The 144,179-nt window shown below is 44.5% G+C and overlaps 4 protein-coding genes across 4 annotated transcripts; all 4 read right to left on the reverse strand.

Moving 5' to 3' along the window:
• Positions 1–22,760: 22,760 nt before the first annotated feature.
• LOC146862235 (zinc finger MYM-type protein 1-like) lies at positions 22,761–24,318 on the reverse strand. Its single transcript, XM_085643242.1, has 2 exons — positions 24,206–24,318; positions 22,761–23,803 (listed from the first exon to the last, which is right to left on the reverse strand). Exon 2 carries the CDS (start codon positions 23,762–23,764, stop codon positions 22,826–22,828), a length of 939 nt encoding a protein of 312 aa, XP_085499368.1. The 5' UTR covers positions 23,765–23,803; positions 24,206–24,318; the 3' UTR covers positions 22,761–22,825.
• An 11,948-nt stretch (positions 24,319–36,266) lies between these two features.
• On the reverse strand, positions 36,267–51,948 carry LOC146862236 (cis-aconitate decarboxylase-like). Its single transcript, XM_085643065.1, has 4 exons — positions 51,628–51,948; positions 38,081–38,173; positions 37,599–37,788; positions 36,267–36,619 (listed from the first exon to the last, which is right to left on the reverse strand). Exons 1-4 carry the CDS (start codon positions 51,946–51,948, stop codon positions 36,267–36,269), a joined length of 957 nt encoding a protein of 318 aa, XP_085499191.1.
• Positions 51,949–57,382: 5,434 nt separating this feature from the next.
• On the reverse strand, positions 57,383–63,733 carry LOC146862237 (cis-aconitate decarboxylase-like). Its single transcript, XM_085643243.1, has 6 exons — positions 63,494–63,733; positions 61,749–61,803; positions 61,087–61,274; positions 59,928–60,020; positions 59,426–59,631; positions 57,383–58,933 (listed from the first exon to the last, which is right to left on the reverse strand). Exons 1-6 carry the CDS (start codon positions 63,512–63,514, stop codon positions 58,012–58,014), a joined length of 1,485 nt encoding a protein of 494 aa, XP_085499369.1. The 5' UTR covers positions 63,515–63,733; the 3' UTR covers positions 57,383–58,011.
• Positions 63,734–80,924: 17,191 nt separating this feature from the next.
• LOC146862238 (cis-aconitate decarboxylase-like) lies at positions 80,925–87,247 on the reverse strand. The gene is made up of 6 exons (XM_085643244.1): positions 87,031–87,247; positions 85,283–85,337; positions 84,621–84,808; positions 83,470–83,562; positions 82,968–83,173; positions 80,925–82,475 (listed from the first exon to the last, which is right to left on the reverse strand). Exons 1-6 carry the CDS (start codon positions 87,049–87,051, stop codon positions 81,554–81,556), a joined length of 1,485 nt encoding a protein of 494 aa, XP_085499370.1. The 5' UTR covers positions 87,052–87,247; the 3' UTR covers positions 80,925–81,553.
• Between the last annotated feature and the right edge of the window lie 56,932 nt (positions 87,248–144,179).

Consider the following 144,179-nt stretch of genomic DNA (forward strand, 5'->3'; position numbering starts at 1 on the left):
GTTGGGTTTTAAAGCTGCTGGTGGTGTACAGACAACCACATCAAGAGAAACCTGGTTGAACACAGAAGGAATGATCTTAAAATATATGCTATGTTCCAAGTAATAGTTTTTGCTGTTCTGTGTGGCTGGCATGGCTGGTCAGGTTTTTGGTTGATGGCTTTTGTCCAATGACGACACGTTGCATCTAGGGTATACAGAGTTTAATTTTGTATGTAGATATTCTGTTCATTATATTGCTCAAATTGCTGTACAAAGAAAGCATTTGATTAAGAAACCAAGTTAGTGTTCTAGTTATTATGTTTGTATTGAATTACATATTGTTGTTCTGTGTGGAAGACATATTTCATCATACCCTTATTTGTTTTCTTTTTGCCATTTCCCTTTCTCTATTTCTGCAGTGCCGTGTATGTTTGGTCTTTAATGGTATGTACCAGGCTGTGTGAGTAGAGAGTGAGAGAGAACATGTGTGTGTGCGTTTGTATGTGTGTGTGTGTAACCCGCAAATTGTGAGTACCCGACCAGTCCTCACAGTGTTAGTAATGTGAGTACAGGTGCATATTTTCTTTCTCTGGTGTTGGGTGTAAGAACTGGAACTGAAGTCTGCTTGCAATGTGAGTTGCAATGGGATCCTAATCTATGGAGATTTGACAGTAAACGTGTTGAAGCTGACCTGCTCCTTTCGTCATTTCAATGAATATATACTGCCCACAATAAATGAAAACACCTAGAGACCAGGTGAAAAGCAGCTGCGTCCTTCACTAACGCAAGAGACCTTTAAGCGTAGCTGACAATTTATGGAAACCCAAAAGTCCCAAGCCACCGTACATTAAAATGTAGGGTTTCCGCTTATTGGATTAGGATTTCTCAACATTATTCACAATCCAGGAAAGGAGCACAGCCCCTCCGATTACATCAACAGAAGCCTCTGCCTCGAACTGTCACAAGTCTTTCAGTTGAAGAACAATATGCCAACTTCATAGTGCAACAACAGACTAAGACAGCATTAGAGCAAATTGCAGACAAGATGCCAAGGGACTCTGCTTTGCAACAAGTATACAAGTGACGCCACACAATGAAGAATACTTCTTAATGATGCCAGGAAGGTGTTCAAACAAGTTAATGAAAAGCTCTTAGTGACAAGTGATGTAGTATTTGTACGTGGGATCCACATATTATGTGTTGATGTTGAAATACTAACAACCCTATACCAGCAAATTATTGATTACTACAAACAAATCAGATTTGGATGGAGTTCATGGAGTTTTACTTCATGCAACTCTGTGAAGTGCCCAAAAACCTCAGCTGCACTCTGCAGAGTCTGTTAAGCCACGCTGCTCACAGTGATTTTTAGTGCCCCGAGTTTGTCCCGCGCTTCAAAATCAGCATGAAAAGCACTACACGTTACGCCACAGGGCGTTTCTGCTTCCTGTTGCTCGAATCGACATTCTACATGAGCCGCAGCTTCCTCAACGCGAGCGGCAGATTTCTCAACGCAAGCGGTTGCGACCAGGCGAGACCACCCAAATCTCTTAGGGAGGAGGTCTAGCACACATCACTAGCACGCGCCAACTATACATTGGCGAACTGATAGAGAGAAAAAACTGTGCTCTGCATCACTTCGCAGAGCATGGAGTGGAAAAAACTCTCCAAACTCCTCCGGCAGATCCGAATTCCTTGCTCACCCCTGCAAAAAATCACTCTAAAAAATGCGTGGTTCCCCCTATTAGATGCCATGGTTGAAAACACGATGAAGACATGCCACAATGGAGGAAGGTACAACTGAAAACATTTGAAGCACACTGGCTGCATTAACGTCCTTAGCAGCAGATCTCTATGAGCTTCCTAATTTTAGGCAATATCTCTATGAGCTTTGAAGCTGGATCCTCAGACAGAGGCCATAAACACACTTACCCCAAAGGGAATCTATACAGCCAACCCTCGTTCACCACCATTAAAACAGATTGTAAATCAATTAACAAATGAATGAATGAATGAATCTTGCATTTGTAAAGCGCAACTGTCGCTCCAAATTGAGCATCCTGGTGCTGAGCGGAGAAGAACAGAGTTCAATGCGGCAAGATTGAGCATGGGCGAGGATCCCTATATAAGAGAGTGGCATAAGGAATCTGAGGCTGTGAAGGTCCAAGTTTTCAAATGTTTCTTAAAAACAATTCTGAGTCAATATATCTCAGATGTCTCTGGAGTTGATTCCAGGCCCTGGTCCCAATGACAACAAGAGATTTGCCACCTTTTGTCTTACAACTAAAGGTTGGCGGTTTGAGAAGGTTAGCAGATGAAGATCTCAGAGTCCAGGTGGTGGTGTAATGAATAAATCTGGAGCAGTAGAGGCCCATGCCCTGCCAAAGTGGCAGTGCGAGCCGGACGAGGGAGCTGGGGAGGAGGGGGGCTCGGGGGACAAAATAATAATAATAAATAAACCGTACCTGAACATCGCCGCTGCAGCCCGCTGCATTGCAGCCCTCCAGGTTTCTTCTGAACACAGGCGCCCAGAATGCAATGCGGCCAATCCTGATGCTGCATGAAAGCAGTGTCAGGATTGGCCTGAGTGCTGGGATTGTGCGCTCCCAAGCAGACTGGGAGTCTGTGCCTGCTCTCTCCAGCCCCAGCAACGTATCTGGGGCTGGAGAGAGCTTCACTGCACATGACGGTTTCCAAATCATCATGTGCAGTGAGGGGAGTGCACTACTACTACCCCACTACAGTGTCATCCCCCTGGACCCGTGCCCAAGACTCGTCAGAGTCCTGGGGGCGGGTCCAGGGGGATTCAAATAAAAAGATTATAAAAACAGGTTTAAAGCATGTTTTATTTGAGGGTGGTGGAGGCGCTCCTCCTCTCTAATGGAGGAGCCGCTGCTGATCTGGAGATTAGATATTTTGGTCCTAATGCTCTATAGGCTCTGAAAGTGAGCAACAGGATTTTGAACAAAATCCTTTAATGTATTGGAAACCAATGAAGGTCTTTAAGAGCCACTGAGGCCAAGGAATGGCGTGGCACTTTCAATATAAGCCGAGAGGCTGCATGTTGCACCATCTGCAGCTTCTGTAATACATTTGGTGGCGCCTGCAGATAAACTGTTACAATAGTCAGGTCTCGATGTAATTAATGCAAAGGCAATTGGCTTTCTTGCTGATCAGGGAAGATTGTCAAAACATTTTTTCAATGATTTTATTAACATGAAACACATTCCTGCCACTGCTAGTGTTTGTGGACGAAAGGAAAGAGAGATGTCAAATTTCACACCAAGCTTTTTTACTACCTCAATTATGTTAGGCGGGAGTAAAGGGTGAGATTGGAACCAAAAATAGGCCCGGGCACCCCAAAAAAAGTGCCCCACATTTCCGAACTGCAACCTTTTGTGAAGCATCAATTATTTTAGTATGAGGGAGATAATTTTAGGAGAACATTATAGTAAAGAAAGTCTTGTATTGCATTATTCCACTGAAACTCCACTCACTCTTCTGACACTCAACTTGAAGTTTGTTATAACCCTATTGGATTCAATGGGTTGACCAAATACTTGTTAGTAAGCTGTAAGCTTTATTGTAGGTTCAACGAGCCACCGCTCCTCACTTCCAGTGCATCAGAGGTCCCAAATGTCACAGAGTAGAATTCATTGACATCAGATTCTCATGACAACCACAGAGAATATTCAGCTCACCTAAACAAGCATTGCTAGGCATAACATAATATCTCTTTTTGAAATAAACAAGAAACAATACATAGTTACCTAAGCATAATAATAAAACACGAACAAAACAAAAACAAAGTAACACTAAAAAAAATAAGAAACAAACATTATGAAAGTTCAAGAGACTATAGCAAACCTGTACAGAAAAAAATAGTTAACAATTGCAAATCATATTGCTCCCATCACCGCAGTTTCCACGGCAGTTGTTTAACTCGTGTGGACTTTCTTGACCCAAAACAAGACACATTGCTTTCACAACGATCACTCCGTGGCACCGTAGATTAACCAGCAGAATCAGCATCCTCTGACTTTCTAGAACTAACGTTCGCAGAAAGAGATGTATCGCATGAGGATTGAACCTTGACAATCTTGTTCAAGTTCCACCAGTGACCACCTTTGACAATAACTGCCCCTCCACACACTTTTTCCACACAAACAGGTTCACCAAAGTTCTTACCGCCTTTACTGACATACCGTGTATTTTTAATGCGAACCAGATCCCCAGGACTAAGCCCAACAAATTTGACAGATTGTTTTACATTATATCTGTCAGCCATCTTCTTCTGAGCATCCTTCACTCGTAACTCCAAAGCATCATTATCAATGTTACACGAAACCTTGTTAGCCACAGTCCTCAACAACCAAGCAGGATACAACACAGAGGTAGGAATTCTCCCTTTTAAAGATACAAATGGTGCAATTTTTGTAAGAGAGTGAGGTGTCGTGCGATAGAACCACAACATAGATCTAACCGCACCTTCAATATCAAGACAATTTTGTTTTGCCCATTTGATACAATCCACCACAACCCTGTTCATTCTTTCCACCAACCCATTGGTTTGGAGATGTCCGACTGAACTCTTCAAATGTTTCACACCCGACTCCTTCAAAAAATCTTCCATGTCCTGACTTACAAATTGCACGCCATTGTCAGACACAATGGCTTCCGGAAAACCTTCCCTCATGAATATTTCTTTGAGGAACAAGATAGCATTGTTAGACGTGGGTGAAGCACAAAACTTTACCTCCAGCCATTTACTATGGAAATCCATTAAAACAAAAGCAAAACGAAGATTATAAGGAAGAAAATTGAAGGGACCAACAAGATCAATTCCCACTTTCAACCACGGTTTCATGGGATAAGCAATAGGTTGAAGTGGAGGAGTAACAACCCTCAGCTTCTTCTCCGCACCACTACACACACCACACAGCTTAACACTTTCTTCAATGTCCTTATCCATAGAAGGCCACTAATAATGTAACCTAAGGCGCCTTTTCGTCATGGTTGCCCCCAGATGGCCGTCATGCGCACAATCAATAAGCTTGGAACGAATGCCAGAAGGAGGTACACACCTACCATCCTTCATAATCCCACCATCTTCAATAGACAGCTCCTCAGAGATTTTCCAAAAGGGTTGAATTTCCTGGCTCACACATTTTTCTCGTGGCCATCCCTTTACAATGAACTCTTTCACCATGTCCAGACACCGATCATCTTTCACCGCCACACTCCATTCCATCTCACTGCAAGCCTTGTTATCCACTGCATCAACCACCGCAATAAAACAATCCTCTTTGTCCTCATCCAAATCTAAAGGGTCATCATCACCCAATGGTAGTCTAGACAGCATGTCGGCCCTGACATTTTGTTTTCCAGGTATATGTTTTGTGACAAAGTTATACTGTAACAACTTTGTGGTGAGCCGCGCAATCCTAGGAGTAGCATATTCTACCTGCTCACCCCCTAAAATATAGACCAACGGTTTATGGTCAGTGGGAATCTGGAATTTCCTGCCCCATATATACGTCCTAAACTTCTCACATGCCCAAAAGCATGCTAACAATTCCTTCTCTATCACGGAATAATTGACCTCAGCATCCCTTAGTAGACTGGAAGCATAACTGATAGTGACCTCATCTTTACCCACAACTTGCGTAAGAACCGCCCCCAAACCATAGTTGCTGGCATCCACAGTAATGATACAAGGTACCATTGGATCATATGCCCTCAAAGACTTCGCATTCGTCATTTCAGCCTTGACTAACTCAAAAGTTTCTTGACATAGATCATCCCACACAAACGTGACATTCGATCTCAACATATGGGATAATGCTTTCATTTTACTAGCATACCCCGGAATAAAGCGTGAATAAAATTCACATAATCCTAAGAACGAGCGCAACTCATCCTTGTTCTTGGGACAAGGACACTCCACAACTGCTTTAACCAACCCAGGCCTCGGCCTCACGCCCACACCAGAGACCAAGTGTCCTAAAAACTCTATCTCCTTCTTCCAGAATTCACATTTGCTCTTTTTAACAACAATCCCTTTTTCTTCAAAAATGCTTAGGAGAGATCTAAGGACCTTGTCGTGTTCATCCAAATGCTTGCTAAATATCAGCACATCATCTTGAAAAATTACCACTCCTTTCACATCCTGCAACACAGACTGCATAACCCTTTGGAAAACAGACGCTGCAGAAGCTAGCCCAAAAGGCATTCTACAAAATTGAAATGACCCAAAGGGTGAATTAAACGCCGTGTAATGCCGAGAGTCCACATCCAACAACACCTGATGGTATGCCGACGCTAGGTCAATTTTCGAGAACCCTTCAGCCCCTCTCAGTTCCTCTAATAAATCTCCAATTTTAGGTAGGGGATGTACATCCACCCAAATTTCCTTGTTGAGACTCCTCAAATCTACACATAAACGAATCTCACCGTTGCGTTTACGTGCGACCACCAACGGAAAAAGCCATAAGCTAGTTTCTACTGGCTCTATAATACCAGATTTTTCCAATCTGTCCAACTCTGCCTTAAGATCAGCTCTAAGACTGAATGGTACTGACCTCACCTTGTGCTTGACTGGAATAGCATAATTCTTAATCTTAATTTTATGTTTGAAGCCTTTAATTATTCCAAGAGAATCAGAGAATACACCCGGAAATTCACATTCCAAACCGTCAGATCCCACAAAATCCTGCACAACCAACACCTGTTCACTCGTTCCTGGTTTCAAAACCATCCCAAACAGGCCTTGGTGAAACCACCCAAGGATGTTTGAACCACGCACAGCCACATAGATTTTACGCTGGATTCTACGACCCTTAAACTCCAGCACATCCTCAATGAATCCCTACAAATCTATCTTGCGTCCTTCATAGGATACAGGTGCTCTATCTGGTGGAAACAGCGGTCTCTCACCCCAAGATTTTCTAAACAGATCATAGGTAATCATAGTGATACGTGCCCCTGAATCCACCAATAACTTCAAAGTCACTTCACCAACTTTTATGTCCTCATATGGATCAACACAATCTTCCGGATCCCCAGAAACAATACTCTCACCAGTAACCGTCACAATCATATCTTGAAACTCTTGCACTATATCATTCTCACTCAGACACTCATCTTTGACTACACTATTCACTTTCTCATTTTTTAGAAAATTTGACTGACACACCTTAGCCAAGAGCCCCATTCTGCCACACTTATGACACTTTGCATTTCTCCCAGGACAAAATCTGTTGTCCTTGCCATGCGGAGAATACCCACATCGGTAACACATATTTGTTTTCTTGAAAAATCCCTTCTCTTGATTTTTAACTTTTCTAACCGAATTTCCCACAGCACTCGTAGAGGCTACAACATTTACAGAATCTTTTGGACCAGAAACAATATTTAACTCCTTGATAGAATTCTGTGCCAACTCCACACTCTTCGCCACTTTTATTATTTCCTCCAGACTAGGGTTCCCCATAGTGAGTAATTTTTGTTGTATTTGTCCATCTACACAATGTGCAATAAATTGATCTCTAACCAACTGGTCTCTGTATTCACCAAAATCACACTCCGCACACAATTTTCTTAATGCACTCAGATACGTGTCAACATTTTCTCCTTGCAACTGTGCTCTTTTGAAGAATTTGTGTCTTAACACAAGCAAATTGGGCTGAACATCAAACTTAATAACTAATTTCTTCACTGCTTCTTGATATTCATCAATAACCTCGCCCTCAGCTAACACTAACACAGGAAGATGTTGGTAAACTTCTCTTCCCTCAAAACCTAGTGAATTTAAGAGCAGAAACTTCTTCCTTTCCGCTCTATAACGCGAAGCTCCAATTGCCCCAATATATGTCTCAAAAGCATCAAACCATTGCCTCCACTGTATTGGTGGTGTGCCAGGGCTTTCTAGGAATGGAGGAGGCGGATTTACAGCTTGCATAATGAGGTCCACAAATTTTCCTTGCTACCCAATGCTATTTATGACCAGATAGATGAACCACCAACACCACCCCCACACAATTCCCTGTAAATATAGTGACCAACACTAACAAAATATTAAACATAACATGTCACTTCACCATTCAAAACCCCCCCCAAAAAATAAATATGACGGCATCATCACAACCAATTTTCCAGATTGAATGTCGCAAAGTCACTATGGCCACAAAAGAGGCAAAGACCCCTCGTACAGGTCAAATGTTAAGCCACCACCGGAGTCTTATCGATGGATCAACTCGCTGTAAAAATTAGAGTTCCCTCGATGGATCAACAGGCTGTAAAAGTTAGAGTACTCTCGAACAGGAAGACAATAAAAATGAAAAGAACAAAAATACCAGAGTCTTTGCTAGTAGACAGCTCGACACGCACCACATTTGACAGGATCCACAACCGTGATCTGTTCGTGACGGCGTTGTAAAGGAATTCTCTTCTGGGATTGAAGCCACACAGAATATTTCACTTCCTCACTCGGAAGCCGACGTGCTGACGCCACTAATAGCCACGTTGCTGCGGAGACGTCTGCAGACGTGATAGGCTGCTGCCCCACCAAGCTTCCACCAATACGGTACGCACTGTTCTAATGCGTCAACATTCCACCACTGCGCTCGCCGGAGAAACAACTCCTGATGCTGTAACACCACCTTGACTGCCCGATCGGCGCCAACTCTTCGTGAGCAGGTACTCCTTACTCCTTCTTAGCTTTCATCAGCACAAACTCTTTTGCCGCATGGACATCCCGCTGAGCGTGAAATCTCTTTCCAAACCCTCAGGACAGGGGTGGTAGTTTCTTCGATTTTGCGACCCAGCCAAAACGTCTTTTCACATCATCCTTCGGCAGCACATTAAGGTTGATTTCCCATTTCAAAGTGTGACACAGCAACACTGCAGCAAGTCGTCTTTTCTTTCTCAATACGCTCTTTTTCGCGTGACACTGCACCGATTCCGTGACGCACTTCGCCTTTGCTTCACCGTTGCGATGGCTCGCCCACTCGTCGCCAAAAATTATGTTATAACCCTATTGGATTCAATGGGTTGACCAAATACTTGTTAGTAAGCTGTAAGCTTTATTGTAGGTTCAACGAGCCACCGCTCCTCACTTCCAGTGCATCAGAGGTCCCAACTGTCACAGAGTAGAATTCATTGACATCAGATTCTCATGACAACCACAGAGAATATTCAGCTCACCTAAACAAGCATTGCTAGGCATAACAAAGTTCATAAATTTACATTATCCTATGCTCCCCTTCATATCTCTGAGTCTCCTCCTGTCTATTGGGCCACAATCCATATATATCCTGATGAAGGCAACAAATGATGAGACAAAATATTCTATACAAAGCTGATAATTGTTGAAAAAGTGTCTAGAAAGGAGAGGGAACTACTGGATAAAATTCATTCTGCTTGGTGTTTTTGTCTCCCTTTTCCAGGACTTATTCAGTAGATATGTGTGAATGAGAAGAGGTGCCTGGAATAGTATTTACTTTTTAAAAATATTTTCATAGATATGCCATGAATCAAATGGTATTTGATTGAAAACAATTATGAAAATGTGAATAGCTGGTAACTGTTTTAAATCTGTATAGATTACATTTGTGTATACAGCAATAAAGATGAGATGATACCAGTGATTCTCTTCCTTTTGATGATGGCTGATAGAAATATATGTAGTTGGAATTGTGAGGATGAAGTATCAGTTGAGAAGTAATGATGAGAGTGGTATCACTATTGAAACTAGATTTGACGAAGAGTGGTGAGATACTCTCTAGATGCAAATAGTACTGTAATAATCTAAAGGCACAGACTCTTACCATGGACAAAAAGATAGAAAAGGCAAACTCGGCTCAAGTCCTCTGGAATGCAAAAGAGAGACACTCATTGTCAATGCGCTGTGGAAGAGACAGATTCCCAACATGGATAAAAGGATGTAAGTAGGCCCTCACCAAGGGTTCTGCAGTGGAGGAGGCAAACCCCCAACACAAACAAACTGTGTTTATATATACACACCCACACGTTATATCTGTGTCAGGTTCAGATTTTCATTAAGGAACTCTTGATCTGAGTTGTTGAACACAGGGCTGCTCAGTACTGAGGCAAGCAACACTTAGTTTCACCTCATTCTGCTTTCTTCCACCATCCTACTCTTCCTTTTTCTTTATTTCACTCTTGCAAGTTCATTTTCCTCTCTTGTTTCTCCCTTTTGCAGTGCTTTCCTATGATTCTGTTCCCCTCGTTTTGTGCTTATCTCTCTCTTGCGCTGGTCAAAATTTCATGTTAAAAAGTAAACCCTGGTGTCCAAAAGTGAGTGCTTGTGCCAACCACCACCAACGATCTGCACAAATTAAGCACTGTGTTGATGTTGTGATAAAAGGAAGGTGATGTGTTCAATGAGGTCAAAATAAAGTGAGCTACAGACATTGGTGAAACAGAATCAAAAAGCAGAGCGTTGCTGAAAGAGGCAGAAAAAGAAAGGAAAGGTGCTGACACTTTGAGTTGTTACATAGTGCATTCCACTGAATTTTCCGCCAGTCCGTAGAACTGTACCTAACATGTGTTTTTAATACAATGATACATTTTTCTCAGAAAGAGGAATAACTTGGTTTGTACTGTGTAGAATGAAGCCTTTGAGTTACATCCATGGCCATGGGAATTATGCGATTCTGCAGCTATGCCTTTTTTTGCATATAGATTTGGCGCATTTTCCATCAACTCTTGTATAATCCATAGATTTTAACAAAAAAAAGTTGTTTCTAGCTCAAAGGGTTCAAAGGTAACCTAAAACGCAGCGACATGTTTCCGTGGAGTAGAAGGCCCTTTGCAATGCTTGACTGCTCACCTTTCTGTTGCTTATTTCTTTTTTTGAGTGTCAAACTGGCAATAATGAGGTGCAGCCAATACACTGACACATTAAAAAGTGTACAAATGTCAAAATAATAGAATTAATATTATTATAAAATTTGCTGCATTTTGCCTCATCATTTTCTTTTTCTTACCCTATAATTTATTTAGCCATGCTGCATAATATGGCCCTCCTCTGCCACATAATTCCAGTGGCCCTGGTTATATCAGTACACCCCAGCAGACATTATGTTAAAGACTGTCAAATCTTAACGATTAAGCTACAGGCGTAAACACTTTCAGTTTCACTGGTTTTGTTTGAAAGAGCTTAATTTTGTTTTCTCCAAGGAAGGGGTACAAGATCAAACATCTGATCTCTGTGTCAAAAATAGTAACACTTTCTGTGGGGATGTCCTTTGACTAAGGGAATTGATAAACTGCAATGCAGTGGCACTAAGGTTCTGCAAACTCACTGCCAAGGGAATCTCCTGACAAAGCCTCTCAATTATGTGCCAAATCTGCAAGAGACAGGTAAGGAAGGGGGTACTTTTCAGGTTAAACTCTGGCTTTGTGATGGGAGGTTAGTAGACCCTTGCTTGATAACCATGAATGGGAGTGTAGCCATCCACTGCGGGGACTAAAGCAGAACCTCATTTATTGCCCCATCACTTCCCCTTCCAAAAGGAGTGAAAACTCTGCTGCTCAGAAGCATCATCTCCCGTGGCGAGGCCTCACCATCATACCCCAAGGCCGGGGCGCGAGCCCACACCACATGCTGTGTTTGCTCGGGTTGGCCCGTTGTCTTTCCAAATATGACAATGGTCTGCGATAAACTGTGTGGGTTGGGAAGGGGCTCTCGTGTTCAAAGCAGCAGAGCAGGACTGAACTTTGAGGAGGTAAAAACTGGCCAACATCACGCCTCAGGGATTGGGCCACGGGCACCGGCCGAATGCCCGTCTTTCCAATCCAGCCCTGTGTGTCGGGCAGAATCTGACCACCATACCACTGAGGTGAAGGGGTTGGTCTTCCCTAAAAACATAATCTCTGTTTTATCTGTATTGCATTTAAGGTGGTTGGATTGCATCCAGTGAATAACTTCCGTTAGGCCAAGCTTGAAATTGAGCTCTGAGTCAGTTGATTCTTTGTCCAAAACCAGAATCTGCTGCATATCGTGAGCATATGAGGTTATTTCGATACCAAAAGAGGAGATCAGCATGATGAGTGGGGCCATGTATATAAATAACAATGCAGGGCTAGGAGATGAGCCCTGCAGTACACCCGAAGTGATGGTCTTTTCAGGTGATATATATGGTCCTAGTACTACTGTTTGCCTGCGATCTGACAGGAAGGATTTCAAACATGCCAGGGCAAGATGGCAAATGCCACTATTTTTAATACACTGTAACAAGATGTCATGAGAGATGGTATCAAATGCAGCTGATGAATCTAATAAAATCAGCAATGCATTCTTTCCAGCCTCTAGAGTTAGCTTTAGGGTATCTGTAACTTCCAGCTGTGCTGACTCAGTAGAGTGTTTGGGACTGTAGCCAGATTACCGGAGGTTGAGAATATAGGTATCTTCCCAAAAATTAGTCAGTTGGCTATTTACCAATTTTTTGATGATTTTCCCAAGAGCAGGGAGTAGTGAGATAGTACGGAGGTTAGGGAGGGTAGGGGGATCACCTACATGTTTCTTTGATAGTGGTTTAACAGCAGCAAGTTTCCAATCAGTTGGCACTTCTCCAGTGGCTAGTGAGGAGTTTATGATCTTATTGAACACAGGATTCACAGTGTCCACAATGGTATGAAGAATGGAAGGAGGGAAGGGGTCAAAAGGGGAGTCTGATTTACAAGATAGAATTGCTTGTCGAGACTGAGCTAAGCTAATTCTATGTAAATCTTGGAGAGAGGGTCCTAAGTGAGGTAAGTCCACCTCTGAATCATATGTGGACAAAGGAATAGTACTGAACTCGCATGGGCTGTTCTGAATTTTCTTAAAATAAGAATATCCAGAAGAGAAAAAGAATGCAGCCGCTTCCACCAAAACAAAATAAGCTCTGGTGAAGGCACCACACTTGACACAAATATGTGAGTTGCTCAGTTCAATGGGACTGTTACATCAGATCAATATTTTTCCCAACTGGAAGGTGTCTCACTTATAGAAGTATCATCAATCCAGCGTTAAGCCTCAGGTGGGAGCAGTGTATCATCATAGAGGCACATATATTGAAAGCAAAGTTAAGAATAAAGAGCCTTGTACTTTTCGAATTGAACAGGGCAGCTGTTGTAAGTCACCAAGAACCATACGATGACTCCTAAGGATTCAAAGAAACATATGTGATCTTCTTTTCATTGGGAAAGAGAGATGTCACTTCATGAGCTGTAGAGCTGCGGCACAGCAGAAACCATGTAACTCAGCCCGGGGTTTCAACCTCAAACAATTAGCAATGAAAAGGTTTCTTCTGCCTGTTTTTGACCACCCGACTTGCTCTGCTGATCATGTCCTCACACTTTGCAGCTCTTGCCAGACTCTTCTGCTCACCCTGCTGTATTTTCCCACTCTTGCTGAGCCCACCCACCACCCTCATGCATCTACCACTCTCTAAAGCCCTATTTAATGGAGGCCTCACAGAGGCCACACCGAAGGCATGCCAAAGGCAAGCACATTTGGGCAAGTCCACACCTGGGCTTTGTCCAGTGCCAGGAACCCTGGTCTAAAAACCTCCTGCATCTACACCGCTGATGAACTCCACCTGCTCAATACTGGATGCCGCCATTAATGCTGCTGCTGAGCCGCACTTCAATTTCAGTGGGCCCCTTTGCCTTCTCGCTTTGACCCTACACCTGCTTCCACACACCAGCCCCCACCACTCACACAGACACCGCACCCCTCACCAAGTCAGAACTCAAGACCCGCACTCACACAGTCCCACACACCCATCCCGCACAACAACACTTACTTGTATGCATGTTCCTAAACACACTGTCACTTCGTAAACACTCCACAGAGATTTGGGAGATGATCGACTCCAATGTGCCGGTCCTCTTCTTCCTCACTGAAACCTGGCTCAACACTACATGAGCAATGGACATCGCTGCAGCTATTCCTATTGGATACAAAATCCTGCACCAGGACCGGCCCATAAACCAGGAGAAGGACTCACCATCATCCACAGAGGCACCATCAAGTGTACCTCTTACATTGACCCAGTAGCCACTTTTATAGAGCACATGCACGTCAAGCTTCAGACGGACAGTAAAACCACTATCAAAGGCACCCCCAGGTCCTCACAACTACCTCAGCAACCTCCTCACTGACCTCACCGCACCCCTCGCCATCGGCACTAAAGACTTCATATTCCTAGGCGATCTCAACTTTCATCTCAACAACCCCACAGACTCCAACTCCACAGATTTGCTCGAAAGCCTACAGAACATCGGCCTTACCCAGCTCATCCCAAGCCCTATCAACATTGCTGAACATACCCTGGGCTCCATTTACTCCTCCAGAGACAAGGTTAAAGTCAGCCACATCCTTCCATTCACATTGACTGACCACTCCATAGCACACTTCCACATAACAGGGCAACCAAGCACCCCTGCGAAACCTAGGAACACACTAAGCCACCACTGGAAGAAAGTTACAGAAAAGGAATGCCCAACGTCCTCCAACTAAACTACCCAGACCACCATATGACCTCATCAATGACAAAAAAAACCTCAACAACTAGATTATCACCTGCACAAATAACATGGTGCCCCTGAAAAACACCAGAACAAAAAGATCCAACAAACAAGCTAGCTGGCACAACGCTGCAATTCTCAGAGAATCATAGAGAGTTTACAAACAACTCGAAAGGAAAAGGAGAAGCATCTGAGGAACCACACTAAAAAAAACCTTAGACACAATCACCATCAAGTAAAAGAGATGAAGAAAAAGGCTTGAACCCTGAGCATCAAATCTAGCTCTAACGACTGCAAGGAACTTTTCACCATTGTCAAGGAATTCACCAACCCAACAGTTGCAACCCAAACCATTACCACTGCAGAATAAATCTGTAAAAACGTCTCTAACTTCTTTCATGAAAAATTCACCAAGATCTACAGGAACTTTGAACCCCAGCCACCCCCCCCATCGACCTTCACAGCCTGCTAACCTCAACAGCCAAATATTACAACTGACAGCAAGGAACCCTCTATCCATCAGGGACATTGCAGTAATAATGAATAAAGTCAACTCAGGGGCTCCCACACACCCATGCCCCTCCATATCTGCAAACTAGGAAGACCCACGGTCAGTGCTGCACTCGTTTCCATCATCACCACCTCCCTCATAACAGCCACCTTCCCAGGTATCTGAAAACACGCCAAAATCTCAGCCCTCCTCAAAGTACCCTCAGCCAACCCCAAAGTGCTCAGCAATTACGACCAAACTATGATGACTCGCAATCAGGATTCTGATATAACCGCAGCACAGAAACAGCCCACATCACTGCCACAGATGACATATGCACCATCCTTGACCATGGACAGACCGCCACCCTCATCCTTCTAAAACTCTCTGCTGCTCTTGACACCGTCTCCCACTGTTGTGTGTCAATTTAGATACCGTATATAGGTTTCCCGACTTATGTCCTTATATATGCACAATTTGCATTGCCCATATTTAGGCATAGAAATCCTACCCTTATTTTGGCATTATACATGCTAACCAAATACAGGCATGGCCACCTACATTCGTTCATCTACGTCACAACGAGTTCTTGGAAAACCAGACTCTTAAGTCTTTAGGACTTCTCCTTGCTTGGATATTGATGTCTCCAAGAACTCATTTATTATGCATGAACATCTATTCCTTAGGGGTTCATACATGACGTACTTCTGCCCGACTTTTACGTCAATACTGGCATTCCTAAGCACCTTCAAGGTATAAATATACCTTCACTTACCATGGCAAACCATGGTTCGGCTGCCTACTTGCACGACGCGGCTCGCCACGGCAAGTTCGGAAGGAAGTCAAGTCCCCGCCTGACGCACTGACCAGATGCTGTCATCCTCCTCGCAGAGATTCCAGCTACAGTGTTTTTGACTCCCCTTGCAGGGTGTTAGAGTTCGAGACTCGGAAAGAGATTCCAACCTCACTCATTCTAAGGTATGGAGTGGACTAGAACCTAGAGGGACTTTTGGCAAATCTTGGCAACTATATCTAAACTAGACTATAGACAAACAGCACCTACTTCTCACCTCGTACTACACTTAGGTTAGGTACACTGGGGTAGAACTAGCTAGAAGCATCAGATGACATTTTAGCCCGTGTTATTTATGTATGTATTATTATGAATATCTGTCATAGCTATAAACCATGCTATTGCAGTATTATTTTACCTTACTGCTAACGCTGTACGTATTATACTTCGCATATCTCTTGAATGAGAAATAAGACTGTTCAATAAACCCTTTTTATTGAAACGCCTGTCTATCTATTTCTGTGTAACTCTGTAGAAACGAAGCATGCACGATTGACTGAGCGAAACTATTATCTATTGTTTCCACGATTCTGAGATTGTTCGGATTCTAAGGGAGACAAATTTGTCATGTTTATGCGGTTGTCAGAAACTAATTCCTTCTTGTTTATTCAAGAAGTTTCTAGTGACCTCTGAGTTAGCTGGTACACACAAGTAATTGAGTTTAATGTACTCGATAGAGACATACTGACCTCAGTCCTATGTCAAAACTATAGTGTATATTATTCCAATGCGCAGAGCCTATCAGGAATTTAGGAACTACACTACATGGCGCCCAACGTTTTGGTAAGGCCCTAATTTAACGCTAGATACTGAAGTAACTCAGTTGTGCTTTTCTCAGAGACCCCTACTCATAATACTCCATAAGACGTCTGGAGTGGGTAGGGATAATATCCGCCATAGCTAAGTAGGACAAAAATCCTATGTATTAGCTGTTTGGTTTGTTCAGCGTTGAAAGATACAGTGTTCCAAAATACTGTGCACCTTATGTTTGTTCCCTTGAAACTTGCTCTGCAATTTTCATTAAACAAATGTCCCAAAACAGGGATAACAACACCAGAACCGGTGGAGCTGTACCCGACGATATCGCAGCAGATTTTGAATTTACAGGTTTTAATGAAACCGATGAAAATGCGAAAATCATCGCTCCAAATTTAAGGAGAGCCATCACTCTAAAACGTATAAAACATGGCCTAACACCAAGAGGTGGTAGAGCAGTTTTTGTGATAGAGGCACATGGATCTCACCAGACAAAGGTATTCTATTCATGGATAGTATTCCCAGAATCAAATCCAGTAACTAAAACGTTTCACTTCTACAAAGAAGATGAACCACCTGAGGAATATATTCCTTTCGAGGATATTGAAATTCCACTTACATACCAGGAGCATGATCTCTGTTTTAAAGGCGCCCTAAAACATTACAATCACATTACCAGGCTCGGTCAACTAGGTAGACCAGGACCAACATGGCAGATTTTAGCCGGCTACACACCTCATCCTGACATTGAAGCAATGTCAGACGTAGAATTACTTAATCAGATACAAACTTTAATAGAATTACACAGTCAAACACCAACTGTCTGAAAGTCCTGATAAGTCCTTTACAAAAAACAATCCTACCTCTTCGAAAAAGAAGTGGGAAAATAGCAAACGACATTCAAAAGAGAAAGATTTCCAATCCCGAGGTAGGTCTCCTCAAAAGGAGCCCTCTGAAAGGAGGTATATCCTCAGGAATATGGATAATTTGAGAAAACCTGACAGGTATCAAGATACTGATACACGTTCCTCTTGTACCTTTCAGATATCGTCACAGACATCCGAAAGAAGAGGGCAGTCAGATCAAAAAGAAGGACGCGTGAAGTCCAAAGACGATCAACACGTTCAGAAAAACAAACCAAAACCTCAATTCTCCAAGAAGAAAGTAGCAGGTCTTAAGATCAGACATGCAGAGGATTCTGAGAACACAACTCAAGAATGGAGAATGGGCTCAGACAATGTTGGACAGTGCAGCAGAAGTAACAATAGCTCGCCAGAACCTGAAGGGACTTCTGGAGACAGTGGACATGAATGAAGACATTCAAGTTGAGACTGTAGACACCAGGGTTAGGTCTCCACATAGGCTATATGAAATAGCACTCCGGATAAAGGGAGACATACCAAGAAAAGTGAAAGCACTCTTTTGGGAGCATCTTTCAAGGGGTTATGATATACTTCTAGCAGAACGGGACTGGCCACCAGAATTTGTCAGAGAGTGCCCACATTGCGAAGACATCATTATGCCAGCCTTCTCTAACCATGTTCCAGTACATTTAAAATATACTTATGCCAGGAAATGGGCAGTGGCCCAAGCCCAGCATTATACAAAAATCATGTAGGATGGGATGAGGACTCACATCATCATAAGATCCAGTTAAAAAATCAACCAACTGCACAAAGGCAGTATCCAATTAAGCAAGAAGCTAAAAAACAGGCCAGGGAGATCTTAGTTCAACTTGAATACCAAGGGGTGATTGAAACATGCACCTCATCAATGAACAATCCTTTGTTTCCTGTTTCCAAACCAGACAATACATATTGTCTAGTTTTGGATTACAGACACTTAAACTCTTGTTGTAAAACATTTGCAGTGCAAAATGCACATAGTAGAGCATTAATGAATAACATTGTGTGTAAAAAATATAAAACAACATTAGATATTTCTAACGGTGTCTTTTGTCAAAACATAGCACCTGAAAGTAGGTATTTGAATGCTTTCTCAATAATGGGGACCCAGCGTCAATTCTGTCGTCTACCTCAGGGATTCAAGAATAGTCCAGGGTTATTCTCAGCAAGGGTAACAGAGTTACTACAAATTTATGATGACGAGGCATTGTCATTTGTCGAAGATATCTATCTGACAGACGATGACCTGAACAGGCACTTGAACAGGGTGAATACCATTATACTGGGCTTCACCTCTGAAGGTTATAAATTAAATTTTAAAAAATCAAGAATTGCCCATCTCAACGTCCTTTTCCTAGGATATGAACTATCAAATGAAGGGAAAAGCCTGGCAGCCAACTTTTTAGAAAAGTGTGCGCTGCACCAATCTCCAAAAACAATGAAAAACTTACAGTCGATTCTAGGTTTCCTAAATTTTGGAAGAACATACATTCTAAACTACGCAGAAAGGGTGAAACCTCTCTATGAATTAATCAAACCTGATTTTAAAATCACACATTGGACACAGTAACACACAGATATCCTGCGTTCACTTCAAGCTGACATGTTAGAAACAAAACACTTACAAACACGTGTAAACGTATGCAACTTAGTGATCCGAATCATTCCGGGTCAATGCGGCTTCACCTACTTAACTTTTAACGAAGGTGAAAAAGTACCAATTGCGTACAAATCACATTTGTATACGCAAGCAGAAATGAAATTTACATCAACAGAAAAAATTCTGACAGCAGTTCAAACCGTTGGAGCAAAAGAAAGAGCCCTAGCACAGGGGAAAAGCATTATGGTCGTAACCCCTGTACCAGCCTTAGAGGCAGTTACAAAAGCGAGTATTCTGAATGCAAAAGCTTTACATCCAAGATGGATACAATGGGTTAATTCGCTTGCTGCAACTGATGTTGAATATGTTTTTGACCCTTATTTAAAAACACAAGCATTCCTGCCATACGAACACGAATTATCTCTGCCTACTGAAATTCTCCCTCTTGACCAGTACGAATTTATAATTTATACTGACGGATCTGCACAAGCCGCTACGGTGGGGTAAGCAAGCTTATAGTGCAGCATGAGCAATCGTTAAAGGTCGTATGCTCGATGGCAAATTTAGACCAATGGTCACAAAAACGCAATCTCTAGGAGATTGTACAGCTCAGCGAGCTGAACTACAAGCATTTAGAATGGCTCTTGAAAATACGGATCGAGAATTCCCCACACTCATAGTGTGCGATTCTTTTTATTGTGTTCAATCATACAATGAATATTTACAGAATTGGCTTCAAAATGGTTTTAAAGATGCACAAGGTGGCACAAACAAGCATAAAATGCTTTGGGAACAAGTAGTTCAGTTGCGAAACGGACTACAAAATACTCATATGATACACACGCTGACTCATCAATGTGATGGCGTTAACGTTGAAGGGAATTAATTGGCTGATAAAGGGGCTCTGCAAACAGCTTCCGTAGCTGCAATCACTCGTTCAAAAACAAAAATTGACAGTGAAATAATACTGGCTGTCAATGCTTCAAGCAAAGGCAGCGGTGCAGCGTTACCTAAAAAGTTTCCACTCAAATACTCATATAGAATTGATGTGAACAATGTTACGTTTGCTCGAATCCCTTGAGTGGGGGATTGGGTAATACCAAACATGGAACATAGATTAGGACTAATCCTAGCAGCCCATGAAGGGATCGCCTCCACCCATGCAGGTGTTTCCGCCACAGTATCGTTATTAAAACAGAAATACTGGTGGCCAGGCATTAGGAAACAGACAAGGAATTGTGTTTTGGACTGCAAAATATGCCAGAAGATGAAAGTCTCTACTGTGAAACGTCCCGCACAGACGCCCCTGTTAATTTCAGATAAGCCATTAGCATGTGTTTACCTGGACCACTGCGGTCCTTTACAAAGGGATGGTAACCATAAATATATCATGGTTGCAGGGGATTGGTGTTCAAGGTTCCTTTGGATGTGGCCTCGGCGTTCAGCTGACGCACAAACTGTTATAAAAGATTTGCGAGTCTTTATCGGCACATATGCAATTGGCACACCACATTCTGACCAGGGTCCTGCGTTTAGCTCTTGAGTTTACAAAGAAGCCATGGCCAGTTTGGGCGATATTCTTCTCCATTCCATCCTGAGGGAAATTCTGTTGTGGAAAGAAAAAAACGGGACATAAAGCAGTCTATAACAGCTAGGGTATTAGGTTCGGGTGATAGGTGGGTCAAACATCTTTATGGGGTCCAACCCTCATTAAACAATTTGCAAAGAAGTTCTCTAGGGGGTGTCACTCCATATGAAGTCCTATTTGGAACTAGAATGTTGATTCCGGACCTTGACATCAAAGGCACAGTGATGGAAAATAAAAAGTTTGATATCAAATATCGTTTAGAGGACTTAAATGAACTAAGATCGAAACAAAGCAAAGTGTTCCTGAAGCCAACCACAACTGGGGAAAAACCAACTGTCCCAGCAAGGCCTGTCTGGATCTCAAAGCTTGGTGATCTAGTCAGAGAAAAGATTCCGGACAAGAAGGAATTTGGGCCTTCTTACAGACTACCAGTACCTGTTTTAGCAATCCACGGATTGAGAACAGTACTACTGCCGCCCCTTGCTGATAAAAAGGAGAAACGATTTGTGTCCATCGACCTGATAAAACCACACTATGTGGCCGATACTAACAGGGGCGGCTGGTGACATTTTAAAGTGGTGAGGCGTAAAATGATAGGTATACTTCACCGTTGCGAGCGAGCGTAGCGAGCGAGCCCGAACCCCTATAAGGAGGGTTCGGGGGGGTTGTCCCCCCGAGAAAATTTTGAAAAAAGAGAAGAGAAATGGTGCATTTTCAAGCAAATTTGAGAAAGCAGGAAGGTTAATAAAGCAATTGTGAAAGTGCAGTTATAACATTAATAAAGAGATGTCATATAACATAGGTAGCTGCTTATTCAGTGTATAACCACAGAGCTTCATAACAGACTTCGAGATACAATGCATTTCTGAGTACCTCACTCACAGATGTTTTTTATTTAACAAACTAAACTGGTTGCAAAGTAGCAGCATTCAACATTGTTTACTTTTTGTAAATGAAATCAGCACGTCTCTCTCTAAGAGCAGCAAACCTTTCAATAACTTTAGTGTTAAAGTCCGGGATTTTCTGAACTAGCTTGCTCTCTACAGAGAGCATTGCCAAAGCATTGAGTCTTTCCTCAAGCATGGTGTTTCTCAGGAATGTCGTAATCCTCTTTAAGGCTGAAAAACATCGTTCTGCCTCGACTGTTGTCATAGGAGTGGTTATGACAATTTTAAGTAAAGCCACTGTCTCTCCAAGTGACTTTTCCATATTAAGTTTATGTATTAAAGTCAGCAAAGACAAGGCACTTGTGGCCTTCCGGTACACAGGCATTCCGTACAGTACAGTCAACTCAGTTCTCAGCTCTTCTTTATTGAGCATAGGATAAGCTCCCACAGCCTCATTCAGAGCACGCTCCTGGAAGGATTCATCATATTTGGCAAACTGTTGACTTTGCAATAATGTGGCACTCACCAAATGTTTAGTGAAAGAAAAACGCTCTCGTGCCTGCACAATTACAATGTCACAGATCTCCTTTGCAATTCGGACCATAGTGGTGATGTTTTTCCTGCGGTTTGTGAAAAAAGATTTCTCTGGCAGTTTGCTGTCTAAATTGTCAACCCCATCTCTCACTTTGCTTATGCTTTGTACAAACATAGTAGTATATACTTGCACTTTGACAGTATCTATCTCTCGTGCTTGTAACTGATTGTATAACAGGTCGACAGCTACCATTATATCATGAAATAAATACAGTAAGAACTGAAACTCTCTGTCTTGTAGTGTTCTACCAAAGCCATGGGCTTCAATCTGACTTTTGTAATCAAACTCATCATTGGCTTCTATGGCTTCAAAACATTTCAGAAGGTCCTCTCTATGTTCATAGATTAGGTTGACTGTACGGATGTTAAAGTTCCAACGAGTTGAGGATCCCCTTGGAACGCTTTTGTCTACAATGTCATGAAGTGCTTCTGTTCTTTTGGGGGAACGCGAGAAGAATGCTGCCATGCCTCCTATATCCTGAAAGAAAATCCGTGTCTCGGTGATCTTTGATACTGCCTGTTGCATAATAAGATTAAGTTGGTGAGCGTAACAGTGCACATAATGAGCATTAGGGTACACATCTCGAATTCTCTTTTGAACTCCACTAAGGCTTCCACTCATTACGGACGCACCATCATAGCTTTGCGCAATAAGTTTTTTTTTTTTGAGGCAGCTCTGGAAAAATTAAGCTCAGTTGACGCAGTATAGCTGCAGTAATGGTTTCTGCACTAGAGTCTCTTAAATGTGTGAAACCATAGAACCTCTCCACAACTTGTCTGTCATTGTCAATGTATCGAAACACTAATACGGACTGTGTTTTAGTGGCCACATCAGTGGTGTCATCAGCCTGAATAGCCACAAAGTCTGTGTTTTGCAATTCTTGCACAATATGGCTTCTCATAATTTCGAGCATACACTCAAGAAGTTCATTTTGTATTGTTTTAGAGGTGCCCTTAAAGACTGTAGCACGTGCTAAATGTGCTTCCATATCCTTGTCTATGCTTGCTATTAAATCCACAAGGCCTTTGAATATTCCAGGATTTGGGGAACCTTCCGATTCATCATGGCCTCGCAATGCCAGTTCAAAAGCACCACAGAAACGAACGCAATCAATTATTTTGGATAGAATCTGTCTGTTCCTATCAACTGCTTCATTGTGTTTCTGTATTGCTTTGCGGTATGCATCACTTATCTGCTGCTCAATCGGAGCATCTTCCCCCAACATTCCCAGTCTAGTCAGGTTTTCCATATGCTTTCTTGTGCGTGAATGCTTCTTTATTTTTTCAGACAAATGCTTCAAGTCTGTTACTCCTTGATTTGTCCAAGAAAACTCACCACCAAACAGCAAGCAGGGGAAGCAGAACAGAGAATTTCTTAAAGGGCACCCTGTAAGCCAATCAGCTTTTGTGTACCAGGCGTTTGAGAATGTACGTGTGGACATTTTTCCTCTGTCCTGGGAAGTTTGCTGTAGTTTTAGGTCAGGCCGATGAGGTCCCAATTGCTTTAAATCTATTTTCTCTTGAAGTGGCCGTGCCTGGAATGACCTTGTAATCAGCTCTTGTACTGTATTCATGATGACGATGCTGGCCTTACCAATATATATTAAAGAAACCTGCCAATAATCAAAGTACAACATATAAGGTGCGGTGCAATAATATCAAATTTCTGTATAAATACATATATCTTGTGCAGTATCGCAATAAATCTCCAACAGCTCCCCTTTGCACAACATGACTGCTAAAAATACAGCCTTACTGCCTGCTGCCTCTGTGTGCCATAGTGGTTGCTGAAGGCACTGAAACAGAAACTGCTTGAGGGCCTTGAACAAGGCAAGGGATAGTTAGTGCTGTTAACAACCGTTATTGGCCAAATCACAGGGCTAAGGCTGTTAGTAAATTCCATCCACTGAGGGTACAATGTTCAGAATGTGTGCCTACCCCAACCACCATGTACAGTGACCACACACATAGCTCTAACTCCAATCTAAAAAAAAAAATAGCATCAGTTTCCATACCTTTAACTCTGGTGTTTGCTGGGTCGTAGCCGGGGTGAAAGAGCAGCAAAGGAGGTCTTGTTCTTCGCCGGAAATATGACCAAAAATTTGGTAAGGGTTGTCAAGCTTTAGAAGGTGCTGAAAATAAAAATAACGTGCTGTAACTAGACAAGCATTGCTTTTAAAATACAAGTAATCCCAATGAATTTTACCAGCGTCAGTTCTTCAAGTTAACATAAAATAACTACAGTGTTCTTAAAATATTTATTTTGTTTGATGTTCGGGGAAACCAGACTTTTTTTTAGTCTGCCACATTAAAATTATCCATTGGAACCTGCTTACATTTAAATGTAATAATGATATGATCTTTAGCTTTCAGTATCTTTATGGAATACAATAGATCACAATTTTAAATTCAAATTATCCTTTAATCAATACATTAAGAAGTGCAGCAGAGAACCATAACTTGTGAAATAGTGTAAATATGTGCAAGAACCTATTCAAAATTACATTTGCCAGCGTTGTCAGGCCGTTCTCTGCTCGCCTGCGTCTGCAGAAAGCCCTAGCTGGACCTAGGAATCTCATTAGCATAATCCTCCTGCCTGTTTATTGCCTTGTGAAATGCTTTAATGACTCCGCCGGCAGAGGCGGCGAGGCCCCCGGGAATGGCCAGAAACATGTATGGAGGCCCCCCCCCCCCTTCCGACCCTCAAAGCGGTTGCACCTTTTCACCTAGGGATCAACGCTTAAGCATTATGTGAGCACGGGGAATCGCGCCATAATTGTAAATCCTTCCCCGGGGCTATGGTCGTGACTGGCTCAAGCAGGATTTCCACAGTGTGTGACCTTGAACATATGCGTAATGTGATGGAACGGGCCTGCACTGGGATGTTCTTTTAGAAGTTGCGAGCTCACCTTCACCGCTCTGGGCCGGCAGCAAAGGTGGGACAGGATCCAGTCGGAAGGGGGATTAACGGAAAGAAAGAGACTTAAAATAAGCGATCGCTGGAAGATGAGGCATTACCCTGAGAGAGAGGAAGTTGAGAGAGAAAGAGAGCACGCAGTGAGAGTGAGAGAGAAGAGGAAAGGAAAGGAGAGCGATAAAAAAAGAAATAACTGCGCGCACTAGGGCCTCTAGAACATGGAATCTCTGACTCTGGGTGGATCTTGTGGGTGGAGCTGCTGGTGCATTAAGCCCTCTGTAAATATATCTAAAATATCCAGAGTTACAGACACTCTAGCCTTCTTTGTAATCTTAACTAAGTTCTTGGTAAGGCCCATAACTGGCAAACAAGACGTATGTGCTGCCCACTCTCCACATCAACGAGCTCACAATTTTTTTCTCCCCATCACATTTTTAACTTCTCCAAAAGAACCTGACTCTATAATAAATACATCATTTGCTTGCATGCGCTGTGGTCAGTGCCTTACCTGTGTCACCAGTTCTCATTTCTTGGCTCATAACAAATTTTCCATCCTCGGACTTTTAGCAAGAGACAGAAAGGCAGTAACGGGAGAAAGGAGGAGGAAGAGAAAGACAAGAAAACACGAACAAAGTGTGAAAGCTGGGATTAAAAACAGCATGCAAGACTGAGATAAAGAGACAGGAGGCGTAGGGTGGTGGAAGAAAGAAGCATCAGGAGGAATTGAGACTGGTCAGCGTTGGTATTTGGCCTGTGCCCACTCTTGAGGGCCTGTTGTATGCAGTGGTGCTGTGGACCCCCGCTTTAGCAGCTTCAGCTGGGGGGGGGGGGTTCTTTATGGGCCTCTTCTGTCTGCAACTCACCAGACAAAGCTGATGAAAACTGCTATAAAGAAATGCAAGTCAACAGAAGAGTAAGCAGGAGAAAAGAAGAGCGAAAGATGTGTAAATAGAAGAGGGAAAGATGGAGGAATAGTGAATGGAAGGAAGGGTGAAATGATGTATGGATGAGTGGGTGAATGAATACATGGGTAGATGGATGAGTGGGTGAATGGGTGAGTGAATAGCTAGGTTGATGGACAGGTGAAATGATAGGATAGTAAAGGGATGGCTGAGGGGTGGCTAAGTGAGTGGATGGACAAGTGAAAGGGTTGTGTAGTGAAGGGATGGAAGAACAGGTAAAAGGACGGCAGAGTAAAGGGATGATGAGTGGGTAAAAAGACCAGTGAACTGATGGCAGAGTGGATAGATAAATGGATGGGTAGATGGCAGAGTAGATGAAAGCATGATGGGTGGATTGGTAGATGGCAGAATGGATGGTTGGATGAACTGATGGCAGAATAGAAGGCATAGAGAATCGATGGATGGATTTTTTGATGGGGGTGGATACATGGAAGGATGGATGGCAGAGTGGTTAGATCAATGGATGGCTGGATGGATAGACAGATGGATGGCAGAGTGGATGAATAGATGGATAGAATAGAATAGGAAAAGATTGAATGATGGTTGAAAGATGTAAAGGTGAAATAGCGGGTATTAGAAGATGGATGTAAGGGCAAAAGGATGAATAGATGGACAAGGCGGCTCTTCTAGGGAGGGTTGGACTCACTTGCTTCGCATGATTGGTGCCACTAAAAGTTTTATTTCAAAGTGGGGTTATTTAAATTGTCTGGTTACTCCCTTTGTTGTAGAGGGTGGGAGAGGCGTGCATCGGTCCGGCCTCTCCCAGCACAACCCCCGCGCTCGCTCTTGTGAATTCTGCGGGTTTCAGTTTCGCAAAACTTGTCAGGCCAGTTACTTGAGATTGGAGTGATCCCAGCGGCCGGAGAGGGAACACTGCGACATTCTTCACAGCCCTGCCTCGGGGGAAAGAGGCAGAGCGACAATGAAGGTCGAGAAACAAACACCGCTCTGCCGAGGAAAGAAAGAGAGTCAGTCAGGCCTCGGCCACCACACTCTAAACTACAGAGCGACGACCAGGCCTCACAGTTCCCTCCAGGGCGAACGTGTCTGTGTATCATGGATATTTGGAGGGCGCGCAGCAGGTGTGGAGGGGGTGACTTGGCATGGTCCAATCACCCCTTCTCAAGTTCCCACCCGTTTGAATTCGCTGTGAAAACACTGGTAGTAGTCCAACGTGAAAAAATAGCGTGAAACTGCGTCTCGTGAATCTGCAAGGAGCTTGACCCACCCGGACAGAGCGTGCGAGTAGTTCAGTGTGCATGGGCATAGTGTGAAAAGCTTGGCGTGCATGGGCAGTGTGTGAGGTGTTTGACGCGCATGGCCGAGTGTGAGAAACTTAGCGCGGACTCTGAGGGGAGCTTGACGACGGTGTGAGAAGCTAGCCTAGCTCAGATGTAGACGACATGTTGTGTCGGGAGCTTTATACTTACGGACACTATGCGGTCTGCGGAGTATTCAGCACATAGCGCGTGTGGCTTGGGGCAGAGTGAGGAGCTAGGTTAAGGTTAGGCGTGGACTGGAGGAATGGCGTGAGGAGTTTGATGCACGTGAACAGCGCGGGGAGCTCGCAGACAGTGTAAGAGCTACAGCATGTCCACGACGCAGGTAACTTTGTACTCCGAAGAGTCCGAAAATCAGCTTACCCTTTGACAAGATGGCATTTTCATCTCCAAAAATATGTATTATTATTTAATTCTTTCAGCTGTATTTCTTTAGTACATATTTCTTATTGTTTTCTCATTATACTTACTTCAGGTACTTTTATGCAGTGATATCACGAGTTTTTCACGACGACACACGAGTCACTCAGTCACGACGGGTCCTGACTCTGAACGCACGGCCGCCACGAGGTTATGATGAGCAGACAGTGTCGCACCACCGCGTGCGTGATGACGCGACCGACTGCTGGAGTGCGCACCTCATGGCCAATCACTGTCACTGTGTTCAGACATAAGCCACAGTGATTGGCCATAGGTGCGCGGCACCCAATTAGCAGTTACTCGTTGGTCTGAGAGACTGTATGGCTCTCAGCCAATCCAGAGACGCTGCATTGTCAGCGCCTGCCCTGGATTGGCGAAAGAGCACGGATAGGGCTCGCCCGGATACCGAGAGGGGGGCTGCTGCAGAGGCAACCCTCGGCCTCTCGGCCCCCTCCTCTCAGTACAGTAGTCAGTGGCAGACAGTGCGGCGAATGCGCATGCTCGTGCTTGTCGTGAGACATACTCGAGCATGCGCAATAAAATTGCGAGCCGCTGCCTGTCTGTCAACTCTCAACTGTCAGTGCTCGCCCCCCGGCCCCACCCCCTTCATGTCCGACGCAATGCATCATTTGCATTGCCATTGCTGCCGGTCTGGGGATTGATTTGCGTGCATGTGTGGTAAGTGGGGCTCCGCCCCTGCGCCCCAATGGACGCACCGCCGCTGGATACTAAGCAGTAGGCCAAGTGGACTCCGCCAATGTAGCAGACGCACTCCGCTGGCTACAATCCAAGAGGTTCAAACTGAGAGACTCATCACCTTTGAAGATTCTACAGTGAGAAATTAAGGACTAAGCAACAAAGCTATGGAACTCGTCCCTCTTGAGACCCAAATAACAGTTTGTCCTGATACACCTGTCTACAACGAAGTGACAAGTGATCAACTGGTTCCAGTGATTTCAACAAATCTTGATGCAATTCAAACCATTGACAGAACTGCCTCTGGCTATTTCATTAACTTTGATAAGTTTTCTGAGGATCCCAGTGAACCTGAAATGACGCCAGCACAAAGAATTTTCAAAGAACAAGCAACAGACTTTTTTTCATCTTCTAAAAAAGACTTATCTGGTTTCACCATGGATTGAACTATGGATTGTTTTGGGAATATTCTTCTTTCTACTTTGGTTAGCTCTGGTAATAACTCTGGGTATGCTGATAAATGGAAGATATATTCAAATGGACACAGCAAGTAAAAGAGTGAACTTACTTCTGCAGCCACACAAATCATCCCATCGTGAAGCAAGAGACTTGTCAGCAGTGAACATCACAGCCGTTCCTATACCAGATGGTATAGTTTGGGACAGAACTGAATATGACATTTTTGGCCCATCGGAACATTTGAAGATTCCACACTTATTTCAAATTTCATTAAGTGACTTTATTGCCTCTAGTACCTTTTCTGATGATTGGGACTTCAAGACTGTTAATAACATGATGTCTGATCTAGAAATGTCTGCAGTATTCACAAATCATGAATATTTAGAGGGTTTGTCAGACTATGAACAAATGTATTGTTATAACCACTATGGTCATCATTTTTTGGATAACACTTCATCACCTAGAAATGTATTTATGTATAGCCAATGGGGACATTGTTCTACACCTCCGAAGGGTAGCTCAAAAACGTTTGCAATTAAATTTCCATACGAAACAGATTTATTCTGCAGCCTTTAATGCCCAACTGTCTATACAGGGTTTCGACTTTTGGAAAGACAACATTGAGACAAAATCTGTCTGGGGTACAAAAGATTGGCAAGTGCAGGGGGTACAAGCTTTGTTTAGAGCCTGTATCATCCCTGAGCAAATTATGATTTTGAATGACACTGTCCAACAAACGTCTTGCCTTGGGTTAGCCAAGATCAAATACATGAACACACCGACCATACCGATACCTGCAAGTAATAGCACTACACAGGGGGAGGTCGACGCACAAAATATTTTGCATCATGACAGATCATATCCAGAATGGAAAAAAGTTGTGACTCTAGCCCACAGACACAAACAACTGTCAAGATTGATTCCTGAACAAAACATAGGGTTTCACTATCAATAGGCCTGACCCACGCTATGTTCAAAGACAGCATCCAGAGGTAGTAACAACATGCAGTGTAGGGAAACTCTGCCATGATTGGCTACAGAAAGCTACACTGCAGGATGTAAAACAACACTTATCTTTACTTAAAGAAGGCGCAGACCTTAGCGAATTCTTGCTAGGACCAAGAAAACCGCGTCAAAAACGTTTCATATATGCCGGTAACTACGCTGCTTATAATGAAATATGGAAGATTACCCAAGCAGAGACTGCAGAACGAATACGAGAAATTGATCGTATTAATTTAGAGAAATCTCTCTCTGTAGTAGACAATGGGTTAACGACTCTGTCGTCCAGGATATATTCATTGGACAGTATTGTGTCTTCTGCCATAGACATCATGGAACAAGACTTGGTCATGCTGCAACATGGTCAGTCTCAATTACGTTCTATAATGCTATTAGGCTGGACGCTCCAAAACTTGCGTTCAGGCTATGTGACTTGGCGTTTAATCAATACTACGTCACTGTTTTCAGAATTCAATCTCACTGATCAAACTGGCACAAAGGGGAGCAGACTATACGGTGCTGAGCATTGAAAAACTTAAGAAATTACCATTCACAGTGGCAGAAAAAACAGCTACTGAGTGGATCATACATGGTAAAATTACTCTGCCTGTTACAACTTTCCATTTTCTGTATTGCCTGAAACATATAGCAGCAGGCAAATATGAAAGGTTGGGTAAAGAAAACATCAAGACATCTTGGGATTTACCTTACACACATACATTTTGGAGTGGGGGCCGTGAAGCGTTTCTTAGCGGTACAAACTTTGAAAACGCACTAAGCGTTTCTCTCCTTTCTCAGGGTATTAATTTACACGGGGCCTGCGATGGTTCCACTACAAACTTATCCTGTCACCTGCAAGGCTCACCAGCTGCAGTGATTAATCCAATTTTTGGACTACTTTCGAATGGAAGTTACCTCATGTTGAATGATCACAGCTGCTGCGGCATGTTGCCAGGTATCCCATATATAGTAACGGTTACATCCAGGGTCACTTGCTGTATGAAAGTCTTGTTTCCACAAATACAGACAATCAGGGAGTCACCTCTATGGCCTTCACTTAACATCTCTTCTATACGAATTGATACTCTAAGCAGAATGAAAGCCATTCTTTTACAACAAACTGTGCCACATACGGCCAAAGAAACCTATGATCAACAAGTCGCAAGGACTTCTGCCGAGATACATACCCTTTTGAATACAAACTGCCCTATACATTTCTCAGAAATGTTAGAGCGTATTTTAAACATGTCTGATACGAGCGGGATTGTACATGTATTTAAGACTGTGTGTTCAGGACTGTTAGCACCTTTTCAAGCAGTCCTCGGAATAATAACCAACTTCGTGCACTCAGTGTTTGGTGGACTGCCACTACTTTTTGGACTTGTTGCAGGGATCCTATTTTTGCTCATACTGCTCCAATATGGCAAGCCAAATCGCAGACGTCACTCCAAGCACTATAGAGAAAGCTCTATTGGAGATGAGGTGTCGTGAACGCATCGTCTAAATTTTAGGTTTACCTAGTCTATGAGAATTAAATACCACATGGTTTCTGTCATTCAGACCAATCTGGCAAGATTGCATCTTACCTGTTCTACGCTGCCTGCTTTGCGGTGAAGAATGCGTGCTAGACATATGTCTAACACTCCCATCAGTCATGCCTACGGATATCGATACTCTGCTGGAACCGGTAACGGCCCATGCTGTGTGTTGTCCCCAGCGGCTACCAATCCTTATGACGGCATTCATTGAGATCTCACAGACGCAAATTGCTACTGCTGAGGTACGAGAGGAAACAACAGGCACGCAGGTAACATCCGATGCGAACATTGCTGATACAACCAATGCTGACGGCGATGCTTCTCATATATGTGCGGTTAGTCTTCTAAACGAGGTAATCCAACTTTTACCTACAACGGTAGATGACTTTTTGTCTACAGGATTAGAAAATTTCATGTTTTCTCCATCCTCATACACTGACTTTTGATTCAGCACACAGTGTACCGGGAAGACTCTGAATTTGGCCTTCATTTTTCAAAACAAATACTAAACTTGGAACTTTTTCCTATGATAATTTATTTTTTCCAAATTTGTATTTTTCTTTTTATTGCACAGTAATCTGCTTTTAGTAGAACTACTCATAGAGAACAGAATTCTTTGATACACTTTCAAAGATAATATGTCACCTTGTCAATAACAATGTAACTTGACATGAAATGGTTTCGGCCTTTTTTCTTCTGTATTTACGAGCCATTTCATAATGTGTTTATATCTGCATGTTCATTCATTTAGCATTCGATGTAAATATATGCTTGGAATGAAAAATGTCTTTAATATGCACAGTACCAATGCATTTTTATGCATGGTGAAAGTTTTTATGCATTTTACAATGTATTTTTAGACATGTTCTTAGCCATCTATATGTAGTTATATTTTAGATATGTTTAGCATGTTTAGAATTTAGTAATGTCGTTCATACGAAAGTGGAGTGGGTGTTGTGTGTCGATTTAGATACCGTATATAGGTTTCCCGATTTATGTCCTTATATAGGCACAATTCGCATTGCCCATATTTAGGCATAGAAATCCTACCCTTATTTAGGCTTTATCTATGCTAACCAAATACAGGCATGGCCACCTACATCCGTTCATCTACGTCACAACGAGTTCCTGGAAAACCAGACTCTTAAGCCTTTAGGACTTCCCCATGCATGGATATTGATTTCTCCAAGAACTCATTTATTATGCATGAACATCTATTCCTTAGGGGTTCATTCATGATGTTCTTCTGCCCGACTTTTACGTAAATACTGGTATTCCTAAACACCTTCAAGGTATAAATATACCTTCACTTACCATGGCAAACCATGGTTCGGCTGCCTACTTGCACGACGCGGCTCGCCACGGCAAGTTCGGAAGGAAGTCAAGTCCCCACCTGATGCACTGACCAGACGCTGTCATTCTAATCCAGCTCCAGTGTTTCTGACTCCCCTTGCGGGGTGTTAGAGATGGAGACTCGGAAAGAGATTCCAACCTCACTCATTCTAAGGTATGGCGCGGACTAGAACCTAGAGGGACTTTTGGCAAATCTTGGCAACTATATCTAAACTAGACTATAGACAAACAACACCTACTTCTCACCTCGTACTACACTTAGGTTAGGTACACTGGGGTAGAACTACCTAGAAGCAGCAGATGAGTATAAAAACGTTAGCCTATGTTATTTATGTATGTATTTTTAAGAATATCTGTCATAGCTATAAACCATGCTATTTCAGTGTTATTTTATCTTACTGCTAACGCTGTATGTATTATTCTTCACATTCTGTCTTACGATTGTAGCAGTTCATATCTCTTGCACGAGAAATAAGACTGTTCAATAAACCCTTTTTATTGAAACGCCTGTCTATCTATTTCTATGTAACTCTGTAGAAACGAAGCATGCACGATTGACTGAGTGAAACTATTATCTATTGTTTCCATGATTCTGAGATTGTTCCGATTCTAAGGGAAACAAAGTTGTCATGCTTATGCGGTTGCCAGAAACGAATTCCTTCTTGTTTATTCAAGAAGTTTCTAGTGACCTCTGAGTTAGCTGGCACACACACGTAATTAAGTTTAATGTACTCGATAGAGACATACTGACCTCAGTCCTATATCAAAACTATTGTGTATATTATTCCAATGCGCAGAGCCTATCAGGAATATAGGAACTACACTTCATGGCGCCCAACCCCTTGCGGGGTGTTAGAGATCGAGACTCGGAAAAAGATTCCAACCTCACTCATTCTAAGGTATGGAGCGGAGCGGACTAGAACCTAGAGGGACTTTTGGCAAATCTTGGCAACTATATCTAAACTAGACTATAAACAAACAGCACCTACTTCTCACCTTGTACTACACTTAGGTTAGGTACACTGGGGTGGAACTAGCTAGTAGCATCAGATGAGTATTAATATATTAGCCTGTGTTATTTATGTATGTATTTTTATGAATATCTGTCATAGCTATAAACCATGCTATTGCAGTATTATTTTATCTTACTGCTAATGCTGTACGTATTATACTTCGCATTCTGTCTTACGATTGTAGCAGTTCATATCTCTTGCACGAGAAATAAGACTGTTCAATAAACTCTTTTTATTGAAACGCCTGCCTATCTATTTCTGTGTAACTCTGTAGAAACGAAGCATGCGCGATTGACTGCGAGAAACTATTATCTATTGTTTCCATGATTCTGAGATTGTTCCGATTCTAAGGGAAACAAAGTTGTCATGTTTATGCGGTTGTCAGAAACTAATTCCTTCTTGTTTATTCGAGAAGTTTCTAGTGACCTCTGAGTTAGCTGGCACACACAAGTAATTAAGTTTAATGTACTCAATAGAGACATACTGACCTCAGTCCTATGTCAAAACTATAGTGTATATTATTCCAGTGCACAGAGCCTATCAGGAATATAGGAACTACACTACACCACCAGACACTCATCACCAGACTACACACTTTATGGGAACACAAGGACCAACACTCAAATGAATATCTTCCTTCCTCTCCAGAAGAACACTACAAATCAGGTACTCATCTGCAGCGTCCCACAAGGATCATCACTGATCCCCGTACTTTTCAAGATATACATGACTCCTCTAGCAAACTTTATCATCAAACTTTATTTTATCGACGGGAGTGGTAAAAATAAATAAAGAAAACCACTTAACCTGCGCTATGCGACTCGGCCACATTGCCCAGTCTGCGATGCGGCAGGTGCAAGGTAAGTGTTTTTAATTTATTTTTTAAGATATTTTTACCTCTCCTGTCGACTCTCGACTTAAACCCACCCCGCCCCAACTCACTGCTCTTACCTGTGCTGGGCACCACTGCTCTTAAGCTAAAGTAGCATTAGAGATGCGCTTATACGAAATAAATTAAGAAATCATCTGCATAAAGGAAGACGTATTTTTGTCAGACTAGAATCACTTTCATTTAGTAGGCATATTTTGCCTATATTTTCTTGACAGAGCATAATAGAGACCAGAAATTACATACAGCACAAAGGGCAAAGCCTTCAGAAATGCATGTATGAGAGGATCCAAAAACTCCACCTCCAACCTCTTTTTTTATCATAAGTAAGTTTACTATATGGCGTTTCTAAATATTGGTCCGTATGTTTGACTGAGTGGAGTGGGTCACAGAATTGGTTGGCAAAAAGTATGATTTTCTGTGTATTTCCCACATATTTAATTATTAATATGCTCCACTTTCCAGCGCACATCGCACGAGTTTGTGAGCACTGGGGATTAAGAAATAACCACAGTGGTGCAAACTGGATTGCAACAGCTGAAACATTTGTGCCATGATCGGATCAATCTTTCGTTCTTGTTCAGATATGTATATTCCGGCTGTTATATAAGTAGTTGGGCATTTAAGGGCAGTTTCTAAAAACAGTGAAGATTGTGAAACTCTAGTAAGAGGGCCAGTATGTTAAGCAACAGCTGAAAAATAGAGTTTCATATGTAAGGTCTGTATGTGAGAGAATCCAGCCGCAATATCAACAAGCGCAGCCGCCCTGTGAGTTAGCATCTAAAATGTCAGCTGCTTTACACATCAAAAATTTAAATCACTGTACATTAAATTCAGAGACTTTATTCAAAATTAAATAAATAACCAGAGAAAGTACAAAATACATTTCACTGACAAAATATGAGAGATTTCAATCGAAAGTACTTGTAATGACCTATTTGTCCTGTGTTTCTAGAAAAGTACACATGAGAGAGCAGGGCACAAGGAGAATTCATTACTAGACTAAAATTGAATATCCAGCTCTTCCTATATTTTTCAACCAGGGGAGAATCACTTAGTGGAAGAAGACATGGTATTTCAGTGAGATGAGGTCACATTTTATTAAACAACAAATAAACAAATAATAAATAACAATAATAACAAAATGCATGTAACAGTCCTTACAAAGTACCGATGAGGTTCTATGAATCTTAATCCTATTGCTTCTGGCCAGCCGGATGCTTTTGTATTTGTATTGGGTTAAATGGGGACCTCGTTGTACTCTGAAACATGCAGTAGCTTTCATATTAGGAGAGGATATGATTGACATTTATTGTTTTATACAATCAATTGGTAATGTCCCTCTCCTTGAGTAGATTTTCAATCTTGTGTAAAACAAGTTATGCTAAAGATAATTGCACCTGGTAGTTCATTTAAAGTTTTACTCCAACTTTGTGAGAGGGATGAATTTTGGTTGAACATGGTTACTGCTGGGAGGATGTCATTTGAGAACAATCTGCAAGGCTCTCCATCTCCTCCACCACGTCAATAATTGCTTGTGCCTGGTCTTAGTGGAGCACACAGGTAGCATTGGAGAGGAACTTCTCATGGAGTGATTCTTGGCTGAGGGGCTTCCTCCAGTGTCCATATAAGGTGTCACGTCTGCCGGTCACGATCTCTCCACTCTCCAGGAGCAGCACTACTTCTCTGTACATCTTGTCAAAGTTAGCCACATTGTCTTCAGGGTGCTCTACATCTACACTCTTCAATAAGTTGATGAGGTCTGGTCTCCTAAGGTTGTCTTCACTGAAGGAAGAGATGCCCACCTCACCATCCAGAAGGGCTGTGCAGACATTCAACTGGAATGAGTGTCGCGCCTTGTGTTCAGACTCTGGGAAGGGCCTGTTGATATACTTGGAGACTGGGACCCTCAGAAGAATATCACGGATGGCAGCAGTGTTAAAGGAGCCTATTATATTTGTGACTCAGTTTCTGACTGAGATCGCAGCATGTGCCACCAGTGCATGCCCAAGTTAGCTGGGAACCCCTTGAAGGCGATTTCTTGCTTCTCCAAAAGAAAGCTGTAATCTTGATATGGCATTGCCAGGGCCGAGGGTTGGTAGTCACCATAGAAAGCGCTGAACCCCCAGCAGTCGGGCACATTGTCCAAGATAAGTGGGTTGGCTTCCATCCCACGGGCACCTAGAAGTGCTGCTTCCATCCCAAAGCGGGTCGCATTGCTAATATGGAGAGGTTTGGCAAGAGTTGCCGCATTGGCCATAAGTGCCCCCACCACAGAGGCAGCGATTCCCAAAGCATAGACACATTGTTCTGCACTCAATGAAAGGAGTTTTGCTGTAGCAGCAGCACTGCCCATAGTGCCAACAACTTAAGGAGGGTGGAACCTGCAGGAAATACAAAGAACTGGGTGAGACATGGAATAATGATAATACCAGAATAGGATTAGATGAGGGGCAATGCTAACAATAAGTGTGAACTACAGAAATATACTTAAAGCATGTTAGACATTAATGCTATCATGCAGTACGAGGAAACAGAAATATGCTAGGATCTAATCAGGCATTTGACACAAATCTAGTAACAGCGAACTGAAAAATAAACGCAATAATGTTTACATTGTATTGTGTGCTATCCATATATGATTTTGTTTACATTAAAGGTTGCTGTGGCGGAAATTCCTACCCTTTGTGCACATCAGGCACACGTTATAACATTCCCCCTCTCTATTGATCTCACACATAACTCATCTAATATTTCTTCCCTCTTTGAGCACCTTAGCCATGCCTGGAAGATACTGCAGCCCCCTATTGGAATCATGAATTTGTTATGGGATATTTCTGCCCCTTGTGGACATCATAGAAACCTTTCAGGGATATTACTGGTTTCACTGGAGAAACGCACAAGCCTTCCTTGCTCCTCGATGCCCACGTTGAATGCCAACAGGAAGTCTGAGCCACTGGGTCGGAAGCCCACGGGCCACAACTGAGATGCAGCCATTAGAGCCGGCAGCACAGCACCTAACGGGTGAGTGGCAGGGTGCCAAGTGTCATTGAAGTCCATAGAGTGCATCTGTTAGAAGAGGGGTAGAGGATTAGAAGGTCCTTAAAGAAGTGTGTGTCAGGAAGTGACGTTAAACACAGAGATTGTGTCATCGACCTATGGAAACAATTTACAGAAGTGTAGGATCCATATTCTAAGATTTGGTTGAGTGACTGTGCCATTGCTCAATGTAGACTCTTTACAAAAGTGGAAACAGACAAGATTGACCATTGGAGGAGACAGCATTTAGGTAAAATTCTCATAAACACATCGCACTTAGTGTATGATTAATGGATAAAGTTATAACTTTGAAAATCCTTACCGCTACTCCATTGACATAGGTAGCCAGCATAAGTGGGAGTCCCAATCCTTTCCTTACATACACAGAGCTGATGGCAAACAAGGAGTACTTGTCCTGTCAGAGACAGAATTAAGTTAGGAATAGAAAGTGCACCCAGACACCTGGTGGAGGAACAGCGGAGCTTGTGAGAATGTGTGCTTTTAACTTTAAACAGAGGATGATTCACTGCATATGTGGTGATGTCTATTAGAAGAAATGCAGGAGCAGGCAAGTGGTCTCTGCGAGTAGATGTAGTGTTTCTGAAGGACAGTTGTTTAGGGGATCCGAGGTTCCAATGCTTATTTTGGTACCCTAGTCCATGCTCCCAGTCCTGCCATTGTCTCAAGATATTAACTGCTTAACATCTGATGGCAGCTAGGGCTGTGATTAGTGGATGAATATTTCATGGTGGATATACTGAATTAGAAGAAAGTGATAAATATATAGTTCCCCCACCCAAGCAAAACTTTAGGCCCCAGAAAAATATCACACCATGTAACAACAGAGTTCAGAAAACAGTTTATAATATTTCCTTTAATCACTCGGACGATTTCAGTTGACCTCGAGGATGGTGCCGAAAGTTACTCTGTGGGTGTCTGCATCAGTATCATAGGCAGATCATGGACCAACAGTCCATACCTTTTACTCATGCCTTTTTAGGGGCAGAGCGTAACCAGACAAGCCCCCAGTTGCTCATGCTTACAACCCACCGAAGGACTAGCGGGGTGCCGTCACTTTCAACCGGGGCCCTGCCGTAAAGACTCCTGGGATTTTGGCATAATGCACCCTTATTGTGCCTTTGAAAGTGTACCTCATTAGCCAGCCCTCACGCCGGCACACAGGGTAAGCGGTTGGGAGGGTGACAGCATGTCCAGTGGAGGGACAAAGAGGGTGGCGCCTGGGTGGGAGCAGGTATAAATACCTGTCCCCCGCGCACCGTAAATGACACCGTGGAGGTGCCAGACCTGAGGGAGGACTCCCAGGTGAAGGAGTCCCAGTGAAAAAGGTGGGGAGGTGCCTGAAGAGGCACCATGGGGCCACCCTCTTAAGTGGCCCACTGCGTGCGCCGCGGGCAGCCTTATAGTGCTGATATCGGCAACACCCCGCTCAGCAGTAATTAGTCACACTGCGCAAAAATAAAAGATCAGACAAGATTTTGTTAGAGAAAGTTTGCTGCAGGTATATTAAATACAAGAAGTATGTCAACTTGGTGGGTTAACTTATGGGCGATCCAAGGGCAGGCAGCAGTGACTAACCTAAGCTGCCCTGCCCACTTGATGGGCCAAACTGCACCATGGCCAATCCATTCGGTTCTACCATTTATGTGGGGGTTATCCCTTTTACATATTGAATTGTATCGTTTTGTAATTGCATTTATATAGCGCTTACTACCCCTGACGAAGTGCCGAACCGCTTTTTTGGCAAGTAGCACGCTACTCCGGAACCCTTAAAGGATTAGTGTTGAATTAGTATAGTGAAATGTGAAAGTAATTTGAGTGGTGGATAGGATAGTCAGTTATTTGGATTCAGAAGGATATCGGAAGGATAGTAGATGGAAAAAAATGTTTGTATTTATATGGCGCTTGTTAACCCTGATGGGGTGTTGAAGCAATTTTTTTAGCGAGTAGCACGCTGCTCTGGAACCCATGAAGCATTATTGTTGAAAATTAGTATAGTGAAATATTAAATTAATTTGAATTGTGGATATGTTATTCAATTATTTGGATAGAGAAGGGTAGTGGCGGGATAGAAGAGGGAAATAAGGTTGCATTTATATAGTGCTTGCTACACCTGATGAGGTGTTGAAGCGCTTTTTTTGAGAGTATCACACTACCCTGGAACCCATAAAGGATTAGTGGTGAATTAGCATAGTGACATATGAAATTTGAGAAGAGGACATGTAGTCTGTTATTTTGATTGAAAAGGATAGTGGAGGGATTGAAGAGTGAAGGATTTAGACTTTCTTTTTGGGACGTCATAGCAGTGGAAGGTGACTTGGGATGAGTAAAAAGGGATGTGGAGGGGAAGGGCCAAAAGGAAGAGTTTAGAAAGGTTTGTTTTGGGTGGATTGGTATGGTATAGTAAAAGAGGTGTCAATTGATGCAAGGAGGAGTAGAGATGGGGAGAGTCTAGAAAGGGTTATTTTGGGAATAATAGTAGTGGTATGGGGTTTGGGATAAATGAGAGAGTGGATGTAGAGGATGTATTGATAGAGGTATAGGGTGAGAAATAGGGTAGTCCATTGGATATACTGAATTAGAATTAAGTGATGAGTATATAGTACTTCCACCCAGCAAATCTCTAGGCCCCAGAAAAATATTACACCATGTAACATCAGAGTTCAGAAAACAGTTTATAACATTTCCTTTCATCACTCGGACGATTTCAGCTGACCTCGAGGATGGTGCAGAAAGTTACTCTGTGGGTGTCTGCATCAGTGTCATAGGCAGATCATGGACCACCAGTTCATACCTTCTACTCACGTCTTTTTAGGGGCAGAGCATAACCAGACAAGCCCCCGGTTGCTCAGGCTTACAACCGCCTGAAGAACTAGCGGGCGCCGTCGCATTCAACAAGTGTCCTGCCGTAAAGACTTCTGAGATTTTGGCATCATGCACCTTTATTGTGCTCCTGAAAGGGTACGCCTCGTACCAATCAGCCTTCGGATCGCCCTGTACCTCCACCACAGCCCTGGATGTGCCCACCGCCATATCCAGGGCCCCCCATCATGGCAGGCTCCATAACCTCCTGCAACGTGTTGGTACCACTCCTTCTAGCTAGACAATTCCCATCTAAACCTGACAGGTTACCAGTCCTTCTAGCTGGACAATTCCTATCCATCTCTGACAAGTTAACAGTCTGCAGCAGTTGTTCCCCTTCCCTATCAGCTTATTTACCAAGCCCACTTATTTGCTTTTGAATAAAGTGGAATCAAGCCCTCCTGCTTGGTGGGTTTATGCATGGCTTATTTACCCCATAGTAGGCAAGTTTGATCGCCTCCACTAAAATGTGAACTACTGTTCTCTGATATAACCTCAGTTTTATTTTACCCATCCGTAGGCATGTTCGATGGCTCGCCCGGAATTGAAACAACTGCTCTCTACTTTACCCGCAGAACTGCTCTTCTACTTGACCCGCAGTTAAGGGTGAAATCCCTATGGTGCACTGTGCCAAGAAGGGCCTTCTTGTTATGTGTTGCCAGGTCGTGCATTACCCGTCACTGCCCAGTCCCTGATTTCAGAATAGGCTGGAAAACCTATTGGAGTTCGCCTCACAGGACAACAGTATAATAGTTAACAAGTTATTGTTTGTGGCCAATACCATACCCTTAACTCCGCCAACTGGCCTCCTCCTGTATAGGAGTACCACGTCGGTCATACTTCTTAACCAAGAAGGAAGGCAAAACTACTGTTTCTTAAAATCCTGGTTATGTCTGTTCTTAACCATTGCGCACTGCGTGCAATATGTGCCTTACATTAAGGGTTAACTAAGCCCATGTTTAACCCCGTTCCAGACTATTCCCCAGATTTGTCGGTTCAAGCTGATAACCGTGTACCGCCCCAAAAGTGGAAATTCACCTGCTCCTTCCAAGTAGGTATACACGCTGTTTTCTCGAACTGTCAGCATAAGTGCACCGAAACCTTCTATCTCCCCCTCATTGGAGTCGCAGCAGCACACCCTTAAATGGAATGGCAATCTTACGCAACCCCTTTCTAAAAACCCACTATTTACGAGGTTCCTGGCACTGTGCCCTTCTGCTCATGCAAGGCCAAAGTAACACCTGTAGCGTTGAGCCTGACCTCCCGTAAACCACTTTAATACTGGACCATATTGTCTGCCTCCTCCTCACCTACTGACTGCAATCTATAGAGCTGGTGTGTTGCCAAGACGATGGCAAGTTGTGCCTTCCAAACTTCTGCTACTGAGTACCATAGAGTAGACCAGAGGATGGGGACAGGAACAAAAAGTACAGGTACCTGCCTCTTCTTAATAATGGATATGCAAATGTTCTTAATACCTTTTAGCTTTGTGTCCCCAACTTTTGAAACAGAGGCATGCCTGTTAGATGTCAACTTCCGCAACCAGCCTACCTACTAAGGCTATCAGGGTGGGGAGGTTTATGCTTAACTGAAGCAACCTGCACCATGCCCTTGGATCCAGAGTTCACATACTTTGCTGAATTTGACCAGACATTCACACTGACCTTTCCGAGTGCTAACCCATGGCTAACACATTAATGATGTCAAATCTGGTTTGAGGGAATGTTTGTATTGTGCACGCTATTGCAGTCACCACACCCTTTTTGGAGTGACAACTCACGCAGCCCGCCAGGCTTGCTTAACTGCAGTCCGATTACAGATACACACTACCTGCTAAGCAGCTGTTGCCCATGGTATTTAAACCAGCAATGGACCTAGTTTGCTTAATTATCCCCGGAATAGATTACCCTCCACGGAATCAGAGCCGGGTTCGGCTCACCTTCAAGTCACCTAGTAGTACATGTTGGAAAATTTTCACCGCGCATAGCCAGATGGTCCTGCGTATTATTAATCCAATGCTAATATCGAAGGCCTGCCTTGTTTAGCTTGTTTACTGGTCTGCCGCCTAGAACCATTCTAATTGGTGATACGAACCAGTTTACTCAGTGCAAGCTAACAGTCTTGCGTTGCCATCGCCATCACCCATACTATGCCCTTTGTAATCACTTTCCATCGTCCTGTGCAGTGGTCTTTTGTCGTAAAGTCAGGGGGCCCCAGAAATGCTCTTTGACCCTCATGTCCTCTGCACTACTAGCAAGCACCACTCCTGTTTCCCACACAAGGGCTCCCGTTAGTAAAAGAGTGTGAAAATGTCTTGCTTGAGTGGACACAAAAGACTATTATACGTTGGTGGCAGTCCTCACCAGCTTCGCGAATGTGCAGTTTCTGGTGCTCAGAAACGGGTGGCCTTGAAAAAATTGAAGTCTTTGTAATTTCAATATGTCTGTTAAGTTGAATCCTGTGCTGTTCAGCTGCCCATCTTCAAAGGCTGTTTAACTGTTAACTATATGAGTGGTGCTGAGACATTATGTCGGAATCTAAGTGATGCAGTTTCATGTTTTGGTGCGGTCCCCACTTATTTGGATCCTATTGGAACCACTCTGCCTAATGTGCATGACCTAGGTACTTAGTCTAGCTCCCTTGACGCACTTGATGTGATTTAAGACAAACTAGCCACCAACTGAATGTGCTGCTGCTTAGGGGAGGTTTCGAGCTGATGCACCCGCCTCTGGAGAGGTATCTAACCACATATGGACGGCATGGAGCCTAATATAGACTTCCTGCAGTTATTTCCGGTATCTTAAGACCTTCCTGACAAAGCTGTCCCCGTATTCTTGGAGAAGTTGGTGGAGATGCGCCTGAAACAGCTTGAACTTAGACCCGTAACACAAGGCTTCGGGGGAAAACGCTGTACCAGCAGAAAGCAAATTTCCCACTTACACCAAATCTCGAGACAGCGCCCATGAAGTGACATTTTGCACAGTGCAGAGGGGCCCTTTAGTGCAGCGGATACCTGTGTTGCCTTCTGCAGGTCCGTGCTAGTTTCCCCTGCTCACTCAGTTAACATGCCAGTTGCACAGCGTCGCCCCTTGCTGCTGGGTCCTTCTCCCCTACTAAAGAACCCCTTTTGAGGCTTGGGAAATATCATCATGCTAAATCCATACCTAGAAGTTTGGCTGTGGCTCACATTGAAAAGTCCTATGGGGGGGTGCTTGAGAATTTTAACTTCTAAACTGCTGTACAAAGGATCACTCAGGCTAGTGCGGTCACCCACTAACCTATTCACCTTATATGCGTTTGCGAACTGCATGATATACGTTCTGCAGCCGGTTCATAATACTCCACAGCCCACCCTATTGTGGGTCTTCTTAGTATAAATTGGAGGACTGGTGAACTTTATGGCTGACTTGGCCGTGTGGGGGGCTATTTTATCCCTATTATTCATATTTCTGTTTCAGGAATCGGGCCAGTCAGACCCCATGTCACTTAGCATGACCACAATTAAAAGAGCAGTTGTGTTTGTATACCATAGGATGTGACAATAAAAGTGGTCCCACTGCATTTAAAAAAATTGCAAGATGCTATGGCAAGGGAGTCTTTATACTCATTTACAGCAGTGGTGCTCTCTACATGTTATGCTCTGGCGAGATAACACACAAACCCCACTTCGCTGCACCAGACTGCAGCGGCCGCCATCACATCTATATAGTGAAAGCATTCTATAGCAATCAAAGAAGCTACAAATCATCACCTTGACGCCTTGGCCCCAAGGCCTAACAATCCATGGGTAAGCGTAAAGCCAGGCTTTACCACATTCCTCTCATAGCCGGTGCTATGAGAGGAATCATCTGCGGCGTACCCCAGGGTTCTTCCCTCAGCCCGACACTGTTCAACATTTACATGGCCCGCTCGAACAGCACGACCTCAACATAATGTCCTACGCCGACGACACTCAACTGATCCTCTCCCTCATCAAGGACCCCCTCACCGCCAAACCCAACCTCCACGAAGGAATGAAGGCCGTCGCCGACTGGATGAAGAGCAGCCAACTAAAGCTGAACACGGACAAGATGGAGGTCCTCATCCTCGGCTCCAACCCATCAGCCTGGGACGACTCCTGGTGGCCAATGGCACTGGGGGCAGCCCCGACATCCACCGACAATGCACGCAACCTGGGAGTCATCCTCGACTCAACGCTCTCCATGACCAAGCAAGTCAACGCCGTCTCCTCCTCCTGCTTCAACACCCTCCGCATGCTCCGCAGGCTCTACAGGTGGATCCCAACAGATACAAGAAGAACAGTCACCCAGGCCCTCGCCAGCAGCAGACTCAACTATGGAAACGCCCTCTACGCTGGAGCCCCGGCCAAGCTCATCAAATGACTGCAACGCATTTAAAACGCCTCTGCACGCCTCATCCTCGACGTACCACGCCACAGACACATCACCCCCTACCTGAGAAGCCTGCACTGGCTCCCTGTCGACAGGAGAATCTCCTTCAAACTCCTCATCGATGCACACAAGGCACTGCACAAGACCGGCCCAGCCTACCTCAACAGACGACTCCTCTTCTACATCCCTAACCGCCAGCTCCGCTCCGCCGACCTCTCCCTCGCCACCGTCCCACGCATCTAAAGAACAACCACCGGCAGCAGATCCTTCTCCCACCTCGCCGCCAAGACCTGGAACACCCTCCCACTCAGCCTACAACAGACCCAAGACCTGCTGACCTTCAGGAGGCTACTCAAGACCTGGCTGTTCGACCATTAGCGGCACCCCCCCTTTTGTTTTTCCCCAGCGCCTTGAGACCCTCGCGGGTAAGTAGTGCGCTCAAAAAATTCTATGATTGATTGATTGATTGATTGATAGCTGACTGGCATAAGCTAGCCCTAACATGCTAGATGTTCCTGAGTCACTAGCACTGCTCATAAAGGGGGCAGTCCTGAAATCAACTGATGCACTTGGATTTCGGACTTATTCTTCAATAAATAGCCAAAAGCCATAGGAATGAGTTCTGATACTGGGGGCTAGCCAGGGACCAGCAGCCACTCTCTGCTAAGTTAATAGGTGTTGCATGGTAAACAGAAACCACGAACCCAGTGCCCAGACGTCAGCCCTGGAAATGCCAGTTATGGAAACCCAAATAACTACTTCTAAAACAGAGCCTAGTGTCAGTATGAAAACAACACATGATGAGCCATCAACACATCAACCTCACTGTCGGCCAACTACCCTGCTGCAAGAGAAGCCATGGTATTGTACACCCCTGCCCGCACACTGATGTGCATCCATTGATTGTTTTATGTGCTGCACATACCAGGTGAGCTACGTTACCCGGCTCAGGAAACCGGGGAGAGGTCCCATGTCCCTAACGTGGGATTCGGAAACTACGCTAAGCCCTGCGCAGGACAACTCAAGCCATCGGGGTGGCGGAGTCATCTCCCTGCCTGTGCATACGTTGGAGGGAACAAGACACCTTAGGCTTAATGTGGCAGCCTAACTGAATGCCTTTATGCCTTTAATGCATAGTTTTGCTTTTTACCACCCTAAGGGATGGAACAATTTGTAAAGGCTCTCATCCTTCCTACTGCGCTGTCTGCCCTAGACTTTCTGGTTGTCCATGATACCCACCAACAGGCTAGACATGTCATGTCAACACAGCCCCTTATCAGTTTGGCAACAGTCAAGTACAAATTCTATTTCATATTCTCAACCTGTAAAAATAAAATTGTCTCTCATACCGGGCACAGTTAGCCTGTAATATAGCAAATGCAAGTAAATAAGTTGATAGGGTGTGAATCGGGGTCCAACCCAGCACTGACGAATCCCCCAACATAGCTAGGCCCAACAGGGGCAACCAAGTATTCTTCAAAGTGTACTTTTCTGCAGACACTAACCTTGTAATGAAAAGGTTCCTTGGCACTCTGTCCAAAGTTAGGACTGACAGAATGGGTTACAGTGACTCTTACCATCAACAGCCACCCACTAGGATATGATGAGCAATAGGAATATGGGGAGGAAAACAACTGACACTGCATCCCTACCCCAGCCACCTTCACCAAAACAGAAGTCAGCCCAACCACATTCCTTTCCCAAATCCACTGCTGTAACCCTCTGGCTGGAACTCCCCTTATTCCACGGCGAACCCGATGTACAATCGGTCGCGCCCGAATGCTGCATCACCAAACCTGAGCTGCACTGACCCTCGGCCAACTAATCTTGCCTCCACCGGGCCTAATGCCAAACAGACTTGGGCAAAGGAACCTTCAATGGTGTTCCCAGGACAAAAGATTTGCGAACCGGTGCCGGGACCCAAACCTGGTCCCCCACTATTCACTTTCTCAATGCTTGTAGTTGCATATGATAACTGAGCCACAGTTATAGCTTGTTGCATAGCTTATTGGAAAACCTTCCATTCTGAAATCGTGAGACTGGGAAAGACTATAGGGAGTCTCTTTAAAGCCACAATCAAAGCAGTGCAGTGTGGTATTGCTGATGTTTCATGTGTATACATCGGATGCCATCACCACATTACCCTACCACTGACAACCATGTGAACAGAGTGAAGGCTTCTATCCTCCCCGTGGCCACATCTTTATGGCCTGTTAACCTTTCAGGGTCAAAAATGATCACCTTGTTCAAGATACTATGAATATAATGTAAATCATGATCTGAGAATTATAAAGCAATACCGCAAATGAAACAGGATACAATGTGTCTCTTCGCATACTGGATTCGAAAAAAACAAATAAATTGACCAAGAACATCTTTAAAAAATAAAATAGGAGGACATACTTAACTACTTCAACAATTAATAACAAGAGGGGCAAGGAAGGTCCAACCCCCGAGCCACGTCCTACCTCGAATATAAACGAAAGGGGCATTATTTACCCAGTGAGAGAGTACTTGGACCTTAACAACTGGAATACTCTCATGGTGCCCAATATGCCAGGCATTCTGTGGTGCTGCTCAGCACCCAGAGAGTTGTGCTCAAAACTCGGGCCTACTAGGGATGAGCGCTGATGCTCAGCTAGGCTGGGGTGCTCTCAGAGTGCCAGGGGTCTGCTAATCATAACTGACCCTCGTGCTGATATTACCATGATGCCCAAGAGTGTGAAATACACATTACAATGAAATTGACCTACATCAACCCTGCATGTAAAGCATCATCGCCATGCCAGTGACTTACAGTGGAGGGGATGCCAGCTATGTGCAACCAAGAACTGCTGATAAACATTTCATGGTGCAGTCTTCTATCATACGTATATACTAATCAACATAAAGAAGTTGCCCTGACCATCCAATGTAATCATCTGCACTGAAGTGGGTACATGTCTTGCACTGGGTTAATCCTGCTCACAGAGGATCTGCTGCCCACACAACACTCATGTACACGTGCACACCTGGGCAAACTAGAAGGGTACAAGTCTGATTACAGTGAGCTGCCAACAAGAGTTACCATACTCTCTGCCCGCCTCAATCTGCCGATTGGACAATGTAAGTCTCACTTCCACAACCATCCATTGGCTGATTCCTTTCAGTGTAGCACGTGAGAGATTCCGGTCTTGGAATGTGGATGTGCTTACAAACTAGCACGCATTATCTACTCTAGATTTGACTAAAATGATCCAGTGTAATTGTCACATTGTCAGCGGCAAACACATGGCCTGAAGAATACAAACAACAAACCTTTGCAATAGGAAGCAGTAAGGATATAGTTGCACCATCAGTCCATATCAAATATCCACATATTGTAAAACTAAAGTATTTAATACAAAGATTGAGAAGCTCTAAAATAATTATGAGTAGATTTACAATGAACTGAAACACCAAAGAGTACTCATCTCCAAATGTCTCAACCTGTAAATCAAATACCCAGGATGATATGCTTCTTAAGGTAAAGTTGTATTAGAGATGCTGACTGTTAGAACCGGGGTCTCTAGTTGGCAGGGGTATGCACTCTAGTCCAAGTAGGAACCACTGTTTCCGACAGGGTAGCTTGGCGCAAAGCAGGTAGGCTAAACGCAGGAGGCAATGTGTAAAGTATCTGTGCAACACACTCCAACAGTAACACAGTAAAAGCACTCACAAAAGGACACTACACCAATTTTACAGGTATATTTATCTTTTCTTTTTTTTATTTTTTTTTATTTTTACCCCCTTTTATTTTGGTAAGGATAAATACAGAAATCTTAAGATGACATAATAATACATAAAGTTGGCTAAATGCAGTTACAATAAATATAACACACATGAAACGAAAACAAAATATACAATCAAACAGATCTCATATACATCAATGGGAGACAGATAAAAAGAAAGGGATTTGGCCAATTTCGGTTCCTAATTAACCATGCAACATATGATCAACCCAGATTATTCTTAAATCCATTCTGTTATGAGAGACCAGATCTTGGCTCCCATTACTCTTTTCCTTATATCCTTAGTTTTATATATTGAGAATTCCAAGTTATACATAGCTAAAAGCCTTGAGCGCCAGATCGCAAAGGTCGGGGGTCAGGACTGATCCAATCCTTAGTGATGCAAGCACGTAACACCGCCATACAAATAAACAGAAAGGATTTAGTGGGTCGTGATCTTGTATGTGCTACCGTATCAAATCCGACCCCAATCAACACCAATTCTCCCGTTATACAAACAGAGGCTCCCATGATTATACCAAGAAACTGCTCGATTTCACCAATAAATACCCCTAACTTGGGGCATGAAAAAACATATGAACCGAGTCAGCTGCAAAAAGGCCACATCTTTTACAGTTAATCCCCGCAGCTATCCCCCATTTAGAAATCTTGCTTGGGGTATAGTACAAATCAAACAAGGCCATATAATGATGAGCACGCATCCTACCTGTCATCAAGACTTGATTAGCAAGTCCTAAAGATTCCCTAATATTAACCTCCTCTACCCCAAATTTCCTTTCCCACTTCTCCTGACATAGATCTACATCGTCTGGGAATATCTCTAATATGTGATCATAAAATTGGCCAATAGGTGTTTTCCTCTTCATATTTTCAATAAGCCCAATCTGAGCAAGCTGGTGTTCCAATCCATACCCTTGTTTAGTTAGAAAGCTTCGAATTTGGAGAAATTTAAAAAAATCTTGTTTAGCTAGGCCATATTTCGCTTGTAGGTCTGTAAATGACATAAGTTGACCTTCTTCACATAAGTCACCCAACCTATAGATTCCCTTAAATCCCCATCTATAAGCTACCTAATCACGAAAAATTAATGGGAGAAGCAAAGGAGCTGAGAATGGGGTATTGGCATTAAACTTAGCGATACCTAATTTGTGTTTGACTTGTCTCCATACAGAAGAGGCAGCACTGAGGACTTTAAATTTGGTTTTCTTGAAATAACTTGGTTCTAGAATTTTTACTAAACAATCATTAATCTCCTCCCCAGCCCAAATTCATATATTGATGGCCTATGACAGGACAAAGTTGCTGCCCGATCACCAATTACCAAAGGGCTCATATACTGCATCATTGCTGCCCAATAATACAATAAAAAGTGTGGGATACCCCAGCCACCACGATCTTTTGGGAGTACCATTTTCTTGTAGGACCTTCTCTGCCGGCTGTAACCCCATAGGAATCTGGAGCAAATCCTCTCTAGCTGCTCAGAATCGTTCTAAACATATATAAAAACTTTGGCAGTACCAACATTTTTAATACATTAGATCTCCCATAAAGAGATAAGTGTAGATGATCCAACCGCTCCAATGTTGAGTTTACTTCAGCCAACACTGGATTCATATTTAATTCTGGGAAATTCCCAACTGGAGTTGAAATTTTGATTCCTAAATATGTAACTTCTGGGACAACAAACACTTCAGCCGGAGGATCACCACCCACATAAAGAACCTGGGTTTTAGAGATATTTAATTTATAACCAGAGAAGCTACCGAACTGATTTGCCAGTGAGTTGATCGCAGGTATTGCCGATCCTATATCTTTTGTTATAACAACAATATCATCGGCATAGGCCAATGCTCTGTACTTCATAAGCCGTAATTGAACGGGTTCTATATCTGTATGTTGATTCAATTTATTCAGAAAAAAATCAATATATAAAGCAAATAAAAGAGGAGAGGAAGGGCAGCCCTGCCTTGTACCTCTACCTATCTTAAATGAATCGAATTCCTGACAAGAGATTCTAATATTTGCTTCCGGAGTGATATATAATGCCTGAATTGCTTGCCGAAACTGAGGACCAAAACCCTTTAAACTTAAAACTTCCCACATATAAGGCCAGGAAACCCTGTCGAATGCCTTCTCGGCATCCAGCAGGATTACCCCTAATGTAGTATCAGTTGCCTGTGCCCAATTCAGGAAAGAGATCACACGTGATCTGTGGTATCTCTGCCAGGGATAAGCCCGTGTTGGAAGTTAGAAACAAGCCCCGATATAACACCAGCTAATCGAGTAGCTAAAATCTTAGAATAGACTTTGCTATCGGAGTTAATCAATGATATAGGTCTGTATGAAGTAGGCAGCAATTCGGGTTTATCCTTCTTCAAAAAAACAATAATAGTGGTTTTACACCAAGACGACGGCACCCTTCCTCTTTGAGCAGACAGACATAAGGCCAAAAGTTCAGATTTTAAAACTTGGCGAAAGGTCCGGTAAAATTCAAAAGGGATACCATCGGGTCCCACGGCCTTACCTACTGCCAGTGATGTCATTGCCATTTCCACTTCATCCCACGTGATATCCTCATCTAATGCCTACATCTGATCATTTGTTAGTTTTTTAATATATAAATCGGAGAAAAACTCCTTTAATTTCTCTTCTGCAGCTATAGTAACATCCGGTGTATATAACTCATAGTAGAATTTACTGAACACATTAAGCACTTCAGCTGGAGTATCCTGTACCTAGCCAAGAGAGTCCTGTATCCTATTAATCCTATTAGCTACTTCTTTCTGATGTAATCTTTTTGCTAATAATCGACCCGAGTTCTCACCAACCTCATACAATTCATACTTATAGATAGCAATCTTAGAAGCTAATTTCTCAGCAACATTTTGGTAGATCTTCATTTTTTGAGAGGCAATATCACTAATAATTTGTGTCGTGTTTTGACCTCCGATTACCAACCCCATAAATTCAATTTCTAATTCCCTTAGCTTATTCATCACCAACTGAATTTCGTCACGAACCTTCCGCTGCTTATTGATAGAATAGCTTAGCGTTTCTCCACGAACTCCAGCCTTGAATGCGTCCCAAACAATAGAATCTGAAGTGGACCCATTATTATTTTTAAAGAATTCAGTAATCCATTTACTCATTTGTTCACAGTATACAGGATCCGACAGCAATTTCCGATCAAAGTCCAAATTCTTGGTAGACCACGACTGCTATTATAATCCAAATCTAACACAATGGGATTATGATCTGATATGATTTTGGGCAAAATGTGAACGCTGGCATTTTTAGCTTTCTCGACTGTTAAGAAGAAATAGTCTAGGCGCAGATGTTTCCTATGGGGTGCAGAATAAAAGGTTGCCCCCATTGCTCCTTTCCCCATGACATACCATGCATCGACTAGCCCAAATTCTTTAGCAATCCCTCTAGTGGCTTTAAATACTTTAGTCTTCTTCCCAACATATGATTGGTCGCTATTTACGTCAAAGTCACCTTCCAAATGAATGTTATAATCCCCACACATAAGTAGCGGTGATGGCCATGTCGCAAGCTCAATACTAAGAAAATGCAGCATGTCTGGGTCATCCAAATTCGGACCGTAAATTGAACATATCGTCATTGGGACACCACCTACCCAAAGTTCAATGATAACCCACCTACCCAAAGTATCTTCTTTAACACGCTTGCAAACACCCCAACCAAAATTTTGCAAAATCGCAACCCCTCTTGTGGTAGAGCTTGGTCGAGTACAGCCAATTACTTGCATGCCTAGATCTTTTAAATATTTCCGATTGTTCCAAGAAATGTGGGTCTCCTGTATGCACAACAAATCCACCCGCATAGTAGTTAAGATTTGTGCCTTAACCCCCCTTTTTTCCGGTCATTAAGACCACAAACATTCCATGAACATATTGAGAATTTACCCATCACAGTAAGGCTGTGGACAAAAGGGACAGGTCAACCTTTGCTTGCTCTCTATCCACCGTTTGTAATGCAATTTAACAATTGACATATCACATTTCACAAATGTTATCACCATAACATTAATACCAAACACATAGCCAACCAAAACTGCACTTGTCCTTACCCTACCACCCCACCCACCCCAGCCACCCCAAAACCAACCCACCCAACCCCCCACCCAAAAGAGGCATTTATGAGTCCGAGTCCCTTTGGGACGTTGACAATGGGGATCAGAGAAATGCCGTAGGCAGTCTATGCCAAAAATGCAGAGATCGAGAGGTGAGTAGGGCATGTCACTCTTGGCACTGTTCGTATCGTGGGCAGTACGACTTTACTGGTTTGCGGTAAAGGGATGCAGAGGTGAAAGGCCGCCGGTTGGAAAAGGAAAGGCCCAGCAGTCTGTTTGTTACAGTCCCCGGCAGTCCCGTTACTCACTTTAGGCAGTCCCCGCTAGGCCCGCTATTCCGGTGCAGTCTCAGACACTCGCTCATAAAGAGGGAAGTCCCTGCAGCCTACAACCCGCTCCCGCCAGCTACTCCCACACGGCAGCTCAACTGGCACGCTGTGCATTACCTGAGTAATTACACTGACTTTGAGGCTCCGCGGGTCTCCCAAGACGCTGGGTTTCTCGTCACGGCGGAGTCAGGACCGGAGCGGGGCAGCCCTTCTGGTTTCAACGTGGCCGCGCTCCAGGACCAGCCCCTCGTTGCCGGGCAACACTCCTGGAGCTGCACCAATCCTAGCGCAGCCCCGCTCTGACGTCAGCGGGGCCGCGCACTGGTTCCCCGAGTCTCCCGGGCTGGCTGCGGTGATCCCGGCTAACAGCACTTCCACCACAACGCTTGCAGAGGCAGTTTGTAGTTAGGTACAGTTACAATGCAGTTATACGCCCAGGCCGGCAGCGGTGATTCTTGCAGCGATTTTGGTGCACCTCGACTCGGGCCTGCAGCGGTGACTTCGGGGCTGGCAGAACTTTTAGTTTGGGATGCAGTCGGGTTGCCCGGCCTGCAACGGTGATCTTTGGGGAAACCAGCGTGTTTCTGTCACAGCGCTCCACAGTCCCAGCGCAGTCAGGTCACGGGCAATAATGTCGGCAGTTGAAAGGTGTTCTCCGTGCACATGCAGCGGCGATGATTTTGGCACACAGCGCTTTCCTGCCACAGCGCTTTACAGTTCAGTTAGAGTCCCGGGCGGTGGCGGTGCTTTTAGGTTCACAGCGCTTCTTCCTCACAGCGCTTGACAGGTCGGTTGCAGGAGAAGTCGATTGTGGTAGTCTTTAGGAATCTTTATAGTTCAATAAGCAGGGGACCAGTCACAGGAGAAAAATCATTGTGGAGACACACTGGAGACGTTACCTCAGTCTCCCTGGCAGGGCAAGATCAGCAGTGAGTAGGGCAGCTCAGCACGTTGGGGGCAGCAGATCCTGGGAGCAGTCAGCCTCAACAGTGTGGCAATACTCCTGGCACTGCAGTCTCCACTCCTGCAGAGAGTTATGCTGGTCCAGTAGTGTAACAGAGATGTGTGGCCAGAACCCTCCCTATTATACCCTAAGGTCAGGTGACCGGGAGGGGCGGCACCTTCTGGAAGAATCCAGGGGGTTGGAAATCTCTGGAAAAATCCAGGAGGCTCTGGGGTGTTCCCTTGCTTCCCTACCTGTCTGTCAATAGGGACAAAAGGCTACAGTTGCAAAAAGTCCCAGACCGTGCAGACTACCAGCATGCAAATGAAGAGTAGGCATCAATGCAGTAGCAGGGCCTATGGCTGATACACTAGTGTCACTATGCTTTTAAGGGAGAGCACCTGCACCTCAGCACAGTTTAGCAGTGGTAAGGGGCCCAGAGTCCTAAGTCCAACAAACATATGTGGTCCAGTGGTAGGCAAAGAGGGCAAAAAAATGTAGGGGAAGACCACCCTAGGGCTGTCAGGTCTAACACTGACTTGTTAGAAATAAATTAACGAATCATCCGCATACAGGAGGACTTATATTTGTCTGACTAAAATCACTTTCAGTTTACCATGCAAACTGTGCCTATATTTTCCCGACAAAGCTCAATAGAGATTTGAAATTACATACAGCACAAAATGCAATCCCATCACGAATGGATGTAGGAGAGAATCAAAAAGCCCCAACTCCCACCTCTTTTTGTCATCAGTAGGTTTACTTTATGGTGATTCTAGATATTGGTCAGTATGTGTGATTGAGTGCCCTAAATAAATTAATATACACAAAAGCCCTACAGGAGTATAAGACAGCAATAGTTCAGGCCAAGTCATTATATTTTACAAATAAAATTCAGGCAGCCTCTAACACCACTAGAGAACTATTTAAAACGGTCACTCAATTGACCAAGAGCCCCCGCGATACTGTCTTCACCCCTAACCAGGACCTCGTGACCAATATTGCAACTTTCTTCCAGCAAAAGGTTCAGAATGTCTATGATGATTTGAGTTCATCTGCATTGACTATACCCAACGACAATGTCGACACTGCCCACTCGTTTGGGCCTGGCTATTCCTGTTTTCCGCTGTTGGAGGAGACTCAGGTGGCAGACCTAATTGCTCTGATGAAGTCGGGGTCCCCTCTAGATCCTTGTCCACCACGCATTCTACACTTGATCCCACAAACGGTAGCGGTTGGCCTGACCCCGCTGCTCAATAACATCATCTCCTCTGGTGACTTTCCCAGCTGCTGGAAAAAGGCTTGTATCCGACCGATCCTTAAAAAGGACTCTTTAGACCCAACGGTACTAAAGAACTACCGCCCAATTTCCTGCCTTCCCCTGCCAGCTAAGATTCTCGAAAAAGCTATAAACCAGGAAATGATGAGATATGTGGACCAAAACAAACTCCTGGATCCCTCTCAGCATGGTTTCCGCCCATATCACTCGACAGAGTCCGCTCTTATCATGGCCACTGAAAACATCCGAAAGGAAATGGACGAGGGCGGCAGAACGGCTTTGATCTTGCTGGATCTTACGGCGGCATTCGATACCGTAAACCACTCCATCCTATTAAACAGACTAAAAACTTTAGGCTTCACGGGCACGGCACTTACACTGTTAACGTCCTTCTTGGACTCTCGTATCCAACAAGTACATTGGGAAGGTCTTTACTCTGATGAATGCTCTCTTCCAGGTGGGGTCCCTCAGGGCTCGGCACTGTCGCCCACCCTTTTTAATCTGTATGTCACTCCCCTGGCTGCCCTAATTCGATCTCATGGCCTTCAATTAGTCTCTTATGCCGACGACACTCAAATCATTGTGTCAGTGTCCCAGTCCATCGAAGCTACGGCAGAACGCTTCAAAAACTGCCTTCTGGATGTTAAAAACTGGATGAGCTGTAATTTTTTTAAATTAAATGCGGACAAAACCGAGATAATCGAATTCGGTCAGAAACCACCTGTCTGGAGCAACCTATGGTGGCCTCAGGAGACAGGCCCCTGCCCTAATCCGGTTGATAAAGTCAAAAATCTTGGTTTCTTGATGGACAAAGATCTCTCCTGTAAAACACAGATAAATCAAGTCACCTCCACTTGTTTCTACACCATTAAAGTCCTTAAAAAAATCCTACCCTACATCCCTCCAACTCTAAAAAAGACTGTAATGGCTGCCCTGATAATGTCCCGAGTGGATTATTGTAATGCACTCTACTTGGGCACAGGTGAAAAACAAATTAACAAACTCCAGGCAATTCAAAACGCAGCAGCTAGGGCTCTACTCAATCTACCCTATCGTCATCCAACGTCAAAAGCTATTAGGGAACTTCACTGGCTCCCAGTTAGAGCCAGAATACAATTCAAGGCCCTTTGCCTGGTCCAGAAATCTCTGTATGGCACCGGACCTGATGACTTGTCTAAACTTCTCCCTCGCTATGTGCCCTCGCGTGCTCTAAGGTCAGCCAACCTTGATCTATTATGCCACCCAAGAATAAGAAGAATGCGATGGGGCGGCAGGTCTTTCCCGTACCAGGCCTCCAGATTGTGGAACTCTCTGCCCTCCCACTTACGCTCACAAAAATCTAAACAATGTTTTAGGAAAGCACTAAAAACCTGGCTTTTCTCTCCTCATTAATGATCCACTCTCACAATTCTCTACGTTATCTCAGCGCCAAGACGCCTCGGCATTCGAGCGCTTTATAAATATTTCAGTATTCACTATTCAGTATTGAGTGGAGTGGCTCACAGAATAGGTTGGCAAACTGTATAATTTTCTGTGTATTTCCCACATGTTTGATTAACAGTATGCTCCACTTTCCAACACACATTGCACCAGAACTTCCACAGTGGTGCAAACTGTATGGCAGCAGCCGAAATATGTTAACATTTAAAATGTGTGCCATGATTGGATCAATCTTTGGTACTTGTTCAGATATGTATATTCCAGCTGTTATATGAGTAGTTGAGCTTCCAAGGAAAGTTTCTAAAAACAGGGATGGCTGTGAAACTCTAGTAGGAGGGCTAGCATGTTGAGCAACAGCTGAAAAGGAGAGTTTCATATGTAACGTCCGTGTGTGAGAGAATCAAGTCTCACTGTCACCAAGCCGTGGCCACCTTGTAAGGTAGCATCTTAAAATGTCAGCAGCTTTACACATCAAAAATTACAATCGCTGTACAATAAATTTATTGACTTTATTAAAAATTAAATAACCACAGAAAGCACAAAATACGTTTCACTGACGAACATGAGAGATTGAAATAGAAAGTCCTTGCAGTGACCTATTTTGTCCAGTGTTTTTAGAAAAGTACACATAAGAGAGTGCGGCACAGGGAGAATTCTGTACAAGAGCAATATTGAAGATCCAGCTCGTCCTATCTTTGGCCACTAGGGGTGAATCACTTAGTTGGAAAAAGAAGTGGTATTTCAGTGAGATGGAGGTCACATTTTTTTAAACAATAAATAAACAAATAATAAATAACAATACAAATTGCATTTTACAGTCCTTACAAAGTACTGATGAGTTACTAGGATACGTAATCTTATTGCTTCTGGCCAGCCAGATGCTTCTATATTTGTATTAGGTTAAAAGGGGACCTCACTGTACTGTGAGACATAACAACACCTTTCATGAAAGGAGAGGACATAATTGACGCTCGTCGTTTTATAGAATGAATTAGTAACGTCCCTCTGCTTGGGTCGATTTTCAATCTTGTGTAAAACTAGATAATGCAAAGATAATTGCACCTGGTGGTTCATTTAAAGTTTTACTCCCACTTTGCGAGAGGGATGAATTGTGATTGAACTTGTTTACTGCAGGGAGGATGCCAGTTGTGAACAGTCTGTAAGGCTTTCTATCTCCTTCACCACCTCAATAATTGCTTGTGCCTGGTCTTGGTGGAGCACATGGGTAGCATTGGAGAGAAACTTCTCATGGAGTGATTCTTGGCTGAGGGGCTTCCTCCAGTGTCCATAGAAGGTGTCACATCTGCCGGTCACGATCTCTCCACTCTCCAGGAGCAGCACTACTTCTCCGTACATCTTGTCAAAGTTAGCAACATTGTCTTCAGGGTGCTCCACTACCACCTTCTTCAAGAGGTTGATGAGGTCTGGTCTCCTAAGGCTGTCCTCACTGAAGGAAGAAATGCCCACCTCGCCATCGAGGAGGGCAGTGCAGGCGTTGAACTGGAAGGAGTGTCGCGCCTCATGCTCAGACTCTGGGAAGGGCCTGTTGATATACTTGGAGACTGGGACCCTCAGAAGAACAGTGCGGATGGAAGCAGGGTTAAAGGAGCCCATTATATTGGTGACTCGGTTTCTGACTGAGATGGCAGCGTCTGCCACCCAGTGCATGCCCAAGTGAGCTGGGAACCTCTTGAAGGCGATGTCTTGCTTCTCCAAGAGAAAGCTGTAATCTTGATCTGGCATTGCCAGCGACGAAGGCTGGTAGTCACCATAGAAAGCACTGAACCCAGAGCAGCCGGGCACATCGTCCAAGATAAGTGGGTTGGCTTCCATCCCACGGGCAGCCAGAAGTGCTGCTTCCATCCCAAAGCGGGTCGCATTGCCAATATGGAGAGGCTTGGCAAGAGTTGCAGCATTGGCCATAGGCGCTCCCGCCAGAGAGGCAGCAATTGCCAGAGCATGGGCACATTGTTCTGCATTCAATGAAAGGAGTTTTGCTGTAGCAGCAGCACTGCCCATAGTGCCAACAACTGAAGGAGGGTGGAACCTGAAGGAAACACAAAGGTCTGTGTCAGACATTGAATAATGATAATACCAAAACAGATTTAAAAGAGGGGTAATGCTAACAATAAGTGTGAATTACGGAAATATATTTAAAGCATGTCAGACAGTAATGCTATCATGCAGTACAAGGAAACAGAGAAAAAAATGCTAGGATTTAATCAAGCATTAGACACAAACAAATAATCTAGTTACAGTGAACAGAAAAATAAATGTTACCATGTTTACATTGTACTGTGTGCTATCAACATACATGATTTTGTTTGTATCACAGATTCCTCTTGCAGATATTTCTGGCCTTTGCCCCCGTCAGACATGCATCATAACATTCCCTCTCTCTATGGATCTCACATATAAAACATGGAATATTTCTACCCTCTTTCAGCATCATAACCACGCTCGGGAGATACTGGAGCCCCCTATGGGCATCATTTGGTGGCCATAGGATATTTCTGCCCTTTGTGCTTATCATACAAACCTTTTAGGAATATTGCTGGCTTCATTGGAGAAACGCATGAGTCTTCCTTGCACCTCGATGCCCACGTTGAATGCCAACAGAAAGTCTGAGCCACTGGGTCGGAAACCCACGGGCAACATCTGTGTGGCAGCCATTAGAGCCGGCAGCACAGCACCTGACGGGTGAGTGGCAGGGTGCCAAGTGTCATCGAAGTCCATGGAGTGACTCTGTTAGAAGAGGAGTAGAGGATTAGAAGGTCTTTAAAGAAGGGTAGGTCAGGATGTGATGTTAAGCAGAGAGATTGTGTCATCGACCTATGGAAACAATTTACAAAAGTGTAGGATTCATATTCTAAGATTTGGTTGACTGACTGTGCCATTTCCCAATACAGACTCTTTACAGAAGTGGAAACAGACAGGATTTTACATTGGCGGAGACAGCATTTAAGTAAAATTCTCACAAACTCATCGCTCTAAGTCTATGATTGATTGATAAAGTGATTGGCAGCTTTCAAAATCCTTACCGCTACTCCATTGACATATGCAGCCAGCGTAGGTGGGAGTCTCAATCCTTTCCTTCCGTACACAGAGCTGATGGCAGACAAGGAGTACATGTCCTGTTGGAGAAAGAATTAAGTTAGAAATCGACAGTGTACCTAGACACCTAGTGGTGGAACAACAGAGCTTGTGGGAATGTGGGTTATTCAACTCTAAACACAGGATGATTCAACCTCATACATTGTGGTGTGTCTTAGAAGAAATGCAGGAGTCTCTGTGAGTAGATGTATTGTTTCTGAAGGACAGTTGTACAGTGAATCAGACGTTGCAATGTTTATTTAGGTACCATAGTCCATAGTTAACGACTTAACATCTGAAGGCAGCCTGGGGTGTGATTAGTGGATGAGTATTTCATGGTGCATGAGTAAATAATAGTGGACTTTGTGACTTTGTCTTTCTCTCTTATCTGTTATTCCAGTGAGATGGTCACACTGTTGTTCTAGAGGGTTATTTAATGGGTGAGGGGTTCATGGTGTGTTGCTTGGTAAGATCCAAGATTCGGATAACCAGATAAATTCTCATGGTGATACTGAACAGCGATAGTCTCAAAGGGGTTTTGATTAAGGGACGGTTTGAATCCTGAGACGTGGTTTTAAGTCAATGCCTCCTTTTCTCTCTGAGTAGTTCAAAGATATGGTAACTTTCTGGGTCAATGCAGGGTGTTTAAATGCTTGTGTGTTACAAGATGTGTTGTTCATTTTGCTACCAGCCTCACCTTGACCGACATGACTCCTGGGTGATGGTGCACTCTGCTGATGTACAGGGTTTTAATGGACGTGTAATCCTTGGTGTGCTTTTTGGCTCAGAAACTGTCTGCTTTTAACTCATAAGGCTTCAAGGAAATTATGGCATAGTAGGTTTTTAATTGCTGGGTTGCAAATGGTGGGCTTGCTTTGGCCCATGTCTCAGGCTGGATCAAAGGGAGGTGGTGTCCATTGCTCGAATAGAGAGCTTTAATGGATGGATTTTACATTAGTGTTCTTCGGTGTGTTCCATTTTGTGGTGCCTGTAGCCTTTTACATGGCAGGATCACGGGGATACAGTCACAGCCTTGGACTAAAAAGGGTTTTTAATTGTCGTATTTCGCATGGTATGATGTTTAGTGTGTTCCATGTCTCTTCTTACCTGGCAGTATCCCAGGGCGATGTTGAACACATGGGTCGTGCTTCCCACCAGTCCAACGCCGATGCTGTCCAGGATCATACGCTTGCTTCGGTGCCGCACGGTTTGGGACAGGTGATCTCCCTGGACTCCATGTATGAAGGAAGCAAAGCTGCTAGTGACCGCCTTCTCCCGGGGGCTCCCCTCCAGCACTGAATAAAGAGAAGAGAGATGATCAGAACTATAAGCATTCTGGGTTGGCATAAGACACAAATCCAGCTGATCTGGACCAGAACCAGATGTTGTTTATATGGGATAATCTTTACCCAGGGCTCTTGGAGTTCTAAACTGATAGCAAACTCAAACCAGTGCTAGCAGCTCCAAAACCAGAAACTGGGACCATGGCATAAGGGACCCAAGTCAGGGTGAGTGACACCAGAACCTGTAGCTGGGCCCATGGGATACAGAGCGGTCCGGGCACGAGGAGAGTGGCATCAGAACAAGTAACTGGGCCCAGGGTATACAAAGCGGCATCATAACAGGGAGAGTGACACCAGAACCAGTGACTGGGACCAAGATATAGAGAGCGGTCTCAGACCAGGGGATCGGACATCAGAACCAGTAACTGGGCAGAAAAGAATCAGCGTGACCTCAGACCAAGGGTAGTGCATGCACCAAACACTTACCTTCCACCGCTGCTGTGTGCACCTGCCTGGACAGCCTGAGGATGGCGCGTGGTTTCTGGAAGAAGGGAGAAAGCAATATTAGCCGAGTTGTGTCATTGTATAAGAACGTGGAAGGGAGTGGACAGGGCTAAAAGAGAGGAACACAAGGCACCAGATTCGAGAAGGGGAAGAGGACAGAGAAGGGGAAATAACAGAGGAGAGATTTTAGGGTTTTCACAGCTAGCAAGTGCAATCTGTCAAACTGCAGTCCAAGACTGGCAAAGGAGTAACTTCAGCCTGGCCCATGGGCAGCCTCAGCCTGGCATATAAGCAATTCAAGGTTGGAACATGAGCTGTCCCAGCATGGCACATTGCCTGGCATATCAGCAGGAAGAGCATGGTATATAAACAGCCACAGACTCGCACATGAGCTGCAGCACTGGCACCACAGCCACTCCATCACAGGGGGAGACCAACAGCAGAGCAGCACCCAGGGAGGACTCTAATAAATGATGCCAGCGCCTTGGCATATGAAGTCAGCACACTGACATATGATGCAAGTACCTTAACATTACAGGAACCATTGTGCCATATTATGCCAGCACCTTAAGCTGGCACACATCTGATCGCAGCACTATGTCTAAGGATGCTGGTCTTTTGGCCTGTGATGCCAGCAGACTGTGAAATTATGCCAGTTTAGTACCACATACAACAGGTGGTCTCTGTTCTGGTGCAAGCATTCTGATTGGACGTTGGCAGAGAAGCCGTGTGAAGCATGATATCAGCGGGCACAGAGTGAAACTCTTTATTTTGCTCCTGCCGTAGATGCGAGAAAGACAATGTCTCTTGGGCCACAGTGCACCACCGAGGCACTATGTATCAAGTGGCACATGCATGCCACCCGGGACCCCGTATCTATATGGGCACAGTTTTCTGATCGGCTAAAATAAAATGTTGTTTGAACAATCCCCCTTCAGGGATGGCTCGAGAACTTCTGGCTATTGTCAAACACTGTTTACGTGGTGTACGTTGTGCATTATTACACCCACTTTGGGAAACAAACACTCAGAATAAAGTCCCAAACTCCTTTCAGTGCAATCTGCTGTTGCTAATACTGCATTTTAACGAGCAGTTTGTGCTTCACGGGCTGTGCTTGTTAACAGCAACAGCGCTACAAACAACAGCACTGCAGCAAAACCCGAAGGCGCTTTAAATATTACTGTCGCATTTCTGAGAATTATCCTGCATGATAAAAGCCCCAATTGGTGAACATCTTCTCACAGACCTTAACTACCCAGGATGCTTCTGCAATGATCACGGGAGACAGAGACGTCCATATTATGAACATCACAGAAACACATGACGAATGGTCTCAGACCTGGCTATATTAAAACACAAGGTAAGAATAAAAGGTGCCCTCCTTTTATTCACAAACATATATTCAAAAACGAAAAAACTTATTAAGAAGTATGAGAATGTAAAAAGTACATAAAAAGCATGAGAATGCCAAGATGAAAGAAACGAATCAACAAATGAAGGCAGTAACATAGCCACATTAGACATTATCTAATAAGTGAATGCACCGTCTGTTGTATTTTAAAAGATATCCCTCTATAAAAACAATACATGAATAGCGAGATCGAGAGAAATGCTTTCAACCAACCTAAGTGGAGAAGGGAAATAAAGTATGCCTTCCAAGCAGACGAAAAATATACAAATCCAGCCATTAGAGGGGCCAAAACCTGATGCCTGTAGCAGGGTCTCACCTGGAAGGCGCATTGAAGCATGTTCCGCACTGGTGTCTGCCTCTGTCCTGGGAGAAGCTTTCCCTGTCTGTGCAATCAGTTCCTGTCTTTCGAAATGGACCTCCTGTGCCCCGGTCTATCTCCGTCGACCTGAGAGGGGTCTCTTTTGTCTCTGTCCTGGGACAGTCCTTCGCTCTGCCTCGCTCTCTCTGGTGCTGACAGGCAGGGGCTGGTGCGCTCCTGGTGTTGGCTGATGCTGTGTCTCTCCTGACAGAGGTTAAATAGGCTAAAGAGGCGCTTGAGATCCCCGCAGGGGATCCCTGTGTGGAGTGACGTCACTAAAAGGGGCAGGTGTGACCAGAGCCAGGTGTCAATCTCTGGGAAAGGCCAGGGAGACATCTGGGAAATTCCTAAACCACCGTAGAAAAAAAAGACCACAAAGAGAGGGTCCCGTGGAAAATCCAAGGAAGACACCCCCGGCTGATCCAAAGTGTCAGTGTCGCCCTCACTTGGTTTCCTAAAATGGAGGAGGAACTGTGATCATACTAGTAACCGTGATATTAAGAGTGTTTGTGAGCGCGCGCAGATCAATTTAAGGGATTTGTAAAGCGCGGCAAAACACCAGTGAGGGTCTCGAGGCATAGCTGTATCTTTCCCTGCATGCCTATACATCTGCGCATGTGTGAATTTAATGACATCCATTTGTATTTACAATAAAATATTTACATTCACACATTTGAATCCAACATAGTAAACAGTTCATGCGAACACCCGTTTAATAATTTTATTTACATTTGTCATTTATCCACGTGAGTGCGTATGTGTTTGTACGCATTTCTTTAATCTCTGTCTCTATATGACTCGGTGCCTACAATTCTAAGCATCTCTCTAAGAATATACCTGAGATTTAAGTTTACAAAAGAACAGTCACATTCACACATTCGAACCCACTTCAAATAATTCTCGCAAGCCTCACGCTCATAATTTAAGGGAATCATACATACTTTTTATAAGGAATAACAAAAAAACGATATTTCCTCTGTGCTTTCCATGGTTGGAATGTATTCTTAATAACAATAGACTTTAAACAGTCAAAGGAAATCATTTCTCATTAGAAACCTATGACGTCATATCTCAGAAACGGAAGGGTAGCAGTTTGGGAGATGAACATCCTACTTTAATTCCCTATAATAACCTTGAAAATCCGAACAGGAAGTTCCATCTCTTTTTGGGGGGCTGGAGGCGGGCGTTGTCTCCAAGTAGCGCCCGCCCTGAGCCGTGCAGGGAGCTCCACTCACTATCTCTGTTTACGAAGTTAGGAAATCCCGGAAGTTACAGACAATAAACACCTCTCAGGGGTGTCCTTGTGTAGGGCACATTTCATCATACCAGCTCCTCCCTCTCTTCCACAGAGCTGGTTCCACAGGTCTGTGAAGGAACTGGAACCACAAGTGACAGCCCCTCGGTCTAAAGAGAGACTGTCTGGGATTCATTGACAGCAGAGACTTCAGAGCAGGGGCTGCTGCACCTCAACCCCCCCCCTTTCCCACACACACACTCCAACAAGCGGTACAACTGGTCAGCAGACGCTTGAACAGGTCACATTACTGAGCACTGAATGCAGTTATTTAGGGTTTTGAGCAGCTACACATAGCCCATTAATGCTGCGTCAAGGCGCTGTGAGATAAAAGGTAAACAGAATGGGGGAGAGATGGTTGGAGGGGGTGGTAGACAACAATTCTTGGGAGAGCTGGTGGTCGGACTCTTCTGGTTAGCAGATCTCAGATGTCTACTCAGGAGACTTTGGTTGTGTAGCTGGGAGCCTGTCCATGGACAGATATACGGACAGGACGAAGGGTATCAAATTGGGATCTCTCTTTGACCAGGAGCCAATGGAGTGACTTGAAGATCACCGTGATCCGGTCCTTGTGTCTACGGCCAATTATGGGTCTAGCTTTACAAGTCTCTACCACACAACTATGATTTTGAGGAAGACGGGGTTTCCCTGGCAGAAGACTGTTGAAAAATAAATGAGTCAGAACTATGATTTAAAAACCCTGGACACACAACAGGCAAATTTGTTTGCATCACTGGAGAAGCAAAAACTATCTGATATGAAGTGTTCGCTGGAAAATATCCATTGAAAACCTATTGGAAAATGACGGCAATTCTGAATGCTCATTACTGATCCTCTGCCGGTTAATCCTCCTTTAAAACTTTCTATCAGAAGTTAGTCTGTTATATGCCTGGGCACTGCCGTCACATGCCAGGCTTCCGCCAACATAAATCTAAGTGTTTCTCAAATATTCCAACGTGCTCCCAGTTATATAGCCCTTAGTGTTGGTAATATCAATCAATCAATCAGTGACACTTGTAGAGCGCGCTACATACCCGTAGGGTCTCAAGGCGCTGGGGGGGGGGGGGGGAGGGGGGGGGGGTGCCGCTACTGCTCGAACAGCCAGGTCTTCAGCTTCTTCCTGAAGGAGAGGTGGTCTTGGGTCAGGCGCAGGTCAGTCGGGAGGGAGTTCCAGGTCTTGGCGGCCAGGTAGGAGAAGGACCTTCCTCCTGTAGTCGCTCTTCGGATGCGGGGGACGGCGGCGAGGGCGTGGTTGGCTGATCGGAGGTGGCGTTTGGGAGCGTAGAAGTTGACTCGGCTGTTGAGGTAGCTCGGGCCTTGGTCGTGTAGGGCTTTGGGTGCGTGGGTGAGGAGGCGGAAGGTGATTCTTTTGTTGACGGGGAGCCAGTGAAGGTCTCTCAGATGTCCGGAGATGTGGCTGGTTCGTGGGATGTCGAGGATGAGTCTGGCTGAGGCGTTCTGGATCCGCTGGAGTCTCTTCTGGAGCTTGGCGGTGGTACCGGCGTAGAGGGCGTTGCCGTAGTCCAGTCGGCTGGTGACGAGGGCCTGGGTGACGGTCTTCCTGGTCTCGGTGGGGATCCACAAGAAGATCTTCCGTAGCATGCGTAGGATGTTGAAGCACGCCGAGGAGACGTTGTTGACTTGCCTGGTCATGGAGAGGGAGGAGTCCAGGAGGAAGCCCAGGTTGCGTGCATGGTCTGTCGGTTTGGGTGCGGTGCCCAGGGCGGGAGGCCACCAGGAGTCGTCCCAGGCGGAGGGTGAGGAGCCCAGGATGAGGACCTCCGTCTTGTCCGAGTTCAGTTTCAGGCGGCTGGTCGTCATCCACTCGGCTACCTCTTTCATCCCTTCGTGCAGGTTGGATCTGGCGGCGGCGGGGTCGTTGGTCAGGGAGAGGATCAGTTGGGTGTCGTCGGCGTAGGAGATTATGCTGAGGTTGTGTTTGCGTACGATGGCCGCGAGGGGGCTCATGTAGACGTTGAAGAGGGTGGGGCTCAGAGATGATCCTTGAGGGACGCCGCAGGTGACTTCGGAGGCCTCTGACTTGTACGGTGGTAGGCGGACTCTCTGTGTTCTTCCGTCGAGGAAGGAGATGATCCAGTCCAGCGCCTTGTCCTGGATTCCGATGTTGCTGAGGCGCCGTACTAGGGTGCGGTGGCAGACCGTGTCGAATGCCGCAGAGAGGTCTAGGAGGATGAGGGCCGCTGTTTCTCCATTGTCCATCAGGGCTCGGATGTCATCGGTGGCGGCGATGAGGGCGGTCTCGGTGCTGTGATTGGCTCGGAAGCCGGACTGTGAGGGGTCGAGGGATCCGTTCGTCTCGAGGAAGGCGGCCATCTGCTTGTTGACGGTCTTCTCGATGACTTTGGCTGGAAACGGGAGGAGCGAGATGGGGCGGTAATTCTTGAGGTCGGTGGGGTCCGCTGTAGGTTTCTTTAGTAGGGCGCTGAGTTCGGCGTGCTTCCAGCTCTCAGGGAAGATGGTGGTGTCGAAGGAAGTGTTGATGATGTCTCGCAGGTGGGGTGCGATGACAGCGTCGGCCTTGTTGAAGACGTGGTGAGGGCAGGGGTCGGTCGGTGATCCGGAGTGGATGGAGTTCATCGTGCGGATGGTGTCTTCGGTGCTGATCGGGGTCCAGGCGTGGAGGGTGGTGGTGGGGGGTGGTTGTTCGGTCATGGTGTGCGTTGGTTGGTTGTTGAAGCTGTTATGTATGTCCGCGATCTTGTTGTGGAAGTATGAAGCGAGGGAGTTGCAGAGGTCTTGCGATGGGGTGATGTCGTTGTTTCCTGCGCTGGGGTTGGAAAGCTCTTTCACGATGTTGAAGAGTTCCTTGCAGTTGTGTGCGTTGTTGTCCAACCGGTCTTTGAATGCTGTTTTCTTGGCGGCGCGGATCAGCTGGTGGTGTTTCCGGGTGGCAAGTTTGAAGGAGGTCCTGTTGTCCGGTGTCGGTTCCCTTCTCCAGACTTTCTCGAGGGCTCGGCAGTTCTTCTTGGAGCTCTTGAGTTCGTCGGTGAACCATGGGGCCTTCTTGCTGCCGGGTCTGCTAGGCGGGGTCCTCAGTGGGGCGAGTTCGTCCGCGCAGTTGCTGATCCACTTCGTGAGGTTGTCGGCGGCTTGGCTGGGGTTCGCTGAGCTGGCAGGAGGGTGCTGGTTCAGGGAGGTGGCGAGCTGGTCTGCTGTGATCTTGTTCCAGCTTCTGCGGGCTGCCTGTTGCTGGTGTTGGTGGGTCGTCGTTCTCTTGAAGGTGAAGTGGACGCAGCTGTGGTCCGTCCATTGAAGCTCTGTGGCGTGGCTGAAGTCTATGTCTGTGCTGGATGAGAAGACTGCGTCGAGTGTGTGTCCGGCAAGGTGGGTGGGGGTGGACACCAGTTGCTTGAGTCCCAGGTTGGCGAGGTTGTCGAGCAGGGTGCTGGTGTTGCGGTCGTTGTTGTTCTCCAGATGGAAGTTGAGGTCTCCCAGGAGGATGTAGTCGGCGGAGGGGAGGGCATGCGGGCTGACGAAGTCGGCGATGTCCTCGCTGAATTGTGTGCGTGGTCCAGGGGGTCGGTAGATCAGGGTGCCTCTGAGGGTGGTGTTCGGGTTGGTGTGGATCTGGAAATGCAGGTGTTCGGCGCTGGTCAGGGTGTTGTCGGTGCTGGTCGTGAGACGGATGGTGTTCCTGTGGATGATGGCGATGCCTCCTCCCATCTGGTTGGTGTTTCGGTCCCTCCGGACGACCTTGTAGCCCTCTGGGATAGCGATGGCGATGTCGGGAGCTGAAGAGGCGTTCATCCAGGTCTCCGTGAGGAAGGCGACGTCAGGGGCTGTGGCGTCTAGAAGGTTCCAGAGTTCGATGGCGTGTCTGTGGACGGAGCGGGTGTTGAGCAGGATGCACTTGAGGTGGGTGCTGCTGGTGTTCGACTTGGTGGGTGCTGGTGCGAGGCTGGACCGGATGCAGGTGTACTTGCAGGCGTGGCAGCTGAAAGGTCCGTGGGTACGTCGTGGAGTGGCTTGATGGCATTCTGGGAGTCGGCTGGTGTTGAGAGCGGTGAGGGTGGCGGCGGAGTACGTCAGGCGGGTCGGTCGGGATCTTCGTTGGCCAGGGGTCCTGGCGCTGGGCGCGGTCCGGTCGCGGACGGGCGCAGACGGGCTTACCTTTGGCGCGCCTTCGGCGCGCCCGCTGCGCGTGACCGCTGCGCGTTCGCACGGTCGCCATATAAGACGAAGTGCGCGGGTGGGCGGGGCAGCTGGGAGGCGGGAGCGGGGAGGGAACAGAAAGGAAAAAGGGGCGTGGTCAGCGGTGGTGGCGGGAAGCGGGGAGCGGGGAGGGAAGGCGGAGGGCGGCGAGGTAGGCGGGCAGACAGGCAGGAGAACGCAAAGGGCTGAAACTGACTAAAAAAAATACAGGCACAAAAGTCAGACAAAAACTGCTAACACGGGAGGAAAATGCAGTTCAAACAAGCACAAATGCTAGACAAAACAAGCAAAAACAGACGCCAGCGGCGTCAGCCGGCAGCGAGGCAGGCAGCGAGGCAGAGGGCAAGGCGAGGGGGCACACACAGCAGCTGGTGGCCGTGCGGCGCGGGGGTGTCCCACAAGTGGGTCACACTCACCTGCGTCGCACGGTCGCCATATAAGGCCAAGTGCGCGGGTGGGCGGGGCAGCTGGGAGGCGGGAGCGGGGAGGGAACAGAAAGGAAAAAGGGGCGTGGTCAGCGGTGGTGGCGGGAAGCGGGGAGCGGGGAGGGAAGGCGGAGGGCGGCGAGGTAGGCGGGCAGACAGGCAGGAGAACGCAAAGGGCTGAAACTGACTAAAAAAAATACAGGCACAAAAGTCAGACAAAAACTGCTAACACGGGAGGAAAATGCAGTTCAAACAAGCACAAATGCTAGACAAAACAAGCAAAAACAGACGCCAGCGGTGCCCAATATGCCAGCCGGCTGGGGTGCTTCTCAGTTGTGAGGAGTTCTGATTAAACACAAGCCTGCCAGGGATGAGCGCTGATGCTCAGATAGAATGAGGCTTTCTCGGAGTTCCAGAGGCCTGGTCATGGTGCTAGGTGTCTGATAAAAGTGCCCACATGTTGGTACTATGGCACTCAGTGTGCCAATATGCCACTGATGGAGCCCAGCTCTGTCACCTCTGTTCAAAGAACGATTGTGCCAGGGAGGAGAGCCAATACTGAGAAAGGCAGAGACTTTCTCAGAGTGCCAGAGATTTACCCACAGTGCTCGGATGATGATTAAATGATGCTCAATGTGCCAACCAACCTCTGGATCTGCTCAGGGGTGCAAAAGTTCTGTGCAAAGCACAAGTCTGCCAGGGATGAGTTCCAATGCTCAGCTAGGCCGGGGCGCTCTCAGAGTGCCCGGGGTCTCCTAGTAATATCTGATCCTCATGTTGCTAATGCCATGATGCCCAAGAGTATGAAATACACTTTACTATTCCGTTAACCTACATCGACCCTGCATGTAAAGCATCATTGCCATGCCAATGACTCACAGTGAAGGGGATGCCAGCTGTGTGCAATCAAGAACTACTGATAAACATGTCATGATGCAGCCTTCTATCATACGTAGATACTTATCAATATGAAGGAGTAACCCTGAGCATCAGATATAATTATGCACATGTCTGTCACTGGGGTTAATGCTGTTGTTAGAAATTGGGTTTCTGGTTGGCTAGGGCTTCTGCCACAGCCAGGCAGAAACCACCACTCTAGTCAGGGCAAGGGAGTTATACGCTGTAGATAACCCCTGCTCACCCCCTTGGTAGCTTGGCACGAGCAGACAGGCTTATATCAGAGGCAATGTGTAAAGTGTTTGCGCAACACACACACACAGCAGCGACACACTAGGCACACTACAAAAGAAACTCCACACAAGGTTATATAAAAAATAGCCTTTGTTTTATCCAAAACACATTAGAATCATAATCACACATATACACTGCGCCAACTGGCATCAGGCAATAATTTACAGGGGATTATATACATGACAGGGCCAACCGGGCCACTGTCAGAACCATCACACAGCACAAGTAGCAAATATAACACAACCAGTAAATACTGGCAAAATACTCTACTCAGCATTAGCATTAGCAACATAAACGCATTATGCCTCCATCACCTTAGGCATAAGACACATTATGCACAAACACCATAAGCATAAATACATTATGCAATCTCTGTAGGCATAAACAGATTATGCAATAGGTATCACAGTAGGGCCTTGCGCCCTACCAACACTGACCCCCGGCCACAACTGGCCTTCGGTGGGGCTCAAAGGCCCTTTGTCCTCCAAAGTCAGGGCTCTAACTGGGGCCTTCCACTGGCCCTTTGGCTGCCAACGCAGCAAAGACAATGTGCACCATGCACTGGAGTGTGGGATGTACATCACCCCTTGCTCCTCATCTAAAAAGAAATGGCCCCACGTTGCAGCTGCCGCTCTCTCTTGCAGTGCAGCTGGAGAAACCACAGCACTGGCACTAACTGTGCCGTGAGACCCCGTTCACTGGGCTCCGTCTGGTGCACTCCCTCGGCACCAACACTGATGCACAACACCAGCCCCACTCACCGGGGCAGATCGGCGTCTGCTCCAGGCACCGACAATGTGCCTCGGTAGGTCCCCCACTCACGGGACCTTCCCTGACCCCTCCTATCTCCTCCCCCCAGGACTTCGATATGGAGCCCACGAGGCTCCGGTCCCCTTCTAGAAGACTCACCACTGCGGGGTAGGCTCCCGCCCACAGTCTGGCTTCCACCGCCTGTCTTCCGGCTCTGGCATGGGCCGCTCTGATTAGAAGCGTAGTCTCCTTCTGATTTCTGGCCTCTAGGCCCCGCTCACAACCAGGCAATCTTTGCCTGTCTTCCTGGCCGGCCGTGCTTCTCCTCTCCGGCTCAAAAGTGCGGTGTAGGCTCCCGCCTTTAAGTACACACAAATGCTGGGTGGGCTCCCGCTAACAGGAGCACAAAAATGTGGGGTGGGCTCCCGCCTTACTTCTTGGATCATCGCAATGCAGGGTGGGCTCCCGCTTCCATCACAATGCGGGGTAGGCTCCCGTTGTCCTCTGGCAATGCGGTGTAATCCCCACATCGGGATTCCCTTGGAATACGACGCAGCCCAGCGATGTTTCTCCTGTCCTGGGCGAACCAAGAAGAGCGTTGCAGCTCTCACGAGGTGCTAAGCCCCCAAATGTTTAAGGGAAAAGGCTGGGCCCAAAAAGGCCAGCTCACAGGGCCCTCCAGCAGGGAGGCAGTCCCTCGTGGTGGTTCCTCCTGGGGCCCAGCAGCAGCAAGTCCCCAAGTAGCACAAGGAAGCACACCTTCATGGCGCAACAGCCCCAATATTTACACAGTGTTTACCCTTTGTCTGCCCCTGGCACAGGGTTTGGGGGAACCAGCCTAAACTGGTTCTGGGGGGTGTTGAAGCACTCTGTTTACCAGGCTTCCACACACTCCTTTGTCAGATGGGTCTCGGTCCTCTGATACACCACAGGGGGGCTGAGCCAGCATTCACCTAGGCAGGCTCTGACCTGTTCAGGGTCAGGGGACTACCCCCGAGCCACGTCCTACCTCGAATATAAACGAAAGGGGCATTATTTACCCAGTGAGAGGGTACTTGGACCTTAACAACTGGAATACTCTCATGGTGCCCAATATGCCAGGCATTCTGTGGTGCTGCTCAGCACCCAGAGAGTTGTGCTCAAAACTCGGGCCTACTAGGGATGAACGCTGATGCTCAGCTAGGCTGGGGTGCACTCAGAGTGCCAGGGGTCTGCTAGTCATAACTGACCCTCATGCTGATAATACCATGATGCCCAAGAGTGTGAAATACGCATTGCAATGAAATTGACCTATGCTGGTACTATGGCACTCAGTGTGCCAGCATACATGTGATGCTGCCCAGCTCTGTCACCTATGTTCATAGTACAATTCCGTTGTTGCACTTCGTTCATAGATGTGTCCCCCTAGGCACAGCTTTTGATCCATTCTATCTTTCTTTAAAATATTTGAGGCGACCCGTGGTAGATTGAATTTCAGTTCATGTATTTTATTCATACATTGTGAATATCCATACTAAATTGGTTATTCTTATTTATGGACTATTTATTCCTATGCCTTTCGGGTATGAATACCCTTCGTCAGGGATTAGTCCTGCAGTAAGAATATAAGTATCATAAACAACTGTGCACAATACTGTATAAGGTATTATCTCATTTGGTTGATGTGCTTGTTTGGGTAATCAAATTAGGACTGTGTTTCCATACGTTCGTTGTTGAATTTGTGAAAAAATGTTACATTAGAAGTAGCGACTGCAGTGTGTTATTAAAATCGTGAATTTCATCTGATTTCATTCACCGCTCGGTGCGAGATAAGCGTGTTCAAATTATGGTGTGCGGTACGGGAAGTGTCATAGAATTTTTCAAACCATGTGAATGAATAAAGTAAACAATGTTTAGCGTCCACGAATATGTGCCCGTGGGTTTTCCTTACGCTAGATGGTTTGAGAGTTAGTGACCGGTTCGTTATGGAAAAAAGTTATCGATAATGGTTTAAATAACTGTTATTTTCGTGCGTTATACAATAAAGTGAAGCAATGAGGTGAAGCAGGTAGCCGTTAAAGTGTTCGCGACGTTCCGTTCTAAAAACGAAAGTGTTTAGTGTTGCTATTCGTGCGTTACGCAAGATTGAATATCAACACAAAGTTCATGCCATTACATACCAAGAATCCTTTCAGTGCTCCTTGGTGGAGAATTTTCGTTGCCGATATGTGCAATACCATTCGAAGAGCGTCTATATGATGGGATTCGTTCGTGTGAGTGACATAATGAAAGGACTAGGGTATACTAACATTGGGAGCCATCTTGGAGTGTATAGGTATGATTAGTGTGTAATCATATTGGGGGCCATCTAGGAGTGTGTTTATGTGCCATAGTGATGGATATAAGTGATGTTTAAGAGGGATACAGGTGAATAAAAACAAGATAAACTGATTCAAAGATAACAAACAAATTCAATGCGGTCATTTATCCCATGTGGATGTGCGCTGTCCAATTTTTTGATCCAAACGTTTTCTCGCTGCAGTAAAAATTTTCTGTTGTCTCGTCCTTCTGCTTTTTGTACCACTTAGAGGATTAAGAATCGTAGTTGGCTAATGTTGTGATGGTTTTCATGGAAGTGTTGTGCCACAGTTGACTTGAGTTGTTTGGTACGTATATTAGATTTATGTTCATTGATTCTCGTCTTTATTTTTCTTTCTGTTTTTCCCACGTAGATTTTGCCACATGGGCATTTAATCAGATACACTGCATTGTTGGTATTACAGGTAGCTGTGACCTTGAGTTTTATGATATTTCCATTTCTTGGGTGAGTTATGGTTGTGCCTGGTATGATATTGTTGCAGTTGTTGCAGTTGTAACATGCCATCGTTCCTCTGTAAGTGTTGAGGTCGACTTTATTAGTTTGCTTAAGCGTTTCTCCCAGGTTTTTACTTCTGGTATATGCAAATGTGGGTAGTTCCTGGAATAAATTTTTGAAGTCTGGTTCCATGGTTAACATTGGCCAATGTCGTTTAATTATGCGTTTCATATCTTGACTAGCAGTAGAAAATTTAGACACCATCACTAAGGGGTTTGTTTTTTCTTGTATAGGCTTGGTAAGAAGATCATTCCTGTTTTGTGATTGGCATCTGTTAAGTGCTTCATGTAATATTCTTGGTGGGTATCCTCTTTGTAGAAAGTGCTCTACAGTTTCCTGTAGACGTATATTGGTGGTTTGTGGATCGGATACTATGCATTTTACTCGCAACATTTGTGAGTAAGGTAAATGTTGTTTGAGTGGTTCTTGGTGGAAGCTGGCATAGTGCAGTGTATTGTTTCGATCAGTTGGTTTCCTGTATAGATCTGTTTCAAATTTATGGTTAATGAAGGATACTCGAACATCCAAGAAGTTGATGTGTTCATTTTGTATATCATGTGTAAATTGTATTCGCTCATCGATTTGATTGAGATTTTGGAGTGCTTCTATAAGAGTAGGTAATGGACCATTCCATACTACAAATATGTTGTCGATGTAACGTAAGAACAATTTACTGTGTTTCTTCCATTGGTCTTTCGAGAGTATGTTATCTTGTTCGAATTTGTCCATGAACAAATTTGCGTACTCTGGTGCGGCGCAATTGCCCATGGAAGTTCCGGTAGTTTGTATATCCCATTCATTTTTCCATTTGAAATAGCTGTGAAACAAAGTAAATTGTAACAGCTCCATGAGGAAGACTTGGGTGTCCAGATTGTGGTCTGAGTGTAACAATGCTTGTTCAATTGCTTCAATCCCTAGGTTATGTGGTATGGATGTGTATAGAGATTTCACATCGATGGTGCACAGTAAAATCGTTTCATCTGGATGGATTTCAATTTTCTACAATTTTTTGAGAAAGTCTGTAGTGTCTTTGACATATGTTTGCATTTTGAAGACCATTGGTTGAAAGTATCGGTCGATGAATTGTCCGATGGGTTCGTGTATGCTTCCTTTTGTGGACACAATTGGTCTGAATGGTGGGTTCAGTGGATCTTTATGTATTTTTGGTACCATCTAGATGGTCGGGCTTTTTGGAAATTCTTGGATTAGAAATTTTTTGGTTCTGTTGTTGATTGTTCCTTTATCAAATGCTTGGTTAATGAGATTTTTTAGCATGTTATGAAAGGTATCCGTTGAATTGATGTCGAGTTTTATATAGGTTGTTTCGTCCGCTAGGTGACTGGTTACTGCTGTTTCATAGGTTGTTGTGTTGAGGATAACTAGAGCCCCTCCCTTGTCTGCTTTTTGACATGTGATGTTCGGATTGTTGGCTATGTTCTTAATGATGCCAATTTATTTTTGAGTTAGATTGATTTTTCTTCTTTTTTTCGAAAGATTGAGTTTCAATAAGTCATGCTTGACTAAGTTTTCAAAAGTATCCAATGTTTTATGGCTTACTGGTGCCATATATGTACTTTGTGTTGATAATCCCTTGAGTTGATCAGGTTCAGGATTGATTTGTGGGGGTAGAATGTTTTGGAAGTAGTGTCGAAGGCGCAACTTTCTCATGAATTTGAATAGACTTATTTCAAGTTCCAAATGGTTGGTATTGGTAGTTTGAACATATGAGGTTCCTTTTTGCAGAGTGCAATTCTGCCAGGGAGGAGAGCCAATTCTGAGGAAGGCTGAGGCTTTCTCAGAGTGCCAGAGGTCTGCTCACGTCTCAAATGATGCTCAATGTGCCAGCAATCCAGTGGTGCTGCTCTGCAGTGCGAGAGTGCTGCGCAAAACATGAGTCTGCCAGGGATGAGTTCCAATGCTCAGCTAGGCCGGGGTGCTCTCAGAGTGCCAGGGGTCTGCTAATCATAACTGACCCTCATGCTGATATTACCATGATGCCCAAGAGTGTGAAATACACATTACAATGAAATTGACCTACATCAACCCTGCATGTAAAGCATCATCGCCATGCCAGTGACTTACAGTGGAGGGGATGCCAGCTGTGTACAATCAAGAACTGCTGATAAACATTTCATGGTGCAGTCTTCTATCATACGTATATACTAATCAACATAAAGGAGTTGCCCTGACCATCCGATGTAATCATCTGCACTGAAGTGGGTACATGTCTTGCACTGGGTTAATCCTGCTCACACAGGATCTGCTGCCCACACGACACTCATGTACATGTGCACACCTGGGCAAACTAGAAGGGTACAAGTCTGATTACAGTGAGCTGCCAACAAGAGTTACCATACTCTCTGCCTGCCTCAATCTGCCGATTGGACAACGTAAGTCTCACTTCCACAACCATCCATTGGCTGATTCCTTTCAGTGTAGCACGTGAGAGATTCCGGTCTTGGAATGTGGATGTGCTTACAAACTAGCACGCATTATCTACTCTAGATTTGACTAAAATGATCCAGTGTAATTGTCACATTGTCAGCGGCAAACACATGGCCTCAAGAATACAAACAACAAACCTTTGTAATAGGAGGCAGTTAGGATATAGTTCCATCATCAGTCCATATCAAATATCCACATATTTTAAAACTAAAGTATTTAATACAAAGCTTGAGAAGCTCTACAATAACTATGAGTAGATTCACAATGAACTGAAACACCAAAGAGTACTTATCTCCAAATGTCTCAACCTGTAAATCAAATACCCAGGATGATATGCTTCTTAAGGTAAAGTTGTATTAGAGATGCTGACTGTTAGAACCGGGGTCTCTAGTTGGCAGGGGTATGCACTCTAGTCCAAGAAGGAACCACTGTTTCCGACAGGGTAGCTTGGCGCAAAGCAGGTAGGCTAAACGCAGGAGGCAATGTGTAAAGTATCTGTGCAACACACTCCAACATTAACACAGTAAAAGCACTCACAAAAGGACACTACACCAATTTTACATAAAAAGACAGGTATATTTATCTCAAAACTTATGCAAGATACAAAAATACGACAAGTAAATTCCATGTATAGTGGAAGGTGTCGAATAGGTAATGTCTCTGGGGAGATTGCCACCAATACCTGATAGTAGCTGTCTCTCAGGTGGGAAGTACTGGGGCAAACAAAAACAGTTCCCAAATGTAGTAGATTATACACTGTTCGCAACATTTTATGAGTCCGAGTCCCTTTGGGACGTTGACAATGGGGATCAGAGAAATGCAGTAGGCAGTCTATGCCAAAAATGCCCAGATCGAGAGGTGAGTAGGGCGTGTCACTCTTGGCCCTGTTCGTATCGTGGGCAGTACGACTTTACTGGTTTGTGGTAAAGGGATGCAGTGGTAAAAGGCCGCCGGTTGGAAAAGGAAAGGCCCAGCAGTCTCTTTGTTACAGTCCCCGGCAGTCCCGTTAGTCACTTTAGGCAGTCCCCGCTAGGCCCGCTATTCCGGTGCAGTCTCGGACACTCGCTCATAAAGAGGGAAGTCCCTGCAGCCTACAACCTGCTCCCGCCAGCTACTCCCACACGGCAGCTCAACTGGCATGCTGTCCATTACCTGAGGCGGGCACTGGCTTCGAGGCTCCGCGGGTCTCCCAAGACGCTGGGTTTCTCATCATATATATGAACAATGGTTCCGTAGGGGAATTAGTATTTACAATGAAGAAAAATCAATAGAACAAAAACACAGCAATCAATGATCTAGCAAGCAATTAATCTTAAAGACTGAGTAATACTTCAAAAAACGTAACAATTTATTTTTAGTATTTCATATGAATTTTAAATCATTCATCAACTCCTTTGGATATGTACAAAAAATATACAAACGGGCTGTATATACAAAAATATTTACAAAGCAACGACGCAGTGACAAAGTGAATAAGGTGACTCAGTGTAATAGTGCAAAAGTGGATATTTACAATGTTGATAAAATACGAAGGAAGTTGTTTTAACACAAAAAGTCCTCGGCTAATTTGTGGATAGGTAATGAGCCTTGTATAGCACACGTCCTATAATCTATATGTACAAGGTATTCCAATTAGTGCAGGACTGTGGAACCGTCAACGTTTCGACCCTGTGTCGACCAGTTGTTCTATATGGTCATGTCGGGTCTTCTTCCATATATGACCATATAGAACAACTGGTCGACACAGGGTCGAAACGTTGACGGTTCCACAGTCCTGCACTAATTGGAATACCTTGTACATATAGATTATAGGACGTGTGCTATACAAGGCTCATTACCTATCCACAAATTAGCCGAGGACTTTTTGTGTTAAAACAACTTCCTTCGTATTTTATCAACATTGTAAATATCCACTTTTGCACTATTACACTGAGTCACCTTATTCACTTTGTCACTGCGTCGTTGCTTTGTAAATATTTTTGTATATACAGCCCGTTTGTATATTTTTTGTACATATCCAAAGGAGTTGATGAATGATTTAAAATTCATATGAAATACTAAAAATAAATTGTTACGTTTTTTGAAGTATTACTCAGTCTTTAAGATTAATTGCTTGCTAGATCATTGATTGCTGTGTTTTTGTTCTATTGATTTTTCTTCATTGTAAATACTAATTCCCCTACGGAACCATTGTTCATATATATCTACGAGGCCCAGGTTCCTTGGGTTAAAGGGTTACCCCTGTGTACCTAACTCTTGGGTTTCTCATCATGGCGGAGTCAGGACCGGAGCGGGGCAGCACTTCTAGTTTCAACGTGGCCGCGCTCCAGGACCAGCCCCTCGATGCCGGGCAACACTCCCGGAGCTGCACCAATCCTAGCGTGGCCCCACTCTGACGTCAGCGGGGCAGCGCACTGGTTCCCCGAGTCTCCCGGGCTGGCGGCGGTGATCCCAGATAACAGCACTTCCACCACAGCGCTTGCAGAGGCAGTCTGTAGTTAGGTACAGTTACAATGCAGTTATACGCCCAGGCCGGCAGCGGTGATTCTTGCAGCGATTTTGGTGCACCTCGACTCTGGCCTGCAGCGGTGACTTCGGGGCTGGCAGAACTTTTAGTTTGGGATGCAGTCGGGTTACCCGGCCTGCAGCGGTGATCTTTGGGGAAACCAGCGCGTTTCTGTCACAGCGCTCCACAGTCCCAGCGCAGTCAGGTCACGGGCAGTAATGTCGGCAGTTGAAAGGTGTTCTCCGTGCACATGCAGCGGCAATGATTTTGACACACAGCGCTTTCCTGCCACAGCGCTTTACAGTTCAGTTAGAGTCCCGGGCGGTGGCGGTGCTTTTAGGATCACAGCGCTTCTTCCTCACAGCGCTTGACAGGTCTGGTTGCAGGAGAAGTAGATTGTGGTAGTCTTTAGGAATCTTTATAGTTCAATAAGCAGGGGACCAGTCACTGGAGAAAAGTCATTGTGGAGACACGCTGGAGATGTTACCTCAGTCTCCCTGGCAGGGCAAGATCAGCAGTGAGTAGGGCAGCTCAGCACGTTGGGGGCAGCAGATCCTGGGAGCAGTCAGCCTCAACAGTGTGGCAATACTCCTGGCACTCCAGTAGTGTAACAGAAATGTGTGGCCAGAACCCTCACTATTATACCCTAAGGTCAGGTGACCGGGAGGGGCGGCACCTTCTGGAGGAATCCAGGGTGTTGGAAATCTCTGGAAAAATCCAGGAGGCTCCGGGGTGTTCCCTTGCTTCCCTACCTGTCTGTCAATAGGGACAAAAGGCTACAGTTGCAAAAAGTCCCAGACCGTGCAGACTACCAGCACGCAAATGAAGGGTAGGCCTCACTGCAGTAGCAGGGCCTATGGCTGATACACTAGTGTCACTATGCTTTTAAGGGAGAGCACCTGCACCTCAGCACAGTTTAGCAGTGGTAAGGGGCCCAGAGTCCTAAGTCCAACAAACATATGTGGTCCAGTGGGAGGCAAAGAGGGCAAAAAAATGTAGGGGAAGACCACCCTAGGGCTGACAGGTCTAACACTGACTTGTTAGAAATAAATTACCGAACCATCCGCATATAGGAGGACTTATATTTGTCTGACTAAAATCACTTTCAGTTTACCATGCAAACTGTGCCTATATTTTCCCGACAAAGCTCAATAGAGATTTGAAATTACATACAGCACAAAATGCTATCCCATCACGAATGGATGTAGGAGAGAATCAAAAAGCCCCACCTCCCACCTCTTTTCGTCATCAGTAGGTTTACTATATGGTGATTCTAAATATTGGTCGGTAAGTGTGATTGAGTGGAGTGGCTCACAGAATAGGTTGGCAAAATGTATGATTTGCTGTGTATTTCCCACATGTTTGATTAACAGTATGCTCCACTTTCCAACACACATTGCACCAGACCTTCTATAGTGGTGCAAACTGTATGGCAACAGTCGAAATATGTTAACATTTAAAATGTGTGCCATGTTTGGATCAATCTTTGGTACTTGTTCAGATATGTATATTCCAGCAGTTATATGAGTAGTTGCGCTTAGAAGGAAAGTTTCTAAAAACAGGGATGGTTGTGAAACTCTAGTAGGAGGGCTAGCATGTTGAGCAACAGCTGAAAAGGAGGGCTTCATATGTAAGGTCAGTGTGTGAGAGAATCGAGTCTCACTGTCACCAAGCCGTGGCCACCTTGTAAGGTAGCATCTTAAAATGTCAGCAGCTTTACACATCAAAAATTACAATCACTGTACTATAAATTCATTGACTTTATTCAAAATTAAATAACCACAGAAAGCACAAAATATGTTTCACTGACGAACATGAGGGATTGAAATAGAAAGTCCTTGCAGTGACCTATTTTGTCCAGTGTTTTTAGAAAAGTACACATAAGAGAGTGCGGCACAGGGAGAATTCAGTACAAGAGCAATATTGAAGATCCAGCTCGTCCTATCTTTGGCCACTAGGGGTGAATCACTTAGTTGGAAAAAGAAGTGGTATTTCAGTGAGATGGGGTCACATTTTTTTAAACAATAAATAAACAAATAATAAATAACAATAAATACAAATTGCATTTTACAGTCCTTACAAAGTACTGATGAGTTACTAGGATACGTAATCTTATTGCTTCTGGCCAGCCAGATGCTTCTATATTTGTATTAGGTTAAAAGGGGACCTCACTGTACTGTGAGACATAACAACACCTTTCATGAAAGGAGAGGACATAATTGACGCTCGTCGTTTTATAGAATGAATTGGCAACGTCCCTCTCCTTGGGTTGAGTTTCAATCTTGTGTAAAACTAGATAATGCAAAGATAATTGCACCTGGTGGTTAATTTAAAGTTTTACTCCCACTTTGCGAGAGGGATCAATTGTGATTGAACTCGTTTACTGCAGGGAGGATGCCAGTTGTGAACAGTCTGTAAGGCTTTCTATCTCCTTCACCACCTCAATAATTGCTTGTGCCTGGTCTTGGTGGAGCACATGGGCAGCATTGGAGAGGAACTTCTCATGGAGTGATTCTTGGCTGAGGGGCTTCCTCCAGTGTCCATAGAAGGTGTCACATCTGCCGGTCACGATCTCTCCACTCTCCAGGAGCAGAGCTACTTCTCCATACATCTTGTCAAAGTTAGCAACATTGTCTTCAGGGTGCTCCACTACCACCTTCTTCAAAAGGTCGATGAGGTCTGGTCTCCTAAGGCTGTCCTCACTGAAGGAAGAAATGCCCACCTCGCCATCGAGGAGGGCTGTGCAGGCGTTGAACTGGAAGGAGTGTCGCGCCTCGTGCTCAGACTCTGGGAAGGGCCTGTTGATATACTTGGAGACTGGGACCCTCAGAAGAACAGTGCGGATGGAAGCAGGGTTAAAGGAGCCGGTTATATTGGTGACTCGGTTTCTGACTGAGATGGCAGCGTCTGCCACCCAGTGCATGCCCAAGTGAGCTGGGAACCTCTTGAAGGCGATGTCTTGCTTCTCCAAGAGAAAGCTATAATCTTGATCTGGCATTGCCAGGGCCGAGGGCTGGTAGTCACCATAGAAAGCACTGAACCCAGAGCAGCCGGGCACATCGTCCAAGATAAGTGGGTTGGCTTCCATCCCACGGGCAGCCAGAAGTGCTGCTTCCATCCCAAAGCGGGTCGCATTGCCAATATGGAGAGGCTTGGCAAGAGTTGCAGCATTGGCCATAGGCGCTCCCGCCAGAGAGGCAGCAATTGCCAGAGCATGGGCACATTGTTCTGCATTCAATGAAAGGAGTTTTGCTGTAGCAGCAGCACTGCCCATAGTGCCAACAACTGAAGGAGGGTGGAACCTGAAGGAAACACAAAGGTCTGTGTCAGACATTGAATAATGATAATACCAAAACAGATTTAAAAGAGGGGTAATGCTAACAATAAGTGTGAATTATGGAAATATATTTAAAGCATGTCAGACAGTAATGCTATCATGCAGTACAAGGAAACAGAGAAAAAAATGCTAGGATTTAATCAAGCATTAGACACAAACAAATAATCTAGTTACAGTGAACAGAAAAATAAATGTTACCATGTTTACATTGTACTGTGTGCTATCAACATACATGATTTTGTTTGTATCACAGATTCCTCTTGCAGATATTTCTGCCCTTTGCCCCCGTCAGACATGCATCATAACATTCCCTCTCTCTATGGATCTCACATATAAAACATTGAATATTTCTACCCTCTTTCAGCATCATAACCATGCCCAGGAGATACTGGAGCCCCCTATGGGCATCATTTGGTGGCCATAGGATATTTCCGCCCTTTGTGCGCATCATACAAACCTTTTAGGGATATTGCTGGCTTCATTGGAGAAACGCATGAGTCTTCCTTGCACCTCGATGCCCACGTTGAATGCCAGCAGGAAGTCTGAGCCACTGGGTCGGAAACCCACGGGCAACATCTGTGTGGCAGCCATTAGAGCCGGCAGCACAGCACCTGACGGGTGAGTGGCAGGGTGCCAAGTGTCATCGAAGTCCATGGAGTGACTCTGTTAGAAGAGAAGTAGAGGATTAGAAGGTCTTTAAAGAAGGGTAGGTCAGGATGTGATGTTAAGCAGAGAGATTGTGTCATCGACCTATGGAAACAATTAACAAAAGTGTAGGATTGATATTCTAAGATTTGGTTGACTGACTGTGCCATTTCCCAATACAGACTCTTTACAGAAGTGGAAACAGACAGGATTTTACATTGGCGGAGACAGCATTTAAGTAAAATTCTCACAAACTCATTGCTCTAAGTCTATGATTGATTGATAAAGTGATTGGCAGCTTTCAAAATCCTTACCGCTACTCCATTGACATATGCAGCCAGCGTAGGTGGGAGTCTCAATCCTTTCCTTCCGTACACAGAGCTGATGGCAGACAAGGAGTACATGTCCTGTTGGAGAAAGAATTAAGTTAGAAATCGACAGTGTACATAGACACCTAGTGGTGGAACTACAGAGCTTGTGGGTTATTCAACTCTAAACACAGGATGATTCAACCTCATACGTTGTGGTGTGTCTTAGAAGAAATGCAGGAGTCTCTGTGAGTAGATGTAGTGTTTCGGAAGGACAGTTGTACAGTGGATCAGAGGTTGCAATGTTTATTTAGGTACCATAGTCCATAGTTAATGGCTTAACATCTGAAGGCAGCCTGGGGTGTGATTAGTGGATGAGTATTTCATGGTGCATGAGTAAATAATAGTGGATTTTGTGACTTTGTCTTTCTCTCTTATCTGTTATTCCAGTGAGATGGTCACACTGTTGTTCTAGAGGGTTATTTAATGGGTGAGGGGTTCATGGTGTGTTGCTTGGTAAGATCCAAGATTCGGATAATCAGGTAAATTCTCATGGTGATACTGAACAGCGATAGTCTCAAAGGGGTTTTGATTAAGGGACGGTTTGAATCCTGAGACGTGGTTTTAAGTCAATGCCTCCTTTTCTCTCTGAGTAGTTCAAAGATATGCTAACTTTCTGGGTCGATGCAGGGTGTTTAAATGCTTGTGTGTTACAAGATGTGTTGTTCATTTTGCTACCAGCCTCACCTTGACTGACATGACTCCTGGGTGATGGTGCACTCTCCTGATGTACAGGGTTTTAATGGACGTGTAATCCTTGGTGTGCTTTTTGGCTCAGAAACTGTCTGCTTTTAACTCATAAGGCCTCAAGGAAATTATGGCATAGTAGGTTTTTAATTGCTGGGTTGCAAATGGCGGGCTTGCTTTGACCCATGTCCCAGGCTGGATCAAAGGTAGATGGTGTCCATTACTGGAATAGAGAGCTTTAATGGATAGATTTTACATTAGTGTTCTTTGGTGTGTTTCATGCTGTGGTGATTGTAGCCTTTTACATGGCAGGATCACGGGGATACAGTCACAGCCTTGGACTAAAAAGGGTTTTTAATTGTCGTATTTCGCATGGTATGATGTTTAGTGTGTTCCATGTCTCTTCTTACCTGGCAGTATCCCAGGGCGATGTTGAACACATGGGTCGTGCTTCCCACCAGTCCAACGCCGATGCTGTCCAGGATCATACGCTTGCTTCGGTGCCGCACAGTTTGGGACAGGTGATCTGTCTGGACTCCATGTATGAAGGAAGCAAAGCTGCTAGTGACCGCCTTCTCCCGGGGGCTCCCCTCCAGCGCTGAATAAAGAGAAGAGACAGGATCAGAACTATAAGCATTCTGGGTTGGCATCAGACACAAATCCAGCTGATCTGGGCCAGAACCAGATGTTGTTTATATGGGACAATCTTTACCCAGGGCTCTTGGAGTTCTAAACTGATAGCAAACTCAAGCCAGTGCTAGCAGCTCCAAAACCAGAAACTGGGACCATGGCATAAGGGACCCAAGTCAGGGTGAGTGACACCAGAACCTGTAACTGGGCCCATGGGATACAGAGCGGTCCGGGCATGAGGAGAGTGGCATCAGAACAAGTAACTGGGCCCAGGGTATACAAAGCGGCATCATAACAGGGAGAGTTCCACGAGAACCAGTAACTGGGACCAATATATAGAGAGCGGTCTCAGACCAGGGGATCGGACATCAGAACCAGTAACTGGGCAGAAAAGAATCAGCGTGACCTCAGACCAAGGGTAGTGCATGCACCAAACACTTACCTTCCACCGCTGCTGTGTGCACCTGCCTGGACAGCCTGAGGATGGCGTGTGGTTTCTGGAAGAAGGGAGAAAGCAATATTAGCCGAGTTGTTTCATTGTACACGGAAATGGAAGGGAGTGGACAGGGCTAAAAGAGAAGAACACAAGGCACCAGAGTCGAGAATGGGAAGAGGACAGAGAAGGGGAAATAACAGAGGAGAGATTTGAGGGTTTTCACAGCTAGCAAGTGCAATCTGTCAAACTGCAATCCAAGACTGGCAAAGTAGTAACTTCAGCCTGGCCCATGGGCAGTCTCAGCCTGGCATATAAGCAATTCAATGTTACAACATGAGCTGTCCCAGCATGGCACATTGCCTGGCATATCAGCAGGAAGAGCATGGAGTATAAACAGCCATAGACTGGCACATGAGCTGCAGCACTGGCACCACAGCCACTCCATCACAGGGGGAGACCAACAGCAGCAGCACCCAGGGAGGACTCTGATAAATGATGCCAGCACCTTGGCATATGAAGTCAGCACACTGACATATGATGAAAGTATCTTAACATTACAGGAACCATTGTGCCATATTGTGCCAGCACCTTAAGCTGGCACACATCTAATCGCAGCACTATGTCTAATGATGCTGGTCTTTTGGCCTGTGATGCCAGCAGACTGTGAAATGATGCCAGTTTAGTACCACATACAACAGGCGGTCGCTGTTCTGGTGCAAGCATTCTGATTGGATGTTGGCAGAGAAGCCGTGTGAAGCAGGATATCAGCGGGCACAGAGTGAAACTCTTTATTTTGCTTCTGCCGTAGATGCGAGAAAGACAATGTCTCTTGGGCCACAGTGCACCACCGAGGCACTATGTATCAAGTGGCACATGCATGCCATCCGCGACCCCGTATCTATATGGGCACAGTTTTATGATCGGCTAAAATAAAATGTTGTTTGAACAATTCCCCTTCAGGGATGCCTCGAGAACCTCTGGCTATTGTCAAACACTGTTTACGTGGTGTACGTTGTGCATTATTACACCCACTTTGGGAAACAAACACTCACAATAAAGTCCCAAACTCCTTTCAGTGCAATCTGCTGTTGCTAATACTGCATTTTAACGAGCAGTTTGTGCTTCACAGGCTGTGCTTGTTAACAGCAACAGCGCTACAAACAACAGGACTGCCGCAAAACCCGTAGGCGCTTTAAATATTACTGCCGCATTTCTGAGAATTATCCTGCATGATAAAAGCCCCAATTGGTGAACATCTTCTCACAGACCTTAACTACCCAGGATGCTTCTGCAGTGATCACGGGAGACAGAGACGTCCATATCATGAACATCACAGAAACACACGACGAATGGTCTCAGACCTGGCTATATTAAAACACAAGGCAAGGTAAGAATAAAAGGTGCTCTCCTTTTATTCACAAACATATATTCAAAAACGACAAAACTTATTAAGAAGTATGAGAATGTAAAAAGTACATAAAAAGCATGAGAATGCCAAGATGAAAGAAACGAATCAACAATTGAAGGCAGTAACATAGCCACATTATACATTATCTAATAAGTGAATGCACCGTCTGTTGTATATTAAAAGATATCCCTCTATAAAAACAATACACGAATAGCGAGATCGAGAGAAATGCTTTCAACCAACCTAATTGGAGAAGGGAAATAAAGTATGCCTCCCAAGCAAACGAAAAATATACAAATCCAGCCATTAGAGGGGACACAACCTGATGCCTGTAGCAGGGGCTCACCTGGAAGGCGCATTGAAGCATGTTCCGCACTGGTGTCTGCCTCTGTCCTGGGAGAAGTTTTCCCTGTCTGTGCAATCAGTTCCTGTCTTTCGAAATGGACCTCCTGTGCCCCGGTCTATCTCCGTCGACCTGAGAGGGGTCTCTTTTGTCTCTGTCCTGGGACAGTCCTTCGCTCTGCCTCGCTCTCTCTGGTGCTGACAGGCAGGGGCTGGTGCGCTCCTGGTGTTGGCTGATGCTGTGTCTCTCCTGACAGAGGTTATATAGGCTGAAGAGGCGCGTGAGATCCCCGCAGGGGAGCCCTGTGTGGAGTGACGTCACTAAAAGGGGCAGGTGTGACCAGAGCCAGGTGTCAATCTCTGGGAAAGGCCAGGGAGACATCTGGGAAATTCCTAAACCACCGTAGAACAAGCATTTACAATGCAACGGTCTCGGCATTGTTAAAGTTAGAGCTATTGGCATTGCTCATGACAATGCCGTTTCTTTAAATGTTTTAAAAACAAAAACATAAACAAAAATAATGTCATGAGCAATGCCAATAGCTCTAACTTTACCAATGCCGAGACCATTGCATTGTAAATGCTTGTTAAAAACCGGCATGGCGCCCGGTAAAGCAGACGAAGCAACGCAGCACCGTGACTGAGAGGCAAGGAAGGGAGATTCATTTCCTTTAGGTACGAGTCTAGTCACTAAGGGCCTGGCTTGGTCTCTAGGGTCTGTATTGTTTTAGGCTAGTGATGCAATTGTGTATTATTTATAGCCTTGAGAATAGCGTGATGCTGAAGAAGGCCTTTCTCTCGTGGAGACAATGCGGGTTCGCTAAGGTGAAAACTCAGTTTTCTCACCTACACACTTTTTGGGTGTGATGAAGTTGTAGTAAAGATTCAGGCACCCCTATTCATAAACCAACAGTGTGGCTTAGAGGATGCAAAGCATGGTACTTGCATGTAACATAGCAATAAGGCATACCTCTTGTTTTTAAACACTTTGGGCATTATATGATGCAGTGGTGACCACTAACATATGTGTTGTGAGGGTTAGGACACCACCAGAGTGCCACTTGAATGTATTTATGTATACATATTTAGTCCTAATGTAATTGAATTAGATATAGGTTTGGTTTTTGAAGGTGGATGTTATCAACTATGTAAATCCTTGTCCGTTTTCATGAAGAGGCCCGGAGTAAGAGGGCCGCAACAAAACAATATTTTACATTCATGGATTGTTTACGGAGCACCCTAAGGTCATACATAGGCTGTATTTTGTCCTTTTTTGAACTACTCTAATAGTGGACTCTGCTTGAAAAAATGATTTTGAGACTCGGGTAAAGAAATACACAGGGATCACAAGAATTAATTAAGAATAAGGCTCTCGGTTTTCCGTTTAAACGGATATTTACATATAAATGCAGACAGAAAACTTTTTTTCCTTTTTCTGCATTCATAAATATAAACGGAAAAATACTGACAAACCACTCCTGCCAGGGTTGCCTAATCTGGTGCATAGAGGAATGCAGCTGCACTCGGCGCGTGAAAGGCGCCTTACTAATGGGGCAGACTCTAAGCGCTGCATTTGGCACTCTCTCCCTGCATGCCATTTATCAGGAGTGGAACCCCGTGGGGAGCCTGGTGTAGTCATCCTGATCCAGCGCGCTCTCCCAGTGGGGAGTGCCTTGGTCTATAGGGTGTGCATTTTCGCAGCTGCATTGTTCTTCTGAGCCACTGGGGGTGGGGGGGGGGGGTGGGGGGGTGTTAAAGCGTCTGTTAAAACAGACTGCTACAGAATTAGAATTTAGTTACAAGACAGCGCAGCCGATGCCGATCCATCAGCTGGACGTTAACTTTAAATGGTGTGCACGGTGTGGTGCTGTTGTGACTTTGATGGCCATCAGGATGAGGGTGGATGGCAGTTTCAGGAATGGTTTTCAGTGCCACTGAAAAGCACACCAACATTTACATTGAGGTCGCTGCATCGGCAAAGCATCACGTGATTCTCGGCATATCACTTCATTCCCACATGCTGCTAAACAATGCATATGACCAGATGAAATTCAGCTGGCGCTCAGGTAAAGGGCTAAAAGAGTTCCATTGTTCTGTGTGTTCGCTCGGGGGAAAATGTTTCCTGTGTTGAAATAATACGAATCGCACCCTCCTCCTCCCCTCAAAAATATGAACACTCAACTTTCGTTTTAGCAGTTTTAGCAGTTTAAAAACAGAGATTTATCATAGTGTATGATGGAAAATAATGATCTCCTCCGTTTGAAAAAAGATAAGAAAGAAGTTGTTCTGCAATGAAAAAACAGAATGGTTTGCTCCCTCGGAGACACACCGTGGCCTTTGACCTCTGTCTTTGAATGTACAGAAAATGTGACTAGATAAGAAAAGGATATAAAAGCCTGTTTACAAAAAGGGAGTTATATCCTCCCCTCTGGTGCCTGGGGTGTACAGCCCCACAGTAAAGATTTCTTAATGCAAGTTACTCAAGGTCTGTTTATGCCTACGTTCACATAAAATTATTTTGGCAAAGTTTTCAGATAAATGTATTGTGTTTACCTAATTTGCCATATTTATAAATATATCTAAACCTATAACATCTGAGTGCAAGTGCGCAGTGTGCATTTAAATAAATGTGAAAAAATACTAGCTGCAGCTTTTGCTTGCGACAAAAATAAATGTGGATAAATACAGAAAAAATGACCAAAAAATAAATATGGATAAATACAGACGGAAATGTTAAAAAAATAAATACCATAAAACCGGGAGGCCTAATTAAGAAGCATAATTGTCTTTGTTCATGTATGTATACAATGTCCTGTATTTGACTAATGTATGTTCAAAGTGTGGTTATACTATATTAAAGTAAAGCAATCTCAACTTGCACAATCATATGAAAAAATCTTTGGTCTCCAACAGTGAACCATGTCTATTCTAGAGTTACGAATGAGAGCAAGATTCCTCAAATGTTCCCAGCGTTCTGCAGCGTGTACGCGCAGGCCCCGCATACGCGGACACGTCACGTCACGTCACTACACTTAGATTTGTAGGTGTGTAGGTTGGGTGGGAAGGATGTCAAGGTGTTTATTTTATACGCAGTTCACACCAGTCCTAACAATGGACAGAGGCAGAAAGGTGTGTGCTAAACAGCTTGACACGACTGTTCAGTGGCTTGTTTGGGGGTTTATTTGGCACCGTAGTGGTCAGTCTCAGCAGAGGGGCCAAGGATTTATTGGAGACGCAGCCTGCTCGACACTCCTCAGTGAACAGGATTCACTAAAGTGGTTTCCTACAACTCTACCCAGATTGCCAGGGGCGTCACGATGCTCTGATATAGAGAGGGCATTATCAGAAATATGAATCGTGACGAGACATCAGTTTAAAGTCACTGAGTCTTTGGTTGGGCACACAACTGACTTCACGTCAGGATGGCGCAAGCAGCCCTCTGCAGTAAAATACCATAAATGATCAGAAAAAATGTGTAAAAGAAAGGAGACAGGGTGGTTGTCCTGTGCTACAAGGCGACAGGTTTCATGTGAGCAGGACATGTCATAATGACAGGTGCAATAACTCAAATCTGTTGATTATTAAAACTTTCTTTTCTTTTGAGGTCAGCATAGCATTATACTTTTTCCAAATGAGCACTGGGAAAGGTCTGCCAGTCGCTGGCTAATAGTGAAGCATTGAAATTGGTTTTTTTTTTGCTGAAAATGCACAAACCCTTCGATGCCACCCCTCTGGACACATGAATGTGTACGGTACTATAAAGGCAACCCACAAAGTGCAATATGTTTGAAAGAGGAACGCCCACGACGCGGCTCAATAACTGCTGTCTGGAATCCCCACTGACGGTTCGTGCAGTGCGTGCGCCCACTTAAATAACCACACTGCACGCAGAGGCGCAACTAGAGCCAAATTTCGGGGGGGGGCTGAGCAAAAATTTCGGGGGGGGGGGCTGAACTTTAAGCAATAGGCAGAGTGGAGCTGCAGGGGCTCTTAGAAGGGGTGAAACAACAGCGAGGCCTCATTAACATGCAAATGGTCTTTTAACCCCTTCCCTGCTCATGACGGAACCGTTCCGTCATGAGCCACGGTTGCCGTGTGCTCATGACGGAACGGTTCCGTCATGACAATCCTGTCGGCGGCCGCTCCGCCTGCGCGGCGCTGTTTCCCCGCCTGTGCGGGGCGACAACGCAAATGGGCGGAGTCATGACGGAACCGTTCCGTCATGAGCACAGCTCAACTGTGGCTCATGACGGAGCGGCTCCGTCATGAGCACAGGCCCGCCGCGCTGCCCCCCTGCCCCCCCCAGCGCTGCAGCGGAATGTCCGCAGCAGCGAAGGGGTTAAAGACCTGTGAAGTGCTCGGGTGCGGCTGCTTTTTTGCCCGGGAAGCTGTCTCATCCCGGGCTGCCACACACGACGGGGGGGGGCTGAAGCCCTGTGAGTCCAATGGGTGTTGCGCGCCTGACTGCACGTATACCCAGGCGTGCACGGAAGGCAATGGAACCATGCGCACCAGGTGAACAATGCTCTTTATCACAAAGGTGCTGCTTGCCACTAACACTCCGTTTGTTTGCACTGTATTGTACAGTGCCCAATGAAGTGGCGGTGTAGTGCAGGCACGAACAGCTAAGGGTTAACTGGCTCCAAGAGGAGCTGACGCGCTCCCTCTGGAGAACGGTTGTAATTGTCCAGGTTTATTGAAAGCTTCTTGTGTATTGTTTATGGAGACACTTGCTAGCTCGTACAGCACCAGGGTTCATACTTATTTACCTCCAGCTGAAACTTAGGAGTTTTCTTGTTCATTCGTTAACTGATGGTTCCAGATAGCATTTGGCCTGGTGTATGCATTTCCCAATTCATAGCTGTTACTACATGTTGACAAACGCACAAAACGGCATCTCAAAGGGGTCCATAGGATTTCTATTTTCAGTCACGGGAAACGTCATTTCACACAGGCTCTTGATTGTCAATAATTCTTGTGTGAAAGATGACTGCGGAGACTCTATTTCAACTATTATCAAGTCTTCATTGATATCAGTCAACTACTCCCACGTCATTCAATGTCTTCAATCAGAAAATAAAACGTGACTTACACACGTGCACCTTGCAGGTCACAAAAAAAACAAATAAAAGCTGCCTGCATTAACCATCAATCACTTGGAGGCAGATACAAAGATGCCTTTTTGTAACCAGGGGATAACTATGTAAGCACAAGGCTTCATTGCAACCTTCTGCCCAACGAGGAAACAATGAAGCACCCTGTACAATCAGTTGCACTATTTACTATTGACAACCACTCCACTATGTAGATAATTTCACCTGGTTACAATTATTCGCATGGGTTACCCTATAGTGGCTCTGGGAAAACTCTAGGAGTGCATGCCTAGGCCCTGACCCTGGTAGGTACTGTGTGTGGGAGCTCTTGTTACCGCACATATTGCAATTATGAAGTGTGTGACAGGCACTGCACCCCCTGCATTTTCACAGCTAGAGTTTAGCTTGTCAGTCCCATCATATTGTGCTGCCAGAAAACCTCTGGTAGATAATGAGACTTGTGTTTCGAGTGCGTATTTGCTGAGGATTTTGGTGCGGTCGCATACTATATCTGGTGTGATAAACGTAACACACTTTCCACTTCGGCCACAGCCAGGCTCTCATAATTTGCATTACACATGAGTTGTGAACCATCTATTTGGGACGATCGTCTGTCTGCGATTGTATAGCATGACTTTAGCAAATATATGATAAACACACGTTTCATTTTCAACGAAACTAACACAGTTTAGTGTCAGAAAATCATAGCATCCGTGAACCGTTCTAAAAAGCTCTTTACTGGTGCGGAAGACATCTTCAAGTGCACCCTTGTTAAAAAATGGCCTGTGGTCCAAAAACACCAACTTGTTAAGGGCACATATATTATTAATTTGCTTTCACTAAATTAATGGAAATCCGAGCTCTGACCTGGCCTGTAGCCCCTGCCCCCCCCCCCCCCCCTCGACATTATTGATTTTTCGAAGAGCTCAGCTCTGAACAGCCTTTAACGAACTAAGCAAAGATTGACTTCCCACGCCGATCACATTTGCTAATGTCCCATCATCAAATATTAAGAAAATCCGACATGGCTTACACCAAAGCTTGAAACATGCAAACACTCTATCGCTGCGAATAAGTGGGCCCACGCAACATGTTTAACATATCCGAGACCATAGTGGGAGCAAAGTCCTTATCTCATCTTTTTTTCACTTTTTTCATAGACATAAAGGCATCCTTTTACGTACTTGGGGATTAAGCACAGACATCTTCTGCGAGCGCTGTGAGGGGCGGTTCTAACACTCCCTCTTCATGGCCACACACATGCAATAGCCATGTGTGGAGAGCGCCACAAACTTTACCAGCATGATGAAAGACGCCCCGAGTCCCGTTTCACTGCAGACAGTCCAGCATCACTAGCAGGTTATATGTTACCTCTGCAGCAGGCAGCCGTCACAAGCAAGGGCTCCGGTGACACTTCACCCACAAGTCTGAAAAAAGCAACCCTGGTGGAGCCAGGGGAGGACGGTGCACTGCCGCGAGGGCTCCTCCTCACGAGCAACAAGGAAGCTCAAAAATCCACACCCGCCTACGGCTCGAGAGACAGCGACAAGGAAACAGCCAACGTGGGGAGGAAATGTATTAAGGGGAAGAAGGCGGCTGCAACAGCCAGCGATCCTCGGCTACAGCCCGTCCAGCGATATTGATTGAGGATACCACGGCACAGTGGCTGCAGTCTTGGAGCCGAGCAGAATGGAGTTCAGCCAGGCACAAAGGTCTCCATGGAAACGGTGAATTTAGACCCCCACCGGCATTATTTATGCAACATTTCATCACAAAAGGACCCTCCCCCTAGCCGGGCCGGTGGAGTCTACAATTTTCCAATCTCTCCCGCTCCCTCTCTTATTTCCAGGGCTGCCTCTTGGCTGCTTCCATCGCGAGCTCGGATCACACAATGGACGCATCCTGCCTCGCGCTGCGTGGGTGCCATGTTTGCGCCGAAGGGGAGGGGCTGCGCGAGTGAGGATGGAGCGTGGAGGGGAAGCGCAAGACAGCAGAACCTGGAGAGGACAACCCGAGAGTCCTTCGGTGAGAGGAAGAAGTGAAAGTGAAGCTTGGCGGGAAGTGACATTGAATGGGAGAAAGCGGGCGAGAAATTGAACAAGTATTGGAAATTAACAAATGCGTCCGGACGCCGGGACACCACCGCCTTTCTCCGAGGCAAAGCAGAAATGCCTCGGAGAAACGCAGACTCGGTTTTGGATTCGGGGGCGTGTTTCTTTTTCTCTCCTCTTGCCATTGGCTGGAGGAGAGAAAAACACGCCCTGCGAAAAGCAACGAAAAAACACGCCCCCGATCCGAAAAGGACGGGGCTTCAACGGAGTGACTGGACCTCTTCTCCAGTGGCTGGCCAGCATTTAAGAGGCCCGCCAATGGAGAACAGGAGAGAAGAGGGGCGGGTGCAAGCCCCTCTTCTCAAAGACATTAAATCTCCGGACTTCCGGTCTGCCGACCGGATGGTCCCGAGACCTAAAAAAAAGACCACAAAGAGAGGGTCTCGTGGGAAATCCAAGGAAGACACCCCAGGCTGATCCAAAGTCTCAGTGTCCCCTCACTTGGTTTCCTAAAACGGAGGAGGAACTGTGATCATACTAGTTAGTAACCGTGATATTAAGAGTGTTTGTGAGCGCGCGCAGATCAATTTAAGGGATTTGTAAAGCGCGGCAAAACACCAGTGAGGGTCGCGAGGCATATCTGTATCTTTTCCTGCATGCCTATACATCTGCGCATGTGTGAATTTAATGACATCCATTTGTATTTACAATAAAATATTTACATTCACACATTTGAATCCAACATAGTAAACAGTTCATGTAAACACCCGTTTAATAATTTTATTTACATTTGCCATTTATCTACATGAGTGCGTATGTGTTTGTACGCATTTATTTATCTCTGTCTCTATATGGCTCTGCCTACAGTTCTTAGCATCTCTCTAAGAATATACCTGAGATTTAAGTTTACAAAAGAAGAGTCACGTTCACACATTCGAACCCACTTCAAATAATTCTCGCCAGCGTCACTAATAATAAAGGGAATCATACATACTTTTTATAAGGAATAACTAAAAAAACGATATTTCCTCTGTGCTTTCCATGGTTGGAATGTATTCTTAAAAATAATAGACTTTAAACGGTCAAAGGAAATCATTTCTCATTAGAAACCTATGATGTCATATCTCAGAAACGGAAGGGTAGCAGTTTGGGAGATGAAGATCCCACTTTAATTCCCTATAATAACCTTTGAAAATCCGAACAGGAAGTTCCATCTCTTTTGGGGGGCTGGAGGCGCGTCCGTCCTGAGCCGTGCAGGGGGCTCCACTCACTATCTCTGTTTACAAAGTTAGGAAATCCCGGAAGTTACAGACAATAAACACCTCTCAGGGGTGTCCTTGTGTAGGGCACATTTCATCATACCAACTCCTCCCTCTATCCCACAGAGCTGGTTCCACAGGTCTGCGAAGGACCTGGAACCACAAGTTACAGCACTTCGGTCTAAAGAGAGACTGCCTGGGATTCATTGACAGCAGAGACTTCAGAGCAGGGGCCGCTGTACCTCAACCCCCCCACACACACACACACTAACAAGCGGTACAACTGGCCAGCAGACGCTTGAACAGGTCACATTACTGAGCACTGAATGCAGTTATTTAGAGTTTTGAGCAGCTACACATAGCCCATTAATGCTGCGTCAAGGCGCTGTGAGATGAAAGGTAAACAGAATGGGGGAGTGATGGTTGGACGGGGTGGTAGACAACAATTCTTGGGAGAGCGGGCGGTCGGACTCTTCTGGTTAGCAGATCTCAGATGCCTACTCAGGAGACTTTGGTTGTATAGCTGGGAGCCTGTCCATGGACAGATATACGGACAGGACGAAGGGTATCGAATTGGGATCTCTCTTTGACCAGGAGCCAATGAAGTGACTTGAAGATCACCGTGATCTGGTCCTTGTGTCTACGGCCAGTTATGGGTCTAGCTTTACAAGTCTCTACCACACAACTATGATTTTGAGGAAGACGGGGTTTCTTGGCAGAAGACTGTTGAAAAATAAATGAGTCAGAACTATGATTTAAAAACCCTGGACACACAACAGGCAAATTCATTTGCATCACTGTTGAAGCAAAAACTATCTGATATGAAGTGTTCACTGGAAAATAACCATTGAAAACCCATTGGAAAATGACGGCAATTCTGAATGCTCTTTACTGTTCCCTGCCGGTTAATCCTCCTTTAAAACTTTCAAAAATTAGTCTGTTATATGCGTGGGCACTGCCGTCACATGCCAGGCTTCCGCCAACATAAATCTAAGTGTTTCTCAAATATTACAACGTGCTCCCAGTTATATAGCCCTTAGTGTTTTTAATATGGTGCCCAATATGCCAGCCTGCTGTGGTGCTTCTCAGTTGTCCGGAGTTCTGCTTAAACACAAGTCTGCCAGGGATGAGCGCTGATGCTCAGATAGGCCAGTGCGCTCTCAGAGATCCAGAGGCCTGGTCATGGTGCTAGGGGTCTGATAAAAGTTCCCACATGCTGGTACTATGGCACTCAGTGTGCCAACATACATGTGATGCTGCCCAGCTCTGTCACCTATGTTCATAGTACAATTCCGCCAGAGAGGAGAGCCAATTCTGAGGAAGGCTGAGGCTTTCTCAGAGTGCCAGAGGTCTGCTCACTGCTCAAATGATACTCAATGTGCCAGCCATCCTGTGGTGCTGGTCTGCAGTGCGAGAGTTTTGCGCAAAACACGAGTCTGCCAGGGATGAGTTCCAATGCTCAGCTAGACCGGGGCGCTCTCATAGTGCCAGGGGTCTGCTAGGCATAACTGACCCTCATGGTGATAATACCATGATGCCCAAGAGTGTGAAATACACAGCACTATGCCATTTACATACATCGACTCTGCATGTAAAGCATCATCGCCATGCCAGTGACTTACAATGGAGGGGAAGCCAGCTGTGTGCAATCAAGAGCTACTGATAAATATGTCATGGCGCAGCCTTCTATCATACGTAGATAATTATCAACATGAAGGATTAGCCCTGAGAATCAGATATAATCCTCTGCACTGAAGTGGATACATGTCTGTCACTGGGGTTAATGCTGCTCACAATGGATCTGCTGTCCACATGACACTCGTGTACACATGCGCACCTGGGCTCCCTGGAGAGGCTTAAGACTGACTACAGTGACCTGTCAGCAGGTGTTTTAAAATAAAAATAAAAAAAATACATTTGACTGTTAATTAATTAAAATCATACAATATATAATCATAAAAGGAAAATATGTTGTGGAATAAAATATTTTAAAATCATTTAGGCACATACAAATGCGTTCAGATTACAATTTTAAAATCAATTTAAGATTCCTAAAATACCAGCCACCAGGTTTCTGCGATTGACAAAATTATACACTGGTACTCTTTGTTATCCCCACTGAGTAAACACTCGAGTATAAATCTTAAAGTGTAAAGTTAGCGGCAGCGGTTGGCATATGCTCTGCCCGCCACAATCTTTGAGATTGTCAGTCTCACTTCCGCAACCATCGATTGGCTGATTCCTTTCAGTGTACTAAGTGACAGATTCTGGGCTTGGAATCTGGATGTGCTTACAAACTACTAACTAGGAAGCATTATCTGGGGTGTGGAATTAGCACATTATTTACATTTCCTTCGTTAATCTAATCTTCATATGTTTCTTATTATGAATATTGTATGTGTATTCTATTCACAGAACAGATGCTACGATGCCTCAAGGGGCCGAGTTAATGCTATAACAATAAATGAACACCGTCAAAAACCAGACATCACCAAATAAACAGGCATGGATTAACTGAACAGATCTGTCTCACACTGCTGGACAATTTGGAGGACTTTAATCTAGTCACCCACTGCAGGTCGCACCTTTCTATATAAACTGACCCCTTCTTTACATCTCACAATGAAAGTCAAATATGGGATAAAAGTAACAAAGGCACATCCCAGCAGATCTCTCTTGTCCCAATCATGCCAGCAAAGGACCACAAATATACACACAAAATTTCAGATTGGACAACCCAGTGCAGTAACAAGGAAAGCAGAATGCAATCATAAGAAATAGAATAAAGGGACCTGCAGAACAAGTCAAAGGTGCCAGCTTACCGAAAACCATAAAACTGCATGTCTGTCTCTCACAATTCATCATCCACCACACTGCTACGCGCTGCGTCCTGCAGCACGATAACCGCACCTTGGTGGTCCTCACTCATGACATGGAAAATCTTCCCACATAGGATCACAAAATAAATATAACGCCTTTGCAACCATACACTCTACATGGTGTAGCTTGATGTACATTTAGGTAAGCACTTCAGTGCCCCACAAAGGGGCATCTAGCACTGTATACATACTGCAATATAGTACAATATCGGAACCTGTCAATATCTTACGTTAAAGCCCAATTTTATTTGCTTAGTAGAAGTATACCTAATAAAATGGCATTGGGTGTGTAACAACATTGATTAATGAAGCTAATTTGCAATACCATAATAAATAATGTGCTATGTCCAAAATGTATTGTGCTTCATGTCGTAGTCAGAAAACCATACTATATGTTTACTGTTAGGTCCACACAAAGCATTTCAGAACAAAACCTTTAGGTCAGTGTTAAAGTCAAGAGATAGGAGAAGTAAGCATGCTGATGAATTATGTACCCAAATGGAAGTCTAATATCTTCCCTGCCGGCTGTTGTCGGTGGACACACAATAATTTTAAAACATGTCAACAGAGTTTCAAAACTGATTTCCTTAAATTTTGTTTATCTAACTATTAGAGAGGGGAGAGATGTTAGAGAGTGTGAAGATCTTTGTTGATTTGATTTCTGTTGCTTGGTACTGGGTATGTGTTTTATCCCCATGGGATAGGTCTTCTGCACTTCACACTTACCAACTCCCTACGCAACTATGGTAACCTTCTCTTGTGAGTATTAATAGAAAACCTCCGAAAATGACCACATTACTGATTCAGGTGGATAAGATTACAGCTACAACAATATTCATGTCCGCTGTTTGGACTATAGGAACTTGCTGTATTCCAGCTCATTGAACATACGAGCTTCATCAGACTCACAACAATACATCTGAGTTACAAGATCATGCATTTGGCCACATGTTCTATCCCATCAGTCCGGTATACTGGCTGTCTATCGAGCAGAGGTTAATTCACAAGACCTTGAATAGCAATTGTCATGTTTTCCAGATGGATCAGATCTCAACCTATTGCCCTTCCAGGTTCTTACATTCAGTAGGATATAACACACTGAAAATCCGCACCTTGAAGAGTGAGGGCAAAGGGGATTGAACTTTCTTGTGAAGGTTCTTTTCTCTCGACATTCCTTATAAATGTCTATTTTAAAAAACTGACGTTCATTCACATCAGAATAATATTGGAAATGATATCACTAGAATGCTGTTAACAACCAGATACAAACAATTCAATAATCACAGGAAAGCTGATGCCCAACTAACAAGTGTTAGCTTCATGTTCAAGAATCAATGAGTCGTAGATGGTTCTTTATGAAAGAGTAAGAACAGAACTACTCTTCATGGGCTCTGAAAATCCAACTACAAGGGTGCCCTCTGTTACTATTAAGCTTTGTCATAATGTAAGACCTGGGGTCTCCAGGCCCTATGGGGTGGTAACGTGACACGAGCGGTCGGGCCACCAAAGGTCTGTGTGTAAAGCAACCATGCAACACGCACCTCACATGGGACGAGGAACACACACAATAAGTGACGCCACACTGGAGGAGGTTTGTAAATACTCAAGTTTATCCAAGTAGATCACGTTAGATGCAGATCATGAGGTAGCAGTACATTTCATAAGCTGATAACACAATTCCTAGCGATATACCTGTCAGTCAGGAGCTATAAAGGTTGGTCATCCCCTAAATGCAATTCAGAAAATATCAGTACTGCCTGAGGTACAATTACCATTCACATATATGTACTCGCGCGCTTCACTTTCCTGTAGCGCCTTAGGGGGGTGATTATAGCGCTAGGCGCGCTAATCGGTGACGACCTCAGAACGGGGCATCTAGCACAGAGAGCTACTCGTGATCAAGGACATTTAGCACTTCAATATGGAACATGAATAACAGTGCGCTACTCGTAATCAATAGCACGTAGCACTTCAATATGGAACATGAATAACAGAGCGCTACTCGTAATCAATAGCACGTAGCACTTCAATATGGAACCTGAATAACAATGCGCTACTCGTAATCAATAGCACGTAGCACTTCAATATGGCACATGAATAACAGAGCGCTACTCGTAATCACTAGCACGTAGCACTTCAATATGGCACATGAATAACTGAGCGCTACTCGTAAGCAATGACATTCAGCATTTCACTACGGAGCATAGATAACATAGCGCTATTCGTGAGCAATGACATTCAGCATTTCACTACGGAGCATAGATAACATAGCGCTATTCGTGAGTTCGGGTGTCTAGCACTTGAGGTCGGAACCGGGCTATCAGAGCGCTACTCGTACTCCGGGGCAGTCAATGCTTCACACGGGGGCTGTCCGCAGGGAGCGCACGGGACTTGCAGAGCGAGTCTCCCAGCTCCGGTGCAGTTCGTAGGGCACCACGCTTCAGTACTGTTCAAGGGGGCACAAGGAGAGGATCCCTCGGCGGGGTCTCTCCGTCGCGATGACAGGGGGGGAACGCCCACAGAGAGGGGACCCGGGCTGAGGGTGCGGTGTGGCACCCAACCAGTAGGGGGCGCACCAGGGACAATCCCAGCCTCCGGGCTTACCTCGTTCTCGGCGTCAGCAGGCGTCCGCTCCAGCGACGATGGGGAAACTCGGCCCCAGGCCTCGCGCACCTTCTCACACAGCTGCGACGGCAGCGGCGGGGCCCCGGGCTTCTCACAGGCCTCGCGACTTCTGCAGGGCACTTCTTCCGGCCTCCGGGCCGCGGCGGTGAGCGCGCTGGCTTCCACGTCACAGGGGGGTGCTCAAGTTAAGGATGGGGGTTCCGCGCTCAGCGGAGCACGCTGCCGGGGGTCCCAGACCAGGTCAGGGAGCGCAGGGTTCACAGCGCTAATACCTGGTCAATCCCCGGTGGCTCTCCAATCTGCTTCGCATACGGCTTCAGGGGTCAGTCTGGACACGCAGTCTCAGCGCTTGGCATATAAGGTTTAGAGTTCAATCTGGACACGCAGTCTCAGTGCTTGGCATATGAGTTTAGAGTTCACTCTGGACACGCAGTCTCAGTGCTTGGCATATAAGTCTCTGTTCTCAGATGTTAGATGAAGTCTTGTTGGCGCAGATGTATCTGGCGCCCTTAAAGGGGTTCTGTTACAGGGGGGTAGGGATGGAGAAGGCGACTAGGTTCTTCCTAGTCAGGCTGGGCAGAGGTTCTCTGGGTCCTCCTACTGCTGGGCAAGATCAGTGGGTTTCACAGGGTCCCTCACTCACTTAAGAGGCAGCACCTAAATCCTGTCACTCTCAGAGGCATAAGTCCCTGGCTAGGCCCTACCGCCTACACTCCTGGTGGATTCTTCCAGCTTTGCTTCACCCCACTGGCCAACTCACCACAAAAAGTTCCCTCCCTCACTTAAGTAGCCCTAGGTCAGGTGACCTCTGGCCAAGGCGGCAAAAGAAAAACCACACCTCCCTTCTAGAAGGTTCCAGCACATTCCAGGAGCTTCCCCACTCCACCTATGGGACAAAAAGGCGGGCTGGAGTCGCAACATTGTTGTGGGGTTCCAGCCAGCTCCTGGCAGCTAGGGTGCTACTATGAAAGACCACTCTGCAGTAGCAGGGGCCTGTGGCAGCCATCTTGGGAGAAGGGAGCACCTGCACCTTAACACTGATTGGCAATGAAAAGGCGCCCGGAGACCTAGTCCAACATAAAAATTAGGGTGGAAAAAATGAGGCATGATCAAAAATGGAAGGGGAGACCACCCTACGGCTGACAGGTCCAACACATAAGTTGTGGGGTTCCCTTCAAGATCAATATTTCATCGGGCAAGTCAGCAATGTGACCAAGATCATATTTGCTTACCTCTTTCGCATTTGTGGGATTGTACCTAGACCCATTACTTAATCACTTTTGGTCTACCTGAGGTCCTTTTATGCATTTACTACTATAAATGTATGTATTGAGTTCTACTCACACAAATGATGGGTAAACCACAAGGCACCAAAAACTTTGCTGTCAAATTCATTTTCAGCTAAAAAACACACCACCACATTTTAAGTTCATTCATTTCACTTAACTGTACTGGTTACCAGATAGACAGAAGTTGGAATAGATTGTAAAAGTCTCTTTCTGATGCATAATACGTTACATAGGAAATATCTGGACCTCCTTTCTAAACTGTATAGCCTTAATCAACCAACCAGATGTGTAAGATTGGATGGCAGAACTGTGTATAGCTCCTAGTAGCTACATGCAAATTGTTTGGGGGAAGTTATGGTATTCTCCTGGCTCTAACCAATGGAAACGTTTGCCTTTGTCTTTCCAATGCAAGGAAGCCTTCAGAGAATTCTTCAAACTATTGAACATCCATCTCCTCCTTCAAACATTGAGCCTTGATTCTACTTAAATATCTTGGCTGTTGTTCCTCTTTCTTCCAGCAGCTGCAGCAATGAGCACTTAGGTTGCGCTTGCACGTTACCAAACATTATAAACACATTTAAATTAACAAGCGTTTTGATTTTAAATAGCTGTATAACTATTGGAGAGTCCAGGCTAATACACTCAATCTGTAGATTTACAAATGGGGCTTGTGAGGATCCTTGCTTTTGAGTTCATGCCCCATTGGAGGCATTACGAGGTTGTATGAAGCAGATACTGTTGTTATTTTTTTTAATAGACTATCAGGCACATGCATCAAACATGCCATTTGAGATTCCTTATTAGCGAAAAATAAGGATTCGCTAATGAGGAAGCACAAATGCTTTTGTATGTAGGAATCGCTGAAAAATAGGGATTCCTACAAATTCCTTATTTACGACTTTTAAACTGCGAGTCGCAATCAAGGAATGGCTCCCCATTCATTTTTATGGGCCTACAGACCCATAGGAATGAATGGGAGATTGCATGCGCAATTTGCGAGTACCAATAGGTACTCGCAAATTGCACATGCAATTTCAAGGGTGTCAAAATGACACCCTGTTGCACCCCTAAAATATTGATGGGCACCCATGTTGCGCACACACATGCCCCAAGGGCATGTGTGTGCGCAACACGAAACTTTGAAAAATGCATTTTTCAAAGTTTTCACAAATTACCTTCAAGTTCAACTTCATGGTAATTTGCGCCCCTATTAACGAAATCGCAATTCGAAAGTGGTTCTTGCATTGCATTTAAGGAATCGCAGATTGCGTTCCCTTAAATGCAATCGTAATTTGAGAAATCGCAAATAATTGCGAATCCTCAAATTGCGAGTGCCTTGAACCTTGATGCATCGCAAATGCCCTTTTTGCGGGCCCAAACGGTCGATTTTTGCAAAGCGCACCGTTTGCGCTTGCAAAATTGGTTGATGCATGTGCCTGTAAGTTTTGTGACTTTTGATTAATAGTGCGCAACAAAGTCTCCCATTGAATTTTTGCTAAATGCCCTTTAAAAGCAGGACTACTGTGGGTCATTAGGACAACAATGTTCAGTTTATCACTTCCTAAACTGAATGGCAGTGGGAAGAGTGAAACTGTCACAGGAGGCATGCACTGTATAAATAATCCACTATTAAATAGCCTTGCTGAGCGAGTGAATCTTATTTTATCTGAGAGTGTGCAGACAGCAATCACACTTGTCAAACATATCATAAGTAGTTTGAGGGGAAAAATTTATTCCATGCATTGCATGCCACGAACAGGGCCGGACTGGCCTTAGTGGGCATCGGGCATTTTCAGGGTGGGGGCCGATTTTGTTACTGGGGCTGGTTTTGCAGCAGTGCTGCAATATCGGGCCCAGTGCTTAATTTAAGCCGGTGGTTTCCGGTGTTCAGCACCGGCACTTAATTGTCAACACCGGCACTTAGACAAACAGCGTCACCATGTGGCAGACTGCCCTAATTTAAAGAGCAGCACAACAACATTTGTTTATTAATTCAATATACATTGAAAATGTCTAAAACATGTGTCACAAACAATTCTTATACCTATGAGTGCCAAAAATAGTCTGAAATGTCGCACTGCTAGGTAGTTGTGTTGGTACTGATATTGGCAGGAATGGTAGGAGCAACCCCCTGTAACAAAAGCGGCAGCAGTGCTTCACAACAGCACCCCTTCCCTGGGCCGGTCCGCCTGCACTGCTAGGGCTGGTTCGTGTCCCAGTTTGGTAGTGGCCACAAAATACCAAAAGTGATGTTTTTTCTGGGATGAGGAACAGAGTTCCGCAAGTTGGTTTCACTGCCTTTAAGGCTACAGGGGAAGTAGTTGGGTGTTAGAGCTGCTGGTGGTGTACAGACAACCATATCAAGTGAAACCTGGGTGAACACAGAAGGAATGATCTTAAAATATATGCTATGTTCCAAGTGAGAGTTTTAGCTGTTCTGTGTGGCCAACATAGCTGGTGAGGTTTTTGGTTGATGGCTTTTGGCCAATGAAACGTTGCAGCATGGGTATACGGATTTAAATTTTGTTTGTAGACATTCTCTTCATTATATTGCACAAATTACTGTACATATTGTTGTTCTGTGTGGAAGATATATTTCATCATCCCCTTATCTGTTTTCTTTTTACCATCTCCCTTTCTCTATTTCTGCAGTGCTGTGTATGTTTGGCCTTTATGGGTATGTACCACGCTGTGTGAGTAGAGAGTGAGAGAGAACATGTGTATGTGAGCACGTGTGTGTGTGTAACCCACATTGTGAATAACCGACCAGCCCTCACAGTGTTAGTAATGTGAGTAGAGGTGCATATTTTCTTTCTGTGATTTTGGGTGTAAGATCTGGAATTGAAGTTTGCTTGCAATGTGAGTTGCGATGGGATCCTAATCTATGGAGATTTGACAGTAAACTTGTTGAAGCTATCCTGCTCCTTTTTATCATTTCAATGATTATATACTGGCCACAATAAAAGACAACACATAGAGACCAGCTGGAAAGCAGCTGCATCCCTCATTAACGTAAGAGACCTTTAAGCGTTGCTGACAATTTATGGAAACCAGAAAATCCAAATGCCACTTTACATTAAAATGTAGGGTTTCTGCTTATTGGAGTAGGATTTTTCAACATTATTCACAATCCAGGAAAGGAGCACAGCCGCTCTGATTACATCAACATAAGCCTCTGGCTCGAACTGTCACATGTCTTTCATTTGAAGAACAATATGCCAATTTCATAGTGGAACAACAGACTAAGACAGCATTAGAGCAAATTGCAGACAAGATGCCAAGGGACTCTGCTTTGCAACAAGTGTACATGTGACGCCACACAATGAAGAATACTGCTTAATGATGGTAGGAAGGTGTTCAAACAAGTTAATGAAAAGCTCTTAGTGACAAGTGATCTAGTATTTTTCTGTGGGCTCCAAATATTATGTGTTGATGTTGAAGTACCAACAACCCTATACCAGCAAATTATTGATTACTGCAAAAAAACTTAGATTTGGATGGAGTTCATGGAGTTTTACTCCATGCAACTCTGTGAAGTGCCAGAAAACCTCAGCCCCACTCCGCAGAGTTCTGCCAGCCGCAGAGCCTGTTAAGCTGCGCTGCTCACACTGATTTTTAGTTACGGGAGTTTGTCCCGCGCAGTAAAATCAGCACGAAAAGCACTACACATTACTCCACAGGGCGTTTCTGATTTCTGTTGCTCGAATTGACATTCTACACGGGCGGCAGCTTCCTCAACGGGAGCGGCAGATTTCTCAACGCAAGTGGTTGGGACCAGCCACGACCGCCCACATTGAGAAATCTCGCTGGGAGGAGGTCTAGCACATGTTGTTTTCTCATGAGCAGTCGCCAACTGAACATTGGCAAACTGCTAGAGAGAAAAACTCTGCTCTGCATCACTTCGCAGAATGTGACTGTGATGGAGCAAGGATTCGTGAAAGAAACTTGCTTGGATTCAGTCCTTTCAAATAACGTGTAATAATGTAACCAATTTGTTTTGTGAATACTAAAACCGCAATACACCATAAACGATTTTATCTAGGGGAAGCTTTCTATGTGCATTACTAACCAGTAACATGAATGTTCTAAAATGGCAGACAAAACGAGGGATTTCTATTGCGCATGCGTCTACTGCATCTATGTAGTATGACTCTGTTGCTTTTGGTGGGAAACTTTTGCAGCTGCGCATTAGCACTAACAATGGCCGCTTTGAACTCACATCCTAATGCTCCTGCTAGTGCTAAACTAAAACTCGTACGCTCTATTAAACACACATGCAAAGGATTTAAATAAGTAAATAGATGAGATTTTAAAATATGCAAAGTACTGTGGAGATGAAATTGACAATAGACGAAAAATATTAGAGGAGAAAGTGATGGGGCTCAAGTTAAATTGGCAGAACAACAAGAACTCCAGTTACATAACATGGCAGGGAAATCAGGAAAAGGGCAAGGAAATGGTGAAAATAATGGAGGAAAACCAAAAGGGCGTTTGAGCAGAGAAGAGGCAAAGAAGAAATTCCCTTGTCACGGTTGCGGAAAATTCGGGCATTGGAAAAACGAGTGTAAGAATATACAAAATATTAATAGCCCAAATCAAAATTTAAATCCAACGACGCAGAATGAGGTGATAATGAGTCAACCACAACAGGTTGTAAACCTGCAGAATCAATTGCCACCTGCCCCTATGCCATAATTTGTGAGTCAAGCCAAGTACAGTACAGACACAGGATTTCAAGAAGGAAGTGGTAAGAAAAATTACTTAACATCACAGTTCCTTTTGCAGGACCCCTATTTCTAGGACCAAGATCAATGACGGTGCCTGAGAGGGAAGGATGAGGATTGCGTACTTGGCGCATCCTTACCGGCAGATCAGTTAGGTCCGTATATCGACGGGAAGGTAGAGGGAAATTACATTACCATTTTGTTGGACACTGGTGCTACCCGTTCTACTGTAAGAACAGCAGACATTCCAAACCTACCCCTCTCGGGAGAAGAGATCCAAGTAGTGGGCGTTTTTAATAAGCAAATTAGGACCCCTATTTCAAAGCCAATGGAAATATTCATTGGAAACGTCAAAGAAATGCACAAGTTTGTAGTGTGCAACTCCAGTCCTGTGAATTTATTAGGAAGGGATTGATTGTGCAAAATAAATTGCACCATATTCTGCACGCCGAATGGTGTTGCCATTCAAACCCCAGATGAAGACTGAATATATAAAATCATGCTAGCCAAGCAAGGAGCAGAAGTAAATGAATTGTATTCAATAATAACCCAGGATGACTTGACAGAAGAAGTAAAATTGACAGTAAATCCAGATGTGTGGGATTTTACTGGAAAAGAAGTAGGATTAATGACAGATGTAGACCCTGTAAAAGTGACCGTAAAGGAAGGTGCGGTTTTTCCAAACACCCGGCAATACAAAATGAGTACTGAAGTCAAAGCCGGTGTTGCAGCAGAAATTAACAGAATGGTCAAACATGGCATATTAAAAGAGATATTGAGTAGTCCCTGTAACTCACCTATACTTGGCATTAAAAAACCAAACGGTAAATATAGGGTAGTTCAAGATTTGCGAAAGATTAATAAAATTGTTGTGCCCAGTTGTCCGGTGGTGCCCAACCCTGCATTGATCCTGTATCAAATACCATGGAATGTGAGGTGGTTCACTGTGATTGATTTATGTAATGCCTTTCTCTCCATCCCATTGCATCCAGCTTGTCAGTTTTTGTTCTCTCTCAAATTTGAGGATCGTGTTTACGTTTGGAATCATGTACCTCAAGGGTACACAGAAAGTCCATTGATTTTTAACCAGATTTTGAAAAAATATCTTGAGACTTTAGTAATGCCTTAGGACTTTGTCCTCGTAGAGTATATTGATGATCTTTTAGTCGCTTCAAAAACAAAAAGTGACTGTGTTACAGATTCCATAGCCTTGCTGAACCATTTAGCCAAAGGTGGACATAAAGTGTCCCCTGAGAAGCTACAGTTTTGCAGAAAAGAGGTGAAATATCTGGGACACCAGATAGAACGCGGGGAAAGTAGAGTGACCTCAGAAAGAATAAAAATAATAAAACAAATGAAGTTACCACGAACCCAGAAGGAAATAAGAATGTTCCTAGGGGTAGTTGGGTATTGCAAACAGTGGATTATGGGGTTCTCCATGCTGGCGAACCCTTTGATACAAATGAAAAAGAAACGAGCAAAAGAACAGATAGAATGGGATGATGAGAGCACAAAATCTTTTCTGAAATTACAAGATTGTTTAGGTGAAGCCTCTGCTTTAGGTATGCCCGACTATTCAAAAGATTTTGCTTTATTTTGTTGTGAGAGAGATAATTGTGCCCTCTCAGTTCTAACTCAGATTCATGGCCTGATGCGACGCCCAGTGGCATATTTTTCTGCTACCTTAGATCCTGTAGCATCCGCTTTGCCGGGATGCCTAAAAGCTGTGGCAGCAACATGCATAAGTCTGGAGCAGAGTGAGACAATTGTAATGGGACACCCATTAAAGGTATATGTCCCCCATGCAGTTGTTATCCTTTTAACACAAACTCATACCCAGTACCTTACCCCAAACAGATTAACAAAATATGAAAGGATCATTTTAGGAGCAGAAAATGTGACCATTGTTCGATGTACTATACTTAACCCAGCTACTCTGTTACCAGATCCATACAATGAGGAAGTAAAAGATGACCCTGAACCTGACTGTCTTGATGTAACAGAACGTAGTACAAAACCACGTCCAGACATACAAGATGAGCCATTAAAAGATGCTGAGCATGAATTCTTTGTAGATGGTTCATGCGGGCGCCATGAGGAGGGAGGATTAAGTGCTGCCTATGCTGGGTGTACATTGGCTGAACTAGTCGAAGCACCCTATTTACCAGGAGTCAGGTCTGCACAAATAGCCAAATTGATTGCTTTAATTAAAGCCTGCAAAAAGGGGAAAAACTGGAGAGTAACCATTTACACTGACAGTCAGTATGGTTATGGGGCTGTGCATGACTTTGGCCAGCTTTGGATGCAGCAAGACTTTCTGACTTCTTCAGGGTCTCCCATTAAAAATGGACAATATGTCAAAGAATTGCTTGAAGCAATACAATTATTAAAGAAGTGGCAGTGGTCAAGTGTGCCGCACACCAGTCAGGAAATGACCGTGTGACTGCAGGCAATCGGTACGCTGACCAGGTCGCCCAACATTGTGCCAGATACCGAATGGCAGAAAATTGTCAAAACAGCTGCCAACTTATGCTATTGTCAGGGTTAGAAACATGAAAAGAAGTGAAAGATCTACAGAACGAAGCAGAAACAAAAGAGAAAGAGGAGTGGGTGAAAATTGGTTGTACACAAAGGACTGAAGATGGTGTGTGGGTCTACTTAGACAATAGACCTGTGTTGCCAGACAGTATGCTTGCACCTATGGCTAGAACGTATCACGGAGACACTCACATAGGCCGAGATGCAATGATTAGACTTTTCAGGCAGGATTGGTTTAACCCAAGGTTTAGAAATGTTGCTGATAGGCTTTGCCAAAGGTGTTTGACATGTCAGCAAATGAATCCAGGCAAAAGAACAGTAGTCTATATGGGAAAAATTGGAAAGGCTGAAGGACCATTCATAAGACTTCAAATCAACTTCATTCAGTTACCTGCTTGTCGAGGATTAAAATATGTACTTGTCATCGTTTGTTTATTTTCAAAATGAGTGGAGGCATACCCCACTAAGAGAAATGACAGTTTAACAGTAGCCAGACTCCTATTGAGAGAGCTCATTCCTCGGTTTGGTTTTCCAGTAACTATTGAATCAGACAGAGGGTCTCATTTTAATAATGAAATAATTTGATTAATTTGTGAAGCATTTAAAATTGAACAGAAGCTGCACTGCGCATACCGCCCAGAGGCATCTGGAGTGGTAGAACAATTGAATGGCACAATTAAGTCGAGGTTGGGGAAAGTGTGTGCATCGACTCCATTGGACTCGACGGATGCTTTACCTTTTGTTCTGATGGGACTCAGAAGTATTCCAGGCAAAAATACTGGGTTGAGTCCCCATGAAATCATCATGTGACGAGCAATGATGCAGGCATGTATACCAGAACACAAGTTGTTGAATATAACTGATGATTTGGTACTGGAGTATTGCAAAGAATTGGCTGATCTAGTGCGTTCTATCTCTCACCAGGTTGGAGAAGACGCAGACGTCAGGCAGCCGATTCAAGCGCATGATCTGAATCCTGGTGACTGGGTTGTAGTGAAGAATCACACATGAGAGACTTGCCTAGCACTAAGGTGGGAAAAACCACAACAGGTTATATTAGTCACAACAACAGCTGTAAAATGTGCAGGCTTGCCTAATTGGAATCATGCAACCCACACTAAAAGAGTGCCAGCACCTGACGAGGAGGAACCTCAACTGACTCAGGCGCTTGAGGGGCTGAAGGTTGCACAGCTGAAGGATCTCAAGTAATAGGTCCTGAAGTAGCTGACGAAGAACAACCGAGCACCAGTCAGGATGATTGGATACCTGTAGTAGACATACCAGAGATAATTGTAAGAACCAGAAGTCAAACTAGACAAATTAGTCAGGAAAAGAGTGAGGACCAGATAGACAGTGAGGAAAATGCTAAAGAAACGGAAAATAAATTAGATTATAAACCGGAGCAGGACCAGTTAGGGAAGGTATCAATTACCCAAACAAAAGAAGTCAAATTTACAGAACTAGAGACTGGGGAAGAACAGAAAGAATCTAAAGAGAGTGAACAGGTAAAGGACAACAACGATTCAAAAGAAATTGAGCAAGAGTCAGTAAGGGAAGTTACAGAAATACAGGCAGACACAGAAAAAGCGACATTAAAAATTTAACCTGAACTAGGTCAGACTAGTGAAGGAGAACACATTCAGGAAGGAAGTAGTGAATCAGTAAGCCCTGCACAAGATCAGACACGGAAAGAATCTGAGGACAGAAATAATCACGTTGTGCCACAAATCAACGAAAACAAAAGAACATCTGAAGAAGGTACAAGTGCAGTGCAAGCTAAACGAATCAGAAAGGGTGAAAATAGGCCAGGTGTTATCAAAAGATTGAAATATCACCTCAAGACAGTACCCGAAGAACCAGAGCAGGTAGACGAAGTATCCAGTTGGTATGGGCAAGCAGCTGTAGGATCAAAACGAAGAAGCCCCAGAGTGAAATTTGTAAATAACAAATTGAAAGGTCCTGAATGGATTCTCGAAGATTTTGAGAATTTAGAGATAATCGAAGAGGAAATTGAAAATTTTGATGCAGAGCAAATTGACGAAGAAGGGAGACCACCTTGAATGAATTTTCCCCTTTGTTACTCTGTTACGAAGTTTGAACCACTTGAATAAAGAAGAGAAATCTTCTCCCCCTTTTTTGAGAATGACTGACAATAGAGCTGCTGGAAAACCGAATTACTTTAAGAAATGTTGTAGAATGTGTATATGTAGCATATTTCTAATGCTCATACATAATATGGTTAATATTAGCAGTGGCCATACCTTATTTAATGGTCAAAAGTGTACAGAATACCACTAACACACATGAAAAGGTAGCTACTATCAAAGGAGATAGAGTAGAATTAGAAGTACCAGATGAGTCAGATTTACATCACGCTGTGAATAAAAATGGCACTGATTTAAATGTTTTCACAAACTTATTAGTACAATATGTAGAAACTATGGAAGTTAGTGATTGTTATGTTTGCATGAAATTACCTGCATCTATAGCAGAGGGAGTGACTTATCATCATCTACCCTTAACCTATGGTATATCCTGTAGTGTTTTAGCAAGTTTATTTTATAAAATAGGAAAATTGAAATATTATTATTCTAACATTGATGTGAGTTTTTCTGAGGTTCCTATGCGAAAAAGCATGAACCCTGTTCTTAGTACAAGAGACTCAGAATTTATGGGTGAATATTTCTTAACCATGAAAGCAATAGATATAGCTGAAGCACATAATAACAATTTAACCTGTCAATTGCATGAAGAAGAGACAATATTTTTGAATTTAGTAGAACAAAGGAGACAGGATTTCCAACGAAGAGCCTCTGAACCTAAACCTCATATACCGAAATGGGCTGAGGAAGAAGAGCCTTTTGCAAGTGGCAAAACTCATGCTGCCATGTCTTTAGATTTTGAAAAGAAAGGGAAAATCTGTCTCCATAGGTTAAAAACAGAATATAACAATGTGTTTATTGGTTCCAGTGAATGTGAGCAGAATTTCTTAATAATCGGGGGATGGGGATTAAAAGGAGGAACTGATCCAGTATTTCCTGGAATTTATTATGTGTGTGGCAATAAAGCCTACTTTAGGCTGCCAGACCATTGGTATGGGAGTTGCTATTTTGGAATAGTATTCCCTAAAGTATTTCATGTAAAAAGGCTCACTGGAAAAAATAAAGACGCAAATGGACTAACGCGTGTAAAAAGAGCTAGTTTTTCAGAAATTGTAGGTGACATTTTTGGTACATTGATACCTTCAGTGGGAGTTCTTCTAAATTCTCAAAAAATGTGCCAGTTGTCTACAGTAGTTGATCGGTTATCTACTGGCACTGCTGGAGGATTTCTGCTTATCAACAGTGAATTAGTTGCGGTCAGGTCTATGGTTATGCAAAATCGACCTGCCCTTGACATATTATTGGCAAAAGAGGGAGGAGTCTGTAAATTATTGAAAACGCAACATTGTTGCACGTATATTCCAGATAAAAGTGTTGAAATTGGAAAATATATAAAAAATATTACGAAATTGAAAGAAGAGTTGAAACCACTGGAAGTTGAAAGTGTATGGAATATATTTGCAAATAGTTTTTCTAACATAGGTAGTTGGTTTTCTAATTTAGGAATAGGTATTCTAGGTCATATAATACTACCCATAATGGGAATAACCCTATTAGTCTTAGCAATAATGTGTTGGCACAAGTGTTGTAAAGGAAGAAAGAAATAAGAAGTGAATGAAAGGGGTAAGAAAAGAAAACTTGAAGAAATACAGCTAGAAGAATTAAAAGGAGACTTTTATAAAAGAATGAGAGGATTACAATGCAAAAAGGAAAAGAAAAGAGATGAAAGGGTTGAAGAAGAAATTGAGATGTGCTAAAGGTTGGCATCTGTTTTAGTAGAAAATGAATGATGGCAATAAATGCCATCAGAGAGGGGATTGATGGAGCAAGGATTCATGAAAGAAACTTGCTTGGATTCAGTCCTCTTAAATAACGTGTAATAATGTAACCAATTTGTTTTGTGAATACTAAAACCGCAATACACCACAAACGATTTTATCTAGGGGAAGCTTTCTATGTGCATTACTAACCCGTAACATGAATGTTCTAAAATGACAGACAAAACGCTGGATTTCTATTGCGCATGTGTCTACTGCATCTACGTAGTATGACTCTGTCGCTTTTGGTGGGAAACGTTTGCAGCTGCGCAATGGCACTAAAAATGCCCGCTTCGAACTCACATGCTAATGCTCCTGCTATGGCTAAACTAAAACTCGTACACTCTATTAAACACTAATGCAAAGGATTTAAATAAGTAAATGGGGATAGAGTAGATATAAGTGGTATACAGTGAAAGTATTTGGTTTTGTGTTCTAACATGTCTTCTTCTGACTTTATTATTAGTTCTTATTTGGGCCTCGGAGGGTGACTGAAATCCCTACCTTGTATAAACTGTGCGCATGAGCATGGAGACTGGCCAGAAAGAAAGATGGCTCCCGTGTCACTCAGCCAAGGTCATCTTGCATGAAGAAGGCTGAGAAGCTCAACTGATGACCCCTGCAAGAGCAACAATGTTGAATAAAATTGTTTAACTTACTGTGTAATGTGAAATGTGTTTGGGAATAAAGCTATGGGAACAGAAAATTAAGGGGCGGGTATGTAAACAATGGTAAATGGAGAAAATTTTAAATTCTAAGTGGTGTGATGAACTCACCTCCTCATCCTGACCAATCATAATAAGGGAAAACATAAGGATTGATACTGGAGGGGGTGGTACACGAATCAAGAACTGTATAACTGAGGTAAGATAGCTAGAGACCTCGTCCGACTTGTCAGATCTGTCATTCCGATTCGTCACTGACCCAACGCGTATGCTGCTCCAGTTCTTGTCCGAGACGCTGTCTCAGACCCTGCTGCTGCCAGAAACTCTGTCCGAAAGTTAGAGATACTGATCGATAATCTATGTGGTGTGGTGAATAAAATAACTGCCATTCTTTTTAAACGTTTTCTACTCTGTTTTAATTAGCCTACAGCACTGTTGCACTGACCTTTTTTAAAACGCATTCATTTTTAAAAATTGTTTTGCTGCTGCACTGTGTCACTTTTGGGGGCGATAGCTTGTGGTTGGAAGTGTCTGGCGGGTCGCAGTCCTCGGTCCGTCACGGCATAATAGTGCCGATTGCTGCGGAGGGACAGACGCGTCTCCACCCACTTTCCCACACTACTTCCGGATCGGGTGGTATATGTTGGGGGAGACTCGCCGGCCGCGCAGCTTGAACTGAGCGTGTGGTGAATAAAATAACTGCCATTCTTTTTAAACATTTTCTACTCTGTTTTAATTAGCCTACAGCACTGTTGCACTGACCTTTTTTAAAACGCATTCATTTTTAAAAATTGTTTTGCTGCTGCACTGTGTCACTTTTGGGGGCGATAGCTTGTGGTTGGAAGTGTCTGGCGGGTCGCAGTCCTCGGTCCGTCACGGCATAATAATGGCGATTGCTGCGGAGGGACAGACGCGACTCCGCCCACTTTCCCACACTACTTCCGGATCGGGTGGTATATGTTGGGGGAGACTCGCCGGCCGCGCAGCGAACGCGCGCAGCGGGCGCACCGCTGGCGCACCGAATGCGCGCCTAAATGCAAGCTCGTCTGCCCCCGTCCGCGTCCGGAGCGCGGCCAGCGCCAGCTATGATGCTGGGATCGTTAAAATGACCCACTTAAGGTGGCCATGAGAGTTACTCCTAAACCTTCAGGGTGCTGTATGTGGGAGGGCGCATCAGCTTAACATGGCCCACTCCCCATTGCCACACTGCTGTAGAGCATGTGGGCAGATGCTGTTTCAAAGTAAGGTAGATAGGGCGGGCCAGGCTGCCCAGAGCACCGTGCCTGAACAGAAGCCCTTGATTAGTCTAGGCTTAGTTAACTGTAGATCGCTACCTAAACATGCCGAGGAGATTTGGTCAACTTTAATTGAAGACAATTGGGATGCCCTGTTCCTCACAGAAACTTGGCTGAGTACTGACGCAATGACCTCGATTTCATTAGCTACCCCGCCAGGATTTAAAATGTGTTTTTCTAATCGTGAAGGGGGAAAAAGAGGTGGGGGGGTGGCTATTATTTTTAGAGATTCCTGGGTGCTTACGTCTTTTGCCGCGTTGCTCCTGCATGGTATTGAAGGCTTACATTTCTGCTTCCAGATTAACCCCACATTTGCCCTAGCTGGCATTCTTATTTATAGACTGCCTGCCTGTGCAGCGTTCGCTCTGCAGTCGTTATGTGACCTGATTGCCCAAAAGTCAGTGGTTTATTCTAATTTTTTGGTCTTGGGTGATTTTAATTTACACGTAGATGACCCAGATTGCGTACAAGCGTCGCAACTTGTGTCATCCTTAGAGGGGGCTAACCTTTCACAAGGGGTGCTCTTTCCGACACATACTGCGGGTCATACCTTAGACCTTATCTTTTCCAATATTAAAAATATTCAAATTGGGTCCCCACTCCCGCTTATCTGGTCGGACCACTCCCTAGTCCCCTTTTCAATTTCCCTCCCGACTGTTAAGTTATTAAAAAGCTCTCAGATGGTACATAAAAGAGACTGGAAGAAATTGTCTGTGGAATCACTTAGCCCCATATTGAGGGAGAGTCAGCCTCAGCTGTCTCAGCACCGCAATTTGGACGCAGTTATGCTGCACCAATGGATTGCGAATGCAATGGAGGCGGTTACACCAATTAGACTGGGGAAACCCGCAAGATGCTCACCCTCGGCTCCATGGTTCTCCACTTCCCTGAAAGAACAAAAAAGTAAATGCAAAAAACTGGAACGCCAATGGAGAACAGCCTACTGTGATTCTGCCAAAGTGGTTTATAAAAAAGCTACAAAAGAACTTCATAAGGCTCTAAAAGTTGCCAGACGGGATTACCTTGTAGCACGCATCCAGAATGCGGACCACTCTGGCACAGAAGTTTTTAAAGTAGTCCAATCCTTTTTTAAACCTAAGGCTAGTGAGTTGGAGGTTACCGCCTCTGTCGTACGATGTGAAAAAATAGCTTGTTATTTTGATGATAAAATTTCGAAAGTTTATGATTCTTTTACTTCCCCCGAGGCCACTGTGAAACGGGAAACATCAGTAGTTGGTGGTGAGAGGGCAACACTCTTAAATTTTACCCAGATTACGTACCAGGAGGTGTTAGCGGAAAATCTGAAATGTAGGTCTGACGCGCCAGATGATCCCTGCCCTCCAAAGTTTTGGAAAATGTTAGCTCCATTGCTGACTGAGGGCCTGCGCCATATTTGGAATACCTCTTTAGAGACAGGTATCTTTCCCAACTCCTGGAAACATGCTACTCTCCTCCCTCTGAGGAAGAAAGTGAATGGCGACCCAGGTGACTTTAGTAATCTGAGGCCCATTTCCGTGCTCCCTGCCCCGGGTAAGATGTTGGAGAAAATGGTTCAACGCCAACTGACCTCTTGAATAAGTCTTTATGCAGAGTCTTTTCAACTGATCCTTGAAAGAATGTCCATTGGACATTCTTTCAAGGATCAGTTGAAAAGACTCTGCATAAAGACTTATTCAATCCGTCTGCAGACTGTTTCAAATACTTGCTTTTCTGGCCTTTTTAAATTATCGATACCTCCATAAATCACACTGTATATATTACGCACCGTTCACCACAGCACTGAGCACTATATGTCACTTTGTCACGAATATGTTTCACGGTTATTCTTTGACAGCCATTGTAAGTAGTTATTCATGAATGATGCAATTCATAAAGCTATTTTGAATACTATTTATGGTCTTTATGTGTGTTCATATAAACAAACCAATGAAGGTTGTTTGCTAGAAGCAATACTGTTTGCTCTTCTGGAGGTGGCAGAGTCGGTAAAATGGTCATTGGATTCAGGAGCATCGGCATTGCTGGTGCTCCTGGACCTATCCGCTGCCTTTGATACTGTAGACCATGTCATCTTGGTCCAGAGATTACAAGATGCGGGCCTTGGAGGGATGGTGCTAGCTTGGGTACAATCTTATCTTAGTGGGCGCTCTCAGAAAGTGGCTTTACAATCTTATGCTTCCAGACCTAAGCAAATTAAACGCGGCGTCCCTCAGGGCTCAGCCCTAAGCCCCCTGTTGTTTAATGTCTACCTAGCTCCGCTCTTTACTCTTATCGCCAATTGGGGTGTCAAGGCGATTTCCTACGCTGATGACACCCAGCTGGTTTTTCCATCTAAGGAGCGGTCGGCAGACACTTTTAAGAACTTTAAGGGCTGTCTACAATATATAGCACGCTGGATGAATGCTAATAAATTAAAGCTTAATGCCGAAAAAACCGAAGTTTTGTTTTTCGGCAGCAGCTTAGCTCCAGATCCAGTTTTGTGGTGGCCATCAGAGATGGGGTCACCACCAATACCGGGCTCATGCGCCAGGAATCTGGGTGTGAAATGGGAGGCAAATTTCTCCTTTTCTGCTCAAATTAAGCAGGTTTCCTCTGGCTGTTTTAGCATAATGAAAAATCTACGGAGAATCCTCCATTTTTTACCGGAGGATTGCCGGAAATCTATAGTACATGCTACAGTCACGTCCAGACTAGACTATGCCAATAGTCTATATCTTGGCCTCCCTAAATATGCCATAGGACGTCTCCAAACGATTCAGAATGCGGCTGCGAGACTGGTGTTACGAATACCTTTCAAACACCATGTCTCTCCGTATTTGCAGAAGCTCCATTGGTTGAAGGTGGAGAAGCGAATCCAATTTAAGGCCATGACTCTGGCGTATCGGGCCTTAAATGGAAACTGTCCTAACTATCTTAAGCAAAGATTGCGCATATACAAACAAAACCGGGTGCTACGATCTAATTCTCAGACTCTTATGCAGGTCCCTCGCTTTGGGAGGGCCCGTTTGGGAGGGAGGACTTTCACGGTGGGTGCAGCATTACTGTGGAATGCCCTTCCAGAACACCTGCGGAAGGTAAACACTGAATTCAGTTTTAGAAAAACTTTGAAAACATGGCTTTTTTAGTTCTTTAGTTTTGTTGGTTGCAACTCAGCTGCTTCTAGCGCCGGGACACCCCTATTTGGGGTAGCCGTGCGCTCTATAAATCGTATTAATAATAATAATAATAATTCATCTAGATGTATTGCGGAAAAGGGACACCCAAGGAGAGTAGTGCCAGAGAGGGGTGCAACGCTGGCGTTGTACTTTAGAAGAAGCTACCCTTCCAGATCTGAGTCTGCCATTCTTCTACTTGTAACCTGTCTTGGAGATTTTATCTGGCCCCCATTACGGAGCTGGGTTCATCATAGACCATAGGTAAATATAATCAGTAAATCTGTCCTTTATGCCTATTTCCGTCCCCCCCCCCGCCCCCGTTATTTTTCCGTCCTTTTTCAGGTACCGTCATCATTGATCATTCTTTAAATTATTTAGAATAGTTTTGCCTCTTGAAATAAAGGTGGTTGCTGTAATTGAATTTTGGCTCACAAATTAACTTAGATAAAGGTTTTCAAAACTTCTTGAGTCTGTGGTTATTTAGAGTAAAGAGATAAATGTCATTCTACGTTAAACTAACTCAGCAACCTGATGCGTCGAGGAAATGAAATAAAATTTGTTGAAATTGGTAAGACTGGTAAAGGTAAATAACAAAGTTACAGGTATTTCTCAAAATTGATGCCTAGCTTATTGTATGAATGTGGTTAGGGCCCAGGTGAGTATTAGGTGTATGAGTGACCAGAGCTGGTGACCCAGGCTCCATCAGCTGTAGGCAAAACTCTGCAAACTCCTCCAGCATAGCAGAATTCTTTGCCCATCCTGGCACAAAAATCACTCTAAAAAATGTGTGGTTCCCCCTATTAGATGCCATGGTTGAAAACACCATAAAGACATACCACAACGGAGGAAGGTACAACTGAGAACGTCTGAAGTACACTGGCTGTATGATCTCTATGGACTGCTTAATTTTAGGCAATATCTCTATGTACTTTGAAGCTGGATCTTCTGACAGTGCCCATAAACACACTTACCCCAAAGGGAAACTATACAGCCAACTTCATTCACCACTATTAAAGCAGATTATAAATCAACGAACAGATGAATGAATGAATATTGCATTTGTAAAGCGCAGCTGTCGCTCCAAATTGAGCATCCTGGTGCTGAGTGGATAAGAACATAGTTCAAAGCAGCAAGATTGAGCATGAGCGAGGATCCCTATATAAGAGAGTGGCATAATGAATCTGAGGCTGTGAAGATCCAAATTTTCAAATGTTTCTTAAACAGCAATTCTGAGTCAATATATCGCAGATGTCTGGGGAGTTGCTTCCAGGCCCGGGTTCCAAAGACAACAAGAGATTTGCCACCTTTTGTCTTACAACTAAAAGTTGGAGGTTTGAGAAGGTTAGCAGATGAAGATCTCAGAGTCCTGGTGGTGGTTTAATGAGTAAATCTGGAGCAGTAGCGGCCCATGCCCTGCCAAAGTGGCGGTGCGAGCCGGACGAGGGAGCTGGGGAGGAGGGGGGCTCGGGGGCCAAAATAATAATAATAAATAAACCGTACCTGAACATCGCCGGTGCAGCCCGCTGCATTGCAGCCCTCCAGGTTTCTTCTGAACACAGGCTCCCAGAATGCAATGCGGCCAATCCTGATGCTGCATGAAAGCAGTGTCAGGATTGGCCTGAGTGCTGGGATTGTGCGCTCCCAGGCAGACTGGGAGTCTGTGCCAGCTCTCTCCAGCCCCAGCAACGTAGCTGAGGCTGGAGAGAGCTTCACTGCACATGACGGTTTCCAAATCATCATGTGCAGTGAGGGGAGTGCACTACCACTACCCCACTACAGTGTAATCCCCCTGGATCCGCGCCCAAGACTCGTCAGAGTCCTGGGGGCGAGTCCAGGGGGATTCAAATAAAAAGATTATAAAAACAGGTTGAAAAAACGTTTTATTATCGTTTTATTTGAGGGTGGTGGAGGCCACCCTCCTCTCTATTGGAGGAGCCGCTGCTGATCTGGAGACTAGATATTTTGGTCCTAATGCTCTATAGGCTCTGAAAGTGAGCAACAGGATTTTGAACAAAATCCTTTAATGTATTGGAAACCAATGAAGGTCTTTAAGAGCCACTGAGGCCAAGGAATGGCGTGGCACTTTCAATATAAGCCGAGAGGCTGCATGTTGCACCATCTGCAGCTTCTGTAATACATTTGGTGGCGCCTGCAGATAAACTGTTACAATAGTCAGGTCTTGATTTAATTAATGCAAAGGCGATTGCCTTTCTTGCTGATCAGGGAAGATTGTCAAAAAAAATGTCAATGATGTTATTAAAATGAAGCACATTCCTGCCACAGCTAGTGTTTGTGGAGGAAAGGAAAGAGAGGAGCCAAATTTCACACCAAGGTTTTTTACTACCTCAATTGTATTAGGCAGGAGGCAGGGTCAGATTGGAACCAAAAATAGGCCCGGGCACCCCCCAAAAAAGTGGCCCACATTTCCGAACTGCAACCTTTTGTGAAGCATCAATTAATTTAGTATGAGGGAGATAATTTTAGGAGAACATTGTAGTAAAGAAAGTCTTGTATTGCATTATTCCACTGAAACTCCACTCACTCTTCTGACACTCAACTTGAAGTCCATAAATTTCCATTATCTTATGCTCCCCTTCATATCTCTGAGTCCCCTCCTGTCTATTGGGCCACAATCTATATATATCCTGATGAAGGCAACAAATGATGAGCCAAAACATTGTATACAAAGCTGATAATTGTTGAAAAAGTGTCTGGAAAGGAGAGGGAACAATTGGATAAAATTCATACTGCTTGGTGTTTTTGTCTCACTTTTCCAGGACATATTCAGTAGATATGTGTGAATGAGAATGTGTGCCTGGAATAGTATTTTACTTTAAAAAAAAATATTTTCATAGATATGCCATGTATCAAATGGTATTTGATAGAGAACAATGATGAAAATATAAATAGCTGGTGACTGTTTTAAATCTGTATGGATTATATTTGTATATAGAGCAATAAAGATGAGATTATATCAGTGATTCTCTTCCTTTTAATGATGGATGATAGAAATATAAGTAGTTGTAATTGTGAGGATGAAGTATCAGTTGAGAAGTAATGATGAGAGTGGTATCAATATTGAAATTAGATTTGACGATGAGGGTGAGATACTCTCTAGATGCAAAGACTTACCCAACTGTAATAATATAAAGGCACAGACGCTTACCATTGACAAAAAGATAGAAAAGGCAAACTCGGCTCATGTCCTCTGGAATGCAAGGGAGAGAGAGACGTTCATTGGCAATGGTCTGTGGAAGAGACAGATTCCCAACATGGATAAAAGGCTGGAAGTAGGCCCTCACCATGGGTTCTGCAATGAAGGAGGCAAACCACCAACACAAACAAAATGTGTTGATATATACACACACACACACAGGTTATATGTGTGTGGGGTTCAGATTTTCTTTTAAGGAATCTTTGATCTGAGTTGTTGAACACAGGCCTGCTCAGTACCGAGGCAACAAACACTTAGTTTCACCCTATCCCGCTTTCTTCCACCATCCCACTCTTCCTTTCTCTTTATTTCACTCTTGCAAGTTCATTTTCCTCTCTCGTGTCTCCCTTTGTCAGTGCTTTCCTATGACTCTGTTCCCCTCGTTTTGTGCTTATCTCTTTCTTGCGCTGGTCAAACTTTCATGGTAAAAAGTAAGCCTTGGTGTCCAAAAATGAGTGATTGTGCCAACCACCACCAAAGATCTGCACAAATTAAGCACTGTGTTGATGTTCTGATAAAAGGAAGGTGATGTGATCAGACAAAATAAAGTGAGATACAGACATTGGTGCAACAGAGTCAAAAAGCAGAGCGTTACTGAAAGAGGCAGAAAAAGAAATGAAAGGTGCTGACACTTTGAGTTGTTACATAGTGCATTCCACTGAATTTTCTGCCATTCCGTAGCACTGTACCTAACATGTGTTTTTAATACCATGATAAATTTTTCTGAGAAAGAGGAATAACTGGGTTGGTACTGTGCAGAATGAAGCCTGTAAGTTATATCCATGGCCACAGGAATTATGCGATTGTGCAGCTATGCCTTTTTTTGCATATAGATTTGGCGCATTTTCCATCATCTCCTGTGTAACCTGCAGATTTTAACAAAAAAAAGTTGTTTCTAGCTCAAAGGGTTCAAAGGTAACCTAAAACGCAGCGACATGTTTCCGCGCAGTAGAAGGCCCTTTGCAATGCTTGACTGCTCACCTTTCTGTTGCTTATTTCTTTTTTTGTGTGTTAACTAGGTATTGATGTGGTGCAGCCAATGCACTGACACGTTAACAAGTGTAAAAATGTCAAAATAATGAAGTAATACTATCATGTGTTGCATTATGCCATATCATTTTCTTGCCCTATAATTTATTCAGCCCTGCTGCATAATATGGCCATCCTCTGCCGCATAATTCCAGTGGTCCTGGTTTTATCAGTACACCCCAGCAGACATTATGATAATGACTGTCCTGTCCTAACGATTAAACTACAGGCATAAACACTTTCAGTTTCACTGGTTTTGTTTGGAAGAGCTCCATTTTGTTTTCTTCAAGGAAGGAGTACATGATCAAACATCTGATCTCTCTGAAAAATAGTAACACTTTCTGTGGGGATGTCCTTTGTCTAAGGGAATTGAAAAGCTGCACTGCAGTGGCACTAAGGTACTGCAAACTCACTGCCAAGGGAACCTCCTGGCAAAGCCTTTCAATTTTGTGCCAAATCTAAAGAGACAGGTAAGGAAGGGGGTTGTTTTCAGGTTAAACTCTGGGTTTGAGATGGGAGGTTGGTAGAGGAGCAAGGATGCCTTGCTTGATCACCATGAATGGGAGTGTTGCCATCCACTGCGGGCACTAAAGCAGAACCTCGTTTATTGCCCCATCACTTCCCCTTCCAAAAGGAGTGAAAACTCTGCTGCTCAGAAGCATCATCTCCCATGGCGAGGCCTCACCATCATACCCCAAGGTCAGGGTGACAGCACACACCATATGCTGTGTTTGCTGGGGCTGGCCCGTTGTCATTCTATATATTGCAATGGTCTGCGATAAACTGGGTTGGGTTGGGAAGGGGCTCTCGAGTTCAAAGCAGCAGAACAGGCCTGAACTTTGAGGAGGAAAAAACTGGCCCACATCAAGCCTCAGGGACTGGGCCTCGGGCACCGGCCGAATGCCTGCCTTCCCAATCCAACCCTGTGGCGGGGAAGGGGGCAGAATCTGACCACCATAGCACCGGGTTGAAGGGGTTGGTCTTCCCTAAAAACATAATCTCTGTTTAATCGGTATTGCATTTAAGGTGGTTGGATTGCATCCACCGAATAAATTCCATTAGGCCAAGCTTGAAATTGAGCTCTGAGTCAGTTGATTCTTTGTCCAAAACCAGAATCTGCTGCATATCGTCAGCATATGAGGTTATTTTGATACTAAAAGAGGAGATCAGTATGATGAGTGGGGCAATGTTTATAAATAACAATGCAGGGCTAGGAGATGAGCCCTGCGGTACACCCGAAGTGATGGTCTTTTCAGCTGGTAAATATGGTCCTAGTACTACTGTTTGCCTGCGATCTGACAGGAAGGTTTTCAAACATGCCAGGGCAAGATGGGAAATGCCACTATTTTTAATACACTGTAACAAGATGTCATGAGAGATGGTATCAAATGCAGCTGATAAATCTAATAAAATCAGCTCTGCATTCTTTCCTGCATCTAGAGTTAGCTTTAGGGTATCTGTAGCTTCCAGCAGTGCTGACTCCGTGGAGTGTTTGGAATGGAAGCCAGACTTCCCGGGATTGAGAATATAGGTCTCTTCTAAAAAATTAGTCAGTTGGCTATTTACCATTTTTTTGATGATTTTCCCAAGGGCAGGTAGTAGTGAGATAGGACAGAGGGTAGCGGGATCAGCTATATGTTTCTTCTGTAGTGGTTTAACAGCAGCAAGTTTCCAATCAGTTGGAACTTCTCCAGTGGCTAGCGAGGTGTTTATGATCTTATTGAACACAGGATTCACAATGTCCACAATGGTATGAAGAATGGAAGGAGGGAAGGGGTCAAACGCGAAGTCTGATTTGCAAGATAGAATTGCTTTTCGGGACTGAGCTAGGGTAATTCATTGTAAATCTGGGAGAGAGGGTCCTAAGTGAGGGTAGTTCACCTCTGAAACATATGTGGACAAAGGAGTAGTACTGAACTGGCATTGGCTGTTCTGAATTAAAAAATAAAAATAATATACAGAAGAGAAAAATAATGCAGCCACTTCCACCAGAACAACAGAAGCTCTGGTGAAGGCACCAGCCTTGACACAAAGATGTGATTTGCTCAGATCAATGGGACGGTTACATCAGATCAATATTCTGCCAACAGCTGTCTCACTTATAGAAGTATCATCAATCCTGCGTTAAGCCTCATGTGGGAGCAGTCTATCATCATAGAGGCACATATATTGAAAGCAAAGTTAAGAATAAAGAGCCTTGTACTTTTCAAATTGAACAGGGCAGCTGTTGTAAGTCACCAAGAACCATAAGATGACTCCCAACGATCCAAAGAAACAGATGTGATCTTCTTTTCATTGGGAAAGAGAGATGTCACTTCATGAGTTGAAGAGCTGCAGCACAGCAGAAACCATGTAACTCAGCCCAGGGTTTCAACCTCAAGCAATTAGCAAGGAAAAGGAGGAGTATCTCAAAGTGTACCCGCCATTGGCCATTGCTATAAGCAACATGATCAGATATTAGCTCTGGTCAGAAGAAGAACCCTTGTAACTAAACTTAGGGAACTAGAGGAGATTCTCAAATCAGTAACTAAAGCTGTGACTCCAGTGCTTCCAGTGCCTACCAGTATGTGCCCAAGCAATGCTTCAGTGCGACCTTCAACTCACTTTCCCTTCTGACTCATGTTGGTGTCTGTCTCCTGCTGTTTTTCTTGTTAGCTGTTTCGTCTGCCCCAACTCAGTAACTGCTCTCTCCTGTTTGAGCCGTCTGTTCTATCTGCCCAGTGTCTCTGTTTAACTGCTCCTTTTAGCATCCTTTGTTCTCTTAACTGCCCCTTTTGCATCTTTTGCACCTCTTAATGCTCTGTTTCACATCTTGATTTCTTCTGCCTGTTTTTGACCCCCCCAACTTGCTCTGCTGATCATCTCCTCGCACCTTGCAGCTCCTGCTAGACTTTTCAGTTTGCCCGCCGGATTTTCCGACTCTTGCTGTGCCCGCCCACAACCCTCATGCATCTCCCAATCTCTAAGGCCCTATTTAATGGAGGTCTCACAGCAACCACACCGAAGGCATGCCAAAGGCAAGCACATTTGGGCAAGTCCACGCCTGGACTTTGGCCAGTGCCAGGAACCCTGGTCTAAACACCTCCTGCAGCTACACCGCTGATGAACTCCACCTGCTCATCACTGGATGCCGCCATGAATGCTGCTGCTGAGCCGCACCTCAATTTCAGTGTTCCTTTTGCCTGCTCGCATTGCCCCTTCACCTGCCTCCACACACCAGGCCCAACCACTCACACACACACTGCACCCCTCACCAAGTCAGAACTCAAGACCCGCACTCACACAGTACCACGCACCCATCCCGCACAACAACACTTACTTGTATGCATGTTCCTATACACATGCTCACTTCGTAAGCACTCCACAGAGATTTGGGAGCTGATCGACTCCCATGCACCGGACCACTTCTTCCTCACTGAATCCTGGCTCAACACCACATGAGTGATGGACATTGCTGCAGCCATCCCTACTGGTTACAAAATCCTGCACCAGGACCGGCCCATAAACCAGGAGAAGGACTTGCCATCATCCACAGAGGCACCATCAAGTATACCTCTTACATTGACCCAGTAGCCACTTTTATGGAACACATGCACTTCAAGATTCAGACGGACAGTAAAACCTCTATCAAAGGCACCCTCGCTTACCGGCCCCACAGGTCATCGCAACCACCTCAGCAACCACCTCACTGACCTCACCACACCCCTCACCATCGGCACCAAAGACTTTATACTCCTAGGCGCTCTCAACTTTCATCTCAACAACCCCATGGACTCCAACTCCACAGACTTGCTCAAAAGTCTACAGAACATCGGTCTTACCCAGCTCATCCCAGGCTCTACAAACTTTGCTGAACTTACCCTGGACCCCATTTTCTCCTCCAGCGACAAGGTTAAAGTTAGCCACATCCCTCCACTCACATTGACAGACCACTCCTAGCCCACTTCCACATAACAGGGCAACCAAGCACCCCTACGAAGCCTAGCAATACCCTAAGTCACTGCTGGAAGAAAATTACAGAAACGGAACGCTCAACGTCCTCCAACTAAACTTCCCAGAACCCCCATATGACCTCATCAATGACAAAACAACCTCAACAACTAGATTATCACCTGCACGAATAACATGGTGCCCCTGAAAAACACCAGAATAAAAAGATCCAACAAACAAGCTAGCGGACACAACACTGCAATTCTCAGAGAATCAAAGAGAGTTTACAAACAAATTAAAAGGAAAAGGAGAAACACCTGAGGAACCACAGTAAGAAAAACCTTAGACACAATCACCATCAAGTAAAAGAGAGCAAGACAAAGGCCTTAACCCTGAGCATCAAATCTGCCTCCAATGACTGCAAGGAACTTTTCACCATCGTCAAGGAATTCACTATCCCAACAGTTGCAACCCAAACCATTACCCCCTACATAAGAAATCTGTAACAACTTCTCTAACTTCTTTCATGAAAAATCACAGAGATCTACAGGAACTTGGAAAGCCAGCCACCCCCATCGACCTTCACAGTCTGCTAATCTCATCAACCAAAGATTACCAACTGACAGCAAGGAACCCTCTATCCATCGAGGACACTGCAGTAATAATGAAGAAAGTCAACTCAGGGGCTCCCACAGACCCCTGCCACCACCATATCTGCAAACTAGGAAGAGCCACGGTCAGTGCTGCACTCGTTTCCATCATCAACACCTCCCTCATAACAGCCACCTTCCCAGGTAGCTGAAAACACGCCAAAATCACAGCCCTCCTCAAAATACCCTCTGTTAACCCCAAAGTACTCAGCAATTACAACCAATTTCGCTGCTCACTTTCCTAGCCAAAATCTTTGAGAAAACCAAACTACGATGAATCACAATCATGATTCTGAAACAACCATAGCACAGAAACAGCCCTCATCACTGCCTCAGATGACATATGCACCATCCTTGACCATGGACAAACCGCCACTCTCATCCTTCTAACCTCTCTGCTGCTTTTGACACCGTCTCCCACCTCACACTCATCGCCAGACTACACACAGTGGGAACACAAGGACCAACACATAACCACTCTTAGGTTTAATGCTGGGACTTACAGACAGGCACGTGTAATAATCGGGAAAGTGAAACTGAAAGTCCCAGCATGCTTGGTTCCATTGGCAGTAAAATGGGGGCTTTTAGCATGGGGCTCGTAGAACAACAAGGTAAAGAGATGAGGTTTGACCCACGGTACTGGAAGATTCTGACCAGTTACATTATCGGCGTTAAATATATCGCTTCAAACTGGCTATAGCTAGTTCCCAGTCATTATTAATTTTACACCGACCTCGACATTGTTAATTTAAGAAATGTTCTCTTCTCACCCGAGCCTTCCGCTGTGACTGCACACTGCAGTTATACTTTGCGCGCCAGTGCTTTCCCTCCTGAAGCCGAAGGCTAAACATGAGCCAACACTTTCACCTGCCACGGAAATGAAATCGGAGCTGCTGCTGTGTGGACAAACTCTTCCACAGCTCACTCCCCCAGCTTCCATTGCCCAATCAGGAGGCTTAAACATAAACAGAACGCAAACATGAAGGGAGTGCCTCAGTTGTTGTTGCCACCCACTTCACGTTGTCGATGTAGGCCAGCCCTGCCCCTTACCATTTAGTTCAACAGCGCTCTGCTGAAAAACGCATGGGCTACAGCTTAAGCGCCCAATTTGAAAGCTATCCATTGCTGCTTTTTACGGCCACTCCCATCATGGTGACATCACTCTCCTTGTGTGTGCCTCGAGGCCGAGCAATAGTCCTCGCCCCCGGCCAACACATACGCAGGAGGACTCGTCTCACTCTGACCTCGTCCTCACCCCTTCCTTTACATAAAAAAACCTAGAATTTGCACGAAGCAGTGAGAGCTGAGTGGAGCACTTTAAAGCTGCTGCTCCACATGGTGTGCATTCCTCTCTCTTCTCCCGGCCACTGGTAGGGCAACGCCCCTTTCGACCATTAAAACCAGCCGGCACTGACCAACACTCAAATGGATAGCTTCCTTTCTCTCCAGAAGAGCACTACAAGTCAGGTACTCGCCGTTCACATCAGAATCCAAGGACATCATCTGCGGTGTCCCACAGAAATCATCACTCATCCCCTTACTTTTCAACATATACATGACTCCTCTCGCAAACTTTATCATCAAACTTTATTTCATCCACGGGAGAGGTAAAAATAAAGAAAGAAAGAAAACCACTTAACCTGCGCTCACCGACTTGGCCGCATTGCCCAGTCTGCGATGTGGCGGGTGCAATGTAAGTGTTTTTCATTTACTTTTTAAAGATATTTTACCTTTCCTGTCGACTGTGGACTTCAACCCACTCCACCCCACCATGCCCCACCCCCGCCCAAACTCACCGCTGTTACCTGTGCTGGCCACCATTGCTCTTAAGCTAAAGTAGCATTAGAGATGCACTTATACGAAATAAATTAACAAATCATTCGCATACAGGAAGACTTATGTTTGTCTGAACAGAATCACTTGCAGTTTAGTATGCAAATTGTGCCTATTTTTTCTTGACAGAGCGTAATAGAGATGAGAAATGATATACAGCACAAAGAGCAAACCCTTCCAAAATGCATGTATGAGAGGATCAAAAAACTCCACCTCCCACCTCTTTCTTATCATAAGTAGGTTTACTATATAGCGTTTCTAAATATTGGACCGTATGTTTAACTGAGTGGAATGGGTCACAGTATTGTTTGGCAAAATGTGTGATTTTCTGTGTATTTCCCACATATTTAATTAATAATATGCTCCACTTTCCAGGGCACATGGCACTAGTTTGTGAGCACTGGGGTTTGAGAAATAACCACAGTGGTGCAAACTGGATTGCAACAGCTGAAACATTTGTGCAATGATCGGATCAATCTTTGGTTCTTGTTCAGATATGTATATTCCGGCTGTTATATAAGTAGTTGGGCATTCAAGGGAAGTTTCTATAAACAGGGAAGATTGTGAAACTCTAGTAAGAGGGCCAGTATGTTAAGCAACAGCTGAAAAATAGAGTTTCATATGTAAGGTCTGTATGTGAGAGAATCCAGTCGCAATGTCAACAGGCGCGGCCACCCTGTAAGCAAGCATCTAAAATGTCAGCTGCTTTACACATCAAAAATTAAAATCACTGAATAATAAATTCAGAGACTTTATTCAAAATTAAATAAATAACCAGAGAAAGCACAAAATACGTTTCACTGACAAAATATGAGAGATTTCAATAGAAAGTACTTGTAATTACCTATTTTGTCCTGTGTTTTTAGAAAAGTACACATGAGAGAGCAGGGCACAAGAGTTCAGTACTAGACTAAAATTGAGTATCCAGCTCTTCCTATATTTTGCAACAAGGGGAGAATCACTTTGGGGCATATCTACAAGGCGGCGATAAAAAATTATCGCCTCTTTTGTGGCCGTTTTAGGCCGAAAAGCGGCGATAATTTTATTGCTATATCAGCAAGGTCACGCTATCGCTTGAAACCTTGCCTTAGTGCCTGAATTCCGAATGCCCATCTTTGCATCTCTAATGAGATGCAAAGTGGGCGTTCCTCCCCAGGATAACGGGAGAAATGTCGCTAAGCGACATTTCTCCTATTATCAAGCCTCACGCAAAGCAGCATAGCGACAAAAAAAGTAGCAATAACCTCTGTTATCGCTACTTTCCTTACGCCTGCTTTGAAACTGACTTAGCCATGATATCCTATGGAAGGTGGATATCATGGCTAAGTATGTGAGGCCCTATCGGCAAGCTATCGCCAAACTTCGTGGCATTATCGCTGGGTTTTCCAGCGATAATCTCCCGCTTGGCAGTTAGCGCTAGGATTTTTATCGCTTTTGAGATGAGTGTTGCTAATAGCACGCTATCTCAGCGATAAAAATCCACGCTAGCCGGCGATAATTATCCTAGCGCTATGTGCGCTTAGCGATAATTATCGCCGGTTGTTGCTGATATGCCCCTTAGTTGGAAGAAGACATGGTATTTCAGTGAGAAGAGGTCACAATTTATTAAACAATCAATAAACAAATAATAAATAACAATAAATACAAATTGCATTTTACAGTCCTTCCAAGGTACCAATGAGGTTCTATGAATCTTAATCCTATTGCTTCTGGCCAGCCGGATGCTTTTGTATTTGTATTGGGTTAAAAGGGGACCTCGTTGTACAGTGAGACATGCAGTAGCTTTAATGATAGGAGAGGACATGATTGACATTTATTATTTTATACAATGAATTGGTAATGTCCCTCTCCTTGAGTAGATTTTCAATGTTGTGTACAACAGGGTATGCTAAAGATAGTTGAACCTGGTAGTTCATTTAAAGTTTTACTCCCACTTTGTGAGAGGGATGAATTTTGGTTGAACATGGTTACTGCTGGGATGATGTCATTTGTGAACAGTCTGCAAGGCTCTCTATCTCCTCCACAACCTCAATAATTGATTGTGCCTGGTCTTGGTGGAGCACATGGGTAGCATTGGAGAGGAACTTCTCATGAAGTGATTCTTGGCTGAGGGGCTTCCTCCAGTATCCATAGAAGGTGTCACATCTGCCGGTCACGATCTCTCCACTCTCCAGGAGCAGCACTACTTCTCTGTACATCTTGTCAAAGTTAGCTACATTGTCTTCAGGGTGTTCTACCACCACTTTCTTCAATACGTTGATGAGGTCTGGTCTCCTAAGGCTGTCATCACTGAAGGAAGAGATGCCCACCTCACTATCCAGAAGGGCTATGAGGACGTTGAACTGTAATGAGTATTGCGCCTCGTGTTCAGACTCTGGGAAGAGCCTGTTGATATACTTGGAGACTAGGACCATCAGAAGAATAGCACGGATGGAAACAGGGTTAAAGGAGCCTGTTATATTGGTGACTGTTTCTGACTGAGATGGCAGCGTGTGCCACCCAGTACATGCCCAAGTTAGCTGGGAACCTCTTGAAGGCGATGTCGTGCTTCTACAAAAGAAAGCTGTAATCTTGATCTGGCATTGCCAGGGCCGAGGGTTGGCAGTCACCATTGAAAGCACTGAACCCCGACCAGTCGGGCACATCGTCCAAGATGAGTGGTTTGGCTTCCATCCCACGGGCAGCTAGAAGTGCTGCTTCCATCCCAAAGCGGGTCACATTGCTTGTATGGAGAGGTTTGTCAAGAGTTCCCGCATTGTCCATTGGTGCCCCCGCCAGAGAGGCAGCGATCGCCAAAGCAAGGGCACATTGTTTTGCACTCAATGAAAGGCATTTTACTGTTGCAGCAGCACTGCCCATGGTGCCAACAACTGAAGGAGGGTGGAACCTGCAGGAAATACAAAGAACTGTGTCAGACATGGAATAATGATAATACCAGAATAGGTTAAGATGAGGGGCAATGCTAATAATAAGTGTGAACTACAGAAATATACTTAAAGCATGTTAAACATTAATGCTATCATGCAGTACAAGGAAACAGAAATATGCCAGGATCTAATCAGGCATTTGACACAAATCTAGTTACACGAACAGAAAAATAAACGCTATCATGTTCACATTGTATTGTGTGCTATCCATATATGATTTTCTTTGCATTATAGGTTGCTCTGGCGGAAATTCCTGCCCTTTGCTCCCATCAGGCTCACATCATAACATTCCACCTCTCTAGGGATCTCACACATAACTCATTGAATATTTCTACCCTCTTTGAGCACCTTAACCATGCCTAGGAGATACTGCAGCACCCTATGGGCATCATTTGGTGGCCATAGGATATTTCCGCCCTTTGTGCGCATCATACAAACCTTTTAGGGATATTACTGGCTTCATTGGAGAAACGCATGAGCCTTCCTTGCTCCTCGATGCCCACGTTGAATGCCAACAGGAAGTCTGAGGCACCGAGTCGGAAGCCCATGGGCAACATCTGGGAGGCATCCATTAGAGCCCGGCAGCACAGCACCTGTCAGGTGAGTGGCAGGGTGCCAAGTGTCATCGAAGTCCATGGAGTGAGTATGTTAGAAGAGGAGTAGAGGATTAGAAGGTCCTTAAAGAAGTGTGTGTCAGGAATAACGTTAAACGTAAAGATTGTGTCATGGATCTATGGAAACAATTTACAGAAGTGTAGGATCCATATTCTAAGATTTGGTTGAGTGACTGTGCCATTACCCAATGCAGACTCTTTACAGAAGTGGAAACAGACAAGATTGACCATTGGAGGAGACAGCATTTAAGTAAAATTTTCATAAACTCATTGCACTTAGTGTATGATTAATGGATAAAGTTATAGCTTTAAAAACCCTTACCGCTACTCCATTGACAGAGGCAGCCAGCATAGGTGGGAGTCTCAATCCTTTCCTTCCGTACACAGAGCTGATGGCAGACAAGGAGTACATGTCCTGTGAGAGACTGAATTAAGTTAGGAATAGAAAGTGCACCTAGACTTCTAGTGGAGAAACAGCGGAGCTTGTGAGAATGTGTGCTTTTAACTTTAAACAGAGGATGATTCACCGCATACGTGATGATGTCTATTAGAAGAAATGCAGGAGCAGGCAAGTGGTCTCTGCGAGTAGATTTAGTGTTTCTGAAGGACAGTTGTTTAGGGTATTAGAGGTCCCAATGTTTATTTTGGTACCCTAGTCATGCTCACAGTCCTGCAAGTGTCTCAAGATATTAACTGCTTAATATCTGATGGCAGCCAGGGCTATGATTAGTCGAAAAATATTTCATGGTGCATATACTGAATTAGAAGAAAGTGATAAATATATAGTTCTTCCACTCAAGCAAATCTCTAGGCCCCATGGAAATATTGCACCATGTAACATCAGAGTTCAGAAAACAGTTTATAATATTTCCTTTCATCACTCGGGCAATTTCAGCTGAACTCGAGGATGGTGCCGAAAGTTACTCTGTGGGTGTCTGCATCAGTATCACAGGCAGATCATGGACCACCAGTCCATACCTTTTACTCACGCCTTTTTAGGGGAAGAGCATAACCAGGCAAGGCCCCAGTTGCTCAGGCTTACAAACTCCAGAAGGACTAGCGGGGCGCCGTCGCTTTTTAACCAGGGTCCTGCCGTAATGACTCCTGGGATTTTGGCATAATGCACCCTTATTGTGCTCCTGAAAGGGTACCCCTCGTACAAATCATCCTCCGGATTGCCCTTTAACTCCACCTTCAACACAAATGAATACATTAATACGTTCAATTCATTAGCCAGCCCTCACGTCGGCTTGCAGCATAGTGCCGATATCGGCAACCCCCCGCTCAGCAGTAATTAGTCACGCTTCGCAAAATAATCAGTCCACACAAGACTTTGTTGAAGAAAGTTTGCTGCAGGTTTATTATATACAAGGAATATGCCAACTTGGTGGGTTAACTTATGGGCGATCCAAGGGCAGGCAGCGGTGACTAACCTAAGCTGCCCTGCCCACCTGATGAGCCAAACTGCACCGTGGTCAATCCAATAGGTGCTACCATTTATGTGGGGGTTCTACCCTTTACATATTGTATTGTATCGTTTTGTAATTGCATTTATATAGCGCTTACTACCCCAGACGAAGCAACAACGCGCTTTTTCGGGGAATAGTATGCTGTTCCGGAACCCATAAAGGATTAGTGTTGAATTAGTTTAGTGAAATAGGAAAGTAATTTGAGTAGTGGATAGGTTAGTCAGTTATTTGGATCAGAAGGATAGCAAAAGGATAGAAGATGGTAAAAAAGGTTTGTAGTTATAAAGTGCTTGTTACCTCTGATGGGGTGTTGAAGCGATTTTTTAGCGAGTAGCATGCTACTCCGGAACCCATAAAGGATTGGTGTTGAAAATGAGTATAGTGAAATATGAAATTAATTTGAATGGTGGAGATGTTACTTAGTTTTTTGGATAGAGAAGGGTAGTGGCGGGATAGAAGAGGGAAAGAGGTTTGCATTTATATAGTGCTTGCTACCCCTCTTGAGGTGTTGAAGCGCTTTTTTGGCGAGTAGCACACTACTCTAGAACCCATAAAGTATTAGTGGTGAATTAGTATAGTGACATATGAAATTTGAGAAGTGGACATGTTAGTCTGTTATTTTGATTGAAAAGGATAGTGGAGGGATAGAAAAGTGAAGGATTTAGACTTTTTTTTTGTTTTGGAGGTCATAGCAGTAGGAAGAGGCTTGGGACGAGTAAAAAGGGATGTGGAGGGGAAGAGTCAGGAGTAAGAGTTTGGAACGGCTTGTTTTGGGTGGATCGATATAGTAAAAGAGGTGTAAGATGATACAAGGAGGAGTAGAGTAGGGGGAGAGTCTAGAAAGGGTTATTTTGGGAATCATAATAGTGGTATGGGGTTTGGGATAAATGAGAGAGTGGATGTAGAGGGTATATTGATAGAGGTATAGAGTGAGAAATAGGGTAGTGCATTGGATATACTGAATTAGAAGAAAGTGATGAATATATACTTCTTCCACCAAGCAAATCTCTAGGCCCCAGGAAAATATTACACCATGTCACATCAGAGTTTAGAAAACAGTTTATAACATTTCCTTTCATCACTTGGAAGATTTCACCTGACCTCAAGAATGATGCTGAAAGTTACTCTGTGGGTGTCTGCATCAGTATCATAGGCAGATCATGGACCACCAGTCGATACTTTTTACTCATGCCTTTTAAGGGGCAGAGCGTAAACAGGCAAACGCCCGGTTGCTCATGCTTACAACCGCCCGAAGGACTAGCGGGGCGCCGTCGCTTTCAACCAGGATCCTGCCGTAAAGACTCCTGGGATTTTGGCTTAATGCTCCATTACTATGCTCCTGAAAGGGTACCCCTCGTACCTATCAGCCTCTGAAGTGCCCTGTACTTCTGCCACAGCCCTGGATGTGGCCACCGTCATCTCCAGAGCCCCCTACCGCACCATGGCAGGCTCCATTACCTCCTACAATGTGTTGGTACCAGTCCTTCTAGCTGGACAATTCCCATCTAACTCTGTCAGATTACCAGTCCTCCTAGCTGGACAATTCCTATCCACCTCTGACAGGTTAACAGTCCGCAGTTGTTCCCTGTCCCTATTGGGGGAACCTTGTGGTGTATGCATGCAAGAAGCCATGCCTTACTTACCAAGCCCACTTATTTGCTTTTGAATAAAGTGGAATCAAGCCCTCCTGCTTGGTGGGCTTGTGCATGGCGTATTTACCCCGTAGTAGGCAAGTTTGGTCGCCTCCACTAAAATGTGAACTACTGTTCTCTGATTTCACCTCAGTTTCATTTTACCCATCCGTAGGCATGTTTGATGTGTGGTAAATAAAATTCCTTTACCTGGACTTAATTTGATACATAAACATAATAAAATAGCTCAGTAAAATGAGAGGCAGAATCCGTGGTATTAGAGGTTCGGAATGGGCTTTATTCCAATGATCGATTATAATCGGTTGCTCCAAGTTCAATCACCACGGAGGTTCAGGAAGTGAAGTACATACATTATTGACATGAAATGACTTTTATAGATCATACATTACAATGAAGCGAATGCAGTAGGCGTAACAATTGATAAGGAAAATGACGATTTATCTGCGTAACCAAAAATGGGTGTAATAAGGAGTAAAAAGGAACATAATTGGTTATGATGTCACATATAGGTGGATCTATAAGATAATACTTGGCATAGATGCGCGCGCAGCAGTATGACGTGTGATTGACGTGCGACTAGGGGGTGAAGGGGACTTGGCATTTAGCTCTACATGTGGAGACAAGAAGTCTGGGGGGTCAAGTCAACCTAATCCCAAATCATATCTAACATCCTATGTTTAAAGAACTATGTTATCCATGAAAGAAGGACTCTCGGACAGAATCTATTCTATACTGACTGTGCGTGCGTGTACAAGCGTCTAAGTGTCTACACTGAATGTGAGGGGGTAGGAATATTCCATGGTAACAGTGATATGAATTACTTGCATGAGGACAGAGAAGCCGGGCCTTTTGCTCGGTAACTGGAAGAATGTTTACTTAAACTACTAGGCAGGAATGCATCGGCTGAGGGGGGAGCAGATAATTCGAAGGTGAAATACAGTTCTTGGCAGAGAATAGGCTGATGTCAGGCTTCGGGAGCCGCGCAGAGAATGAGACAAAGTTCATGGTCACAGATGCAGGCTCAGACTCGAGGTTTCAGAGGCAGAAAGCAAGAGGAGTTTGATGACAGAATCAGGGCCTACTTGCCTGGACTGTAAAATGGCATAAGTGAACCATATAAAGCCGGTGGCCTTTCATATTTAGGAATGGAATATCCGGCCTATTCATGGCGGATCTGACAGAGGACATGTTGACGGTGGACGCACATGTATTTGCGTCTTCATAACTGGAACTGGAGGGAACATACATGTACTTGTGACATGCACATAGAACCGTTGGGGTCCAAGATAGGGGACATAACTGACCAGAAAAATCCATATTTCCACATTCCCTCCTTGTCCCCTACTTGCCCGTTAAGAGATATCAATCTTCATCAATCCATTGATCTGTTCATATAGCATCATTTGTTCTTCTTTCTTCTTCCGTGACGAATGAAATCTTGGTGATGGAATACACGATGTGGTACACAGACCACAGATCGCTGGTCCACATTGTAGACATAGACAGCAACTGAATAGTATGAGAAGGCCAATACCCAGGAAGGATAGAACTCTCCATCCCCAGGCTGATATCACACTCCAAAACCAACTGGACCAAGTCCAAGTGCCTGGGTTCTGGTGTATCTGGTTTACAATCTTATGAAGGCGAGTTATGGCTTTATATACTGATGGCGAATTTTCTGGTATGAATACGCAGCAGCTTGATCCGATGACCCTACAAGCTCCGCCCCTATCAGCCAGGATGACGTCAAGGACAAGACGATTTTGAAGCACAACAATCCGCATAGCAGACTGCTCTTCCGTTAAATTGCCTAAGGCGGAAATAGTCTCATTCACTACTGCTTCAAGGGTTCTAGTTAATCTACGTATCAGCTTACTATTAGTAACAGTACCTATATAGGGAAAGATGCCTTTATTAAAATCTACATACTTGTCCCATGCCGTCTCAGTATAATCGACAATTGGGAGATCTCTCCGCTCTCTGTTGTGTACTAAATGAATATTTCTGTAATAATCAGGAGGAGCTAGGAAAACAGGTGGCAAAAGGAATGCAATGTAGCAGGTACCATCCCAATCTAGAGGTAGACGCATATATGCAGTCTGACCACATATAAAGTAGGAGTGGCGATAAGCTCTAAATGAAGATTTGCCTTGATCACTGAATTCTACTATAGTAGTGCATTTACTATGGCCCATATGTATGGAACCAACCTTTCTTACACACAATTCACCCTTCGCTGGGAATACTGACATGGTGGGCAAAACTAGTTCAACTTCGGATTCGACATTTAGAATCATGAGATTAGGTATAAAATTACCTAATCCATATACTTCATTTTCTAGATCAGTTCCTGTTCTTTTGGGGCGACCCTCCTTGTCAGGGTAGCAGACCTTGAGTAAAACTAGGTTCAGGTTTCCCCATACCCAATGATCTTGGTAAACTGCTGTGTCTGAATCTATGGAATTGATTAAACTAAACCATGCTCCACAGGAGCCATTATGTGTAAACGGATGTGGAAAGAAAGGCAGGACTCCTTCATAATTCTGATAGGGAGGGAGCCGGCCACACACCCAACAATTAGTAGCATTACTAGTCTGATGGGAATGATGTAACATACTAATGAAAGTGTTATTGCGCAGCGCAAGTCTATAAGACAATTCATGCGGCGGTAGGTCACTAAAAGAATGTTCTGCGGTAACATTGTAAACGTTTCTGGCAATAGGGTAATATATGTGCAACAATATACTTGCAGTAATTATTAAAAGACTTAAGGAAAACAAGATTATTAATGTCACTATGCAATGGCTACGCAGTGATTTACAATACGCCTGTCGTTTCATCATTTTTCGCGACTGTCCATGATTCAGGTCTAGAGGATACATGTCAGAGACAAATTCAACCGCTTCACCTTGGAGAGGACTTAAACAATCAAATTGTCTGACGTTCTAGGCCTCAATTTTACTTTATAGAGTTCGGTTTCAGTCTTTTCAACCAAAGGAAGTTTTGAATCAGTCTGTGAGGGAGTGCAGGGCACAATGTCTATATCCGAGGATAGTCCACGAAATTTCTTGATATGACTTGAATGAATCCAGCCCTTGCGGCCCTCGATCTTCACGGCTGTCCTTGTAGTGAGCAGAACCAACTTGGGTGTCTTCCACCTGGGCTCCAGCTGAGTCTTTCGGTCGAAATTTCTCACAAATACGAGATCCCCCGGAACTACATCATGGGGTTTCACCTCAGTGTTGTCGGGAAAGGCTGCAGCTACCTGTGAACGACAAGATTGTAGTGCAGACATCAAGGAAGCCAAGTAATCTGTCAGCATATTACAGTCAACATCAGTTATTTTGCGTGGTATAGGCGTCCCCCACATATTTGGTGGTCTGCCGAAGATCACCTCATACGGGGATAGCCCTGTTCGAGAGTGTGCTACCATTCTCATGTAAAAGAGTGCAACTGGTAACGCTACTACCCAGTCGACACCTTTCTCTCTGCATATTTTGGACAATCTAATTTTCAGGATCTGATTATGTCTTTCTACGAGACCTGCTGCCTCGGGGTGTCGGACACAGTGGAATTTCCACTGATATCCTAACAGAAGCGAAACATGTTTCATTAATTCGGATGAGAACGGCTGGCCGTTATCTGAGTAGACAACACGTGGTAAACCGTATCGTGGGAAGAATTCTCGAACCAACTGTTTGGCAGTAGTCGGGGCAGTGTAATCTGAAACCGGGTATGCCTCTGTCCAACGGGACAGAGCGCAGACAACTACGAGAACATATTTGAATCCTCGACATCGTTCCATCTGGATATAGTCCATCTGGAGGGCTTCAAAAGGGTGATTAGGAGGATGAAATCCACCCTGTTCTACGGGAACGCTTTTTCCTGGGTTAAACTGACAACAGATCATACAGGTACGGACTTTTTGTTTGGCTGCTGCTCGTAAATGTTTATTGAACCAAATGTGTTGAATGCTGTCTAGCATAGCTTTTTCTCCTAGATGCGCTGGACTATGTATACTGTTAATTATAACTTGGACCATTGAATCAGGAAGGAACCATACAGACTTTTCCTTCATCATCCATCCTTGGTCCGTTTGAATCCCTCCTAATTCAGTCCATTTCTTTATTTCGTCTGGTGTAGCATGTGTCTGTATGTCAATTACGTCAAGAGTAGGATCTTTAACTGTCATACAATGTGTCGGTGTCGGGACTATTGTCTTTATCATGTCGGGGGTTTGAGTTTGAGCAGTCTGTTTAGCTGTTCTGTCGGCTAGATCATTGCCTTGGGAAATGATATCAGTAACCTTCGTATGAGCCTTACATTTCATAATTGATATTGCAGTGGGTCGATGTATTGCATCTAATAAGGCATGAATGAGGGGTCCGTGCTGAATGTGGGCACCGTGGGAAGTTAAATAACCTCTCTCTCGCCACAGCACGCCGAAGTCATGTACAACTCCGAATGCATAACGTGAATCAGTGTATATGTTGACTTTTTTATTCGTGGCTTGAATACAGGCTTGTGTCAGAGCGATGAGCTCTGCGGCTTGAGCTGACAAAGTATTTATACGATTAGTTTCAATGACTTTAGTATCTGTGGTGACTGCGTAAGCAGCCACTAACTCTCCTGTACTTGTTCTCATACATGAACCATCTACATACAATGTCAGGTCTGGATCTGACAATGGAACATCTGTCAAGTCTTGTCTGGGTTTCGTCGTGATTGTAATAACTTCAATACAGTCATGAGCTAGTGGGTCTGTTCCGATTACTGGCAAAAGTGTGGCAGGATTCAATGTGTTACAGCGTCTGATTTCTATATGTGGCTGAAACAATGTAAGTTCGTACCCTGTAAGTCGCGCTATAGTCAAGTGTTGTGTTTGCGTTCTATTTACAAGAACCTCTACTGCGTGTGGTACTTGAACTGTCAATGGATGTCCTAACACTATGGCATCGCTTTGTCTGATTGCTAAAGCTGTCGCTGCTACTGATTTTAGGCATGCAGGCAAAGCCTGGGCTACGGGATCTAATGTACTAGAAAAATAAGCACATGGTTTGTGTGCTCCTGCTTGTTCCTGTGTGAGTACTGACAAGGCAGTACCTTCGCGTTCTGTAACAAAGAGTGTAAACTGTTTTCTGTAACATGGTGTTGCTAAAACAGGTGCTTGACATAAAGCTTTCTTTAAGCTTTCAAAAGCTTGTGTATGTTCCTGAGTCCAAGGGAGGACAGTCGATGTGGCTGCCTCCTGTGTGGTTAACTGGATGAGTGGTTTTGCTAGAAATGCGTACTGAGGGATCCACTGCCTGCAATATGAAGTGAGACCTATGAAAGCCCGCACCTCCTTTTGTGTCTTGGGTATTGGCATGTTAGCTATTAACTGAATGCGGTCCGGTGTAAGCTGCCTTCCCTCCTTGGACAGCGAGTGTCCAAGATAAACAACTCGCTGGACACAGAATTGCAGCTTAGAAGGGGACACCTTGTGCCCCTTTTCGGCTAGAAATTTTAAAACTGTCAGTGATGCTTTTTCACATTCCGGTTCGCTTCTTGCGGTGATCAGCAGATCATCGACGTATTGGAGCAGAGCAGTGTTAACTGGCATGTGGATACTATCTAGTTCTCGTTTCAGTGCTTGGCTATAGATGCTGGGGCTTTCTGTAAATCCTTGAGGTGCGTGTGAGAATTTAAAGCTACGTCCATTTAAACTAAATCCGAACAAATATTGGCTCTCCGGATCTATTGGGACGCTGAAAAAAGCATTCTTGAGATCAATTACAGTAAAGAATGTTGCTTCGGAATCAATGGCTGTCAGTAATGACGAGATATCTGGGACCACAGGGAATTGTGGCACAATGCACTTGTTTAATTCGCGCAGATCAATAACCAATCGATATACTGGCGGGGCCTTTGGATCTGTTCGTTTAAGAATCGGAATTATCGGTGAATTACATACATTGGAGTCTGTTTCCACAACTACTCCTTGGGCAATGAGCTCGTCAATGATTTGTAGTAAAGCCACTACAGCATCTGGTGGTAACTTGTATTGTCGCATTCGTGGTAGCACCACTCCTGCCTTTAATGTGACTCGATATGGTGTAATATTCATGCAACCAACATCAGTAGGGCCTTGTGCCCATAGACGTGTAGGTAAAGTCTGCAGTCGGGAATCCATGTCTCTAGACACATAGTGACCTTTAAAATCACGTAAAAACAACCTTACACCCTCCGGAGAACAACATATTATGGCTCCTAGAGCTTTCAGGGTTTTTATTCCTAACAAGTTTTCTGGACATGATTTAGTAAGCAATAAATCTGTAGTTCGGGTCAGAGGTCCTATCGTAAGTGGAAGAGGCTGTGATACTTCATTAACAATAGGTTTTCCTGAAAAACCAAGGGAAATATTCTGAGAGCCTGAGAGGGGTGCCCCTGGAACTTCACTACGTTTTATAGTTGTTCGACTTGCCCCTGTATCGAGTAAAAATTTTCTGTCTTGACCTAATAATTCACTATGTACATAAGGTCCTTCTTGATCTACTGGGATTTCAATAAGGGGTAAGTCAACTTCCCTCTCTAGGCTAGTTCATGCGTATCTCTGATACTCAGGATATTCATACTGTGCGGTCTGATACATTTGTCGTGTTGTTGTCTGTGTGGCAGCAACAGGCAACGGTGGTGCAGCTGGCACAAACTGTATTGGCTGTTGTGCGGCTGGCATGGCCTGGGCATGCTGCAGAGCTCCTTGTTCATTCTGATCTTGTCTAAATGGCCGTGATCTTTCTTGTGTTTTACCTATGGCGATATTATGTTTTAAAACTGGACAATCGTGTACGTAATGACCTGGCTTTTTACAATAATTGCATGTCCCTTTTACAGGTCCTGCTGAATCGGAATGTGTCATACCCTTTTTATGTCCTTCAGCTGGAACTGTCTGGGAAACTAGCATTTTCATTTTCGTGTCTTTCATGCGTCTGTGTTCATGTTCTTGTTCCTCTCTAATTCTATTGTGATGGTACTGTAACATTTGTAACATTTGAGATGGAGTGTTACCTTGCCAGGTACTCTCGAATTTTAATACTCTATTCTTTACTGGGGGCAGGGCATTTTCTACTAATTTTGTTACAAACAGATGTGGGTATGATTCGCTACTTGCTTTTATGCCACTATTTATACCAAAACATTTTTCAAATCGGGCATAGTAATCGCTAGTGTCTTCATCTTGCTTCTGTTTACAGGCTGAAATTGTACCCCAATCTTCCTTTTTCGTAGTTAATAAACGCGGCAGTACCTGTACTAGTAAACCTGGTAGTGCTTTAGTTTTATCCCCCAGTCCTGCTCCTGCAGTTCGGGCCTTTTCTTCCGCTTCTAACACTGACCATTCTATCTTTTGGTCTCCTACCTCCCACTCTTTTTCCTTGAGTTTCTCATAAATGCCAGCAGGCATCAATACCTTTAATATTGTCATAATGTCGGGATAGGTATACTCTCCCATGAGTAACATGTCTTTAATTTCTCGGTGAAAACCCGCTGGATCTTTGTCATGACTGGGTACCACTTTCTTCATTTGTAACAATTCTATTTTCGATATGGGCGTATATACAAATACGCGCTTGAACTCGTTGTCCTCGCCCTTTATTGGGTGCACTTCTCGTAAGGGATTCTGTCTATCCATGTGATACGTGGTTCTTTCCTTGACGGGCAATGAGACATGCTCTGCGCATACAAAAAGAATATACTGCTTTCTTGATTCTAGAATTTCTTTAATTAATTTAGTACCTGTACCTCTCCATTTATTCATAAGCAATTCAGTCAATATGTCAGGTAAGGGACCAGGGTCCGAACGCTGACTCCGATATAGTATAATGAGTTGTTGAATCATATAAATCCCAACTAACCTCTGTTCATCTGGGGTGAGATTCAAAAATGTGCGTACTACTGTATCATCACTATATTTTCCGGGACTGTCCACCCAATGGACAGCTGCCCTGGCTAAATCTTGTTCATCCATAGAATCGAGAAAATGATAACCCCTTCGTTCTCGGAGTAGTTTGTCGGCGGTTTGGAACGAATGCTCGTTAGACCTTATATTAATTATAGGTATTTGGAAATTCCTGTTATTATCTGGACATATCGGACGTATCGGGTCAGTAAGACATCTATTACTATTACAAGATCTTCCTCTACCTACATAGGCTATGGTGTCCGACTGTCCCACGGGCAGTCCTGACCCTTCTTCCTCGCTTTGTTCGAACTCGTCTACCTCTAATCTCTCTTCGTGTAGGCGTTCTATTTCTTTACGGATCTTTCGGCACATGGCTATTATACAATTTTGTTTATCATGTCTACCTT

Source organism: Triturus cristatus, chromosome 2_2 (assembly GCF_964204655.1).
Source record: "Triturus cristatus chromosome 2_2, aTriCri1.1, whole genome shotgun sequence".
Taxonomy (NCBI): domain Eukaryota; kingdom Metazoa; phylum Chordata; class Amphibia; order Caudata; family Salamandridae; genus Triturus; species Triturus cristatus.

Coding starts and splice junctions, on each gene's coding strand:
- LOC146862235 (XM_085643242.1), bottom strand. CDS start 23,764: ATGAATACAGTACAAGAGCTGATTACAAGGTCATTCCAGGCACGGCCA.
- LOC146862236 (XM_085643065.1), bottom strand. CDS start 51,948: ATGAGTAAATGGATTACTGAATTCTTTAAAAATAATAATGGGTCCACT. Junction 38,174..51,627: donor ATAAGTATGAATTGTATGAG/GTTGGTGAGAAC, acceptor TGTCTCTGACAG/GACAAGTACTCCTTGTTTGC. Junction 37,789..38,080: donor CCTATGTCAATGGAGTAGCG/GTAAGGATTTTC, acceptor CTCTTCTAACAG/ATGCACTCTATGGACTTCAA.
- LOC146862237 (XM_085643243.1), bottom strand. CDS start 63,514: ATGCTTCAATGCGCCTTCCAG. Junction 61,804..63,493: donor TGCTTCAATGCGCCTTCCAG/GTGAGACCCTGC, acceptor CCCTTCTTCCAG/AAACCACGCGCCATCCTCAG. Junction 59,632..59,927: donor CATATGTCAATGGAGTAGCG/GTAAGGATTTTG, acceptor CTCTTCTAACAG/AGTCACTCCATGGACTTCGA.
- LOC146862238 (XM_085643244.1), bottom strand. CDS start 87,051: ATGCTTCAATGCGCCTTCCAG. Junction 85,338..87,030: donor TGCTTCAATGCGCCTTCCAG/GTGAGCCCCTGC, acceptor CCCTTCTTCCAG/AAACCACACGCCATCCTCAG. Junction 83,174..83,469: donor CATATGTCAATGGAGTAGCG/GTAAGGATTTTG, acceptor CTCTTCTAACAG/AGTCACTCCATGGACTTCGA.